At 39.0% G+C, this 121,896-nt stretch overlaps 3 protein-coding genes and 2 long non-coding RNA genes across 8 annotated transcripts; 1 reads left to right on the top strand and 4 right to left on the bottom strand.

Moving 5' to 3' along the window:
• The first annotated feature begins 18,119 nt into the window (after nt 1-18,119).
• CNMD (chondromodulin) lies at nt 18,120-43,815 on the top strand. 4 transcript variants are annotated; one of them, XM_036011307.1, is made up of 7 exons: nt 18,120-18,371; nt 18,838-18,981; nt 24,127-24,267; nt 30,429-30,542; nt 34,381-34,534; nt 39,413-39,579; nt 43,248-43,815. In XM_036011307.1, the coding sequence occupies exons 1-7, from the start codon at nt 18,300-18,302 to the stop codon at nt 43,458-43,460; spliced, it is 1,005 nt and encodes a 334-aa protein (XP_035867200.1). In that variant the 5' UTR covers nt 18,120-18,299; the 3' UTR covers nt 43,461-43,815. The 4 variants fall into 4 exon arrangements, with proteins under 4 accessions (XP_035867200.1, XP_028382418.1, XP_035867199.1 ...); XM_028526617.2 differs by having other exon boundaries at nt 18,841-18,981; XM_036011306.1 differs by having other exon boundaries at nt 18,124-18,371; nt 43,245-43,815.
• Nucleotides 43,816-61,441: 17,626 nt separating this feature from the next.
• Nucleotides 61,442-110,859, bottom strand: SUGT1 (SGT1 homolog, MIS12 kinetochore complex assembly cochaperone). The gene is made up of 13 exons (XM_028526513.2): nt 110,663-110,859; nt 110,512-110,569; nt 105,753-105,843; nt 105,011-105,080; nt 104,255-104,325; nt 101,858-101,911; nt 94,010-94,026; nt 92,074-92,108; nt 90,142-90,238; nt 89,291-89,398; nt 81,203-81,293; nt 77,800-77,981; nt 61,442-62,766 (listed from the first exon to the last, which is right to left on the bottom strand). The coding sequence occupies exons 1-13, from the start codon at nt 110,698-110,700 to the stop codon at nt 62,662-62,664; spliced, it is 1,017 nt and encodes a 338-aa protein (XP_028382314.1). The 5' UTR covers nt 110,701-110,859; the 3' UTR covers nt 61,442-62,661.
• Nucleotides 66,411-71,420, bottom strand: LOC118497343. Its single transcript, XR_004899871.1, has 3 exons — nt 70,934-71,420; nt 67,712-67,715; nt 66,411-66,421 (listed from the first exon to the last, which is right to left on the bottom strand). It is a non-coding gene; the product is annotated as an uncharacterized LOC118497343 (long non-coding RNA).
• Nucleotides 107,203-109,966, bottom strand: LOC118497344. The gene is made up of 2 exons (XR_004899872.1): nt 107,517-109,966; nt 107,203-107,472 (listed from the first exon to the last, which is right to left on the bottom strand). It is a non-coding gene; the product is annotated as an uncharacterized LOC118497344 (long non-coding RNA).
• Nucleotides 110,860-112,294: 1,435 nt separating the features above from the next.
• LOC114508560 (cytochrome c oxidase subunit 7C, mitochondrial-like) lies at nt 112,295-112,701 on the bottom strand. The gene has a single exon (XM_036011308.1). It carries the CDS (start codon nt 112,666-112,668, stop codon nt 112,477-112,479), a length of 192 nt encoding a protein of 63 aa, XP_035867201.1. The 5' UTR covers nt 112,669-112,701; the 3' UTR covers nt 112,295-112,476.
• Between the last annotated feature and the right edge of the window lie 9,195 nt (nt 112,702-121,896).

Consider the following 121,896-nt stretch of genomic DNA (forward strand, 5'->3'; position numbering starts at 1 on the left):
GAGAATGGGGCAGAGAAACTAGTAAGGACGCTGACACAATCATCTTAGGTAGGAGGTAATGAGGGACTGGACTAGTGTGGTAGAAATGGTGAGGAGAGAATTGATGGGTGGAAGAGATACTGCAGAGGTAGGAAACTGACAGGATTTGACAACTTAGAGTATAAAATCTCTCACAAAAGTGAGAGATATATACAAAAGTGTATATCATTCTTATTTGGTGTTACTGGAGATAGTCAAGATTTGTAGACCATCCATCATTGATGCTAAGAAGTTGGGTTTTCTCCCCATTTAAAGCAGGTTATCAGAAACCCCAGGGACCCCATACTCACAGTGCAGTGCCTAAGACAACCTCAGGCTCCTGTACACCCAACACCCCCCTCTGAGTGAAACACCTCAGTAGGTACCTGAACTGTCACTGTGTTCATGAGTTGCCCAGAGGTCCAGTAGGGCTGCACCGCACTCAGGGACAAACCTTCAGTCCTCCCCCTGCAAGGGCAGAAACAGAGCATAAGCATTAGAGGAGAAGAAACAGGGCTGCCTGTGTCTCACCTGCACCATCAGCCCCCAGCATAGAGCCTGACATGTAAATGCACAGTAAATGAATGAAGGAATGATTCAGTACAGAATGAATTGCAGGGTTTCCTGAGTGCCCAAACCACAGCATCTGCCATTCCTCTCCTTCACAGCCCCTGCTTCTCTTCCGAAGAACCCCAGGAAAGCTGAGCTCTCCGAGGCCTCGGCTGCAGCCTAAGGGGTGGCAGAGAACTACCTCAGATTTGAGGAGAGGAGAAGCAGGGAGCAGGGAGGCATGGGAGAGGGGGGCCTTGCAGAGTCAGGAATCCAGCACCGCTCCACCCCCACCAACTTGGAAGACCACACAGTGCTTGCTGTCTCAAGAGTACACAGAACTGAATTCATTGAATAATCATTTTTAATTTGAGTCAGTAAAGCATTTGGGAATATCAACAGTATGAACACCTCTCACAAACAAATAACATTCAAAAAACCCAGTGCAGTGGCTTCTTATGTCTCAACATTTGTTTCCTTCCTTATCATCTCTCTATTGCTTCAGGCCATGATTTGATGAATTTCTGCACCAGGAAAAAAAACTTATTAAAATTATGTTGTCAAGTTGTTGTAAGTTTACTTCACCTTACTTTTAACTTGTTTTTAAATGTTCCTTTCCCAGCCCTAAGCTTGGAAACAAATTTGCCTAAGGTCCTTCTGTTTTTTTTCCTTGTGCAAACGGAAGTGTTTTTGTATAATATTGGGGTCTACAAAGGTCCAGAGGGAGAAATCTCTTGTTGTTCCCCCTCCTCTGATTACATGTGGGTTGTGAGGCATTTTGAGACTGAGAACTTGCAGCAATCAGAATCCTGCTCCTCCACCCCCACCCCCACCACACACACACTCAGCCTTGACCTCTGTTGGGTTGCAGCTGTGTCAGTGATCTTGGGCCTGCAGATGAGCTAAATGAAAGAATTTCAGGAGCTTCCGATGTGATCCTATGCAATGCTGGGCCATGAAGGGGCTGGGGCCTGCCACTCTTCTTCAGGTGAGAGAGGAAGAAGATTATCATGGGATGATGGTGTCCCCCTGGAGATCAAGCAGCCACTGGTGAGCCTCAGCCTTTGTGACCAACAAAAGAAACTAAATCTACACATGGAGGGGACCACCTCAAGAACAAGCTGGTAAAAACACCTCTGGGAAACCCTGTCAGCCATTGGCAGGAAAAGAAACAAGAGGTTTGGGGGCCTGATGAGGGGCAGCAGCCAAATCAGTTGGTGGCAGAACTTCAGCGAAACTAGCTTAGGTAGGAATCAGTACTCTGATCACATTCATCCCAACTCCCACATTTCTGTTGTTTGCCTTGGGTTTGTTTCTTCACACACTTCCTAATAAGGTGCCTCTGGGAAAATTCCAACCTCACTTCAGCTGAAGGAAGGGATGAAAGGATGCAGACAGCTGAAGCAAGTTAACTGAAAGCAATCTGGCCAAGGAGCAGTGATGGCTGTGGCAGCAGCTCAAATGGAAGCAGGGTGGGGTGGGTAGGAAAGGAGGAATGTGTGGGACCCAGAAGTAAAAGGTCCTGTACCTCTGGGGTCCCCCCTCTCAGCAGCTTAGTTCCTCTGGTCTTTCATCTCCATTAACTGTACTGAAGAACGTGTGCTGGGGACTGGGGAAGGAGAAGAGTATTAAGATCAGGGACTTGGCATTTGGGCAGAATTGGGCTCAATGACTAGCTGTGCCACACTTGGCTAAGTGACCTTGGACACAATATTGAATATTTCTAAGCCTCAGCTTTTTCATTTGCTGAAAGGAACTAACATAGTACTTAGCCCTTGATAGGCTGTTGCTGAAGTTATGAGATAATATATGTGAAAGATGAGTGGGATTTTATTGCTCAGTCAGCTCATTACCCCCAACTATCTAGGGAAAGCACCCTTCTTTTTCAGAGAACTGCCCTTCTCCTACATCTTCACTATGACAGCCACATGGGAGTTGCTACCTTTTTACATGACCTTGACCACAACAAGTGATCAGGAGGTAATCACCCCTTCCAAGATATGCTGAGCACACCCACAACTACAGTCGTTGTCCAAGGATGGGCACATGTCCTAAGCATATCACGTGGACTCCTCACAAGGTACAGAGAGTACAGATGTTGAAGACCACAGCTTCAGTGACCCTGCCCTTCTGTGGTTGGCTATAGGTTAATTCAAATTGTGTTTGTGTCACGTGCAACCCGAAGAATCCTATATAGGCCAGAGTGGGTGTTTAAAGTGACAGATCCCAAAATATGGCATTGCTGAGTTAAGCTCAGTATGGTGGTTCTAATATAAGCCTGCAAATTCCTTGACACCTCTTCCATGAGGAGATGAATTGTGTTCCTTCCCCTTGAAACTTAGCAGGCTTGGTGGCTTTCCCAAGGAACAGAGCACGGTAGAAATGACACTGTATAATTCCGAGGTTGGAATAGAGCTTCTGCCAGTTTCTCTTGGGACACTCATCCCAGGAGACTTCGGCTGTCACGTTAGAAGCTGAGATCTCTGGGGCTGCCATACAGAGAGGCTGCGAGGAGAAAGCTGTCCAAAGAGCCCCAGAGGTTCCAGCCCCAGAGGTTCCAGCCCCAGTGGTTCCAGCCCCAGCTGTTACTCTTTCCAGCTCAGGCAACCCTTTGTGGGATGAAGAAGCCTCTGAGAAGAACCGAGCCCCAGCTGCTCTCTGTGATGACAAGTGAGAACTCCCTAGCTGACCCCAGTCAACCCCAGAATCATGAGCAAAATAAATGATTGCTGTTGTCTTAACCACTAGTTTGGGGTGGCTTGCTGCGCAGCAACAGAAAACCAGAATAGCAAATAGAAGGCAGTCAGGATCCTTTCATTCTGATAGCAATCTTCAATAAGAATCAGTGAAGCTGCTTGTTAAATGATTACTGCCATGTCTGGGGATTCAGCCCACTGAGACCAGAGCTTCAGGAACTGGGGTAAGTTGAGAAAGATTAAATGTTCATATTGCCTATAAGTTGCAGGATCATAAGAAGCTACAACTGGACCTGATGCAAAGGAATGGGCGTCACCAAAGTACAAAATGGTGTCCAAGAGTCAGACATGACGTTTGGACATTTCAGAATGCTGAGGAAAGGTGCTCCCAAAAGGCGCAGGACTTAATAATACTAGATACCCTTGAAGACTGTGCTACACTGTAGGGCTGCAGAGAGGAGGACTGGTGTAAGTCTGTAAAGAAGATGCTGGTGCCCCAGATGGCTGCTCCATGTACCTAGCCAGGCGGCAGCCCCTAGCCACCCCCGGGTGGAAGATAAGGTTTACCCTGGAAGCATCAATCAGCCAGATGCTGGAGGCTGGGACTTAGCCACAGGTAAGGACAAGAAGAGGTGCATCTGAGAAAAGGAGAATTAAAGAAAATACTGTGGGCTAATGAAAAGAGCTTCCTGCCTCCTTCCCTTTTTGCTCCCAAATGCTGAAACTAAAGCTCAACTCTTAAGACAAGAGTATATAGAATATTCTTCTCTGAGAAGACTAATAAGGCCCAATAGAAAGACATAAATAAAAACATTTGCGTGTCCCCAGCAAAAAGTCATGCCCCCTTCCATTGACTTCACCATTCCCAATTCTGCAAGTGCACACAGATTTTTAGGGCTTCACTCTTAAGTGTCAAAGACCATCAAGGATCCCAGACAAGTAAGGAAACCCACCACAGGAAAAGAGACCAAAACAAACACACAGAACAAAGAACCTGAAAGAAATAAAGAATACAGGGAAGACAAGAAAACTTCTTTAACAAATGTAATTAAAACCCTCACAGATATCAGAGAAGGTATTACATCAATGAAACTAAAATAAAATACTGGTTTTAAGAATGATTTGAGAACAAAAAATATGATAGCAGATAAAAGAAGTAGCATACAAAGTTGTAGAAAACTCACAGAACTTAGCGTTTTTTAAATGGGAAATAAAAGAGGAAAGATGAGTGCCCATCAAATGATATCCTAAAACATGAAAACATAGAGAAAGAAATTGACCCCCCAAAAAGCACAAGAAAAAATTTTAGACTAAAGGGCCCATGTCCCCCTTTTCTGATGGTAGGAGGCAACAAACCCAGTCTCTAAACCCAAACCACACTGATGGCTGTTCATTTTTCTCTCTACAGTACTTATGTTCACAGGCAACACATGTACTTGCTGAGGGCTTGCTCTGTGCCAGGTACCAGCTGTGTTTTACATACCTTCCATCTCATTTAATCTTCATGGCAACCTATGAAGTAGCTGCTATAATTTTTCCCACTTGCAGATAAAAAAACTAAGACTCAAACAAGTTAAGTAACTTTGAGGACTGTAAATTCAGTCCAAGACGGCCTATCCTCTTAATCACTGTGTTATTCTGTCCCTTGTCCATTAGTGAAGATGTGAACACACAAACACAGGCACACATGGAGACCTAGGCCATCCCCTTGCTCTTGCTTCTTGGGTAGCTCCTAGAAAGTTTTTTTATTTGCCTTATTTTACTTTTCAGAAAGACTTAGCCCATTGCACTGCTTCATATTCTCAAATATTAACTAAATTGACCATTTTCTGCTTTTCATTTGGGACCTTTGCACACAGAATGTAGAAAATAGATCAGTCCTTGGGACCGTTGCACCAGTTCACATGGCCCTTTAACCTCCCAGTAATTCTTTGGAAGTCAAAATCCCCTAGAAAAGAAAAATTTCTTTCTTGTCCCTGTTTGGTTAGGTAAGGACCAGCCAGGGAAGGACTTTGCAGGGATCTAAACGAGGGCAGACACTTGTACTCCCCATCCCCTGTGACATGCAAAGACCGGCTTGGGAGCCTATACTGATAGATCTTGGAATAGAAACAAGACTGCCTTTCACTGAAGAGTGCTTCATTTGAAATTGCAAAGATAATGTCAACAGTGTCTGTCTTTGGGCTTTTCTCTAAAGAAAGAGTTATATATTCAGCTGTGCTGAGCCAACCATCTACAAAAAGCTTTTAAGATATGTTGACTCCTATGGGAACACTATCATACATTGGCTCTAAAAAGCATCACAAAGCTCATTAAAAACCTCAAAAGCTACATGCTGCTGCACAGCAAGAAGAGGACTTTCTTCAAAGAGGCACATTTATGCAATTTCTTAAGTTCTGTCTGTCCATCCAGCTGTCTGAGAGTGTCTGTTTCCACAGTGCCTCTGAGGTTCTCTTCCTGCACCACGAAGATTCTGCATAACCTATGCCCAGCTTCCAGCCAAGGCTGTCTCTTCTGAATCTCAAAGGGTGAAAAGAGCAATGAGGGAGGGGGAGTTAAGTTGGCTCCAGTCCAACATGCACCAGCGGCATACTGCTGAAGCAGACAACAGGGAAGAAGAGAAAACAGGGGAGATGGAAAAATACCAACTACAATAGGAGAAAAGGCAGGTACAATGATGAGGCAACTTTCACAAGGTGATATCCTGAGAAGGAGTTGAAAACAAATCTGTGCTCACATGAGAACAATATTTTCTTAAATCATCAAATTCTAATTATGCCACTGACTACTTAAGGGATTATTAAACTCTTGGAAATCACCTGTAGATTAAATGAAACAAATAGCAACATTCAACAAGGAATAAAAGTCATCAAATCATTCCAAAGTAGATAACACTCGAGGCATTTCACTGGAATATTTTAAATTAATTTTTCTAAGTTGTTAAAATAATGAAGTATTTTCCCATTTACCCAGTTTTTCCACATCATTTCATTTTGAGCTTTAAGATACACTAATGGAGTGGATAGGTTGCCATTACCTCCCCCATTTCACAAAGAAGGATACCAAGATCATGAAAGCAAAGAGGCTTGCCCAAGGTCTCACAATTAGTAAGAAGAATGGTTAAATTAGTATAGCACTTTACAAGACACAAATCACTTTTCAATACATCATACCCAATGGAGCCTTCCTAACACTCTCGTGAGAACTATGTTCCTAGTAGGACCATTTCTCAGAAGTAAATTGCGGCTCTGACAGGTGAGGTTTTCACAGTTGCTAACATTGTTCCCTCTGATACCCACATCCCAAATTCCAAATCTCACTCTCTTTCCACTTGAATTGAATCCTGGAGCTACTAACTACAAATTCATTGTCCTTTCTGCTAAACCATCTGCCTGTGAAGAAAATGGAAAAATAAAGTCTTTTCCTTCTTGACTGGTAACTGTTGAGCCAGGTATTTTGAGAGCCTTAGATCTTCTTGTTCTGTGTTGATTCTTGCAGCTCAGTGAGTACTGAGGCAGCAGCCTACCCAATAGTCAATTTAAGCCACTTTACAAATAGAAGATGCCTAAGAAGCTATAGATGTGTTAATGTGTCCATATATGGCACAATATTTGGCACTTTAGATCCAGCTAAGAAAGGTCATTGCTTTAAAACTGCAATGTGTCTCGATGGGCTGTCACTAATCCCTGAATGAGGCCAACATACTTGAAATGAAAAAATATAGGTAAGGTGATATCAAACATGGCACTCGAGTGGCCATCTGCAAAATGTCCACTTGTCCTGTGTCCTGTGTCCTGTTTCAGACTAAGTCAGGGTTTAGAGTAGGAAATAAGAGTATATCTACTAACAAAGCCCAAAGATTATTTTAGTCTTCATTTGGTATTTTGTCACTTTTTATTTTTTCATTCAAAACTTGCCTTATTTTGGCATTGATTTTAGTGTCTAATATAATTTCATTTTTCAAGGAAAATCTCAGGACTGTCATTTCCACACACTTGTACCCAATGAGAAACAGCTTCGGTGACAACTTTTTTTATTAAAGTTCCTCATGACCAAACAATAGTGCTTCATTCATCTGAATTCAAAGACAAGGTTGTCAGAAAATCTGCACAATCTTTCCAACACAAATCCCCCAGGGCTGTGAATAGAGCCTCTGTCCAGCCCTCTCACAGATCTGGCTTCAGCACAAAACTTGGCTCAGTAGGTTTCATAAGATTAATCTTCAGATGCCATGAATGCCCAGTGGATTTTGTGTTGACTCTGAATATACTATACACCGCATTTAATCTTTTCACACAACATGCCCATTAGTTAGTCTCCACATTCCTAAAATATTAGAAGTTTCTTGTGTGCTCAGGGTGCACTTTCGAGAAATCAAAATGGCTTATTGCTTTTTAAGTTTTACACAAAATAATAAGTACTACTTATCCTCTCAATATTTTTATTTTTCTAAACAAAGTAAAGACAGGGGTGAGAACAGAAAAAATTAATATTGGGTTGCTAAAGTCCAAAGCTCTTCTGTTTTAGTTTATCAAATTTGTGTATAACTATAAAAATGGTCTTTGAATTAATTCTGAATCTTGATGTCAATAGAAATCTTTGTCCTAAGAGAACTGCTGGAAACTTAAAACAGAACATAGTTTACTGGGAAGCCAGCTTGTTAGGGAAACTTCCCTTTGAATGAAGCATGAAAGGCTGGTCTAGTTACTGCAGACAGGATCTTGACTTAGAAAGGGAAGGTAGAACAGGTGCCTATGGTGATTCTCAAATTATGCATTCGATTTTTTGCAATTAAATGTAAAGTTAGGAGCCTCTTGATTGCTCACATTTGTTTTTGCTACAGCTGCTCCCAGAAGAAATAGTATTTTCGCATCTATAAACTGGCAGTAACCCAGCTTTTCTCTATGTCTCAACATATGTTATCAGCAGTTTTCTGTTTCTCATGCACTTGATATGCTCCTTTAAGTCTCTAATTGAAATAATATAACATTGTATCTCAACTGTAATTAAAAAATAAGTAAATAACTTCTTTTTTAAAAGGATCATTCCCCCATGCTTCTGCGTGTTAAAGCCTACCACCTTGCTTCTATCTGACACTACTGTGCATCTTCATTTCCCTCCAAATCTGGCTCCTCTTTAATTCAGCACCTACTACATGCCTGCTCATTTCCAGGCTCTCAACAACCTTCAAGGATAGGTTTCCAAGTCCCAGTTTTACCTAAGATGACTAAACTAAGGTTCAGAGAGATAAAATATAACTCATCCACAGTCACAAAACTTGTTGGTGGGAGAACAGGGATTTGATTGATGCATTTGAATGTGCTGTTCCTTAAACCATACTCCACGTCTGCCTGGAGTAGGGGAGGCTGTGAACAGCTAAGAGCCTCAGCCCTGTGTGTAAAGGTCACATGGATCCTAAGTGAGGCTCATTGACTTGGCAGGTCCTCAAGATCATCCTGCTCAGACTTCTACCCCAATCAGTGATTCCATCCATAACAGTCCAGCTAAACAGCTTCCCAGCCAGTGCTTGAGGATTTTTTTAATTTAAAAAAAAATGTGGTAAATGGCTGTGGATCACATTTATGTATAAATACTCTTCCAGTGGCTGGGTTTCTGCAGCAACGTTCTATTTGGGAACAACTGTGCAAACGGCTGTTCTCAGGTTGGACCACAGTATTCCCACCAGCAGCACCAGGCACTCAGGAGAGACTGCTGGGAGGTGTAATGAGAAATTGCCATCTCCAGTGTTGTTGATGTGCCTTCCTGGGACTAACAGTCTCGAAATGGTCCCCGAAAGGGCTGAATGGCATCCTTTTAAACTGTACAAACAACATGAAAAACATAACAGACATTCAGAAAGAAGAGAAGTTCCTTACAATCCCACCAGCCGAACTAATTATCTGTTTCCCTTTTCTTGCTTCCTGCTAGTCCTTGCCCACATGTAAACATGATTTTTAGAGTTGTAATCAAGTATCTGTGCAATTTGCTATTCCACTTTGGGTGCTTAACATTATGTTATAAGCATTTTCATTTGCTACACAGTCTGCATGATTATAATTGTTAGTGACTATATGATAGTCCATCAAATTGACACAACATAATTTACTTAACTACTCACTCTTAAGTTGTTTCTAGTTTTTCTTTATTATAAATTACTCCACAATGATCATCTTCATTTTTATTGACTTTCCCCCTTCGTTAGGATTATTTCTGATTATTTCCTTGGAGTCAAATATCAGTATACTCTTTAAAAAAAAAGTTAATGCAAATGGATTCTGTTTGAATTTTATGACATACAAAAGATCCAAGTCTTTGGCAAAATTAACATAAGGTATAGTGTTTTTTTCACACATTACTTAGTATTTAGGTGTCTAACAACTTTGTGTCATAAGTAGATAAGGTTCTGCTCTCAATAAGATTACTTTCTAAAAAAAATAAAAAGTAGTTTTGGGTTTTTTTGGGGGGAAGCTATACTTACAATTACAGTTTTATAACTTTACAAATGAACCAGACAAAGGGAGAGTCGCAAAGGACGAGAGCTGGATGGGCCCCAAATAAAAGCCTCCCTTGTCCTCGCCCTGTGAATTCAATTAAACTTTTTTAAAAGGTTAAAATAAAATTTCAAGTCTTCCTTTTCAAAGAAAGTCTTCTTTTTTATTTTTTGTTTTTCTGGGTTTTTGTTTTTTGGTTATTTTTCCATTTTTTAAGTCTGTCACATTCAACTCCACAAGGTGGCCTAGGCCAGGTAAAGGAGTCATAGAGGCACAGTTCGGAGATCCAGCCATAGTCCAGGCAGGACAAAGTGAGGCTCTGAGGCAGGTATATGGCAGGTGGAGTAGGAATAGTCAGAAGGGGGCAAGTGCAGGTGACACTTCTTACAATGGTCAGGGCTTGAAGATCAACTGGGTGTGTGGATTACACAAGTGCATTTATTTGCCAGCTCTTTGAAGATTTTCAGAAAAATGATCCTGCCCCAGGTTTAAGTGTAGGAAAGATAGACACCTGCCAACTTGGAGTCATTTGAGGTGCTCCAAAATCCCTGAGCTCACTTGCCAAAAATGCTACCACACATGAATCATTCTTTAAGTTGAGTTCCTGCCTCTCCATCAGCCTCCAGTTACAAGGGGACCTGCTCCTGAAGGAATGACATCACCCACAATGTGGTACTGAGGGAAAGGTACTGGGGTAGGGAGTCAGAGAGTGGAGGCCTAGTCCTTGCTCTGTGGTCATGGTAAGTCACTTGACCTTGCCAAGCCTCCGTTTATTTATCTGTAAAATGAAGGTACATAATGACTGTCCTGCCTGTTTCACAAGCTGGTTTTGAGAACCATGTGAAATCACGTATGTGAACTCTGTAAACTCTGATGTACTACACAGATGCTGGAGGGGTTAAGGGGAGCAGAAAGGGAGGCAGAAAGCTGATCACGTCTTCACTTGTTCCTGAATGGTAGAAAGCGAAATAAATGAATGGAAGACAGGACAGGTAAATGTTGATGAGTGTGCCTCAGGATTGTCTTAGTGTACTTGAGCTGCTATAAGAAAATAGCACAAACTGGTGAATTAATCAACAGACATTCCTTTTTCATAGTTCAAGATCAAAATGCTGGCAGATGTGGTTCCTGATAAGACCTACTGTGTGGCTTGCAGATGATCACTTTCTCACTGTGTCCTCACATGGTATATAGAGAGAGAGTTTTGGTCTCTCTTCCTCTTTTATAAGGATACCAACCCCATTACAGAAAGCCCCACCCTTATAACCTCCTGTAAACCTGATCACCTCCCAAAGGCTCTACCTTCATATATCGTCACATTGGAGGGCAGGGTATCAACTTTTGAATTGGGGTGGGAAGGACCCAACATTCAGCCTGAAAACCTTGGTTCTGTCACTTTCCAGAGCTGAAGAGCCTGGACAAGTTAGCAACTTTGCCACACCTCAACCACCTTCTCTAAAATGAAGAGTCATTTATTCATTCACCAAATGCATTATTGAGTAGCTAGTGTGTGCCAGGAACTGTTTTAGGTGCTGAGGATAAAAAGGTGAGCAAGACAGGCCAAGTCCCAGTTCTTGTGAAGTGTAGATCCCTGTGGAATGGAGCAGTGTGCCGTGAGGTTGCTCTGAGGAGTGAGTGGTATAAGCTACATGGCACACTGTTGTGCAGAATAAGTGCTCTAAAATTCATAGCTGCTATTATCATGTTTCACCATTTTTCCTGAAGCTCGCCCTTTTAAGACACTATATAATTGGAACAAATGAACAGAAGTCAGGGGCGTTAGCTCAGAGGTTCATTTGTACATCGCATCTGTTTGTATTTGCTGTTGTGGATAGAACTTCCAGGGCCACCTCCACACTGCTCATTGGAAAAGAGAGCCATTTAACCACTTTATCTGTGTCACTTAACCATTCTCTGGGCTCCCTTCTCCAGTAAGTTCAGAAGGGCATTGCTTATTTAGGAAATGATACATTCCAAGTTATTAATACACTCCAAGTATTAAAATTTCAATTGATGCACTGGAAAAATCATGGCAGTATCATAATTTAGCGAGGCCAGGTGGCTAATGAATGCTGGGTGCCCAGGAATATCTTGATTCCTCTGCCCCTCTCTCTCAATTAACAAAAGCGCTGATGATCTCAGGGCTGTCTCTGGCCAGCTGGGATAAATCAGCCAACTGGCAGGTGCCCAAATGATGTATTTTAAGGGCACAGGCCATGTGGCTGTCTATTGCAAAGCAATTGGGGTCACTGTGTCTGCATATGGATTAACTTGCTGTGCAGGGGTCCTACCCACTTACTGTGCCCACTGTGGGTTGGCATGCAATAGCTGTTCAGCAATGATAAAGAGAGGCAGATCTAATGACCCTTCAGAAGTCCTCATCTTCATTTCTCTCCATTCCTATATTTATTACTTTAGGCACAGAGAATTCAATTAGCTTTTCCTATCAATTTTCACAGCCCCTGTTCTTTGAAGGAATTTCCAGCAACTGACAGAAAGAGGTATCTGGATGCATGTGGATGGAGAAAAGCATAAAAGTCCTTAAAGATACAACTTGAAAATGATCAGCTTGGCCCATTTGCCTTAGTGATTCCAAGGCAAAATGCTCAAAGTTATAGTCATTTTGAATAAACTGTTAATTGGATGAGTTTTTCCCTGAGGGGAAACCCAGGACAAATCCCAATGAATGGGATAGTTGGTAATTGCCCTGTTGTGAATAGTGTCTAGAAGTTGTTGAATATTCGTTTCCATTCCCTCGAGCAATCATGTGCAACAGAGAGGATGCAACTAACTTAGTCCCTATTCAGCCCTTCAATAAACATGTACCATGTTCAACACACTGTACTGAACATTGGAAGGATCCAAAGATGGAAGAGTCCCCAGCAAGTCTTGCTGTCTTGTAACAGGAATTAGAGATTCACAGAGTAATTTCCACGAATGGTCAGTTTAGATGCCAACTGTTCTTTGATCCTATAGTCTGTGATCATAGGTCCTAGATTTCCTGGACTAGTCCTAATACTTCATTTCCTATGTCATTCCTATAAATCGTTAAAGTATTCCAATAGTCAGAATCTGAACTACATCTCTCAGACTATCTTTTCTGTCTGGAACCAAGGCAAAAATCCTCTGTCAAACCATGAGTTCTGGGTTTTAGCTAAAAATCACTGTCACTGAACAGATGAGTAGCTCATCCCATAAAGTGACTGGCCATTCATAATTCTGCAAAGGCTATTCACAAGGAGCATGAGCCTTTCCAGATAGTTTTTCTGAACTATATGACTGGGCAGATGTTTTAATGGCCCTTGCACTGCTTTTGATTTATTAATTAATTATGCATCTGTCCAATGAAAAACAGTGAATAAGACACAGTCCTGACCTTCCAGAAACTTACATGACAGTCTGACTGGGAAAACAGACAAATAAATAAGTAAAGAGGCAACTGGAGAAGTGACCGGAACATCATACATGCTTTGAAGGAATCTGGACTTGACTCTGATGGCACGGAGGGGTCTTAGATAGATGTGTGAGGGGATGTGAGTTGCATTTTTAAAAAGTTGATCTCATGGTGGTGCAAAGAGATGGAGTGGCAAGGCTGGAGGAAGCAGGCAGAGAGCGAGGACATTCTTGTATTATCTCGGGGACCCCTGCCACATAAAGCCCTATTGACAGGGTTCAGCTCTCGAGAGAGGAAAGGTAAGATGTAGCCAACAAGCCAAGAAGTGGCCATCTAGAGGGGTGCAGGGACAGGCTATAGCTCCAATTCCTTATACACAGTTCTGTATCATTACACTGTATGCTTTCTGTATATTCCGACATATAGAAGAGAAGGAGGCAGCTTACAGATAAGTGGTTAAAGATAACTTAAAAATCAATCTATCTATGTGAACTGACATAAATTTAAAAGACTCAAAATTAGCTGAACCAAAGGGGAGAAACCCTCCTTTGATAATTCCAGAAGGCAGATAACAAAATAATCCCTGGTATTTCACATTGGAATGTGATTATTTTCTGAAGTGTATCTACTATCAGTACGTTTGTCATTTTTCCAATATAATATAAAAATATTCTCTACACTAACCCCAAACTGACTGGACAGCAGGAAGTGGAAAAGGAAAAGTAAACAGAGCCCATGAGCCAGTCCACAAGCGCGGGGTGTGGGGACCTGGAGAAATGCACAGAAAGCTGACTGCCTGGGACAGCCTTACATCGTAGCCCTCTCAGTTCCCCAGATTGCAGGCATCAGAATCACCATCAGAAACATCTAGAAAGACTCCAGCTGCCTGGTGGAGGAACTGTGTGGTAGTGACACTAGGATTCCCTCTCTTTTTTTTTTCCAGTTTATTGAGAAATAACTGACATGCATCACTGTATAAGTTGAAGGCATGCAGCGTGATGGTTTGATTTACATGTGTTGTGAAATGGCCACCACAGCAGATTCAGCTAACATCCATCTTCTCACCTGGACCACTGCGAGAGCCTCCTAAAAAATCTACCCCTTTCATTCCTGCCCCCTCCAACTTTATGATTTTACCCCACAGTGGCCAAAATAATGTTTTTAAAATGCAGACCTGATCATGTGATTCCACTATGTCAAAGCACTTAAAGACATCCCAATACGAAGATGAACCATTTTTTTAACCCTTACACTGACCTAGGGACCTGACGTGCAGAGACAGCTGCCTCTCTGCAAACTCATCTCTTGCCGTTCTTTCCGTGGTTCTCTACAACCCAGCCTCCTCTTGTTCCTTCAAATGGCAAACTCTTTTCTACCTCAGGCCCTTCTAATTCACTGTCCTTCTGTATTTCCCACACCCCTACACTCATCTCCAGTTCTTTTGGTTCTCAGCTGAAACGCCACTTTCTCAGGTGCTGACCCCTTCCCTGCCCGGTATAGATTAAATGTCATATTATCTTAGGGCACCCTGTACTTTTCCTCATATCTTTTATCACAGATGGAGTGACACCATTATTTTGTGAGTATTGTCTTTTCACTATACTGTAAGCTTCTCTAGAGCAGGGACCACATCCCCTCTGCTTGTTGCTGAGTTTCCAGAGCTGGCACAGGACCTGGCCTGAACGCTCTGCCCTCTAGGGGATGAGCCTCTGGATCGGGTCCACGGGAGAGTGGGCCGAGAGGAGCGAGCCTATGACATGGGCACCTTCAGCCCCCTTCTGCAGGGACCTCCCTGACTTGCTTCCTTATGGCTGCTTCTACTTGTCTTTTCATCACTTTTAACCATCATCGTGTAAACATATTACCTTAAAATTGTTGCAAATAAGCCATATTAGGAAAATGTGCTCAGAGAATGCAACTGGTCTCCCTGCCCACCGCCATCCCTGCCCACCACCATTGGTGCCATCAAAGGCTGATTGGCGCCTTTGCACGCCAATCAGCCACCTTCTGTGTTCTGTCTGCCACACAGTGCGTTCACTATTCATTGTATGAATGAGGCAGAGCCCTGCATCTCCTCCCACTTTTCACTCTTCCTTCAGTGTCCCCCTCCTCAGAGTCCATGTGTCCCCAAAGCATCCACATCACCACTTACTCCCTCCAGGCCATCTCTCTTTCTCAAGGCTAATCTTCCTGCTTGCTTCCAACCCATCTCCCCACTTTCCAAGCTGTTGTCCCTGCCCCTCTCCCTTTAGCTCTCAAACGTCTTTGCAACCTGGAGCGGGGGCAGAGGGAGGTGGGATGGAGACCTTCCTGATCCTCTAACTCCCTTGATCTATTATTCCTTACATTCTCCTTCCCCCCAAGACAAAGTTCTAGAGAGAACTGTGTCAATTTGCCACATTCACTTCCTAGCCACCCACTATTATCTATTATTTGAATGCACTCATTTTTGAATAGTTAATACATGTTCACAAAACAGGATTCAAAATGCTCTAAAAGGCACATGGCGAAGCATCTTCCTTCCATCGGTGTCCCCAAGCCCCACAGCTCTCCTCAGAGGCAACCCCTGCTACACCATCTTGTATATCTTTCCAGAGAGCATCAGTATACATATATTTTAGCTTGTATTTCTCTTACATAAATGGAGGCATTTATGCATTTTTCTACCCCTGGGGTTTTTTTTCTCTTAAAACATCTTAGAGAGTTCTACATGAGTGTATTCAACGCTGCTTCATTCTTTAAATGGCTGCCAAGAACCCTCTGTGAGGATGCACCATAAATTCTCTGCCCTGGACATTGAAGTTGTTTCTAGTCCTTTGTTCTAATAACCACTGCAATATCCTTGCACATATAGGATTTTCCACCCCTGTGAGTGCATCTGTGGGCTAAATACACAGAAATGAAATTGCATTTGCTTTTTGGAATTAAACCACTCTCCATAAAAGTTATACCAATTTACCCACCTACAGCAACATATGGGAGGGCCTGGTTTCCCTTCTTAACCTCCAATAGATTGTCTTAACAAGCGTTTTTATTTGTGTCAGTATAATAAGTGAAAAAGAATACTTTTAATCTGCATTTTTATACATGGGGTCAAGCATTTTTCTTATGTTTAAGTCATTTGAATCTCCTGTGGATTGTCTGTTACTATCCTTTGCTCGTTTTTCCATTACATGATAGATCTTTTAAGGATTCCTAAGAACTCTCTGTATAAGAAAACTAGTGCCTTGACTATGACATGAATTGCAAATATTTTAGTCACTCTATATCTTGGCGATATGTCTTCTGTGCCTGATGAAACAAATGAAACTGCTATCTTGGTTCCTCCTAATCATGAAATCCAATGGCCTTTCTTGCTTCCATTTTTTTCCAGTATTTGAAGCTCTGACCCATCCTTCCTGAACTCTCCTGTTTTCTTATATCATGACTTTATCTTGCATCATCTGCCAACTCCTATGATTGTGACTTCTTTTACTCCTGAAATTCCTGTGAAAAGTGCCCTGGAAAGGAAGCCCTTGAACTCTGTCCCAGGAGTGTCCTGGGGGCCATCCCTTACTGAGGTCATCATGGGAGCTCCCAGCACCTTACATCTAGTGGGAGGTGCAGGCCAGCGTCGCCTTGTCTGAAATCAAGGCAAGCTCAGGACGTCCTGTCTCCTTCTTTTTCACCCCCTACATCAAGCTCCACGTGTCTAAAATCAGTGTGATCATATCAGCTCCCTCAGAACTGCTTCTCTCAGCTTCCCCATCTCCACTGGGCCCCTGCCACTCTCCTAGAGCTTGAGGGGGAGCAGAGTTTGCCATCCCAAAATATGTCTTTTGTGATATTGATTATTTCAAGCTAGTTATTTTCAATAAACCAAAGACTCTGGAAAAACCTTTGATCTTCCCCCAGCAGCCTAAAAACATTTAGATAGAAGCTCTGCTCCAGTGAGGGTAATATCACCATAAATAATCATAATTTAATGTGAACCAGTGTGACAGACAGGGAGGGAACTCTCGAGACCCTTTTGATTCAGTCCTCTCCATGTCCCATTGTTAGAGATGGCACAGCAAATGTGTGTTTACAAATATTTAACTTTCCATCATCATGTGAATTGCCTTCCTGCCCTTTGATGTCACAAGCCACACCACCATCCCCACCAGCCACCACCCCCACATACACCTGTTTAGCTCAAGATGGCATATTAGCCTCAACTGCTCCATCTGTCTTTGGATCTAGTATTCTTATGGAAACCCCATGTATACCTACATAAAAAAAATTTGGTTATTTTCCTGTAAATCTGCCTCATGCTAATTTGAAAAGTTAGATATATATATGTATATATGTATATGTTCTAGTTATTCTTTTGGGCATATTAGTGTTGGGGTGTTGGGAGCTACCACTGTTGTTTGTTTGTTTAACTTTGTCAACCAACCAGAATGTATTCTTATTCTGGTCTCCCCAACTCCTTCCCTCCAGACCTTTCTGCTTTCATTTTTGCTGCTGCTGTACCCTCCTCCTAAGCCTCCTACAAAACCTGGTGACAAGGGGCCATCTCTAAGATGCTCTAGTCCCAGGGGCCATCCAGGAGTTCTGGGCTGATGTAAATCTGACAAACTTTGGCCATTGTCCCTGTCCACCTACATGACCCTGCTCTCCTCCCTGTCCTGTTCCACCAGCTCCCCAGGAAAGAAACTGCAGGAAATGGGCCTCTAGCCAGATGTCACAGCAGAGCCCTCTGATACTTTAAGAGATCCTTAGATTGTAGAAAGAGTCCTGGCAATTTAGCATTTCTTGGGGTCGCAGGACTCAGCATCCGAGTCTACCCACCCACCTCACCCCGACCCCCACCCCTGACACATTTAGGTTTGCTAGGATGCTTTTATCGCAGTGGGGGGCCGGGGAAGAGGGGGTGGTCAGTAGACAAGAAAGAGAGAAGGTGTGTCCTGAGTGTAGGACAAGCTCACACTGCTGCTCTGGGCTGGAGAGGAAAGGGAGGAGAGAAGTGAGGCTCTGGAAGGGGTGGGGACCGCTGGGCTGGCCCAGGCGGAGCAGGGCACTGTGTGTAAGGGCTTGTGAGGAGTTGAAAAGCCCTGCACGTTGGGGCAGCAAGACAGAACCAACGGCGTCCACGGAGCCTCCCAGTGTCTTGCTCCTTTGGCCGCAGCCATGACAGAGACCTCTGACAAAGTTCCTATCGCCTTAGTAGGGCCTGACGACGTCGAGCTTTGCAGTCCCCGGGTGAGTACCGCCAGGTATCCCCAATCCAGCTGCAGGGCTGGTCCGCACACAGGGCCCAGGCTTGGAGTAAGGGTCAGGATTCACTCTCCGGCGTCAGGAATTTGCGCCACAGAATGTGGGAAGTGAGAGCAAGTCGGGAACCCAAATGTGGAGGGGGACGCCCCACATGTGATCGTGTGCAGAAGCCACCAGATCCACAGACAGGCGTGAAGGGCAGGGGGAGTCAGGAGGGGGCATCCTGTGGCGGGCGGAAAGTGCAGATCAACGGGGCGATGGCCCTGCACCACGAAAAGTACATCCACGCCTGAGTGCCAGGGACCCGCGCGGGGGAGCTTGGAGAAAGGGGGAGCCCAAAGGAACCCAGGGCGAGCCCTCCCCACCCCCATCCCTAGTCCCTTGGGCGCTGCGCAAGAATCGCAGGGTAAAGGCGGCGCAGATGTGACCTGTCCCCTTCCACCCCCACCAGCAGGCGTACGCCACAGTGACCGTGAAGCCCTCCAGCCCGGCACGGCTACTGAAGGTCGGAGCTGTGGTCCTCATTTCAGGGGCGATGCTGCTGCTCTTCGGGGCCATCGGGGCCTTCTACTTCTGGAAGGGAAGTGACAATCAGGTAAAGGAGGTTGCACAGGGCTGGGAGGTACGCAGGACCCAGAGGCGCACCTGGTGTGTGGGGTCCTCCCTGTCACTTGCATGTTGCCCACTAGGTGGAGCCAGAGCGCTAGACCGCGAGCACGGGGGGCCATTCTGGGCTGCTGGCGGGCCTTCCCGTCCCAGCATCTGCTTTCCTCCGGGGGCCTCCGTTGGCACTTTCTGCCTTCTTCTTTCCGACTCCACTGTGCTGCTTTTGGTTCACATGACACTGTAGAAAAGCAAGTCAGGGCTTTAAGGGACAATATTAAAACGTAGAGTAGCAAAGTAGGGGAAAATTCAGTGGAGGGTTCAAGGAAAGCACTTTTCGGCAGATCTCTTCCCCTGAGCAGTTATGTGACCTTCGATAGGGCATGTCATCTCTCTAGCTTCAGTTTACTCGTTCTCAGGGAAGAAATGGAACTAAAAGAACTCTAAGGCTTCTCTTGGCTGAGAAAGGCTGTGAATTTGAGAACCTGGGACAAAGATAGTGAAAAAGTATCTAGACCCAGTGTTGGGAAGGAATTTAACCTTCCAGAAGTTTTTGTTTGCTTATTTTTTTGCATGTGACCTATTCAGTAATGCTCTTTTTTTCCTGTTTTAAGAGGTGGGGTGGGGGATTACTTCCTTAAAAGTGAGAAATCTCTTTAAAAATCCCTCTGGCCCAGCCACATGTGATTTAATGGTAAATGTTTTGCTAACTGCTGTCCTACTTTCTTTCTTTGCAACTATTTATTGTAAAGCTCTATGGGCCCTCAAGGAGTACAGAAAGTGCTTCTCACCTGGCTGGGCAGGATTCCAGTGTGTTCTCTAAATACCCTGAATTTGGTTCACCTATGGAAAGGGGGGCATTTTATCTTGATGATCATTGTTAGGCCTGGCATAAGCTTATTCAGACTAATGGAAAAGAATTCCATCTCTGGGATACACACAAAGGGCTGTTTCTTAATCACTATCCTCAGAGGATCTGTGACTGCTGTTTCCTGCCACCACCCCACTCCACCCGCCCAGGAAATTCAAAGCATGAACGAATGCCAGTGCTTAGAGAAAATGGTGCTGAAAGCAATTCAGCCATTTTACATGTAACATTTTCTGCAGTCACTGCCTAATTTGTATTTTTAACTCAAATGCTTAATGTAGATAAGCATGCCATTTAGTGTTGTATCTGTTTTAGAGACTATATCAAATTTACAAGCACCAATTTGTAAGATCAGAATTGCACAGTATTTTGTGTATATTTGAAAAGTGCCTTAATGTATTTGTATTTTAAATATGGAAGCTGGGCCAGATGCTCATATTTGAAAGCAGTAACTGAACATAGGAACAATTTCAATATCTACATCTCCATTAATTGCAGGGTTTAGATTGTCATCCCTTGGGAAATTGTAGGGTAATAGAATGTGAATGCTATCTTTTAAATGATAAAACCTCAGCACTACAAGTCACTTGGGTATAAAAATAGCCTTGCTATTTTCGGGGGGGGGGGGGTAAAGATTTTGGTCATGACATATATTAAAATGAATACCCTTTGGCATTTAATTATTCAAGGCAAATACAGCTAACTGACAAGCTTCTAAAAAGAGGGATTGAAATATCAAACTGAATAGCCAGGCTTCCTTTTTTCATATCTTTACTTTCCCACAAGATGGTTGGTTAACTGGTTCAAGAAAGCAGTATTAAATTCTAAGAAAACAGAGGAAGAGTGAATCACATTTTATTGCCAACAATCAAAATTATTGCTGTTTCCTATATAGGATGGAGAATGAAGAACACTGTGATGGTTTGTTTTATTTTAACTTCCAAAATATTCAGTGCTGACCCATATTCCTTAAGTCTGTAAAAGAAATCATAAAATACCAAAAAGAGCAAATTTGGCACCGTGTATGCCCAGCACATACACAGGTCTGCTTTCCCTGAACACAAGTCTGAGTAGCCCAAACAAAACGTAATCAAAACAGGTAAGTGTCTGTCAAGCAGAAAGGCATCCCCAGCCAAATGGACCACCCACTCTTTGGGGGTCATCCGTGGCTCTGCTCCTCTGTATTGGCTGAACCAGCTGTAATTCACCTCCTACCCCTTCCATATGGGTAAATCCCCTGAGGACAGGTTTATCTGAAGTCAGCTGGAGGACTACAAAATGTCCAAGTGCTAATAACTGGGGATGAGTGACTGGGCTCAAGTATTGAGGCCATGTTTCAGCCACATTATTGCACATGGAACAAGGCATTGAAATATGGCAAATTCTCACCAATATGAGGTAACTGGCAACCTCTCCTGGGGAGTAGGGGATGAAATCATTGCTGGGGGCCTTTCTTCTCAGATTGATTTTTCTAGACATTGTCCTAAACATTATGTAATTAATCTTAGAAAATCCAGGCTTTATTAGAAACTTATTAGCAAATATTCTTGGCTGTAAAAGGCACCATATTGAGCAGATTTTTAGTAAATAATAACTTCACTGTACTTGAATAGAAATAGCCTTAGGTGCCAGCAGCTCCAGCACTTTAGAAGAAATAATGTGATGACTGCTCCAACAGCCCAGCCTCTTTCTGAGCTCAGGGCTCATACTTTGGAAATCATTTCAGTCTGTTTACCACCACTGCCCTCATCGTCTCAGGAGGGTGCAGACCTCACACTGCTAGCCATGCAGCTATGCACTGCTTATAAAAGACAGTATGGAGCTACAGTAGAAAGGATGCAATACCCATATGTAGTCAGGGAGCTTTTGCTGGGAGGAAGGTGACAACAGGTGGTGGTGAAGGAAAGTGAAATTAGGATCATAAGCCATTCTCCTAGTGTCACCATCTTGTCTGCTTTAGACCTGCTAAAAAGGTGGAAACTGTTAATTTCTTAAATTTTGCATTGCTTCAGTTGTAAAAGCTTATGCTATCCCTCCCCCCCAAAAAAAGCCTCTTGTAGCCTGAGTGAAGGACCCAAGCCAGCAGGAACTCACTTGGGTGTTGTCTGCCAAGATCCCATTGACGGTCATAATTACCCATGTGAATAGGAGCTGCTCAGGGAGCACAGGGACAAAACAGAGTCTGCTCTCTAAACCTTCCCTGCAGAAAGCACTGGCTCAGCCAAAGAAAACAGGTTTCCCAAACTGGGCTGATCATACAGACCACCTGCATCACCAAGTGAAACCAGATTGGTGGGCTCTGCTCCAGCTAAATGAGAACCCCTAGAAGTGGACTGAGGCTCAGCCTAGTTTGGGAGACCGTGTACTGCAGGAACCGAAGTTCAGCAGAAGGAGGGACGGAGGGGCACTGAGACATAGTTGAGCTGAGCTGGCACGCTGGTTATCTTCTGTTCCGCTGAAGGAAGGCTGAGGTCTGAAAGGGTGCTGGCTAGCAAAGTCATTTCTACATCTCCACTGAAGAAATAAAATCATGCCCTATGGGTCTTATAATAATGAGCTTTCTACAAATAATGATCCAGTAACTACAGATGCTTATCCAGTGTGTGTCCATGTTGCATTCTTCATAATGAGGGAGGAAATCAGACTTGAATGAAAACTAAGCTATTTGTGGTTCTGACCTACTGTCCTGACACTAAGGAATAAATGTCTTTCATCAGTTCCCATTCTATCCCCTTTAAAGAATGTATATATTGTATGTCATATGAAAAATATAATATGTAAGATATATATATATATATATATATATATATATATATACCTTTAAATCAGAAAGAAATAAGAAAAGAAACCCTCCTATATTCCACAACTCAGAGAAAGTTCTAGCAGGGCAACAGCACCCTGAGCAGGAGCAGGGTGTGGATAAGTGTTTGAAGTAGAGTACCAGCAAGATGTCTAAATCAAGAGAGTGCTTCGGACCATATAATTTAGTGGTAAACTTTTTTAAAAATGTATTTAATGGAAGAATGTTTCTTAAGATTTTACTCAAAAATCCAATATGTAAAACAGAAGCCAAGCCACTCTGCTTAAATTGTAGATGGACAGGAGGAAGGAGACTCATAGTCCCACCTGTTCTGTCACCTTCATCTCTGGGCCACCTCTGTATTTAAAGATATAAATGAAAAACCACCTCTGAGGTCCAACTTCTTCATTTTATACTCAAAGCCACTTCCAAGACCCAGGGACAAGAGCACAGCCAACTGTCTTTCTGATTCCTGGACCAGTGCCCTTCTACAGTGCCAAGTTTCCCTCCCTTCTCACCCTACACACCTCATAACAAATGCCCTGCAACCCCATGCCTGTCCCACAGAGTCATTAAAATGAGCAACTCCCATTTTGAGCTGAAACAGATGTGCACATTGACCTTGCTTTCTGCAAATGCTGCTCTATGTCAGGCAAATCCCAGCCCTGTCTGCTGTCCTTACTATATACCACATTCATGCCAAATCTTAACCAAAAGGTTTTTAAAACCTTTCAAATCAAGGTGCATCTGCAGACTTGTTCAGTTAATAGCCCAGTTAACACTCTGCCTCATCGATTTCCACTTACCCATCAACAGGGCTCAACTCTGGCTGCGTAGTAGAATTGTCCTTTTTAAAAAAATGTATTTACTTATTTTTAGAGAGAAGGAAAGGAAGGAAGAAAGAGAGGGAGAGAAACATCAATATGCAAGAGATACATATTGAGATGGATTGATTGCCTTTCACACACCCTCTACTGGGGACCTGGCCCACAACCCAGGCATTTGCCCTGATTGGAAATCTATCCTGTGACCCTTTGGTTTGCAGGCTGGCATTCAGTCCACTGAGCCACACCAGCCAGGGAAGAACTGTCCTTTAAAAAAAAGAAAGATCTATACTCAAGCTCTAAACCTGTAGGTTCTTTCTGATTTGATTGAAAACCCAGGCATGGTAGCTGAAGATTCCACTCAGACGCTTCTATACACAGCCAGGATTAAGAATAACTGAGCTATTTGAATTAGTGTCAGAGAATATCAAATGTTTTACTTTTATTTTTGAAGTACTTCTAGAGAAATCATTGCATTAAGTGATTGGTACATGGATGACATTCTCATATAACAATATATTAATCTCAAGGATGACTCAGTGTACCTCTGACAAATATGAAAGTTACCTTATACACTGCATGTTGAAAGATAATCCTTGAATTGCTCTAAAAGGAAAGCATCACTACTCTTATGTTCACTTCCAGATTTACAATGTCCATTACACCATGAGTATCAATGGGAAACTACAAGATGGGTCCATGGAAATAGATGCTGGGAACAACTTGGAGACCTTTAAAATGGGAAGTGGAGCTGAAGAAGCAATTGAAATTAATGATTTCCAGAATGTAAGTATATTTCCTGCATTTGGAGAATTTAACCAGGCAAGCATGGGAGACTTTTCTAATTCAAAGAGAAGCAGAATCTCTCATTCATACCCAAATGGTAACCGTTTTTTCACGGCCAATCACAGCACCGCTGCTCCACATACGTCATGCAGCAGATGCTCTCTGAGACAGGATCGCTCTTTCTTTTTAATATTTTCAAGAGGAGAAAAACAACACCTTGGCATTGAAAAGAACATGGCCCTTGGAACCATATAAAGTCTTGGCAGAAAGACATGAAAGAGCTATTTCTTTCCAAACAGCTTTTTATAACACAATGAATAACATACTCAAACTATCTGAGAGTGCTGTGAAGTCTTTTCTTGAATTTACAGAGGAGGAGGATTTGAATGACCTAATAATCTCATCAAATAAGTTAGCACCTATTTATATACTTTTCTCAATGTTTTAGGTTTCTCATTGAACCTAGAAAATTAGTGTGGGGAAAACCCTTATTACAGCATATGTTTTCTGACTACTGCCTATTTTGGATACATTCTAGTCTCCTTTGAAAAAGGTAAACATGTTTGTTTTTCAAAAATTCAGTTTATAGGCAATTTGAGACATTAAGCTAAGCATCCATGTTTCAATGTACATCAGCAAACCAAATGTCACTGCAGGCCTACTTTCCTGTTGGCCAACAAGAATACTTTCTTCTCTCTCATGTTCTAAGATAAGCAAGAGGTATCACTATTTGTGCTCTCCTGTTAAACCTGTAGCTGGACTAGCCTACATAATGAAAAAAAGGCACTTGAAAATAATGTCTTTCTGAGCATTTATTGGCCCACAAACATCTCATGACCTGTCTTCTTTTGATTAATGAGAAAAACTAGAGATGCTTTTCATTTGAATGAAAGAACCCCCTTGTTGATACCAAGACACACTTCATAGACCCTTTAAATACCGAACAGGTGCTAAAGTTAGAGCCATGGTGATGGTAGACATTATTTGATGAGGAGGAGGACTGACTACTGACTGTGTTCAGAGTGGGCTCCACCCTGGGGATGGGCTTTGCAGCCCTGTATGTGCCCGGCTGCATTTCAGTTAGTCATTGCTTTGCAAATGGTTCTGGTCAATGCACAAGGACGATTTCTCTGGACCTATTAAAAGTTTTTACTGCAAGATGCAAAACAAGGTAAAAGAAGTTCTCTTTGTACTTCTCAATATAAAATTATAAAATGTGACTCCCACACACATATCATTCAATCCAAAACAAAATTGAATACCTATAATATGCCAAAATACCAAGATATGCAAAGGTAGCTACACAGATGAATAAATATAGTTTTAAACTGTTTTAATCCCAAGCCTATATATCTGTTTTATAATCATTTGGTTCTAATAATGGTATTGATTGTGTTTTGTTTCCCTAAGCCAAAGGGCCACAGATATTTTATAAACTGCTCAATTCTCTTTGATAGCTTCCACATTTCTCTATGTCAGAACTGGTGGATCTTTCTTATGGATAGAACCTGTTATAGATTTAAACAAGCCTGGACTTTGAAAACACATGGATATGCCACTATGGTAACTTCATAATTCCCCTATATTTTAAACCAAATTCAAGAAGCATTTATTGGGGGCCTAATGTATGCAAGGGATGGTGATAGCATGGGGGATGCAAAGATGACCGACACACCTGCTCCCCACCTCCAGGACCTCCCAGTCCAGTCCAGGGGGCAGACATGCACACAGAAGTGGCTCAGGTCAGCCGGGACATGCACTGGCGGAGTGTGGACAGAGTGCTGTGGAGCACAGAGGGAGGCCATTGCCACTGAATAGGGAGTTGGAGCAGGTTTTACAGAGCGGGTGACAGTTGAATCAGGTCTTGAAGAATTGGGATTTCAACCTTCAGAAAAGTAGGGGTGGGGCTTTCTTAGGCCCGGGGAAGACCACTGAATACAAATTCACAGGCCAGCTCTAGAGTCATAAGTAGCCCAATGTGGCTGAAGGTGAGGCAGAGGATGGGGAGGCAGGTGGGACCAGATTAGAAAAGTTTCTGAATTGTAAGTAAACAGTCTCCCCTGCTAACCTAGGACCCCACCAAGATGTTAGTAGAACTGATTGGAAAAAGAACATTCTGAGAGGAAATAACACCAAACAAAGGGCTCCAGGCTCTACATTGTTAAAGAAAAAAATGATTCAGGACACTTGTTAAAGAAGGTAAGGCAGGTTTTATTCAAGAAGAGCTATTGCCGTGGGGTTTTGTAGCAGAGGAGAGAGACTGGGCTCAACTTGGAATACAATAAGAAGAAATGGGGATTTATAGCCAGACTGGGAGTGCTGGTAGATGGGAAATTTCTAAGAGGTAGAGCAGTTCTTTGCTAAACTGACCTAGCAGGATTTTTGCTAAGGGAAGGTAGGCCAGGGTGATCAGATATTGAGGGTTGTCCGACCAAGCTGACTCAGCAGGATTCTTGCAAAACTGGAAGAAATGGGCCAAGACAGAGCACAAGGTCAGGGCCTGGCTGACATGAGGATTCAGAGGAGCCTGACAAGAACTGGGTTGAGGAGTCTTTGTCAGTACCTCGAGGAGTACAAAACCTGGGTTTGTTCATGTGTATGAGTTACATTCTAGAAAGTTATACCCTCGAAAGTACCAGGTTGTTGGTTTATACCAATCCTCTCAGACCTAATGACCCCTTTATATAACAAAAATCTTGGTTAAAAATCAAAATAGAATAAACTGGTAGGTATATATGGGTGTTCACTATACAATTATTTCAACTGTGCATATATTTGACAATTTTTTATTTAAAAAGCTAGAGGGGAATAAAAGATAGCATAACCTACCTAGTAGGTTATTAGTAGGTTATTAACCTATCTACTAATAACCTACTAGGTAGGTTATTATTTTAAAATTCAATATGGCCCCCAACTATAACATAAAAGAAAAATAAAATGAAAGTTATATTTTTGCTACCAAGGTTGAATCACTGTCAACAGCACAGCTGAAAATGCAGACAAACCTAAGTGTGTGTTGGCAAATTATGTACCGAGTAATTTTTTCAAACAGTGAACAAAAATGCCATTGCCTCTCCATTTTCACAGTAATTGCCTTCCTAGGAAAATTGTACATTAAAACTATGCCCAAAATCACTTTGTGTTTTTATGTGAAACCATGTTAGGTTCTAGGCACAGGTAGTTCCAATCAGGCTCTTCACCTAAGGCTCTTAGTTCTTCAGGACCTTCCCAGGCTAATTGGGTCATGACCACTGAAGACCAGGACAGCCACCAACCTTTGTGACAACAAAAACTCCCTCGAGGATTCCTGTAGTGCCCCCTTGGGGGTAGGACCCCTTGCCCTTCTTGGGAACTTCTGGTTTAAGCCACAGAAACAGATGAGATCCCCTAGAAAGAAAAAAATATGTGGCTAAAATGAGATTACCTAACTCTTAAAAGAATGTTAGGTCATTGGACTCTTCACTCATTATCTTTGTGAGCAAATTTCATTATCACCAGCTTCCAAGGCCTAATTTGTTCATAAAAACAAAAGATTTGTTTGACATTCTTCTGCTTTTTGTTCCCTTTGTTTAATCTCTTAATATATCTGGCTGCTTGATATGGGTTTGTAGCTAGACATGGAGATTATTATGTGTGAACTCCTTCCTACAGGACCCATTCCTAGGGTGTTCTAGTCCTCTTTGCACTGTGCAGACAGTCAGAACTAACTCAAAACTCGATTCACAATCCAGGCTGTGAATCCTTCAATAGAGTCAACCGTCTCCTTTGGGGATATGGTAATGGTTATACGGTGTTTCCTCCCTTGCATCTCACATTCAAAGGACATGAGGATTTGAAGTAAAAGGACAGATCACATAGTGGGACAATAATCTCCCATCCCTGCCTTCTGTTTTTCAAACCATAAGCCCTAGATGTATATGCAGAATAAGAGCATAGAGTTTCAAGACATAGCCCCGTAGAGAGCAGTGGTTGTCAGAGCGTATTCCTTAGACCAGCAGCAACAGCATCACCTAAGAGCTTGTTAGAAATACAGTTTAGCCCTCACTCAAGACCCACCGAATCAGAAATCCGGAGGGTGGGGCCCAACACTGTGTTTCATTGAACGAACCTTCCTGGTACATTTGATGCAAGGGAAAGTGTGAGCCACTGGTATAGAAGAAACTTGGATCTAAAGACTGTGTCTTGGTTCACTCGAGCTGCTGTAACAAATTGCCACAGACTAGATGACTTCTAAACAGAAATTTGTTTCTCATAGTTCTGGAAGCTTCAAAGTTCAAGATTAAGGCCCTGGCAGAGTGGGTGACTAGAAGGACCCACTTTCTCATTCATAGAGGCCTGTCTTTTCTCACTGTGTCCTCACATAACACAAGGGATGAGGGAGCTTTCTGGGAGCCCTTTTGTAAGGGCACTAACACCATTCATGAGGGCTTTACCCTTATGACTTAATTGCCTCCCAAAGACACCACCTCTAAATACCACCACATATGTTGAATGAAACACACATGAATTTGGGGAGGACATGAACCTTCAGTCTATAACAGACTGTTTTAGTCATTTAAAAACCTCATTACCCTGAACAAGTTCCTTTCCCCCAAAACTGGCAGTCCTCAAGCTGGCCACATTATAAACACACGGGAGCTTTTAAGCATAACAGTGTCTGGGCGCCTTCCTGGGCCACTTACATGGAAATCTCTGGGGAGAGGCCCCGGCATCTGTGTTTTTAAATTCCTTCCAGGTGACATTGGTGCAGTGAGTCAGAAACCTCTACAGTTACCTCTGTAAAGTGGGCATAATGCCACCACCTCTCTCTGGGTGAGAGGAGGCACTGGGAGAAATAAGTGAAAGGTGTCACATGTGCATGCATGGCCAATTAGGCTGCAAGGCAAATCCATGAGGAGCTTCAGGAAGAATGAGCCTTCCCTTCTCTGTTCTGCCCGTCACCTACCGGCTTATAAAAGATTCTGAGATGGTATAACTTTCTGTGAGTATTCTCATGCATGATTTACACTATACTTATTTCATTTAAGATGGCTGGATCCTGAGCCAGAACCCCTGGATCTCTAAATGCTTTTCTTTCCTCACTCCTCAGCATTGCATTGGAATAGGTTCTTAGCTTCCCGACATTTGTCAACTCAACAGAATATTGACAAGTTGAGATGTCCAGATTTGTGTTGTTGTGTGCCTTATTATGGCATAAAATTTGTAGACTTTTAACACTCTTTTGGCCACTCACTAGCCATGATGCTAACCATCAGGGTGAACATCGACCCTCCAGGACCAGAACGCACTGCTGTGCCTGTGGACTCCGGGGACAGAATCAGCACTGGACACCCAAGGCTGCAGCCTGAGGCTGAGCATCCCCTTAAGGTTCATCCCCAGGTGGATGAGAGAGGACCCACTTTCCGTCTCACAGGGGACATAAACAAATTATCTATGTCCTTGCTTGGGTAAGGCCTCAGAGCAAAGTTCAGCTCCTGGTGTTGTAGAAAGCCTTACAATTTACTTGGCTTGGCAATTTAGGAAAAATCTGAATTTATGGGATTAATTCACTGGACTATCATTGTTTGAGAATCTCTGTGGGATCACCAAAAAGTAAAAAGTTCAGATAGTGGTCTCAAGAAGCTCATAACTGTGCTAACATTCACAAGGTGCTACCAGCCAGGCACTGAGAATTAAGAGCTCAAGGAGGGATAAAGATGGGCGGGGGGGGGGGGGGGGGGGGGGGGGCGGTGTCTTACAAATGTCAGAGGAAAAGGAGCCCCCTTACCCAGGATGGTTAGAGAGAGTGGCATGGAAGCAATGGCCTTTCACCTGAGCTTGAGGGAGAGATGGAGCAATTAACATACTCCGTTGCAGCTCAAATGCCACCCCTGGCAGAGGCCTCCCCTGACCACAATGACAAAAGCACCATCCCTGGTCATTCCCATCTCCCTCTCTGATTTATGTTCTCCGTAGCAGTTAACACCACCTGACTTTATCTCCATTTTTAATTTTTGGTTAATAACGCTAAAAGTTGTGCTCCAGGATGGCAGATTCCATCTACTTTGTTCATCCCTACACCCAATACCTGGAACAGTACCTGGCTTGCAGTAGATACTCAATACATTGAAGAAATGAACAGATGGATAAATGGATGGATGAACATTTATTTCATTTCCCAGGGTATCACAGGAATTCGTTTTGCTGGAGGAGAGAAGTGCTACATCAAAGCACAGGTGAAGGCTCGTGTTCCTGAGGTGGGCACCATGGCCAAGCAGAGCATTGCTGCGGAACTGGTGGGTACCAGCAGGCTCCAGACAGCGAGGGAGTTTGGCAGATGCTGTTTGGACGCACAGCCCTTTCTGTCTCCGGTTCCTGGATAGGTCTGAGACCAGAACATAAATTCTAGTTCTCTCTGCTAAAGGAATTTAAACTATTTCAGCCCTTCTGGTTGTTACTAAAAGATCATTCTTACATGATGTAGCATATTTAAAGGTTTTGGAAAACCATAGTTTAAAGTACTTAAAGGGGCTTGGTCTCACATAGCCTATATTTGCCTGAGGACAGGGAACTCCCTGATCAGTGACGAGGACAACATAAAGGACTTTGAGTCAGAGGCATCTTGAGAGAGTGCTAAGCCTCAGTTCCAATCAGTGTGGGAATTTCTCCTGAAAATCTCCGACAGCTTTGTACTCAGCCTCTGCTGGAAAGTCGCCACAGGGCATCTTGCTCCCTTACCTGTGTGTCCGGCAACTTCATGGGAGGTAATTCTAAATGTTCTGCCCTACACTGAGCTGAGATGGCTCCCTCTCTACAATTTTTTCCCATTGGTTCAAGTTCAACCCAATGAAGCTAGCTATTCAACATACTCCAAATTTTTCTCCTATGTGTCAAATTTGTGAGTTTTTAAAAAGCATAACTCTCCCATTTATTATTAAGAACTCACCTTTGAGCTTGAGTTTATAAACATTTAAGAATTGCACACAGAGTTCTAAAGATATATTTAACAATAATATCTTACATTTATTTGATACTTTAGGGCTTACAAAATGGTCATATTCATTATTGTCTTCCATCTGAGTTGTGGCAGTGTCTGGTGGAAAGAAAATGGACTTTGGAGTCAGAAAAATGTAGGTTCGCCCTGGCTGGTGTGGTTCACTGGACTGAGCCCTGGCCTGCAAACCAAAAGGCCTCTGGTTCGATTCCCAGTCAGGGCACATGCCTGGGTTGCAGGCCAGATCCCCAGTTGGGGACGCACAAGCAGCAACCACACATTGATGTTTCTCTCCCTCTTTCTTCTTCCCTTCCCCTCTGTCTAAAAATAAATAAATAAAATCTGTTTAAAAAATAATACATTTAAAAAAAAAGAAAAATGTAGGTTCAAATTCTAGCTCTGACACTGTTTGTGGATGTGGCTCCAACTCTGTGAGCCTCAGCTTTGTCATCTACAAACTAGGGGTATACATATTGTCCCCATGGCCCTGGAACCTGCTAGATAATGAGTAGATGGCTGCTACTATAATTACTAATTTTATTATGATCACCTCTGGTCCTTCCAGTCTCCCTGAGAGGGAGGCAAAGCCAGCATCAGCTCCCTCAAGGCAAATGAGGAAAAATAAAGGTAAGCAAAGGTGCCTGGAAACTGCCTGATTGTTTGCCCTCAAAGGAGCAGCAGTGGGAAGTATTTCAAAACACAAAACAAAACAAAAGCTAAAAACAAACTGGTGAGTTTTCTTTCCTACTCCCAGTTTCCCCAGCTATTCCTCCCGTGAGAAGGTTCCAGACCTTCCCTGCTCCGGTCATTCCCCACTGGTCCTGTTCCAGTCTGCTCCTCAGGAGCTGTGCCCTGCAGAGCAGAAGGCCATGCTCTCTCACTGCGAACCCACAGTGCAGAGTATAACAAGGAGACCCAGATCTCCTTTGTCTTGACCTTTGAGCTGCTCTTACTGCATCACCATTTTTTTTAGTCATATATCACTCAGTTTCAGTTATAAAGCTGTTGGTGAACTGTAATTCTTGACATCATCCCTGTAAGTCGACGGGGAACCCGTTCTCTCCTGCCTTCCTCAAGCACCAGCTCCCCACTCGGAGCTGACAAAGAGTTAATCTTATGTTTGCAGTACATATTCTGGGTTTCTTAAAAACAAATTAAAAAAACATTTTTTCTCATTTTTAAAAACAGTACTTTGTCATTGTAGAAATTTTGGGAAATGCGTAAAAGAACAGAGAAGAAAACCACTCACAATTGCATAATCCACAGGTAGCTAATGTTAGCATTTTGGTGAATTTTCTTCATGTGTAAGTATGCATGATATTCTTCTCATAACTGAATTTTTGCATTGTGCATTCTCATTTGCATTTAACTTTAGTTCTTCTAAAATGTAGATTAGAATGGGTGTATTATATGTCATCATATGATTATAATTTTAAAAGTTGTTCTTGAATACTCGGGTATCTTAAATTTTTCACCAATTAAAGTAACGATTCAAAATAACTTTTTGAATACAGAAATAATTCCCTGTGGTGAATAGTTTGTATTTAAATCTTTGTCTGCATCTGATTCTTTTCTTACACCATAGGAGTGGATTATTTTTCTTGGGTTTCAGTTGTTTATATTGTTCATGGTAGATCCTCTGGTGGACAAAACCCCATTCAGACACTATGTTTGTGTAAATCAAGAATGTGTTTGGCTGTCAGTAACAGAAAACTACTCTGAGTGACCAAAACAAATAAGGCTCTGTTTTCTCCACAATAAGCAAGGTGGAGGTAGGCAGCTACAGGCATTTCCTCAGTTTCCAGCATCTCTGACTGTTTTGGCCTTTCCTTCCAGCTCCTAATGTCAACCATACATTCAAGTAAGGAAGTCAGGAAGAGGCTGAGCAGTGCCAACCATGACTTCCCTTTGATCAGGAAAAGCAGAAGGCTTCTCAGCTCCCCAACGTCCTTCAGCATGGACCCCATGTCTAAAACTGGTCACACAGGCACCCATAGCTTCTGGAGAGTCTGAGAAAGCAAGTGTCTCTCCTGGGACCAGGCACATTGCTGCCTCAAACAAAAGCAGGATTGTGTTGCAAGGAAAGGGAGGGAGAAAGAGATTGGGTAGGCAACTGGAAGTATGTGCCCCAAGCTTGTTAACATTCCTAGCTCACAGGATGCATAGATAGGCATTATCCCCATCACCCCACTCTATCCCCACACACTTTAGATTATGATGGGGCAGATTTATGCACTGCTTGCTCTTATAAATTTTTCATCAGTTTTGTATAACTTTAAAAAGCTATTATACCCAAAGAGCATTCATTTCCTGGATGGAGCCATTTAATTTAAGATAAATAAGTGGTTACCTGAGTGCTCGCTTCTCCAATAACTTTGAGTTGTTCTAATGCAGCCATAAGCCTGGGGGAGAAAGCGTAAATGAAGTACTGCTTTAGCTAAAAATAAAGAGAAAACATTTTAATTTCTCCAAACTATTGCAAACTAATAAATACATAAAAGGAACAACCTGGCAAAATAAATTTGTCTCCTGGGTTATCAAACCATTCCCAGCATCACACTGCAAAAGAAAATCCAGGGTTTAGCTTTGAAATCTCAGTGGTGTGCTTGATGCAAAGAACATCTGAAATATGTTTTGTGATAGCTGGGAAATGTAGAAATGGTTTATGTTAAATAATACTTTGAACTGAAGACATTAAAGAACCAATCACTTGCTTTTTCCATTGTTCAGTATAAAACCCCAAAGGATTTTCACTTCAAATGGAGGGTTCCTCTATCCTTTGTACGATTCCAGGGCCATTCAATTGCTTTTGCTCAAAAACATCTTTGATCAAAAATATCACATTAACCTAAAGCTCAAAGTTGGCACCAAGTAATTTTCACTTCTACTTAGGACACTAATATTCTCACATCCCAGCTCTCCCAAGGCAGGCGTGAGGAGCAGGTGCTGCATATTGTGAAGAGAGCTACAAAGAGAAGAGATTAGAACCTTCAAGTGTGTGTGTAGGGGGGCGCATATGCATACACAAAGAATTTTCGTTAAGTTTTACAAAGCAGAGTAATCTTTTACCCATACACGAATCTTAATACACAGCGTATTCCACTGCCTTCTTGCTCAGTGCATTTCATCTTCACTTCCAGGAAGGCAAGATCATGCCTGTTAAGTATGAAGAAAATTCCCTCATCTGGGTGGCTGGAGACCAGCCCCTGAAGGACAGCAGCTTCTTAAGCTCTAAAGTCATAGAACTCTGTGGTGACCTTCCTATTTTCTGGCTTAAACCAGCATATCCAAAAGGTAACATTTAAATTCTCTCTTTTTTAATAAAGAAGATTTCATTTATTTATTTTTAGAGAGAGGGAGAAAGAGAAGGAGAGAAACATCAATGTATGGTAGCCTCTCACATACCAACTGGGGACCTGGCCTGCAACCCAGGCAGGTACCCTGACTGGGAATCAAACTGGCGACCATTTGGTTCACAGTTCGGTGCTCAATCCACTGAGCCACACCAGCCAGGGTAACATGTAAATTCTCTTAACGATGCTTGGTATTTTCTCTGTCTGCATGAGGTTCCTGGGAGCCCCTCCACAGGCCTGAGCTGTGACCAGAAAGATGAATGAGGACACAGGTGCAGTCTCTTAGTAACTGGCATGAGGGATCAGAGAGGAGAATGATGGCCACCAAATTGTCAGGAAGGAGCGGAGCAGCAGGGTAGCAGGAAGCAGGCCAGGGAGTCAGAAGCTACTGCAGTACCTGCCGGTTTTATTGATGATGATACTCGCTCTTCTTTCTGCTCTATGGCTTCATCTCAGTTGTTTGCACTTTCCAATTTTACTTTTTTTTATTCCTAAAGCATAGAATCAAGGGAGTAAGAAGTTATGATACCAAATCTTTATTATGTTCAAACCTAGAAGTATGGGACAGCCAAAAGCTGCTGTGGGCATACATTGAGATTCTTTAAGTTCAAGGCTCAAGTATCAGCCTCCAAGTTCCATGAAAATAAATGAGGGGCCCCTGAGGTTCTGAGCTAGGTTGAAGCACACCTTCCAGCTATTTCTGGGTGGTGAAGGGCAGGTGAACCCTGCAGGCCAGGCTCTTTCCTGTCATCCCACGTGTCCCCAGGGCTGCTCTCACTGTTGATTTCCACCACAGTCACACGTCTGGCCTCCCAAAGGCCCGCTTCGTAGCTCCAACTCAAGTGTGGAAAATAGGCCTTTCTCCTAGCACAGATGAGGTATGCTATGTTTTCTGAAAGATTTTACTGAACACCAAGAGAGAGCAGCATGGAAATAAGAAATATATATAGGCATTAAAGCCAGGCAGGAGTGGGGGGTGCAGGAATGGGCAGTTATTGTTAATGGGTAGAGTTTCAGTTTTGCAAGATGAAAAATATTTTGGAGACAGATGGTTACCTAGCAATATGAATGTACTTTATGCCACTGAACTATACCTTGAAAATTGTTAACGTGGTAAATTTTATGTATATTTTATCACAGTTTCTTTTAAAAACCTTGTCAGGCTTAAAAAGCCCAGACTCCTGATTCTGCCCTGGCTAACTTATTCCTACAGTTCACAAGTCTTATTCTTCTGTCCCAGAGCTTAAATAAGATGGTTACTTTCCAGCCCAGGCACAACAAATAAGATTAAATTTATATGCCATGGCCAGGGCTGCCTAGGAGAATGGTATAGAAGGATCCTGAGGTCACATGCAGGCTCAGTAGGAAAGAAAACCACGAGCAGTGTCTGTCACAACTAGGGGGCTGGAGACAGGCTGCCAAATGGACAGTTGCTGTTGCCATCCTGCTGCCCAGCGGGTGGTCGAAGCTCAGGATTCTATGGCTGCTTTCTAGGTTCTCGCTTTCAATTCCCCACCTGCCTGCTCATGGAGTAGGCCTTCTTGCTTTCCACTGCCCAGGAACTACTTCTCCGATACCTTGTCACCTTTTCCAGTCAGGGACAAAAGTTTGCAACTCTGCTACCATGGATAATCGCTTTCCCTAAGCACTTTCTGTTTGAGGACAAGCCTCTTACCCAGAGAGTTCAATCATTCATTCATTCCTTCACTCAACATTTATTAACACATTTATTATATGCCATTTACTTCTTCCAAGCACTTGGAATGCATTGGTGAACAAAATAGATAAGAATCCAAGCCCTCAGTTGTTTTACATTGTAGCAACTGGAGACAGCAATAAGCACAACATTAAAACAAGAAAATTAATATGGCAAGATACAGATGCTATGGTAATATAACAGTAGGACAAGGAGAGGGGTGGGATTGGGAAGACAGTGTTGTGGGTAGTGCCAGGATTACTGATAGCATGAGTACCTTGGGAAAGGGCTTGTTTCCTCCATTCAAGATGTGCTGTGCCTCCTCCCATCCCAACAGCATGATCACACCGTAAGTATTCAATCACTACAAGATCCATACAAGAATTACACACATTACATCCACTACCAGAGGAGGGGAAATTACCTAAGTGCCCTCCAGATTTGAAAAGGATTAAATCAATGTTGGTATAGCCATCCAATGGAATATCAAGAGACACTGAAAATAAGGGACTTTATTTATTAACTATATACAGTGACAGAAGATTACTAGATTTATTGTGGAGATCACTCTGTAAGGTATAAGAGGTCAGACCCCCCTAACCAAACTTACCTTCTGGAGGCTGGGCCCCTTGTAGTACAGGCTTCCCTCACTAGGTGAATGTGCTAGGAACCCATCTGTATCAGTGTGCCAGCTGGCATTGTTGTGAGAGGCTGCGCTCAGCTTCAGTGAAGTTTTCCTTTTGCAGACTCTTTCAAAGTGCTTGCCCATTTCACGATGGGTGATTTATGAGCTCACATGCCCACATTGCTTTGTGTTCAGCAGTTCTTGACCAAAAATGGCATGATCCTCATGCTCCACCCTCCTTATTCACTGGATCTCACCCTGAGAAAATTTTTTTTGTTTCTCCGGATGAAAAAGTCCTCAAAGGGAAACCTTTTACTGATGTGTGAGAGGTGAAACAAAAAAATGGCCGAAGCACTTAAAAGGCATCAAAGTCAATGAGTTCAAAAACTGTTCTGAGCAAGATAAAAGCATCTCACTAGGTGTATTGCATCAAATGGAGAGTACTTTGAAGGTGACTGAAGTTAAAACATGTAAGAATAAATACACAATTTTTTTATAAATAAATTCCTGGTTTTTTGGGTCCCCCCTCATATAAATGTTGAATCACTATGTTGTACACCTGCAACTAATATAACACTGTCAATTATAATTTAGAATAAGTTTTTTTAATGGGATTTTTTCCAATCTCTCATAAATGTAGTCATATTTCATAACTTTTCAAAAATAAAACCTCCTATAAGGATGCTTGGCTCCCCACCACCTAATTCTAAGCCCCCAACTCCAGAGGGTCCAGCCACCTTACCCTTGGATCTTGAAGCTGGCAGGTCATCAGCATCACACAGTTGTGTTACCAGACACCATGAGTAGCAGCTGGACAAGGTCAGAGAGAAGGGTGAGAGCTGATGTCTGCTGGGCTCTGGCTGTGTGCCAGGCACTATTCTAGAGCTTTACATTTTGGCCTCATTTAATTTTTACCAACAACCATCTGGGTACCTACTAATATTCCCATTTTATGGATGAAGAAACTAAGGTTCACAGAGATTAAATTAAATTGTCTGAGGTCATTCAGTTAAAAGAAGGGGAGCTGAGATTTGAACCCAGGTCTCCCTGTTGCCTCTCCAACCATGCTTCAGAAACCAAGAAGCTATCTATGGCTATAAAGCATGTCTAAGTTCTCATAAATAAGATTTCTTAACCTAACTTTGAGTGTGTGTTATATTTTAAATACTATGCTAAAACACACACAAATTGCTCATTAACTCTATCACTACCTTGGGAATTAGATACTATTATTATCCCCACTTTACAGATGAACAAACTGAGGCTCAGAGAGACATCAGAGTCCATGCTGTGTGGTGTTTTCCATCATTACTCAGTAGCTGCAGGCCATGCTGTGGGATGCCTGAGGAGGGGTGGTATGCTAGGGCACTCAGTTGGAGCACCCAGTCAGGGAAGCTTACTTTAAGTTCCTATACCTGCTGTTTGTTCCGTGATCTTGGTCTTTCTGGAGCCTGATGCTCTTATTAAAAAAGTATTTACTTTTTCCTACTCCACAGGTTTTTTTTTAAAGATTTTATTTACTTATTTTTAGAGAGGGAAAGGAGGGAGAAAGAGAGAGAGAGAGAAACATAATGTGCAGTTGCTGGGGGCCGTGACCTGCAACCCAGGCATGTGCCCTGACTGGGAATTGAACCTGCGATGCTTTGGTTCGCAGCCCGCACTCAATCCACGGAGCTATGCCAGCCAGGGCTCCACAGGATTTTTAAAAGAATAAATCCCCTGAAAAATTTAAAGTATTATACATGTATAGTCATTCCACTAGGAATGCACAGAACTGTAAGTAACAGAATATCTGATCAACAGTGGTTTCAGCAAATACAGGTTGATTTTTTAATTTTTTTCCCACATAGCCAGAAGTCTGGAGATACATTTCTGGCATTATCAGCTACTCAGTGATATCATCATATCTCTTTATAGCTTACCATTTTTCTTCCCATAGCTTGCTGGCTCATCACCCTTGTGCCTATCACTTCTGGTCACAACTTGGATCTCATAACACAGATATCACACCTACATTCAAGAAAGAAAGACAAGACATAGGAGGCCATATCTGTCCCCATTTACCAAGAAAACAAAAGCCTTCCCAGAACTGCACTAGCGTATTCTATTTATGTCTCACTGGACAGAAATGTCAGTCTAAGCACTCCTCATTACCACAGAGACTAGAGCAATGAGTGGTACTTTACTTTCTCAGCCCCTATAGTAGGGTCAGGCAAATAAAACAGGGTATTGAGGATGGATTGTTGTCAGCTATCTTACAATGTTTGCTTCAGTTAGTGTTATAAAATCAAAGTCTGGCTATCTGTATGTTTAACTACTAATCTAAGACTCTAAAACCTCCTTTATTATTACAAAAATCATCAGTACAAATTTAAGTGGTATCTAGTCATGTCTGTGTTTGGGTGCTCTTATTTATGTTTTTCACCCTGATAAACATAGAACTTCCTTAATTATTCAAATAAAGGAAGTAACTTGCAATGATTTTTGTGTGTGTGCAGAAATCCAGAGGGAAAGAAGAGAACTGGTAACGCAAATTGTTGTAACTACCACAAGAAGACCACACAGTGGACCACGGGGTGACCCAGGCCCTGGAAGACCAAATAACAAAACCAGACCCAGTGTCCAAGAGGATTCCGAGGCCTTCAACCCAGACAACCCTTACCATGTGAGTACTGGTGTTTGCGAGACTTGCTCAGACGAATGTAGTAACCCTAACACTGAAATGGTGGTGTTTCTAGTTGAGGCTTCAAGGGAGCATTTAGAGTTCAACTGAGACATTTACTCAACATTTTAAAAATACATCTTCATTTGTTTGTTGCAGGGTTTATAGATGTGGGTAAGAACACTTAAGCATTGCCTCTGTAGTGTAAAGTTCTGATTGGTTGTAACCCTTATTCAACATTGTTTCTGTGCTCTCATTTTCTTGAGTCACAGGTAAATAAATCTATAAAGACAAATTCAAGTCAGGAATTTATTTTAAAATGTTTCCAAGAGTGTACTCGAAGAGCAACACACAAATGAAAGTATTTTTCCCCTACTTTTTATATCCATTTTATTCATCCCTTCAACAGACATTTGTTGAGAACCTCCTTCCCCAGGCCCTGTGCACACAGACAGGCAGGAACTTCTGCCCTCGGGGACTCTCCATCCAGTCTGGAGACAGTCATACACAGATAAAACACTTTAGACTGAAACATTGAGAAATGGTGTATGCAGGACCACACTAGCGTCCTAAAAACGTCTCAAATCTCAAATCTTCCACAAAATATTATTTACTATGACTACACTTTGCAGGAAGTAGAAGTAGAAAAGTAAGTATTTATTTTTAACTAGAGTTATAGTGGAAAAAAACAATATATGGCATTTAAAAAGAAACAATATCAAAGGGTATACAATGAATAGTGAGTTTCCCTTCTATCTCAGAGCCCTCCCCAGAGCAACCTGTTAACAATAGCTACTTGGCCAGTTTCTTTGCATAAGTACACACACACACAATTTTTTAAAAAGATTTTATTCATTTATTTTTAGAGAAGGGAAGGGAGAAAGAGGAGAGAAACATCAATGTGTGGGTGCCTCTCACACACCCCATACTGGGGACCTGGCCTGCAACCCAGGCATGTGCCCTGACTGGGAATCCAACCAGCAATACTTTGGTTTGCAGGCCCATGCTCAGTCCACTGAGCCACAGCAGCCAGGGAACACACACACACACACACACACAATTTTAACACAAAATATCACACAAAACTCTGGTACCTTGCTTCCCAGTTACAGTATGGTATTTTAAAAATTATTCTGTATCTCCTATATAGATCTGCCTCATTCATTTTAATGTCCATATCATATTACATTCTGTGGATAGATGCACAGAAACTTAACGAGTTCTACACTGGTGGACATGTAAATTTCTCTGTTTACAAATGCTGTTAACAGTATACAACCTATACACACATGCCTTGTAGGGTTATGGGAAGGTATCAATGAGGCAAAGCTCTTAGCATAGTGCTTGGCACATAGCTTCATGGGTACATCAATTTGCTCAGTGTTAGCTATTAGTCTTACTCTACCTCTTGTACACATGGGGAACTATATCTAATACAAATACTGACTTATAGATCTGCTGGGTCAAGGTAGATAGGAATTTTACATTTTATAAGAGAATACCAAATTGTCTTCCAAGGAATTATGCCAACTACATGTCTTCAAATAGTAATAAAAGGACTCATTTATTATCAATTTAAAAATTTTTAAAAAATTTTTTAAAACTTTACCTGCTTTTGGGGGTATAAAATTTATCTCTTAGTTGTTTTATCATGCCTGTCTTTAATTATGTGTATGGTTGAGAATCTTTGCAGATAAGCCATATGTGTCTTTTTTTTCCTATGTAACCTCTTCAGGTCTATTCTGTTGGATGTGTTACAAATATATTTTCTAGTTTATCATTTTAGACTAATATATTTTAGAAATATTTAAAGCAAAGGGTATTTTTAAACAACCCAAGGCTCATCAGAGTATTTGGACACCAGAGTACTGCATTCCCTAAAACTCAAAGAATAAAAAAGGAGATAAAATCTGAATAGGCAAACAGAAAATTTAATATAGTTTATTCCCCAGGTGGCTGGGTTACCTGAATCTGGTTCAGAGAGTAAAGGCATCAGCCCTTTTACAGGTCGGGAGGCTGACTGTCTGCCTGGCTTCCGGACTTGAGTGATTCATATTCTCTTAAAAGCTCCAATTACATCATTTTTTTCTTTACTTCATGTTCACCTTTAAGCAGAAACACCTCCCTATGACCTTAGTCCTTCACATATTTCTTTACAGTATTTTAGAGCAACAATCTGAACTTTCCTCCCAACTTCTTAATCCTAAGAAGGTTTGCTGAAACCCCAGATGAAGAAATGTCTCAATCAACAGGCTTGACTCTCCCTGCCCCAAAGAGTCAGCTATGATTATTAATGAGGTGGTTTCTTTTTTTTTTTTTTTTTTTGTCCCAGATAAACCTATTTCAAGAGATAGGCAAAGAAAAGGGGAGTCTGAAAATATAAAATAATGGTGTAAGAGAGTAAATATTGAGACGACAAAAATCAAGCATACACTGTATGAGGTGGTGTGAAGGAATTGTTAATTTTGTTAGGTGTGTAATGGTAGTATGGTTGTGTAGGAAAATATTCTCTTGTTTTGGAGGTACACTTTAATGTACTTATGGGTCAAATTCCACAGTACCTTTAATTCTCTTAAAATTCATTTCAGAATTTTATCAAGCAAATTTGACAAAAGGTTAGTAATTGTCAAATCTAGATGATGTTCAGTATACAATTTTCTTCACTTCCATTGTGTTCGAAATTTTCCTAATAAAAAGCACCATCTCCCTCAAAAAAAAAAAATTGAACTTTTTTAGACCAGAAAATGTGACCAGATTGCTAAATTCAGTTTGCTCAAGCCTCTGTTTGGTGCTGCACCTGCCTAAGTCCAGCTACCTCCAGGAAAGAGGCTTAAACTGAATATAGGATTTACTTAGCAATAAGGGCTTCTGATGTAATTTAATACTATATTAAAGAGGATACAGAAACTATACCCTACATATCTATAAATAGTTAAGCCACATAGGTAAATTTGACACAGTTCTGGTAAGTTCCTTCCAGTTCTGTGATCTCTCCAGTGGTGAAAAACATAGTTTTGTAGGTAATTATTTACTTCATCGATATGATTTGTGTTTATGTAACTCTAATTATGGCACCCAAAAACCAGAAGGTAGTTTAAGGTCTGGAATTTTTACACATTATATGGCGCCTTTTCCTGAGTGTTACAGACCCCTTACATTCAAATAACAGAAGCTAAATGACTCCAGTGCAATTAGAATAGCAACCTGTTAGCCTGTATCAATGAGGATCAAAGTGTGCTCCCAGGAGACCTGAAAGCCATTACTACAGGATGGCACCCGTGGCCACTGACTTAAAATTAGCAGGGGCAGAAATGCTACTTGTGAATCATGATTCCTTTTTGTTGCCTATTTAAAACAAGATGAGTTACTATTGAGTGGTAACCATTGCTCATTTAAACCATGGAGAAACTTCACCAGAACATTTAAAACAACAACAAAAAAAACCCTGAAACACACACACTCACCTTCCTGCCAGTGACAGATTAGGTAGGTGTAATGTTCCTTTATGCTAGAAGAAATTCTGAATTAGGTTGTGATTGAAAACTCCTTACAGAAAATCAAGAACACTGATTTCTTGTAGTAGTGAAACATCCAGGATCTTATTTTAAAACAATGTGTTATAACGCTCTCATTACGGAGAAAACACAAATAATTCTTTTATTTCACAGCAGCAGGAAGGGGAAGGCATGACATTCGACCCTAGACTGGATCATGAAGGAATCTGCTGTGTAGAATGCAGGCGGAGCTACACCCATTGCCATAAGATCTGCGAACCCCTGGGGGGCTATTATCCATGGCCCTATAATTATCAAGGTTGCCGTTCAGCTTGCAGAGTTATCATGCCATGTAGCTGGTGGGTGGCCCGAATCTTGGGCATTGTGTGAAATCACTTCATATACCAGGCGCTGGGAAGGAAGAATTAATCCTAGAAATGACCAAAGTACAAAGTATCTTGATGCTGAAGGAACCACAAAGTATTTTATACTCAGTCTGAGTGATGTTCATTCACACTTATAACATGATTTTCTCCATTGCTTCACAGAACTTTATCCAGAATGTGCAAATGTACTGAAAAGGTAGTTTAAAATGTCATAATATTCCTTTTACTACTTGCTATTTTTTATTTGCTTTGCCCATAAGGCCTGCGTATAAGACCTCTTTCCCAAGCTATTTTGAAATAAACATGAAAATTTACAAATTTTCAAAGATCTCATGTACACTGGAGTTTTTTTTAACCAAGTCACTAATTAAATTGTTCTCTTATTTGTACAGAATTCCTCAGTTATTCTTAACCTTTATTTTCTTCCCGGTGTTGCATATGTGCTCCCAGATTTCCCAGATAAAAACACAAACAAAAAGTAAAACAGGACACTTTATGGAATTTACCTGAAAGTAAACATTATAAACTTCAATGTGGGAGCTCATGGGAAATTCTTTTTTTAAAAAGATTTTTATTGAGGAGGACTACCGGTAAGATGGAGGAATGGGTGGACGCACCGTATCTCCTCGCACAACCAAGAATAGAATAACAATAATTTACAGACATAATATCACTCAGAACTGTCAGAGGGTTTATCTGAATGGAACTTGGACAGCCAAGAAGTTGAAGTAGACCCGTACATCCAGACTGGTAGGGGACAATGAGCCGGGCGGGTGCAGGGCTGGCGCGGGTCGGCAGCGCAAGGAGGTCAGGGGAAATTTGGCGCAAAATCGGCGCGACAGCCATCTGGGGCGCAAGAGCGCAGCGGTGATCCCTGAGTACGCAAGCAGCAGCTGGGGGAACCAGTGGGGCAGCGATTGTGGACCAGGGCAGAACTCGTGGCCCGGGATCCCAGAGAAGTGTCTGAGCCCAGAACGGAACTACCACCATTGTTCCCTCCCGTCCCCGCTCCCGCCCCCACCCCCACATATAACGTCACAATCTAGTGACTGGGGTGCCCAGCCCCGGTGAACACCTAAGGCTCCGCCCCCCACTGTAACAAGAGCGACCAGACCGGAAAAAAAAAAAATAGGAGAGACAGGGAAAGACATAAGACATGTTTCCAGCAGAACAGATCAGTCCCCCAGGACTCATCTTTTTGAGCAACCAAGAAATTGCCAATCTATCAGATGCACAGTTCAAAACACTGGTGATCAGAAAGCTCACGGAATTGGTTGATTTTGGGTGCAATTTAGATGAAAGAATGCAGGTTACCATAAAAGAGATGCAGGAAGATATGCAGAGGAGAGCCAATAGTGAAAGGAAGGAATATGAATCTCAAAACAATACAGTGGACCAGAAGGAAGATAGAATCAACCAAGCAGGAAAGCATGATGAAATAAGAATTCAAAAAATCGAGGAAAAGCTTAAGAGCATCCAGGACACCTTTAAATGTTCCAACATCCGAATTATAGGGGTACCAGAAGGGGAGGAGCAACAAGTGGAAAAGTTATTTGAACAAATAATAAAGGAGAACTTCCCCAATCTGGCAAAGGGAACAGTCTTCCAAGAAATCTAAGAAGCTCAGAGAGCCCCAAAGAAGTTGGACCCAAGAAGAAACACACCAAGACACATCATAATTACATTAGCCAAGGTAAAAACAAAGGAGAGAATCCTAGAAGCAGCAAGAGATAAGGGGACAGTACCCTACAAAGGAGTTCCCATCAGACTGTCAGCTGATTCCTCCAAAGAGACCTTACAGGCAAGAAAGGCCTGGGCTGGAAAGAAATATTCCAAGTCATGAAAGACAAGGACCTATATCCCAGATTGCTCTATCTAGCAAAGCTCTCATTTAGAATGGAAGGGAAGATAAAGTGCTTTTCAGATGAGGTCAAATTAAAGGAGTTCATCATCACCAAGCCCTTAGTTTATGAAATGCTAAAGGGACTTATCTAAGAAAAGAAGAAAAAGAAAAGACATGTATAGTAAAAGGACAGCAAACTCACAAATTATTAACAACCACACCTAAAGCAAAACCAAAAGAAACTAAGCAAACAACTAGAATAGGAACCGAACCACAGAAATGGAGGGCACATGGAGGGCTAGCAGCAAGGGGGTGGGAGGAGAGAGGGGGAAAAGATATAGAGAATAAGTAGCATAGAATGTAGGTTGAAAATAGATAGGGGGAGGGCAAGAATAGTATGGGAAATGTAGAAGCTAAAGAACTCACAAGTATGACACATGGACATGAACTGAAGGGGGGGAACATGGGTGGGAGAGGGGGTACAGGGTGGAGGGGAGTGAAGGGGGAAATGGGACAACTGTAATAGCATAATCAATAAAATATATTTTAAAAAAGATTTTTATTTATTTTTTTAGAGAGAGGGGAAGAGAAGGAGAAAGAGGAAACATCAATGTGTGGTTGCCTCTCACACACCCCCAACTGGGGACCTGGCCCGCAACCCAGGCATGTGCCCTGACTTGGAATCGAACCAGGGATACTTTGGTTTGCAGGCCGGTGCTCAGTCCACTAAGCCAAAGCAGCTGGAGCAGAAATTCTTAATCTAGAGGATGTGCTGGCATATGACTAACAGGTGGCTGCCCTATGTTAATAGCCACCTCCAGGAAAAGAGCATCAGGATAAAGAGAAAACATTGCCAAAGATAAATTAGACTTGTGGGAAGAGGACTTTCATTGACATTCTGAAAAGCAGGTCTTCACATTATTTTTATTGCTTTCAGTAAGTGCTCAATGGGCATGAAGAAGTGTAATGATTTCTACCTCTGTAGTGCAAATCAGGCTGTTGATGTAGCCCAATTACCAATTAGTTACTCTCCTAGTAATAGGGCTGACAGTGCTGCTTGGCAGATACGGCTGAGTTAGAATGGCTTATTTATTTATAATAACATAAAGTCTCTCAGGAACAATAACAAGAACAAGGACTCTTTTGAAATTGAAATATTCAATCAGGAAGATGAGCAGGTATTTCATATTTTTGACATATTAGTTCTGAACCCCACAATTCGAGGAAAAAACTCTAAGGAAAACAAAAGATTTCCAAAACATGGATTCAGAGACAAAAGATATTGATACCAAGATCTCACTACCATCTCACATTTTAAATACACCTTATTAGTGTACATTTAGTGTTTCCAAATTTGTCTGTAAAATCGTACAGAATTTTAAAATTCTGGTGGTCAGTCAGTGCTCACATACCTGCATTTAATGGAACATACAGCAAGCTAGGTCTCTGGAGAAAAAAGGTATAAGGAAACACACACTGGATTGTATGTGATGCTCAGTGTTCTCAGGCAGCAGCTCCTTCCTGCAGTTATGAATTTTACGTTTAATATTTGAAATGCTTGTAATTCTACTAAGCAAATCCATGCCAGTGGTTCCACACACCATCTCCCACCTCACCACCCTGCAACCTGGACTTGATTCTATAACTGAAAAGGGGAAAAAATGACTCGACCCCAGTCCAGAAGAGCCTGTGTGATCTTATGAGAGATACAGATAATCAGGATTCGGTACACCAAAGGCCTTAATAAAGTTGGGAACACTGGGCTATGGCTGGATGGCTTGATTGGAACATTGATCCTGGATCGGGGAGCATACCCAGGTTGTGGGTTTGATCCTCAGTTGGGGTGTGTACAGGAGACAACTGGTAGATGTTTCTCTCTCTAAAAACCATAAGTATATATCCTTGGGGCCTCTTCTTGGAGGAAGAGGATGCCTTTGCTACACCTTCAAAGATGAGCCTGAGTTAGTCATGTGAGGGTGAGAGAGGAAGGGCATTCCAGGCAGAGAGAGCAGTTCTAGTACTGCCAAAGATTTTTAAAGTTAACTGGTTTACTGAGGGGCGAGGAGGAAGTTGTGGGGTACAAACAGGTAAACGGAGCATTCAGGTTGAGGTAGGAAATAGGAAGATGAAAATGTAGACAAAAATAGTATCTTATGTTGCATGTTAACTTGAATTCATTTATTTACTTGGTAGGTAAGAAATAGGGAACCAATCAAAGGTTTCAGGGAAAGATGGGGCAAGGAGAGGGCTGTTTAACTTTCCATTTTAGGCCTGGTAGCTGTGTGAAAGCAGGTGCCAGATTTAAGGAAGCAAGCGTGTCACTAGGGAAGACTGCCTCTTGAAAAAGGACTCCCTTTTCAAAGCACCATAATTACATGAAAATATAGGAAATGAATAATTTACTTCACACTAGATAATGCAATTATGTTGTGTTCTGAAAAGCACTAGGTAGTCATGGAAGTCAACTTAGGAAAAAAAAAATACCAATGTTTTAAGGGAAGGAAAAAACTTGTTTTAGAAGGTAGTAATGGTAGTAGACTCAAATTTTGTCCAAGGTAGAAAACTAAAGGACTACTCTGAAAGGGAAATCAAGTGTGCAAAGGGAGAGAGAACATTGCAGAACACAAACTTTTCACAAATTGGTGCTAATCCACAGATTGTCTCACCAGGCCAGTCCAAAAGCTGCTGTGTATGTGTGCATGTATATTTCTTATAGATTCTGATTTAATCCTTGGTAGTGTTGCAAACCAATCCTAATGGGCATCACAGGTTGATTTTCAAAGTTTTAGGTTTGACTCAGACTGGAAGGGCTACTGTAGTCTTAGATGTGATCAGTGCCGCTGAGTAAGCACACAGAATATGAAGAAATGGTATTGCTGGGCTCTGAAATGTATAAATAAAAGTTCTGTGGCACATTAATATACCTCACTGAAATACGGCAACAAAAAAAACTAGCATTGCAATTTTAAAAACTTGTTAACCTAATCTTTATACCTTTCTCCACCACCTCAAATAGCTGTTGACTCTAAAAAAATATATTAGGAATAGTCACTTAACCCACTCAACAGTTTCTTTTAGCTGTAGTGCCAGCACCTACTTACTTTTAATATATTTTGACTATGCTATTATAGTTGTCACATTTTTTTCTCCCCTTTATTCTCCTTCCCCTGAATAGCCCCTTCCACCATCATTCACCCACATTAGTTCATGTCGAGTTGTACGTATTATTTGGCTTCTCCATTTCCCATATTATTTTTAATCTCTCCGTTTTGTACCTACCATTTATGCTCCTTATTCCCTGTACCTTTCCCCCATTTTCACCCCTGCCCATTGATAACCCTCCATGTAATCTCCCTTTCTGTGATTCTGTTCCTGTTCTGTTTGCTTAGTTCATTTTTGTTTTAGGTTCAGCTGATAGTTGTGTTTGTCGTCATTTTACTATTCATAGTTTTGATTTCTTTCTTCCCTTTAACATTTCATATAATAAGGGTTTGGTGATGAGGCGCTCCTTGAACTTGACCTTATCTGGGAAGCACTGTGTCAGTCCTTTCATTCTAAATGACAGCTTTGCTAGATAGAGTAATCTTGGATGTAGGTCCTTGCCTTTCACGACTCAACACTTCTTTCCAGCCCCTGCTTGCCTGTAAGGTTTCTTTTGAGAAATCAGCTGACAGTCTTACGGGAACTCCTTTGTAAGGTAACTGTCTCCTTTTCTCTTGCTGCTTCTTAGATTCTCTCCTTACCTTTAATCTTGGGTAATGTAATTATGATGTGCCTTTGCATGCTTCCTTCGGTCCAACTTCTTTGGAACTCTTGGAGCTTCCTAGACTTCCTGGGAATCTATTTCCTTGGCCAGATTGGGGAAGTTCTCCTTCATTGTTTTCAAGTAAGTTTCCAGTTTCTTGCTCTTCCTCTTCTCCTTCTGAAACTATGATGCAGATGTTGGCATGTTTAGTTGTCCCTGAGGTTTCTAAGCCTCTCCTTTTAATGAATTGTTTCTTCATTCTGTTCTGGTTCAATATTTCCTCTACTCCAAATCAGAGTCCTGGTTTCTTTCCCTTCACTGCTAGTTTCCAGTACATTTTCCTTTATTTCACTGTGCATAGCCTTCACCTCATTTTGCAACCATACTCAACCTTCTGTAAACATCCCCATTGCCAGTGTTTTGAACTTTGCATCTGATAGCTCAGCGATATCTTCATCACTTATTTTTGGAACTTTGAACTGCTCATTTGGACATTTTTTGTGTGTGTCAGTGCACCGGTTATACAGTAAGGGGCAGAGCCTTAGGTATTCACCAGGGTGGGGCAACCAACCTGGCTGTGTTGTGACATTGTATGTTGGGCAGGGGTCTGAGAGGGAACCGTACTGCCTGCTCAGCTCTCAGCCACCTTTCAGTCACTTCTCCCACTACCCACAAGCAAATTGGGCCCTGCTGGTGCTGATTCCCGGGTGGGGGGCTTGTGTGTGTTGTAGAACCCTGTGGGTCTCTCCAACAACTCTCCTGTGAGGTTGGAAGTTTCTCCCACTGCTGCAACCACCAGATTTTTACAGTCAGACATTTTGAGGCTTTATTTCCCTGCATTGGAACCCTGGGTTGTGTGGTCTTGCTCCCCACACCCAAATGTGGGACCACCCAGTCTGCCACCCGCTGCCTCATCTGCCCATCCTCCAGATGCCACCTTGCCACAAGTCCCCTCTGGCCCAGCTGCCCATCTCCGCTCCTCCTACCAGTCTGCATGAATGTCACTTCTTTAATTCCTTGGTTTTCGGACTTCCATACAGTTTGATTTTCTGGTAGTTCTGGTTTTGTTTTTAAATTTGTCCTTTTGGTTGTGTGAGAAGGCAAAGTTTATCTACCTACACCTCCATCTGAGCTATAAGTTCAACAGTTTCTTACGCTAGATTTTATTATACTCTGAAATACAAGCTAATTTTTTAAAAATAGAAATTCCTTATATAAATGGAATGCTTTTATTTCTGTATAAGCTGAATATGCCGATTTGTTTTATGCACATTTATTTTATAGAAATGGTCACAATTTCTTTTAAATTAACTGATTTATTGAGGAAGGAGAGAGTTGACAAAAATCTACATGCACAGATAGTCCTAGCAGTGCATCTCAAACATAGAGGTATAAATCTGAGAGTCAATGATGCAGTCTTCAGCAAAAATGTTTTACAAGTGGAGTGAGTTTTGGTGTTTATAAAAGAAAGCTGAACAACTTTTAAAGGACTTTTGTACACATATGCATGCTCATATTCACTTGGAAAAGGCCTAATATTAAGAATCAAATTTATAAAAGTATTCACTGCCTTTTAACAATAAAAGGACTCACCACAGATTTTATTTCAACTGTTTACATTCAAAAGTAATAAATTTTCAATTTACATGTGGTTTTTAGGTACTTACTGTGTAAAGTTAGTATATCTGTATATATACATTTATGCAAACCCTGGTGAAAGCTAATGTTTTCTAAGTTCAGCTTACTAAACATTTTCCACATCATAACAGCTTTTAAATCAAATATATAGAAGTCTTTATAAGGGTATGAGTGATAAAAATAGATAATGGGAATGGAAAGAGTATACAACCTAAGCTATAACTAAGTCCCTATGTTTAAACCTCAAATTATTTAAAAAACCATCTGTTTCAAGAGGCATATCCTACTAAGTTCTTTCTTAGTGATAACTTCACAGATGTTACACATCATATTCCTATTCTCCTTGTGCTTGCTGCTTTAAAAAAATTCTCTTCATATCCAATTCCTATGATTGAATCAGAACCCTACAAAATTCAACCTTTTTCTCATCTCTAACACGGTTACAAAAATTTTAATAGCAACTAGAGAACTTCAAAGAAATAACATCCATATACATACTTTTAAAAAAACTAGTATTATATTTGCAAATTTACTTGCAATGACTTTAGAAACAAAACGTGATTTCTGTGTTATCTTGTCCTTCAGCTTTCCAAGTATGAATTGCCAAAAAACTTTTTTAAAATCCAAAAACCAATAAAAAATGTTTTCAACTACCTATATTCTATTACTCTAGACGTATTATCCATGTTCTTCTAATGAATTTTTGCTTTATACTGATACAGTCAAAGGTCTGGAGTAAGTCAAGCACGAAGTTTTAACTTTCTCTTAGCAACACATCATGCTTTTGAAGGCAAGTGGTTTCTTTTCCATTAAAACCATATTCCTACCTCTTAATGAGGTAAGTATAAAATTATGCAATAAAAAAGATCTCCAGGGGATATATCCTAACACAATTTACTTGACCTACTCAAACAGCACCATAATTTTTAATACTCACTTAGCATCTATGTGTAATCAGACAAGCAACATCTGAGAAGTATTCCAGTTGCTAAAGAAACAATGCTTCATTTCAGTATTACGCCATTGCTCTCCATGAATACTTAATATTCTAGTACTCTCTGCTCAATTTTACTGGTATCTCAGCAGTGATACACTAGCATCTTGTCCAAATAGTCTCAATTTGTCTCTCTTAACTGAAACAGATTTTCCTTCATCATGCGCAGTACCACACAGTTATATGGATTCAATGCTTCATCATAATGACTTTCAGGTTCTAATGACACAGGAACAGAAAGAATCATGAGCATCTCTCCTCTGCTTTCACATCTATGTAAGGGGCAAATTCTTCAAAGGAACAAGCGCCCAAGTAGATTTTTACTCTCTTCTAAAATTTATTGGAAATAAGGCATTAGAGATGATTAGCGTTAACTTCTCATTATTATATCCTTCACTCCTCGAAATCTGTGATTTTTAAGGGTAATGTCCCAGTTTATTACATATTTCAGTATCACCAGTCATTAAAAACATAGATTTACTGCATCTTATCCTAAACCTACTGATTCAAAATCTCAGGAAGGCAGCTAAGAAAGCCTGGATTTAAAACTTCCCAGGTGAGAGTTACTCACCATTAAGTTTGAGAACCACTATCACAGATTATACAGCAACGTGTCTTAAATTTTAGCTATACCTTACCTATACCTTAAGTTTTAGTTGCCTGACACTCAGGGTAACTGTCAGAAAATTAGTACAAGATTCGAGTAAATAATTTACGTTTTAGATGAGATTATGATTCTATCAACTGAGTTTTGTTAAAGAATTGTTCATGAAGAGAACAGTATTCCAGAGTGCTCTGGTGAAAAAAAAATACATCTGTGAAACCAAAGGTTGGACACAATAGTATTTAAGATTTATTCAGCACTAAAGTTCTAATTTTTTATTTGTTTTGCCTCCTCATATTGACAGGCGATGGAATGCAAATACACATTTAAGGCAGTAATAGGTACCAAAGCTACTTCTGGTGTTGGCAGATGGTCGGTAAAAACACGCCCTGCTGATCTGATTTTTACAATTCTAATAAACATAAAATTCTAAGCAACACTTATCCTCAAGTCCCTGTTCACAACCAGTTATTCTACCTAATCCAATTTTGTCTCAGTATCTATTCTGTTATAACTGTACTTATACTGCAAAACAAGAAATAGCTTTTCCTAAACAAAGATTACACTAAAATGTGGTGTTACCTACAATTTAATGTGTAAGGAAAAAAGGAATAAATAAGGCAAGTACTGAGACTGAGGGCTTTCCACACACCCATTAACTCATATACCATAACTCAAACCAGACATCAATACCACCAGGTAGGTATTCTGAGTAAAACTACATTGCAATCCATTAGATTTATAAAGTAAATCTGATTTGACTATATGCACACTTGACAAAAAGCAGGGGAAAATTGGGTAATATTTTGACAGCACTGAGACAGAACATTCTATTAAGCTTGGAAAAGCCTTGATCTTTTCTACCATCATCTCATCTCTATTACTTGGCAATGCACCTCACTGCCCCTCTCACCCATCAGTGATCTCAACCCCTTGCTCACTCCTGTACTGAAGGCTTCATTTGCTGTTCCTTCTGCCGGGAGTGGTCTTTTTCAGGTACCTGCAAGGCTCATTCCTACACTCCCCGCAAGTCTGTATTCAAATGTCACCTGCTCACTGAGTTCTTGCTTGGTCTCCTATCCCCACTTTCAACCATGGTAGTGTCCTCTTTGCACAGTATTCTTCCTTAGCACTTACCAGCACTCAACACACATCTTGCTTATTTCTCCCCATAAGCTAAGCTCCATAACAGGAGGGACTTTTGTTCATCAGTGTGTCCCTAGAGCCTAGAACAGTGTCTGGCACATACTTGGCACTCAGTATTGCTCAATGAGTGAATGGATGTATCACGAACTATGTTATTTTTGCACTTAACCTATATTATTCTAACACCTATGTTAAAGTGAAAACCTATGCCAAGAAAAAAGGTATATATGGCTTTTGACTGAAAACATATTTCTTTTGAAAGACCTCAAGGATGTTAATGTTAAAACATAAAGCAAACCTCACCAAAGAGATTCACATAGTATTCAGTATCTCAAAAATTTGGGGGACATTTTCCAAAGAAAATGTATTAGTAAGCAGTTCACATTCTTGCCAGAAGTTGGTATACTTATAAGTGAAATTGCTTGACTCACTCTTGATGGGTAGACCTCTCCATATGCTCAAACCATCTGCATGCCTGGCTTTGTAAATCTCCAGCCTGCCTTACTCTACCCAAATTCCTTGGGCTCAAGATTTCTTCTGAAAGGATAGCTAACCTAGTCAGAAAATAAATTTCAGTCCTTTAAGGAAACACATATTTTGGTTTTAAAACATTAAGGGCCAAAAAGAAAGAAAAGGGAATCTAAAAATTATCAAAACAAAAAAACTTTGATATTACACTTGTTGTGATTAGTTATGAACTGCTATTCCTTCTAATAATGTAATTTAAGAACAAGCCAAACTTAAGAACAAGCCAAACAGCAAATGAAGCCTTCAGTACAGGAGCGAGCAAGGGGTTGAGATCACTGATGGCTGAGAGGGGCAGTGAGGTGGCTCTCATGACCTTATGTTGAAAACCTACTTTAAAAATTACTACTGTATCTATACCGATGAATAAATGATCAATTTCAGAGCATCATATTAAAAAAAAAGTAAACTTTTAAAAATCTAATTTTTCAGTTGGAGGTAAAGTAACAGTTCTAATACTTGAGTATCTACTATGTGAAAGGGACTCTGTTCTTCACCAAACATCCAAAGCTAAGTAAAATAACAGTGTAACTGAGCAGGACACACAGGATACAACACCATTGCAAAAAACCCTAAAAATCACTGAAACTGCAAGAGGTGCCATAATAGAAGCATAAACAAGGAATGAACATCACAGCTGGAGTAGCAAAGAATTCCTGTAGATGGCACGGAAGGGGGATTTCAGAAGAATACTGACATTCTGTTGGGGAAATTTAAAGATAAGGACATTCTCTGCATGCATGCATACATCAACCTATCAACCAAATTCTGAGGGCCCATTCCCAGCCAGCCACTGCCCCCCACCCGATTCCCCTCCACTTCTAATTAGCTCATGAGGGAAGAAATGAGTCATGGTAGTGACATGAGAGAGAATACACCAGACTCTCAAACATGCTCATGAGACAATATGGTTTGGGTATAATTCTATCATATGATCTAATGAATGCCTCAACCATTAGCAAATAACCCAATCCAGTTACTACAAAGTCAGCCTTTGACAGTAACACAAGATTAAACAGCTTTCCTGGAGGTGGCAATGAATGCAGTTTTGACACATCAGTAGGAAACTGGAGCTTCTCAGGTTGGATGGAGGAAGCAATGCAAATACATAGGATACTCAAACAGAATAGAGCTCTGCAAACTAAAATAACAAGAACATGCAATAGAAACTATACATGGCCCACAAAGCCTAAAACAGTCCCTATATGGCCCTTTACAGAAAAAGTCTGCTGACCCCTAGAGTATCCTTGTGTGGTTAAAACTTAGGTATACAGTGAAGAAATGACAGATGAAAATAAAAAATTTTCTTGAGGCTGAATTATGAAAGCTCTTGAATAGCAGGTATTATAGGAGGACTTGATACCCTCCTTTTAGGAATGCCACTACTCAATAGGACTAAGAAAAAAAATCAAGGACTTTATACTGAAGTGACATTACTTTGAGTCAGGACTTAACCAAACCCTTGAAATCCTGAGAGGTAATTTCCCCAGTGTTATAGATAAGAAAAAAAGGTCAGATAAGTTACTAGTCCACAAATCACACTAGTATTAAAAAGCCGGAACTGGGAATTTATGATTCCAGATTCACGTTAGTATCTTTTCCACGATAAAACAGTTGCCTCCATGGTAGAGTAGGAATGAAAGGAATTATTTTGTAACAAATAGCAAAATAATAGTAAAGCCAAAGAAATGAATTAGGTATCTTAGAATATTTCATGGGTACTAAATATATATCCCTAGCCTAAGCTAGCTAGCTAACTTCATTAAAAGTGTTCATTGGTAGTCAATTATGTCACAAAAAAAGGCAATGCTACGAGTACAAATGATCAACAAAAAGTGGTAACTGGAACTGGGGGAGAACCCCAAACCTGAGTCCACAGTGGTACATGTATATACTTACCTTTGCTCCCCAGTGATTACTTCTGGGGTGGGGGATGGGATGGATGAATTAACTCTTGCAAAAATATCTACCAGCTTCTCTAGACTGATGGAAATAACAGAACTCGTAGTTTTCAAGGTATGGTATTTTTTGCACCTTGTTTTTATAAACCCTAGTAGTATTACTGTTGTGAGACTTGACTTAAAATCAAAGAACTTCTGAATGGAAGTCCCTTAACATTCTACATATAATTTGTGCAAGTGTGGGTGGGGGGCCCAAAAAAGAATTATCATCTGGAGGGCAGGCCCCTTGTAGTACAGGCTTCCTTCACTAGGTGAGTATTCTAGGAACCCATCTGTATCAGTGTGCCAGCTTGCAATGTTGTGAGAGGCTGAGTTCAGCTTCAGTGAAATTTTTTTGAAGACACTTTCAATATATTTACCCATTTCATGGTAGGCACCTGCCCACACTGGGCTGCTCAGTGTTCAGCAGTTTTGACCAAAAATGTCATGACCCTTGTGCCCCACCTCCCTATTCACCCATCTCACTCCAAGCAACTTTTGTTACCTCGGATGAAAAAAGTCCTCAAAGGGAAATGTTTTGCTGATGTGAAAGAGGTGAAACAAAAAACAGCAGAAGTAGTAAAAGTATCAAAATCAAGTTCAAAAACTTCTGAGCAATGGAAAAAAACATTTCAATAGATGTATTGCATCAAATATAAAGTACTTGGAAAGTGACTGACGTTTAAAACATAAGAATACACAATTTTAAATAAATTCCGTGTTTGGGGGCCCCCCTCATATGTTCTGCCACCATTAACATTTCTGATTCTTTTTAAGGTGCTGCTGAAGATACTTTTAAGCTCTACTTAAGCAAATAAAAATAACTACTCATTGAAATTTAAAACTTTTCTAGGACCTCTTACGCTCTCAAAGTATAAATTTTTAAAACTATACTAACAATTTTTAACTAGCTAATACACTTTCCTCAGACAGAATTCTGAATCTTTAAGGACTCAATTTATATATATATATTATATATATATAACATATATATAATATATATATATATTTGTGTGTGTATGTATTTACATTTTTATTTATTTTTTAGAGAGAGGGAAAGGGAGGGAGAGAAAATTGATGTATAAGAGAAACATCCATCGGTTGCCTCTCATATGCATTCTACCCAGGAAATGAACCCACACCTCAGTCATGTGCCCTGACCAGGCATCGAACTAACAAAAAGGCTTTCAATAGGATTTAAACCTCTCAGTCTAAAAGCATATACAATAAGCTGATGCTATCTATAACATTAAGCACTGGTCTTCGCACTTTACATAGACAGGTACATAATTATTTCAAAACCCTAGGAGCCAGATTTGTTTCTAAATCCAGAATTTTAGATTTCAGAATACCACAATATAGATATACCATCTATTCTGTCACGACCTCAGCAGGATCTATGCTAACATTCTGTAATTAAACATATTGTTTCTGTAGCAAAGTATGACTATTCGTATTGTTCACAGCAGGTTTTGTACTACTGAATGATATGTGCAAACAAATTTGGTTTTTAGAACCTCTGGATTGGGAGAAATAATTGTGGAATTATATGAATTCATTCAACTCAAAATAGCCCCATTTTAATAGACAAAAACACTAAGGCACGGACATCAAGGACCAGTTTACTGTGTCACTCCACTAGTAAGCAATGTAGTAAGGATTTGATCCCAAGCAACCACTACACATACTGCCTTTTCATGTACTTGACAGAGCATTAAACATACTATATGCAATAGTTTATTATTATTTAGTTGCACTATATATTAGAATTTCTTAAAGCTCACATATAGGCATTGAAGATGGTTTTGTTAAACTACAAATTGTCTTTTGAGTAAACAGTATTGTTCTTAAAACATCTTTGTGTATAACAAAATCCCACAATCGAAGGGAAAAATAAAGTCAATGTGATTGTTATGAAAAGTCCCACTGCAAAGTAAGAATTAAAAATTCTAATTTGAAGGCACAGCAAAGGTAACATTTAGAAGATTCTGGACAAGCTAAATTTCAGAATATATATACAATGCTAACACAAATGGAACAAAGGGACTAAACCTGAATTATTCCACATTTATTGAAGTCAGTGATACACTGACCCTACTACACGTATCTAGAACAAAAACTTGAAACAATCTTAATATTTATTTGTATAATGAAAACTAGTGTGAGAGCTCCCACATTTAAAGAATCTGATAAGCATACTGTGCCAATCTTATACCTACAGCAGTTGTAACGACATTTTGTTTCTCTGTAATTATCTGGATTTGAGAAAAAACAGCACCTTCAACACCAATCAGGACAACTGGAGGCAGAGATTTGTATTTCTAATAAGCTTTCCTGCTTAAGAAACTGATAACATTCTGATCTTTAGGAGTATCGTTCCACCCCATGTACAAGAATTATTAAATAATTTGACTTGCCCTGGCCACATGGCTCAGCTGACTGGAGCATTATCCCATGCACCAAAGGGTTGTAGGTTCAATCCCCAGTCAGGGCATATACCTAGGTTGCGAGTTCAATGCCCGGTCAGGGTGCATACAGGAGGCATTACGGGGTGCATAAATACTGATTGATATTCCTCTCTCTCTAAAATCCACAAATATGTCCTCAGGTCAGGATTTTTAAAAACTGTAATTCAACTTGCACATTACCTGTTTTACTGCCAAAAAGTAGATTAATAAAAATCACTGTACACCCAACATGTGCCTGAAGCAGTAGTCACAGTTGTTAAATGCACGGGCACTGGAGTCTGACAAGTCCAGATTCAAATGTCAGCTTCCTCACTTATCAGTGGAATGAATTTGGGCTAAGAACTTAACATTAGCCTCATTTAAAAAAAAAATCTGCAGTAGCAGCACGCAATCACTACTTGGCAATGCTTTCATAAATGAGGTAGTATATATAAAGCACTTAGTGACACCTGGCCCATAAAAAATACTAGTACAGAACAGCTACCACTGCTATTGCCCTAATGGGTTAGCAATATATATGATTTTAGTTGATTTGGGGGGCAACTTCACTGAGGTAGGAAGAGAGGCTAAGAGTTAAATTAATTTCAGAAGCAAATCACAAGGATGACTCCAAATAATAACATCTGTGAGCAATTCAGTATCTCCAATTTATCTTCATGCTCCTAAACATTTCCAAAATAAAATCTCCTGGTGTTTATAAAATGATCTTTCAACAGAATATGCATAGTTGGAGACAAAGGAAACCAGATGAATATTGATGGCTCCTCTTAATAAAAAGAGGAAGGGATTAAGATGTGCAAACTGCCAGTTATAAAAACAGTCATGGGGATATAAGGTACAGCACAGGGAATATAGTAAATAATATTGTAATAACTATGTACAATATCAGATGGGTAACTAAGCTTATCAGGGTGATCACTTTATAAGTTATATAAATGTCTCATGTCTATGATGTACACCTGAAACTAATGTGATACTGTATGTTAACTGTAATTGAACAAAAAAAATTAAAAATAACAAAAAATAAAACTACACATGACTTCCTGGCAGAGAAACCATTATTTTGCCCTTTTAGTTTTTATTATTCGTTTTTTCCTTGGTGCCTCCCTCCAAGGCAGATATAACTGGAATCTGTATTCTTATGGGACTTTAATAGCAAGTATGAGTGTTGAAGATACACTTCCCTAACACTGTGGAGGAAAAATAGCTGTCATAGCAAACAAAAACACATACACACCACCCAGAAATTTTCTACCTATTTTTGGAAATGTCAATAATAGCTACAAGTCAGAAAGATGTACACTAATCTGAACAAGGAAGATCCCAATAGAAGTAAAGTGCACTAGGCAGATCAGATGGTAAATTAATAGGCAATACTGCTTTGGGTCAGTAATGTATCTCAGAGGTCAATGACAAAGTGATAATGTAGATAACTGGGGAAGGAGAAAAGAAAAATGGGAAAGGATACCAAATATGTAAGCATTGAACTAAATTAAAATTAAACTATTCATAACAATAGTAACATACCTCCATTTAAAATGTTTACTGAATTTATCTAAAAATTTATCTAGGACAATTCAATTCTTTTCTTCCTTGTCCCATATAGTAGTAGCTTGCTAAGAAATTCTTCTCTCTCAGAGTCAGGAAGTCAATAACAATAATGATTCAATGTTCTGCAGTTAGTATCACAAATCTAAGGAGTGAAAATAATTTTAAAATTGTAATTATCAATGCAAACTATCCTTTCCCTCCATTCCATATAGATGGGAAAAGCAGACTTTTTTAAAAGTGGCCAGGAATTGCCAATATTAAAGATTGAACTTATTAGTTAGTAGCCAACTCCAACTGAATTAGGATACAAAACAAATTTAGCAAAATTGACCCGATGTATCAAACCTATGTTGTATCCACCAAGGTTACTTGATAGAAGATTTCAAAGAAGCAGATCATCCCATCAAGATTCTTTGAAGAGAGTGTGAAAATTCTGTGAAGTCATCAAGGTGCAAGTGATTACAGAAACCAGGAAAACAGATGAAGAATTTAAGAGTAAGAAAACAAAAATGGATTCCAGGATTGAAATTTAAAAAGAAATACTAAGTGAAAAACATGTACATATTGAGAAACAAAAGGTTAAGCAGGAATATTAAGAGACTCAAAATTTGAGATCTGAAAATGGGAGTCTAGAAAAAAAATGAGATGAATTAACAACTAAGATAACAGTCAAGTTACGGGGTTCTAATCAAAATGAAGCTTTTAACTTTCTGGAGGCTTACAAATTTTCATTATAATGCTGAAAGAAAAGCAGTACTTTAGGACAACAATCTAACCTATTTCTTCAAATTCCCTTCTTTACCAATAAATGTACTATATTTAGATCAGGTACATTTTATAATTTCATAATGTAAATCATGTATATTAGAAACTCCATTTGTCTCAGCAAAATTCTCAATCCCACAACAACACTAAATAAACCTCACCAATAGGTAAGAACTCTAGACATAATGTATTCTTTAAAATACAAGAAAACTAGTACTAATTTTTTTAAAAAAGCAAACTTCTATTATAGTATCCTTCTTAACAAAGAAAAGTTACTCTAAGTGGCAAAAATGTTTCTGTATTAGAATCATAGGCTTTTCTTCTATTTTTGTTTTTGAAAGAGAGAGCGAGAACAAAACATCGATTTTTTTTGTTGTTCCAAATTGTATGCATTCATTGGTTGCTTCTCGTTGTGCCCTTACTAGGAACTGAACCCACAATCTTGGTGTATTGGGGACGATGCTCTAACCAACTGAACTACCCAGCTAGGGCTCTTGGACTTTTAATTATAATTCCAAGACCCTATAGATTATTTACAGATGCAGCAACTACCAGTAAGACAGAAAGCCTAAACCTGATTAATAAAGCTAGTTAGTGGCAGAGACTTGCTAGAGCTGGGATTATTGTTTCTGATGTAGTGCTGTATTCTTCCCTGAAACCTCCTGTGTAGCAACAGCCTACCTACCTCTTAGGATTAATGGTACTGAGAAAATTTAACATAGAGAACACAAAATTCACTATTTTTCTCCTTGAGAAAATTCTAGAAATTCATAAAATCAAGAACTTAATTTTGCCTTTTCCTTCAGTGTTCAAAAAAAATGTAGTCTGCAGCTCTAATGGGCAGAAGGACAAGTGAACAACTCCCTCCAGCCCATACTTATTATACAAGCTATAACAGGTTTGGGCATGGTCAGGTGTCATCCCACAATTCTCCTTATGAACAACCCTACATTTCATGTCCAATGACCAGAAGAAGCTAATTCCTACTCTTTCAGAGGCTGAAATGATGGCTGATTTGCCTCCCACTCATTCTCTCCTCAGCTATCATGGCAGAGTAATGCCTTACCACAAAATGTTACTAAATAGATACTAAACATATACGTATTAATTTACCTTCTCAGCAGCTACCCTAAACCAATGAAACCAAAGTAATCATGGGGATGTGAGATCTCCTAATAAACAGAAAAAAAATACAAAAAAGAAATAAACAACCCTGAAAAAAACAAACCAAACCAAACCGTCAGTGCTGTAATTTCAGGAATTCTACAGCAAAAAAGGAGCACGAAGTGAAGATCGGCTTTCCTAAATCACTCTTTGCTTTCCTCTTCACAGGTCAGCCTTCAGTACAGTTAAATTTGCAGCATATTAAACTCAGGTGTCTGTGTTTTATAAAGGAATTTGGAAGGTAGGAATCCAAATATCAGTGCACTTATAAATACTTCCTATAAAAAGAACCAAATGGGAATTCCCTGTGATAAATAATTGTTCAAAGTTTTCATTAAAAACTTAAGAAAAAGGTAAATAAACCAAACTTCTTCATAGAAAAAAATTGTATTTACAACTTATTTCAAAAGCAGTTTTCAAAAGCAAACATGGTAACACTGAAGTTGAAAAATCTATGCTCATCCAAAGTTGTCAAGTGTGATAATTATTAACAGAATACTGCATCAAAAATAATGGCAATAAACCGAGATACCCCATTAACTATTCCTCCACTGACACAACTGTGTAGAACTAATCTTTCTAGTAGCAAATGACACTTCACTCCATTTCAGCGTATCTGAATCCTTAAAGAGAGTGACAAAATATGATCTTCATTCTTCATTAGAATCTTAGAACACTTGAAGGAAAATAATTTCTAAAGCACAAGGAGGTAAAGAGGTATAATCTTTAAAAAAGATACTCAGTGTTTCAAAATTCAAGAATGCAATAGTAATACACAATGGGCATTAGGTGATATATGCAATACAGTGATAGTAAATTAATTTATTTAGTACTTTTCCATTCCATATCATCAGGAGGATTGATTTCAACTTTCCTTTTACCTACATCAGACCAGTTAGTACTCAGAACTGTACCACCAGACTCCATCTGCAATAAGAAATAAAAATAGATTAATTCTTGGACCACATAATCAAAATAACATTTTTTATAAAACTCTTCTAAACAGATTCACAAATATAAGCAATGTTTGGCTCAATAAAAACACAAGACAATATTCTGATTTAACCTTAAGCTTCCCAGAGAAGTTATCATGTTCTGTAAAATCTGAAAAGGGAACTCTAGAGCAGGCAGGCAGGAGCTGCATGTTCACATATGCAGCACCACACCTCCCTCTGATCAGCACAGAGGTTCATGTGGAAAAACCACCTTTAGATGAGAATAAAATTGGCTTCCCAAAGAAAATAATGATGTAATCTTTTTATCAAGGACAATAAAAACCAGGCAAAGTTAACTCTTTCTACATTGGTTGGACATAACTTCAAATATATGCAAATTTATGCTAAAAACTTTTTTAAATCAAGGTGCACACACACGGGTATACAAAGTGTTTCAGTAAAAAACTGGTTATCTATGCAGTATTTACTAAATATCCACCCACCAATGCTTGTGTATTCATAAATACCAAAAATCTTTCTGGACATTTGTTATCCTAAGTATAAAATTCATTACTTGGATCACAGCAAAAAACAGTGTGAATCTAAACATTTTTAAATAATCAGCTGTGTTATTGGCAAATGTATAAAGTTACATATCCTACCATTACACTGAAACCTCACTATAACCCATGCCCCACTCTCCCCTGCCAAGCTCCCTTACATGGGGTCCTTTGAATGGGATGCTCTTTTCCACCCCTAGTTATCTTTATGTCTTTAGTTTACGCCAAACACAAGATGTCCCCAACCTCTCTTGCCTTCTTTGACTGTTATCAGGATTCTACTCTGACAGAAATTTGTCTTCTGTATGAGCATACTCACCATAAATATAACACGTATTACACTGCACTGTTGCAACTTTAAGGGTCAGCCTTCTTTGCCTGATTTATACATCTGCTTCCCACCATTGGCTCCAACTAAAGCTCTTAAAAACCAGGAGCATATTTTACTAATACTTATATCCTAGACCTAAACACAATGGCCCAGCACCTGTTATGCCACAGGTAAAATACTGAATAAAATCAGGTAAGTCTATATAATAAACTACCCTTAAGAGGCCTGCAGGAAGTATACTTAGTTTATAATCTGAATCATGATTCACTAGTGAAATTTTTTCCCTTCTCTACCGATTGTTTGCAATTTAGCGTTTCCTGGATTATTTTGTACATGATGATCTTTTTGTCCCAATTAGGCTAGAAGATCCTACATGACAGAGCCTATTTTGTTTCTTTTGGATTGTCCACCAGGAGAGCAAAGCCCACTTTAAGTATGTTTCAGGTTCAATGTTGCCAAACAGACTGGCTTACTTTTATGGGTGTATAACACGGTTCAATGTACAATTAGCAAGTTTCTATATGAAAATGGGTATAGATCCTACAATCTATCTTTGAGATTCCACACACTGCTACTTTCTCTGCACACTCTTGAAAGTCAATACTGAGATTGGTTGACTTCTTCTGGAGACATGGAGTGAATAATCTTTTTATTATTCTTCCCATTAAGTACAACTAAAAACCTTGGAATATTGTGTGTGTGGTAATGAACATAAGAATCTAAAAGGTGAAAAGAAGATGATGGACCAAGAAACAACAAATGGTGAGTTCCCTGGGTTTTCTTTCTGTCTTATATATCCTAGAGTTGGAGCTAAAGAGGCTGGAAAGCCAAAGGGATGAGGCAGAAAAAAGAAAGAAAGAAGAAAAAGCTCTCCAAAGTAAGTCTGACCTCTGTAGCCAAAGGATGTAGAAAAACATAAAGACAGTCTAAGTAGTCAGAAAACTTCTACACAACAATTGTTCTACTCCAGCTAAACACCAAAGAAAAACTACACAGCCCCACCTAAATCAGCAAAAGCCGAGTGGGAGCCTAGACTTCCACCCGTGCTAGACTGTAATGCAGCCACCTCCCTGCTGCCACAGTCAATGGAAACACGTGGGGAGCCAGAACTCCTATTCTCAGCAGTGACAAGGAGGTACCAAATGTTTAAGGAGTTTGAGGAGGCCAAACAGCAGTAATAAGGCAGTGCCTTCACTTCCTCTGCCAGACTAGTTGTGACAGAAATCTAACTAAGACAGAGGTTTTAAATAAGATCGAGTCCCACTGCTTAACGTGCAAATGTCGAGGTTTCAACTGAAAACCACTAGACACTGGTGAGAAATACTAGGCAAAGTACAGATGAAAGAAAAGAAAGAAAAGAAAGGAAAGAAAGGAAAGAAAGAAGGAAAGAAAGAGGAAAGAAAGGAAAGAAAGGAAAGAAAGGAAGAAGGAAGAAAGTGATAAAGAAAGAAAGAAAGAAAGAAAGAAAGAAAGAAAAGAAAGAAAAGAAAGAAAAGAAAGAAAAGAAAGAAAAGAAAGAAAGAAAAGAAAGAAAAGAAAGAAAAAAAAGGAAAGCCCTGGCTGGTGTAGCTCAGTGGATTCAGCACGGGCTGCAAACCAAAGCATCACAGATTTGATTCCCAGTCAGGGCACATGTCTGGGTTGCAGGCCACGACCCCCAGTACCGCACATTGATGTTTCTGTTTCTCTCTTTCTCTCTTTCTCTCTCTCTCTCTCTCTCTCTCTCTCTCTCTCCCCCACCTTCCCTAAAATAAATAAATAACATCTAAAAAAAAAAAGAAAAACAATAGATGCTGTTAAAATTATCTGGAAAAGATTTTAAAATAGTCATGGCAAAAATGATTTAACAAGAAGTTATACACTTGTTTGAAATAAATGAAAAAGTAAAAAGCCTCAACAAAGAAACAGAAGACATAAAGAACTAAATGCAAAGTTTTGGAATTAAAAAATTCAACTGAAATAAAAAGGTTAGAGGATGGGCTCAAGAGCAGAATAAGGAGACAGAAAAACAATCAGTGAACTGAAAAAACAGAACAATATAAATCACCAAATCTCAAAGACAGAAAATAGAGATAAAAAGAAGAGAGTCCTAGGGATGTGTGGGATCTAACAAAATATCTAACATTTGTGTCATCAAGTTCCAGGAAGGAGAGAACAAAGGCGGCAGGTCTGAAAAAGTACTCAATGAAATAATGGCTGAAATTTTCCCAAATTTGAGAAGTGACATTAACCTAGAGATTCAAGAAACTCAGCAATCCCCAAACAATATAAACTCAAAGAAATCCTTGCCAAGACATGGAACTTGTCACGAGCAGATCTACCCTAAAAGAATACCTAAAGCACGGTTATCCAATCTTTTGGCATCTCTGGGCCACATTGGAAGAAGAAGAGTTGTCTTGGACTACACATTAAATATACAAACACTCCTGGCTGGTGTAGCTCAGTGGATTGAGCCTTGGCCTGGGAACCAAAGTGTTCACGATTCAATTTCCAGTGAGGGCACATGCCTGGGTTGTGGGCCAGGTTCCCAGTAGGGGCACATGAGAGGCTACCACACATTGATGTTCCTCCCCCCATTTCTCCTTCCCTTCTCTCTAAAATAAAGAAAATCCTTAAAAAAAATAAATACACAAACACTAACAAAAACTTCTGAACGAAAAAAAGGTCCATGCATAATTTTCGTGATATGTCATCACAGATAAGCAAAAAAGTCCTCACATAATAACCCGAATTATGCAAGTGGTCTTTTCAATAACCTTTTAAAATTGTCGAACAGGCCCCAAGTTTGTGATCACTAATAGAGAAAATGTACATATCTAAGTAATAAAATGTCACTTTTTTCTTCTTAATATTTTTTATCATAAAAGTAAAAGAGGGCAACATAAAACTAGTGTGGGACATTTGACAATGTCTTTGAGACATTAGTGCATCAATATCTGGCTTGACAAAAGTAGTTTCAATTCTCAGTGAGTTCTCAAGGTGCTCATCACATATTTTGGTTCCAATTTTACCCTTAATGTGTTTCATTCTTGAAAACAGTTGCTCACAAATGTAGGTGCTGCTAATAGTGATGATGTGAATGAGGTATGATTGTGAAGTAAGGGATATTTGTCTCTGGGAAGACAGGACCTGTAATATACAAATCCAGTAAAGAGGCATGACCAAATTTGTCTTTAATCTGAATCTCAGATTGTGGGTCTATGCATTCCATTTGAAAGCTGGCAGGTAACATATTTATGTCCACTGAAAATGGAGTTGCGAATAAAGCAAAATGTTATTTTCCTGGAAATCTTGAAATCTGTTTTCAAATTTTTGTATCAAATGGAAAGCAAGGCTACATATTTTTTGCTGTTCACAGGACTGTGTTTAGCCCATGTGTTGAAATGCATAAAATTGTTTGCTTTGATTTGAGCTTGCCATAATTTCAGTTTCATTTTGAACACAGTTATGGTTTGAAACATGGTATTGGGTTAAGTTGGTTTTAACTTTGAAGATGCATGTTTAACTCATTTACATGAGCAGTGAAATCCACTAAAAATGCTAAATCTGTGACCTAGTTTCCATTGTCAAGTTCCGGAACAAATCTGTTTTTTGATATCATAAACAACTTGATAATCATAAAACCTTTGCAACATCTGGCCTCAACATAACCACCTTCCTTCTGAAAAGTAAATGATGTTACCATAGTCAACATCCATACTTTTAAGGAATTTCTGGAATAGGCAATGATTCAATCCCTTAGCTCTTTGAAATTCACAGTCTTGATGATGATTTGCATGACGTTATCCATTCTGAATGCTTTTATGCTTAAATTTTCTTGATGTACTATGCAATGATACTTCATTAAACATGATTTTGGGGCTACAATTGCATTGTCTCCTATTAATTTTACAAGTCCCTCTCTTTTACCTACCATCACTGGGGCACCATCAGTAACTATACCAGGTATGTGGACAAGAGACAAAGAAAATCTCTTTAACATTTCTTTTGCTGCTTCATATAAATCTCTTGATCTAGTTGTGTCTTTTAATGGCACTAAAGAAGACATTTCTTCAGTGACATTATATTTGACATCAGTACCTCCAATAAAAACAAGCTGAAGACCTCCAGCCAAGATGGAGACATATATAGATACACTTTCTCTTCTCATACAATCGAAAAGACAACAAATTTAAAAACTAAAAAATAGCCAGAACCGCCAGAAAATTCAGCTGTATAGTCCGACAACCAAGGAGTTCGTTAAAGAAGAAACATTCATCCAGACCTATAGGAGGGGCTGAGAGGACTCACGGCAAGGTGGTGGCTGGCAGACTGCGTGGTCCCACATTTGTGCACACAAACTGGAAACAACTGGGGAATGAGACAGACCATGGAACCCAGGGTTCCAGTGCAGGAGAGTAAAGCCTCAAAACTTCTGACTGAAAAAATCTGTGGGGGTTACCGTGACAGGAGAAACTCCCAGCCTCGTAAGACAGTTCATTTGAGGACACATGGGGTCCTAGAATGTATGCAAAACTGCCCACCTGGGAATGAACACCAGAAGGGTCCATTTGCTTGTGGGCAGCAGCGGAAGTGACAGAAAGCTGACAGAGAACTGGGCAAGCAGCATTTCTCCCTCTCAGACCCCTCAGGTGTGAGTTGCCCCACCTTGGGGAATACCTAAGGCTCCTCCTCCCCATACTACGTGCACCAAAACAAAACTATATATATATATATATATATATATATATATATATCCCAAATGAAGAACAGATCAAAGCTCCAGAAAAATATAGAACTAAGAGATGAAGAGATAGCCACCCTATCAGATGCAGAGTTCAAACACTGGTAAGCAGGATGTTCACAGAAATGGTGGACTATGGTCCCAAAATAGAGGAAAATGAGAAAGCTATGAAAGTGAAATAAAGGGAACCAACAGTGAAGGAAACCAGGACTCAAATCAACAATTTGGAGAAGGAAGAAAGAAACATTTAACCAGAACAAAATGAAGAAACAAGAATTCAAAAAAATGAGGAGAGGCTTAGGAACCTCTGGGACACCCTTAAACGTTCCAACATCCAAATCATGGGTGTGAGAAGGGGAAGAGGAAGAGCAAGAAATGGAAAACATATCTGAAAACATGAGGGAGAAACTTCCCCAATCTGGCAAAGGAAAGAAACTTCCAGGAAGCTCAGAGAGTCCCAAGAAGTTGGACCCAAGAAAATGCACATCATAATTAAAGATACCCAAGATGAAAGATAGGAAAGAATCTTAAAAGCAGCAAGAGAAAAGGAGATAGTTACCTACAGAGGAGCTCCCATAAGACTGTCAGCCGATTTCTCAAAAGGAACCTTGCAGGTAAGAAGGAGCTGGAAAGAAGTATTTGAAGTCATGAAAGGCAAGGACCTACATCCAAGATTACTTTATCCACCAAAGCTTTCATTTAGAATAGAAGGGCAGGTAAAGTGCTTCCCAGATAAGGTCAAGATAAAGGAGTTCATCATTACCAAGCCCTTATTATATGAAATGTTCAAGGGACTTATCTAAGAAGATCAAAATTATGAACAGTAAAATTACAACAAACTCACAACTATCAACAACTGATCCTAAAAAGCAAAAAGAAAACTAAGAAAACAACTAGAACAGGAATAGAATCACAGAAATGCAGATCATGTGGAGGGTTATCAGTGGGGAAGGAGATGAGGAGAATGGGGGGAAAAGGTAGACAGAACAAGAAGCATGAATGGTAGGTACAAAATAGACATGATGGGGTTAAGGATAGCATGGGCAATGGAGAAGCCAAGAACCTATATGTACGGCCCATGGACATGACATAAACTAAAGTGGGGGAATGATGGTGGGGATGGTACAGGGCCCGGGGGGAATAAAAGGGAGGAAAAAAATGGGACAACTGTAACAGAATAATCAATAAAATATATTTTTTCAAAAAGACAAGTTGAGCCATATCTGTAGCATCAGTGCTATCATCCATCGCCAAAGAATAAAATTTAAAATTAGCAGCTTTACTCTACAAACTTCTTTCAATTGAGTTTCCAATTTCTTCGACTCACCTGGCCATAGTCTGGTGAGACAAATTGATCTGAGAATTATCCCCCTTTATTCAGGGCAAATTATATCTGCCACACTTTCTAGATACTGCTTAATAAACTCAACATCAGTAAATGGTTTTGATTTTTTTTTAAAAAATCAAGCTATTAAATATGCTGCCACACAAGTAGCTTTAACAATGGAATGTACCTGAGTTGTAACTTTTGAAAAAATTTTTGTTGAGAAGACAGACTTTTTTTCCAGTTCTGCTTTTTGTCCTTATGACACGATCCTTCATACATACTGAATTGGCAGTATGTTTTTACATATAATGCATTATAAGTCATGGTCTTTGAAAACTTGCAAAAATTCCCTACAAATTAAGCACAGTGCCTTACTTTCTGCCTCAACAAAAAACTAGTCATCTGTCTACTTTTCATTAAACAATCTTCCTTCATCCATAATTTTTCTTTTTGAGGGCTGTTTTTTTCTTTTGTGACACTGTAATGGGCAATGTGTGAGGTGATGCCAAGGTGTGGAAGTACCTTTAATAATCAAGTAAGAATGCTCTACCTGACTTCTAAATAACATTAAATGCCTAATGTTGCAATGGTAGGTTGAAATATTGATAATCGCTGCCCCAACTATATGCTATCTAACGGAACTCACATAAGTATGACATAAGCTGGTTGAAAGTAAAAGGAGGAAACAAGATATACTATGCAAAAACTAATCAAAACAGAAGAAATAAGCTATCATTAATATCAAAGAAAATGAGAGAAAATTACCAGAGAATGACATTATGGTAATTATGTAAAAGGCTAACCCACTGTGAAGACAAAAGTAATCCTAAATGCTATCAAACATAGCTAGAAAAACATAAAGCAAAAATTGACAGAACTTAAAGGGACAAACTGACAAACCCACAATCATAGTTGGGACCCTCTTCAATAACTGATAGAAGACAGAAAATCAGCAATGATATAGAGGAATTCAATAAGTATCAACCAAAAGGATCTCACTGGTATTTGCAGAACACTCCACTGAACAACAGCAGAATACATTCTTCTCAGGTAAAAGTTTAATTAAGACAGATCAAATCCTAGGCAATAAAACAAAGTGTCAACCAAATTTAAAAGAAAGTAAATCATATGGTACATATTCTCAAGTGAAAATGGAATATAATTAGAAATTGGTAATAGAAAGACAGCAGGAATATTTCCACTTAGAAAATACACAACATATCAGCAGTCTCCAACCTTTTTGACACCAGGGACCAATTTCATGAAGACAATTTTTCCATGACCAGAAGATGGTGGGGGGGGGGGGGTTCAGGATGATTCAAGTATATTACATTCAAGCTCACCACCTGATGTGCAGCCCGATTCCTACCAAACCTGGACTAGTACCTGTCCAGGTACTAAACAATCCCTGAGCTAAACAACTGATGAGACAACAAAGTCTCAAATGAAATAAAAATATATACTGAACTGAATAAAAATTAAAATATAACATCAAAACTTGTGAGGAACAGTTAAAACCCTCAGAGAGGGAAATTTATAGCATAAACCTACACAAAAGAGAAAAAGGGTCAAATCAACAATCTAAGCTCACATCTGCAAAATCCAAGAAAAAAACTGCAAAATAAACCCAAATCAAGCAGAAGAAAATAAAAACAAAAATGAATAAATTTAAAAATATATAGGGGAAAACAAGTGTCTAAGCATAAACAAAAGAGTTGATTCTTTGACAAAAAATCAATAAAGTTGGCAAGCCTCTAGCAAGACTGACAAAGGAAATAAAGAGAGAAAAATACACAAATCACCATATAGGAATTAAAAGGGGTATCATCAGAGACCCTGCAGACATCGAAATGATAACAAGGGAATACTCCCAACACTAACAACTTGCAACAACATAGACCAAGTCCTCAAAACACAAACTACCACTAGTTACTCAATATGAAACAAATGGTCCAATATGCTCTTAGGAGAATTAAAATCATAACTTAAAACTCCCCCCCAAAGAAATGAACAAGTCCAGATGGTTTCACCGATTTTAAAGAATGTTTAAAGGAAAAATACCTCCAATTCTACACAAGTCTTCCAAAAACAGAATATGAAGCACTTCTCAATTTCTTTTATAAACTTAGTATTACCCTGACACAAAAAACCAGACAGAGTACAAAAAAAAAAAAATACTATTGACAAATATGCCTCATGAATATAGGCAACTTTTACCTATATAAAAGTGGGTTATTCCAGGGATGCAAGGTTGGTTCAACAGTAGAAATCAATCATATTTATTATAAGTCACCACTGTAAAACAGGCTAATGAAGAAAAATCACATAATTATATTGATCAATGCAGACAAAGCATTCCATTAAGTCAACAGACACTCATGATAAAAATCTCAGTAAAAAAATATGAAGAGAGCAAGAACTTTAACTTGACTGAGCATCTACAAAATACCTATAACTAACATACTTAATGGTGAAAGACTGATTTTCCCTTAAGATGGGGATGTCCACTCTCACCCTCTCTTATTCAATACAGTGCTAGAAGTTCCAGCCAGTTCAATACAGCAATAAAATAAGATAAAAGGCACACATATCAGAAAGAAAAAAAAGAAGGACTGTCCATATTTGAACATATGATGTAGAAAATAGAAGGAATTTATTTTGAATCACAAGGAATCTACCAGAAAATCTCCTAACACCAGTTAGTTCAAAAACTCACAGAATATAAGATAAACATTTAAAAACACCAACTGTATTTCTAGGTATTAACAGCAAACCAATATTAAACATATAAATCATTCATAATCACTCAGAAAAAGAATTAAATACTTAGGTATATCTAGCAAAACATGCACAGAATTTACATGCTAAAAATTGCACAATGCTGATCTAAGGATTCAAAGACCTAAACAAACAGGTTAGAAAAATCAATACAGTAAAGATGTCAATCTCTCCAAATTTATATAGCTCAATGCAATTCCCAACATGATTTTGTTATATATAGACAAAATACTCTAAAATGTATATGCAAAGGCAAAGGAACTAGGATAAAAAATTTTGAAAATAAATAGGAGGAATGAATCTGCCCAATTTCAACATTTATATAACTTCAGTAATCAAGACTGTGGTGTCCCCTTGTTAGGGGATAGAACTGTAGACCAATGAAACAGGGTACCAGAAAACAGACTCACACAAAAGTGCTCAACTGACTTTTGAGAAAGGTAAAAAGTTATTCAATGAAAAGAAAGACAATGAAAAAACAAGTCAAGACATGGAAGCTAAAAAACATGTATTAAATAATAAATGGGTCAACAATGAGATCAAAGAAGAAATCAAAAGATACTCTGAAACAAATGAAAATAAGAACACATAATCCAAAACTTGTGGGAAACTGGGAAAGCAATCCTAAGAGGAAAATTCATAGCATCTCAGTCAGGGCTATCTCAAAAAAAAACAAGAAAAAGCTCAAATAAATTATCTAACTTTATACTTAAAAGAACCTGAAAAACAAATAAAGCCCAAAGTGAGTAGAAGGAAGGAAATAATAAAGATCAGAGTGGAAATAAATGAAATAGAGTCTAAAAAAAAGACACAAAAGATCAATGAATCCAAGAGCGGGTTCTTTGAAAACATAAACAAGATTGACAAACCTTTAACCAGACTCATCAAGAAAAAAAGAGAAAGGAACCAAATAAATAAAATCAGAATAGAAAAGGAGAACTAAAAACTGACACCAAACAAATACAAACAATTATAAGAAAATATTAGGAACAACCACATGCTAACAAACTACATAACTGGACAAAATGGATAAATTCCTAGAAAACATACAATTTTCCAAATGAACTCAGGAACAATCAAAGATTCTATTAAATAGATTATACCTAGAAAGTGGAAGCAACAATCAAAAAACTCCCCAAAAAACAAAAAGCCCTGGATAAGATGCCTTCACAGGTGAATTTTACCGAACATTCTGAGAACTAACACCTCTCCTTCTCAAGATACTTCATAAAATTCAAGGGGAGGGAAGGCTAAACTCATTTTACAAGTCCAGCATTATCTAATTCTAAAATCAGATGAAAACATGACAAAAAAAGAAAGTTATAGGCAATATCCCTGATGAGCATAGATGCTAAAATCCTCAACAACATATTAGCAAACCAAATACAGGTAATGTATCAAAAAGATCATATACCACGATCAAGTGGGATTTATTCTGGGAATGCAAGGTTGGAACACTATTCGCTAATCAATAAATGTGATTCATCACATAAGCAAAATGAAGGATAAAATTACATGATCAAACCAATAGATGCAGAAAAAAGCATTTGATAAATCCAACATCCATTTATGATAAAAACTCTCAGCAAAGTGGGATTAGAGAGAACATACCTAAACACAATAAAGGCCATACATGACAAACCCACTGCCAGCATCAAGCTCAATGAGCAAAAACTGTCCCTTAAGATCAGGAACAAGACAGGAATGTCTGCTTTCACTCTCTTGTTCAACATACATACTGAAGTCCTAGCCACAGCAGTTAGACAAGAAAAAATAAAATGCATTCAAGTTGGAATGGAAGAAGTAAAACTGTCTTTATTTGTAGATGACATGATACTGTACATAGAGAAACCCAAAGATTCCAAGAAATTATTAAAACTAATAAAGCAATTCAGCAAAGTAGCAGGATACAAAATTAATATCCAGATATCAGCTGCATTTTTATATGCCAATAATGAATTAACACAAAGGGAAATAAGAAAACAATCCCATTCACAATTGCTACAGAAAGAATAACAATACCTAGGAAAAAACCTAACCAAAGATGTAAGACCTGTACTCAGAAAATTACAAGACACTGAAGAAAGAAATTGAAGATACAAGTGGAAGCACATACCACGTTAATGGATAGAAAGAATTAACATCATTAAAATGTCCATACTACCCAAAGCAATCTACAGATTAAATGCAATTACTATAAAGATTCCAATGACATGTTTCGTAGTACTAAAGCAAGTATTTCAAAAACTTTTATGGAACCACAAAAGGTCCTCCATAGCAACAGTGACCCTGAGAGAGAAAAACAAAGCTGGAAGAATCACACTGCCTAATATCAAACTATAAGGCCACAGTAATCAAAACAGCATGGTACCGGCACTGGGCGGTGTTGCTCAGTGCTGAGATTGAGTGCTGGCCTGCAAACCAAAGGTTGCCAGTTAGATTTCCCAGTCACGGCACACACCTGGGTTGTGGGCCAGGTCCCCAGTATGGGGCTTGTGAGAGGCAGCCACACATTGATATCTCTCTCTCTTTCTTTCTCCCTCTTTTCCCCTCTCTCTAAAAAACAAATAAATTAAATCTTGAAAACAAACAACAAAAAAACCCCAGCATGGTACTGGCATAAAACAGACACATAGATCAATGGATCCGAATAGAGAGCCCGGAAATAAACCCACAACTTATGGTCAATTAATATTCCACAGAGGAAGCAAGCACATGCAATGGGCTAAAGATAGTTTCTTCAAACAGCATTGGGAACACTGGACAGATGTGCAAAAGAATAAAACTAGACCTTCTTACACCACACACAAGAATAAATTCAAAATGGATCAAAGACTTAAGCGTTAGGCCTGAAACCATAGAAATCTTAGAAGAAAACATAGCAAAATCTTGGACATTGCCCTTAGCAATTTTTATCAGATATATAGCCCTACTGAAGAGAAAAAAAAAATAAACGAGACTACATCAAACTAAAGTGTTTTTGCACAAAAAAGGAAATCATCAACAAAATAAAAAGACAAACCTACAGAATGGGAGAACATATTTAGTGATACATCCAATAAGGGGTTAATATCCAACCATTTATAAAGAAGTTACAATATCACCACCAAGAAAACAAACAACCCACTTAAAAAATGGACAAGGGCATGCATAGGACACTTCTCCAAGGACATAGTAATGGACAACAGACACATGAAAAGATGTTCAACATCACTCATGATCAGAGAAATGCAAATAAAACCACAATGAGATATATCTCAAACCTGTCAGAATGGCTATCATCAATAAATCAACAACAAGTGTTGGTGAGGATGTAGAGAAAGGGGAACCCTTTTACACTGCTGGTGGGAATGCAGATTGGTGCAGCCCACTATGGAAACCATATGCACTTTCTTGAAAAAATTAAAAAATGGAACTGCCTATGACCAGCAATTCCACTTCTGGGAGGATATCCAAAGAACCCAAACACTAATCCAAAAGAACATAAGCACCCTTATGTTCACTGGCAGTGTTATTTACATCAGTGAGATAAGGAAGCAATCCAAGTGCCCATCAGCAGATGGATGGATAAAACAAGCTGAGACATTTACTCAATGGAATACTACTCAGCTTGTAAAAAGAAGAAAATTTTACCTCATTTCGAAGACAGTATGATGCACCTAGGAACATTATGCTAGTGAATAAGCCAGTATGAGAAAGACAAATACTATATGATTTCACTCATATGTGGAATCTAATGAACAAACTGAATAAAGAGAAATGGGGATACACTCATAGATGGAGGCAGATGACAGCTGAGGTGAGATGAGGATGTAGAGGTCAGGGGATAGAGGAATTGAGGAAAAACGCCTCAAAGATGTGGCTAACAGTGTGGCGACTGCTGGAGAAAGGGACGTGTAAGGGGACTAAATGGTAATGGAAAAAAAAATACAATAGAGATTAAATTTTTAAAATAAGGACAATCTTTTCAACAAATGCAGCAACTGAACATACATAAGCTAATACAAATAAAACCCCTCAACATATGTCTCACACTTTATGGAAAAACAAAATGGATCATGGACTTAAATGTAGTAAGTAAAAACACAAAGCTTTTATTAAAAGAAAAAAAATGTTAGAAAAATCTTTGAGATCCAGGACTACAAGAGTTTTAGACTTGACGCTTAAAGCACAATCCATAGAAAACTGATAAATTAATCTTCATCAAAATTAAATACTCTGGATCTGCAAAAGTACATTAAAGAAATAATAAGACATGCTATGCAGCCTGTGAAAATATTTGCAAACTACACACCTGACAATGATTTGCCAGATTAGTGGTTGCCAAGGGTTAAGGAAGGATAAGAGTGACAAGGACATGGGTACAGCTGTAAAATGACAAGGAGGGATCCTGTGGCAAAAGCAATGTTCTGCATCTTGTGTCAGTATCATGGTTGTAATACTGTTACTACAGTTTTGTAAAATGCTTCCATAGGGGCAAATTATAAAGGAATCAAGGAATCTCCCTCATTTCTTACAACTGCATGTGAATCTACAACGATCTCAAAATAAAGATTAAATTAAAACAAAGTCTTTTTAAATCAACAGTGAAAAGCACAGTCATGACCAATTACCACATGGTAACTTATATGGAATATCTAAACCTTCGATACACTGATTAACTAAATATTAATCATCAAATGACAATCATCAAATGTCAATTTTAACTTTCTACTGTAAATATAAATGCCTTAAGAAAGTAATATTTTCAGACCCACTGGTAAAAATCAGATTTCATTTTCAAGCAAAATAATCTTCATAGTTCTATAGTGATGACTTGTCAGAAGATCTCAGAACTTAAGGCCAAATTTAGACAGCATTTATGATGTTCTGGCAAATAGCCTGAATTTTATCAATCATTAGAGAAATTATTAACAAACTAATGAATAATTAATGTGAACCTTACTTGCCAAACACCTTTCTGGAAGTTTCCCTTTGTGTTCTTTATCTCTGATATTGAGACCATACATGACAGAAGGTAAACAATGAAAGCTCATTCAGCCACTGTGATAAATCCAACGAAAACAACTGTTCCACCCACTGTAACCTTGGTATAGCTTAAGCCATTTCAGTTTTAACTCAATAATAAAAAAATATTTGGCATTAACCCCTTGTTTCTTATATCCTCCACAAATGTCCAACTTCAATAACTACTCTAAGTTTAGAGCAAGAAGAAATGTTCAGACAATGCTTATTCTAAAAGGTCTCCTTTCAAAATTTCTGAAATTTACTATCATGATGTATTTTTTTAAAGTTCATGTTCTTACAAATGATTTGTTCATGGCACGCTTCACTTCATCAGAACCATCTGAATAGATCTGCTGAAATAGTTTGTTTAAAGCTGCATCTCCCTCCAACTTCTCATTCTTTTCTTCTTCTTTGATCTCTCCGACCAATTTATCCCAATTTCTTGTATAATGAGATGATGATGGATATAGGTTCTTTACATCTATGGAGTAAAAAGAAATGATTAATCAACATGTTGATTATGTCAAGAATATGTAAACTTTGTGACCTTGCTATAGAACACCTTAGCAAATAATAGGTGATTGAATTTCATGTTTGAAATAAGTATCTTTCTGATATACACATCAGCAACTAAATTTACACTTCTAAAAATTGAATCAACATAATGTAAAATCGAGGACTTTCTTTTGAACTCAATAAAGTGTAAACTTTTGGTACATTTTGCAAAATTAGATTAAAAACAGATTTCTTATGTTAACAGGGGAAACTCAGTGAGAAGTATACAGAAACTTTTATATTTACAGAAAAGTTGCAAAGACGGTACAAATAATTCTAAAATTAATGTTTTTAAAAAGTTGCTTCATGAAGAAATTTTTCTTATAAACAAGATTTTAATGCTAAAAATATGACGTTTTCTGAGGTACTTATATAACTTTCAGAGTAGAAATAAACTGAAAATATAAATAATTATCCGTGCCATTCTGCAGTAAATTAAGGCTTTATATTCTCTCTCCATATTAAAAATATTAGATTACTTCAACAGGAGGTAATAAGGAATTCCTGAATGTTGAACAAAATTACATAGGGTAACCTAAAATATAATAAATGCCCACAGCATGCACACATAGCAAATAAATGGAGACTGCTCACACTCAGACAGACTACCAGCCTAGGGACTCAGGGCACTGTCAAGGCTGCCCCAAAGACCAAAGAAACAAGATCTTGGCACACAAACAAGTTAAAAGTAACTAAGCTACCTAGTAGGTATAAGAGCAGTTCTATTCATTGACCAATGGAAATATAATGTAAACCACAATGCGGGCCACATACATAATTTTGAAATTTCTAGTAGCCCACCTCACTAGAATCAGGTGAAATATACTTTAATAACATTTCATTTAACCTAATATATATTCAAAATAGTATCATTTCAATATGAAGAAAAATTAAATGTATTTTACACTTATAGTACATCTCAATCCAGGCTAGTCTTATTTCAAATGCTCAATAGGCACATAAGGCTAGCAGTTACTATATTGGGCAACACAGCTACTACAGAGCTTCAAAAAAACCTGATTCAAAGATTCACTATCATATTTTAAGACACATTAATGCTAATCTAAACGTTCTTCAATATCTCCTTCCTCAAAATAGTTGAGAAACTACTAATTGTTCCTTCTGTTTTTCCAAACATTTTCTTCATTTATAAACCAACTTTCTCCCTCCCCACCCTCACCTCAAAACAAAACCACATGAACCACATGGTTTTACTCAGGGCAAATGTATTATTTCCCAAATCCTACCGACCCTTCCTCTAATAGTAATTTCCTCTATCTCTGTACATTATCACTAGTAGCCAAAGGAAATTTTTTAAAAATTGCTGTGAAAATTAAGAGCCTAGGAAACATGGGTTAATTAATCCTAATGCAGACTCCCCAAAAGGATGGGAGCACAGGTTCTAATCTCCACTGCCCAGATACATTAAGCAATGTGCTCTTATCTGCAGTCTGCAGCTTGCAGCACACAGGAATCTGATAAGCGTACTAATTCCTTACAAAAATATAATAGGACAGGAGGAATAGCAGCTTTATGAATATGCAAAGCACTGAGTTTAGAAAAAGTTTGCAAAACTAAAAAATCCTTTATAGTTGATCCCAGAAAAATTTTAACACCTACAGATAGTAGATGAATTACCAAGATGAGTAACCTAATTTATTTGCTCATTCATTATGATATCAAATAACTGCAAAGATACTCATGTCAGCAGAGACTTTCCACTGTTAGAAAGAAAATGGAGCAACACAGAGCAAAAAAGAAAAAAAATAGATTAACAGAAGAATCAGGCCCAGACTCTGAAGACCTGTGTTTAGCCCTAGACAATAAAAAATACTAGGTGATTTTAAGCAAGTTGCTTAACCTTCCTGAGCTCATAAAACAGGAGGAACAATACTAGGCTGCCTACTATACTGGGCTGTTCTTAGAATTAAATGAGATCTCACATTTAAAGTGTTTCTTTTAACAAATGCTTTGAGCTATACATAAACCTCAGCCCAAAAATCTCTGGGAGTCAGCCCCAATAGAAGTACATAACATCTTTACCATGACTTTCATATAAAACAGGAAGAACCTTAATTAAATTAAATAGCTTAAATACCAACATGAAACTTCATTCTTAATTATCCAATTCAAAATTTCATTCTTAAAAATCATGTGTTGGTGTTGGTTTCCTGGTTTTGACAATTATTCCATAGCTTAGTTATAATATTATCATGAAGGGAAACTAGGTAAAGGGTACATGGGAACTCTTTCTGCAACTTCTATGAGAATCTAAAATTAAGTCAAAATAAAAACAGTAAAAATGAATAATCTGTTAGCTAACTCGGGGTTCCTAAAAGATGCCATAAGGAAATGCGTTTTTTGTTATAGAAGAAAGCAGTGAAAAATCTGCAAGTAGGTGGAACATAGTGTTACGTCATTTCAATAATCAAATCAAAGCATTAACTCTAATCAAAGATATTTCTCTCCATTCATTTGTTTAAAGACATTGCCGTAAAACAGTCTTAGGTTACAATTCTAAGAGTGTCCTACAGGTTAATTATGCCATTAGAAAAATACCTGCCTATTGCATATGCTTAGTATTGACTTCAACATAAAGTAGTCTGTCCCTTAAAGGTTTAAACATATCAACCCTAGTTTTCTACTCTCATCCTAGGCTTTGCTTAGGCATTCATTACTTGTTTGCTTACACCTCTGTATTAACAACATAGTGAAATGAACAGATACTTAGGGGAGCCCTGAAATTCTAGGAAGTAAGAGTTGACAGTATCAGAAAAGAAGGGAATAAATAAGAAGGGAGAAGGAAGAGGTGGATACGTATCAGTAAACCACTAATCCACTTAATACCCAAAAAGCAGCAATAGGAAAGGCCAACACAAAAAACCAAACAACCCTCAACTGATGTCACAAGGTAAACAATTCTAATCCCCTCCAGGCTTTTGCTGCCATTCATTTGTACTCTTAAGAGTTTAAGTCAGAACCTTCAAAAGAAATGCTAATTTGTATTCATTACAGAGCAACCTATTATACTGGATGTATCTTGTACTGGGAACATAAATATGAAAACAGAAAGAATGCTCATTACTATGTAATTTCAACTATGTAACATAATTTGAATTTAAAGCTCATCAAGGCCAGAAAACAAACCTGCAATGAACTGTTTTGGCTTAGGCACATCTCCTTGCCCCTCTAGCTTTTCCCATCTCACAGCCTCTGGTTTTTTCATTTTAATTTCAATCTGGAGGAAACACCAAACAAAATCCATTATTTAATGTAAAACAGACACAAAAAAACGCAATTTTCTCAAGTCATCAAAGTTTTATAACAATTAATAGTGTCCTTGGGAGCTTCCTTAGATTATACAAGATTAAATTTTAAGACTTTTGAAACATTTATTTTTACTTAAAAGCCCTTCAAACACATACACATTATAAACTATAATTATGAAGAGTCTTAAAATCCTTTTGCTTTTTTCCTTCTAAAGCAGTGTTTTCAACCAGGAGTGATAATGATCCCCAAATGACATTTGGCATCATATGAAGACACTTTTGTATGGAGACACTTGCTGGTGGTCACACAACTGGGGTGGGGATGAGGGGTGCTACTGCCATCTAGTGAGGAGAGGCTAGGTGGTGCTACTAAACACCCTAAACCGTACAAGACAAACCCCCAGAACAATTATGCAGCCCAAAAGGGCAACAGTGCCCCACCAAGAAACCTGATCCTAAACAAATTACTGAATTTGCATATATTTAACCTGTTTTAAAATAAACTCATTGCACTGTATAAAAAAATAATACAATCAACACCAGTATTTCCACAATCATTTGTTCAATAGTTATTAAACACTCATTATGAGCAAGGGATGTGGGGAATTTTTTAAATAGTCAAGACATGTCCTTAACCATTTGGAGGTTATATGATACACTTCAAAGTTATTCAAGAGGCAAATAAATGTTCTAAAAGCTCAGGAGACATCACACCTAGATGTGAATAGGTAAGGTTTCAGGGTACCTGTAAAGAGCTGGGAGAGGAATGAGCATCAGCTATGGCAGACAGGGTAGGTCTCCAGAAACAAAAGGAATAGCCTAAAACGAGTCATGAGGTATGAAAGGGCACAGTGTGCATCAGGGAGTAGGGGACACTAATTTGCCTCAAGTCCAGGATTTACGTTAGAGAAATGAAAAATACAGATGGAAATAAAAGGTGTAAGGCGGACTGAACAGCTTCTGAATGCTAAACTAAGATCACTTGTTAAAATGTTAACAGCATTCTAAAAGCATCTTTTACTTTAAATTAGCAATTACTGTCAGTCTTTCTACAATCTACATTTAGTGAGAGAATCCTTAAAATTAGTACTTTAAAATATCTTAACAAAACACTTGTATAACAAGCAGGGTATACAGAAACACTATCCTTAACTAACCTCCACCACAGGGCACCCTATATCCACACCTCATGTTCCCATGCTAAGCACTTACTATCTATAAAAAGTTCCTTGTTATACCTGAAGAGCAGCATACTCTGGCACCGACACCTACTGAAAGCCATTATAACCTGAATAATTGTGTAGTATGAACAAAGATGCCTTTATAAAGCTAAAGTCAAAACTCTTTGTAACAATCTGTTTCAAATGATATACACTGACCTGAACTTGAAATTATATTTAATCCATTTATTAAAATAGCTGCACAAAATAAAACCATTTCAAGCAGCTTTTCTGAAAAGGTAAAAAGGGGTAGGGATACACTAATTTTCTAAGAATTCCTATTTATATCTACTTCACTTCTGATGCTTTAACAATGAAGTGTAGTCTTTATTCTGGCAAAGACTTCTAGAAACCACCAGTTCAATTTCAGATATCTTTACTACAACCATCAATAAGCCATTCTATTTTCATTTAAGTCAAAAATAATTTAAAAGTTAACTTAAAACTTTGGCATTTTGCTTGAATGTTGCTCTTATATGAACAGGGAAGGCTTTCAATGCATAATTTCCCAAAGCAGTATGCACAGGTTACTAATAAGAATTCCTACTGTGCTGGATTGTCAGTTTTCAATATTATGTGTGCTAACCCCCACCTCTAAGGTCTCCTTTGCACAGCAGTGTTAAATTTTTTCCAGTGAAAGGAACTTCAGACTTGAAGAGAAGCCATTATACTTATCGGGTTCTTGGCATCCAGACATCCCCTTCTTAATAAATGCTACATAAAGCTCCCACTTAATGCCACACATTTGACAGTGAAGGGGTCTTACCCAGACACTAGAAAGCTATTTACTGGTAAACTATTCTTCTCCAGCAAGCTTTTGAGAACTACCTGTTTCAAGACTATAGTTACAAAATAACTGTTCCCCTTAATAACAATATAATATCCAGAATGCAATTTTCCCAACATTTTCTTACTCAGGTCTTCGTACATATAATTGGTGTATCAAACCCCTTTGTCCAATAACAAAGTATCTCAGTCTTTCTGAGGCTGGTGTACACATCTAGCCTCTTTACTTTTATACTCAAATCATTTTATAATCATTTTTTAAAATGCAACAGATGGTAATGAATGAAGAGAAACTGCAAAAGTCTTCTCCAAAGCTCTTATAGCTCAATTCAAATATTTACTGAGGGCCTACTTTGAGCCAGGCACTATGTTGGTACATAAGGTCACAGCCTCTATTCTTCTTAAATCAATCAGAAGAGACAATTCCCATGAATGAAAAATGTGTAGTGACAGACCTAAGTATTGGGAAATGTAGTTATCTGGAATGAAATATGTCAAAATTTCATCAGTAGTAAGACTGGGTGATTACTTTCTCAGCTTCTTTATATTTTTCCAAATTTTCTATAACATTTACTGCTTTTATAACCTGAATAAAAATCTAATTGGGATAAATAACAGCAATAGTATTTACTGAGCACTTGTTATATAACCTGTGTACAAAGTGCTTCACATACCATCTCACTCAACAGAACAACCCTATAAAAGAGTACCATCCGTATTTTAGAGATGAGGAAGCCAAGAGACTCGATAACTTGCCAAAAGTGTCTTTTACTGTTAGAAGTTTTACTTATTTCCTCAAAAATAAGCAGAGACTGAGAACAAGACAATACCCAGTTGTGTATTTATAAGAGTCACAAATAGGTGAAACTTACTAGATATATGACCTTGAGCAAGTAACTAATTTTGCTAAGCCTGTTTCTCCTATAAAATGAAATTAATAGTGTCTATTTCACTCAGGGTTCTTACAGGATTTAATTGAGACCACATATAAAAAGAAGACAGAACTCTGGCAAATAACTGAATGCTCCATCAATCTCTTTATCATCATTATAACTACTCTAAAAATCTGAGTAAGTTCTTTAACATTTACAGTTTCCATACCTGTAAACAGGTGACAAAAATACCTACACTATGCAATAACTGTGATTATTGCACAGGATAATACATGGCAGTCATACCTATTACCTTCTCCACAGGCCAAACAATATGGGACTGGCTAAATAATGACCAGTAAATGTATACAATAAAATACTTTACAATAGAATATTTAAAGGCACGAACAAGTGTCTTGTACTCCTATTTTAGTCCAAGTAATGTTAATGTATGACTAAGTTTAAAAAGACAGCTACAGATAGTATAGTAAAACTCTTTTCATTTAAAAATATATAAATATACATTAATAGAAAAGGTGGCAAGAATACATTCCAAGATCTGTATTTTGTAAATATCAGCAACTAATCAGTTATTTTTTTAAAAAGCTCACTATTACCACACCACAGTATCAAAAAGACAGAACAACCCCAAACCCCCACATCTGTGTTCAAAAAAGCAGCAGCATCCCGAGACACCATCACTGAAATTCTTCTATGAATATTAAGAAAAAAAACCACTCTAAAACTTCTCTAATTTTAATGCGTTAAGAAGGGAGTTATTTGTCTCTAATTAAAGAAACACATTTTCATTTCCCATGGTTCCAGTTAAAAGCCTTCACATTTTGTACTGATGTAATACAGAAAAATTACTTTGACTAAAATAGGAATACAAGAACATTTCCACAAGGGCATGTTTACTCCAAAAGATTCTGAGAATTCTAATTTTTTTAGAGGTAATGAGTATTAATCTTTAAAATGAATATTTCATACCTGTCTGTTGAAGTTATAATCCTGTGATTGTGACCAGAGAATACTGTCATGAAATTAACAAGACAGAACAAAAGAACACTGCAGTTTCTTAATAAATAAAATGAATTAACAGGCAGATATGAAAGCTGGTATTCGGCAAAAACAACTATAAGAGATACTGGAAAAATATGAATTCTGACTTGGAAAAACATTAAATATCACACTGTAAAATATTTAGTTAAGAAGTGCTGTTTCATTAATTTAAGGGTCCTAGTTCTTCTAATTTTCTTTGCAAATTATATTAATGTTTCACTTGAATTAATAATACTTAACCAATGGTTATACATGAATATGCAACATTCGCTCAACCTCAAAGGTGGGGAACAAAATAACAGAATTCATGAAAGAAAAAAAATAACCCTTTAAAACCACGGTATTTACACAATCTCTCATTTTAAGCAAATTCCTCTGAGCAAAATGCATCCTTTTCTCAATTCACATAAAGGATTCAAGGTATCTGAACGCATATGAAAAGCAAATTACTTTCACTACTCTTCCCTTGGTGTCATCACTTAACTCCTGGTAACCCAGAGAAAGATTTTATTTTCAATATTTTAACACTGTCTCCCTCTGCTGTGAGAAAAAGGACTCAAACTTTCATTTTCCTTAGATATAACTAAGTATGACAGGTTTTTGAATTATATCATCTTGTTCAACATCATTTCGTTATAAAGTTGGTAAGATGTCATAGGAACTTAACTTGTTTGTATCATTTTATCAATCAGCCTATACTAAAACTGGTTTCATCAGGCCTTGTTTCACTTAAAGTCACTACCTATCAATGACTTTAAATGAGAATATACCGTACAGCTTAAAAGTTGGTAGTCTAACAATACATATTGCTTTGGATTAGGACAAGAAAAAAAATCATCCTTCAGAATATAGCCTTAGAATCTTCTTTTCTAATTTTACTTATTTATTTTTAGAGAGGGAAGGGAGGGAGGGAGAGAGAGAGAGAGAGAGACATCAATGTGCAGTTGCTGGGGGTCATGGCCTGCAACCCAGGTATGTACCCTGACTGGGAATCGAACCTGCGACACTTTGGTTCACAGCCCAAGCTCAACCCACTGAGCTACGCCAGCCAGGGCTAACATATCCTTAGAATCTTTATTGTTTAATTCAAAACTTAGAAAAAACCTGAACAAAGAAGCACTAGGTTTATAGAAGTACAAGCATTCCTCCTGAGACAGACTGAACAATTTAGTAACATGTGAACTTGGGGAAAGCATTTAAAGTCCATGAACCTCAGTTTCTTTTCAGCTGTAAAACTAAAAATGCATATAATCTGCCAACTTCATAGTGTAACATCAGAATCCAGTTTAAATTCATTCACTGAACAATTACTGAGCACCCACTATATACAATGCACAGAGCTTGGGTTGCCAAATTCAGCAAATGGAACATACTTTATTTATTTTTAAAAAAAATCATTGGGCGTGTATGTTAACTGGGCATCCTGTACTTTATCTGGTAACCCTACTAGAGCATGTACAAAGACAAAAATATGATACACTTCTTATCCTAAAAAGACTAAACACAATTACTAAGTATAAGCGAAACAAAATGTATATATAATCAGATTAGTACACAAGAAAGCAAAGTAGTTATATAGCATTTAAAGACAGGGAAAAAGAGCAAAAAAGAAAAAAGCAAATTGGGAACAAAGTAAGAGGGGTTAGGGAATGGTCAGAATCAACAAGTACTGACAAGACTCAAAACAGAAAAAAAACTGAGAAGACAGTACTTAGTTACATCCTCAACTTTATCCACACAAACTTGTGTATTTACCATATATACTATTCTTTTTCATTTATTTTTTTAATTATAGTTGACATACAATATATTAGTACAGCATAGTGATGAGACCTTTATATAATTTATGAAGTAATCCCCTATAAGTCTAGTACCCATCTGACAGCATTTACAATATTACTATTATTTCCTATGATAAACTTCATATCCCTGTAATTATTTTTGTAACTAGCAATTTGTACTTAATCCCTTTCACCACTTCCACCCATCCCCTGAACCCCTCTTCCACCTATCATCCATCAATCAATTTGCTCTCTGCATCTACCACACATACTATTCTTTCTAAGTATTAGGTTGGCCAAAAAGTCAATTTTATTTTTTCCACAAAAGAAAAGGCACATTTTTCATTTTCATCAATAATTTCATTGATTTGGACATTTTGAGTATGTTGGCTATCTCCTGCTATTGGCCTCTAGTGGGTAGAGGCCTGGAGTGACCTAAACATCTCCCAATGCATAAGACAGCCACACAAGCAACAAATTATTTGGCCAAAATGTCAACAGCACCAAAACACTCTGCAAACCACTTTTGAACATTTTATCAGTCAGAGCACTTTCTCCATACACTGCATAAATCTTTTTTTTGTGTTTCAGTTGCATTTTTACCTTTCTTGAAATAAAGCATAATACACTGAAAACATTGTGTATCTTCTTCCATCTTCAATTATCAAAATGGCTACACAAAAATTCACCACTTTTGGTAAGTTTTTTAAATGTATGCTGATATGACAGCTGTCACAATACAATCTAACAAAATTGTTTCGAATGAAGTTGAAGACAACTAAGCACTACTAGTGCCACAGTATAGTAAAAAAACTAAATGAACTTTTTGGCCAAACCAATATATGAAGTGGCTCAGTAATACAAATTTTTAAGTCATTTACCACTATTCATACAAATCTGTATGCAGATTTTAAATTACTTCAAAATAACATGCATTGATAACCTCTTGAAAGAAATATGTACAAAAATGCCAAACTCAATTTTCTGACCTGTCTCCCTATAGCTAGACTTAGGAGTCTAGCTATAGGTTTTTGTGCTTGATTACTTTATCCAATATTTATTCAATAAGTTCTACACAATGTGAATGGGGCCAGTAAGACTAAAACCTTGGTAAGACTCATCCCTTTTTTCACTTTCTATGGTCCAAGCAGCTGTTTCCTCTCTCCGCCTGATAATTACACAGCTTTCTACTTTGAAATCTTCAAACAAGTGGACAGATCATTTTTAACTAGATGCAAATAAAACAAACAAAAAACACTGCCTCTTTTCTTTGCACTTCCTGTTCCAACCCTCTTCTTTCTGCAGGCCCAGTTACCACTCTTCATGACACATAGGCTGACCTTCAGTCTACCCTATGATAGAGAAATTCACATGTTCTGAGAACTTAAGACTCAATAGTTAACAATATATTGCAGGACATGTAGAAAGAAGGTGTAGTAATGAAAAACATCTATTACATCATTCATTTTCATTAACCTATCATACACCTTCACACAATTTTACAGATAAAAAAAATTCAGAGCTTATTTAGTGCATAACCCTCATTTTTATAGATGAAAATTTAGTCCTCTAGTCATTTTGTGACTAGTATGAATTTACAGGGCAAGCAAGATGCAGTCAGATTTTTTTATTTTCAGTTATTTTTTCCTATTAAATTATATTACAATCTAGATCTTTTGATTACTATGTAAAATATTCTCTGAATTTTAATTCTATTGCAGTTTACTTGTTTTTAAAAATATAAAGAAATCTAAGAATTATACACTCAAACTATAATTTCAACTATTCATTAATACCCCACATCAAAGTAACCTAAAATTCAGCTTAACTAAAAAACAAAAGAGCAGATTAAACCTTATAGTAGTTTGCATTTTTAACTGCATAAGGTTGAGTGAGAAAAGTATTTGTATTTCAAAACAGGTCAGACTGACAAGCTCAAGAGAAGAGCCATTTGTCAGCATCAAATCTGAGAGGGAGGCTGTTTATTGTATCTGTTTTGAAAAATTTTATTGAGAAGTGTTATACCTATCTTAATAAAATACAAACACCACTGAGGTTAAGTGGATTTTTACAATCTATTTTGGCAGGGGAAAATTGTTACTCAAAATTTATTGTTATTTACCCGATCATTTTAAAGACATGTAGCTGAAAAATCTATAAGCTTATAATCATATAGGTGATTAACTGACCAATGTTTCTATATTTTGAAAATATTACTACTGGCAATTCTTTTCAGCTGTCTTACCTTTGTTGAAAGTACTTTAAATGTGCTCTGTTCTGGTACTATAGGATGAAGAAGTCTCAGTTTCAAACTATAATCCTCTCCAGAAGGAAGTTTCACCAAAGCAGACAACTAATAAACACAAAATTAGCAGGACATTTTATAAATTTATATAATGAAGGATAAAATACTTAAATACAATCACAGAACTTCAATACCATTGCAGGTTAAACACTTTATATGCAAGTATCAGATTTAAGAACCTCAAAATAATCCATTTTTTTTCATGTGGTGACCTTCACAGATTCTCATATACACAATAGCAGAAAATAATGTTTTAAAACATACAGTTAATGTTTACTCAAAGATAGAGGAGCAAAATGATACAGCATAAAAGTATTCACATGCAAAACATCTATTTCTACCACTAACTCTTAAATATATGTCATAAAGCTACACTAAATTCTAAGAAATTAAGATATTAAGTCATATTTATTTAATATAGTTAGTAAATTTGAAGATGTATAAACCATATAAATATATAAACCTTTCTTCATGAAGTATACCATATATATGTAAACAAATCATATCTTACAAATATCTTTTATATTTGTCAACCAAGTTCTACTTTGAATTCCAAATGTAAAGAAAAAAATGCACATCTAGCTATAACCTACAGTATACATACTCTTATCTCAAACTTAAAATAATTCAAATTGAAAAACAATCCTTCAGATTTCCATCAGCATTTTCCACATTATCTCAGGATGAAATGACATATCTGATAAACTGCTATAGATTATATTGCAATACACTCTATTTGCAAATAAAAGTATTTAATCTCAACATAAAAAAACTGTTCAAAGACTAATGACCTCTTTTTCTGAAAATTCCACATTTACATCATTCTTCTGTACATTCTTGATCATAAGTGTTACGATTACTTGAGATTCAGTTTGATACCAGTCATACCTATTAAAAAAGAAAAAAAACTTGAAACAGAAATTCTCCTTTTCTTAAAGGTGTTGCTTATGTTTTGTCAAGATAAAAACTATAATCTGATAAACAAGAGCTCCACCTTGAGGAACAAAATAGCGAAGCAGCTGTTGATTCACAAGTAATTTTATATAACTAATTAATTTCCTATGATCTGTACAGGCAGAGGAGAACAGTAAAGGGGATGATGCCCCAAACCTTTCCACTGGACTGAAATACTTAAATGATTTTTTGGGTTCTCAGTTGTATCTCTAATTCTGTTGTGCTTAAGCTTATGTTGAAAGAAATGCATTTTAAATGGCTAACAGATATTTTACATCATCACTAGATCTGACACTCTCATTTCAATCTAACACTAAGTGAAGCACATCTGTGCCTTTTTAACAGATGAATACATGTAAGCTCACAAGGGTGAAGCAGTCAGTCAGTTCATGGAGCCAGGTCAGCTTGACTCCACACTCTTAAGATCTCTTAACTAAAGCTGGAAACAAACAGCCCTGAGCACAGGGAGCAGAAGCAAATAAGCTAAAATTAAAATAATTTAAACTTTAACTCATTCTGCTAGGCACAAATTAAATACAGTATCTTCCTTCAATCTCAAGGTATGTGGGAAAACTAGTGTGCTTAGAGATTTTGAGTATCTTTCACCCTGAGAGTTCTAAAAATGAAAGAATCCTCACTTTCTAATAAATTAAACTAGACTTTTTAAACACCATGAGGGCAAAGCTATTATTTCTCTATCACGTCACTATCACTTTCCCAAGACTAAGCACAGTGCCTGGTATACAGTATATTTATTAAATCAATGTTGGACTAGTTTATGCTCCAAAAACCATACTTATTTGATGTTATGTGTTCTGCCTCTGCTACTGCCACCAAGCTAATCAAAGTTCCTTGTATACTTGGTACTTGGAGAGTTACAGTCAACCTTCCCAGGAAGAACATGAAGAAATTACTTTGTTTCAACATTTCCAAGCCATTTTTGGTAATTAAGATGCACCTTGATTACAGCAATGAAGTTTAGGAGTCTCAGAGTTTTCCTCTGAAATTCAGTGAGGATGCAAAGCTCCAAATCAATGCCTTGTTTCTGTTATAGTCCTAAGATTACAAGTTGTACACATGGCTAATAAATAATTTAAAATAAATTCAAATACTTGTGAGATGTTTATTCGTTATTATAATTGCAGCCCTCAGCAACAGTTATTTTCAAGTCATAAAAAATTTACTCCAAACATAAAAGACAGGTAAAGTTACAATTCTATCAAGCTTACTACTAACTCACTTACCTGTCTATTAATAACTTAATAGGAAGAATTTCTTCTTAATACATGGAAAGGTGACATAACATGAAACCAGGTGGAACAAGTTTAAAGCAGAGAAATGATCTGAATTTAAAACCTTAAATATAAATACTAATACTCATAAGTAAACAGCCTTTTATAATTAGTTTTTCTGGCCCTGACCAGTGTAACTCAGTTGGTTGAATATTGTCCCACAAACCATAAGGTCACTGGTTCCATTCCTGGTCAGGGCACATGCCTAGGTTGCGGGTCAGTTCCATGCCAGGGGTGCACTTGCAGGAATCAACCAAACAATGTTTCTCTCCTTTCCTCCCTCCCTTTACTTCTCTCTAAGAATAAATAAAATCTTTTTTTAAAAAAATAGTTTTTCTGGGTTAAAATACTATTTTTTAAAACTAAGAAACACTTAAAATCACAGAGTAAGGACTTGCTTACTATTAAAAATATAGTTCTTTCTTTTTCCTTCAGACATATTTATCATACAGTATTATATGAAAAAGAAACACTTACTTGATTTTTGACTGAAGAGTCCTCTGGGATACAGACTGATTTTGGCAAGTTGAAAGGGAAAGGTTTTTACAAATTAGCTTAGCAACTGTATATCAAAATGTATGTATTATTTATTTACCCAGTACTATAGTTAACTTTGATATGGAATAGCCGCCTACATAAAAACTTCCTTCAAAGAAAAAGCATGGTAACTTTTAAAGAATACTAGGCTTCACAAAAATTTAGAATATTCAGCATTTTATAATGCTGAGTTTCAATTTTATGAGTTTCAATTTCAAAATAAATTCTTTTAAAATAAAAAACAGCATAAAAACAAAATTTTCTAAACGTATGACTGAAAAATGTTATATATAAAACGTCCAATTTCAAGACTTGAGTAACTCTCTAAACTGAAAATAGCAACATTTAAAAACCAATTTTTATAATACTGTATAACCTTCAGGCAACAAACTCTGCTCTGGAACATACAAAGCAACATATACATAGTGCCTTCCTGGTAACACCTTGCTCCATTTACGGCCTCTCCCCAACAAACGTTCTACATTGCTTATCAAGAAACAAAGTGAATCTTGACCAATCCATACCTTCCTAAATTACATGTGTGCCAGTTAAAACTAGTAAATTTAAAGAACTTGTCCAGGGTTACACCTGTCCTCTAAATTGTCTCTAAATAAAAAGGGAAGAGAGGGGGTTTGGAGGAAGAAAGTAAAATCACTTGAGAAAGCTGAATGGATCTCAGATTTAGTCTCCAGTGTTAACTATTGAAACACCTGAATCTAGACTATATCAAGTGGAAGTACTACCTAGAACAGATTATTTCAGTTCATCTGGGCACCAAAATAAAACTAGATTAAACTACAACAGTGACAACATGCACTGGGTCTAAATAGCTATTTGTGTTATTCAAATGCCATTGTGTTGTTTTCAAGTCTAGTTCCAAATATTGTTAAGACATGGACAAAAACACTAACAGGTAAAGGAAGCCAATTTTTAAACACAAATATTGGTAAGACATGGACAAAAACACTAACAGGTAAAGGAAGCCAATTTTTAAACACCTCCTCCAATCCATTCCCCAACTCATCCCTAGGAATAGAACAAACCTGGAGATATATGGATAGCCAGCTAAGCCTCACTTTTGGTGATATTCAAAACCCTCATCGCTGCATCTGCACATAACTGACCTGATGCTCACAACATGGTGAAGCAGATTAGCTCTATCAGGCCCAGTACCCACATGAAGAAAGCTCAGAGAATTAAGTGATGTGCTCAACATCACAATGTAATTCTAGATGACAGAAATGCATATCTTCCATTAGAGATTTAAAAAAAGAAAGACTCAAAAAGGTTAAGTAACTGCCCCTTTAGAGACTTAGGACTATATGCATACCTCCTGACCTCTTGTCATTTTATTTCCTGACTAAATACATAGAGGATCACTGCTAAAAACCAATGGTCATAATTTAACCATGTGTCTTATCTATAAACCTAAATTGATTGAAACAAAAATTGAACAGTTTTCCTCTCCACAATTTTCAATAATGAAAAAACTGGAAAATGTTTCTGTCCAAAACAACAACATAAAACTAAGTTAGACAGATAAACATATCCAAATTTTAATATTTGTGTTTTAACGTATCACAAGCAGCCCTGCAAGTACTTCAAGGTAGCAACTGTTCAGCCTAACAGTGATGCTTTTCAGCAGACAAAACAATCATCCTGACCATACTAAAAATGCACTGAAAGAACCCTATAACTTTCATGACTATAAACTTCTATACTTATTTCATCAATGTTATTTCAGTTACTAATGGAACAAGTATTTAAATGGTATTGCTTAATATTTAACTAAAAGATCATTCTGAGTCCCATCTCAAATACGCATGGTAATAACGTAATTAAGTAAAAACATGAAGGATAAAAACTTTGGACTTACCACATTGGATTGTGACTCTAGTAAAAAACGAAAAAAGGAAATATTTTCAGTTAACAGTACATTTATAGGCAAAGCTGTATACGTGATTTCTCTGGCACACACATACTGATTAAGCAAACCAATTCCCCATACATTCCAAGTTTTAAAAAGTGTTTACATTTTGCACCTGGAGCCACTTCAAATTCCTTAGTAATTACTTACCAGCAATACCACCACAAAACAAATTCATCCCAATTTGCCTTTCAAAATAACAAACTAGGTGAAAATCAGAATATATTTGGAAGATTTCTGGGCAAGATGGCAGCACAGGTAAACACAGTACTCACCTGCTCCCATAATCACATCAAAATTACAACTAAACTACAAAACAACCATAATTCAGAACCACCTGAAATGTGGCTTCATGGAAGTCCTACAACTAAGGAATTAAATAACCCACACTAAGACTGGTAGGAGGGGTGAAAATGTGGAATGGGCTACTGCCACACCCACATGTGGCCTATAAAAATCGAGAGGAGTGTCTCGGCTGCAGAGGTCCCCCCTGAGGAGTGAGAGGTCCCAAACACTAGACCCCCAGCCCAAGGTTCCAGTGCCAGAAGAGAATTCCCCATAACTTCTGGCTGTAAAAATCAGCAGGCACTGAGGCTGAAGGAGACAGAGGGCTTCTAGGGACCCAGAAAGTTCCTCTTAAGGGTCCCACACACAGATTTACTCCCTCTGAGCTTCAGGGCTGGGCCAGCTCCTTGCTTAAAAGGCACCACCATCTCCATGGGGAGGAACTGAATTATCTGGCATTAGTGCGAGAGCTGGAGGGCAGCTTTCTCCTGGACAAAAGTGATAGCAGAGGCCACAGTATCTTTTCTGAGCCCTCCCCACACAGAGCCAGCAGGCAAGTGACACATCTGAGACTCCATAAACCTGATTCATACTGTTTACCCTGCCCTGCTGATTCCCTGAGGCTCTGCCCCAGCCAACTGTTGGGCCCAACTAAGCTGGTTCCAGTGGGTTTTCCATACAAATGACCTTTCTTGGCTTAGCTTCACATTCTCCAAAAATCTCTCAAGCAAGCAGCATCTGGCCTCAGCAAGCCCTATACCACTTGCTTAGTGGACTCAGGCCCAAACTAGCAGCAGCTGGCCTTGGTTCACAGCTTGGCCTTACCTGGGTACGTCCAAGCCAAGCATAAGTAGCAGCCATCTGTACACAGCTTTGTTGCTCATGACAGATGGCCCCAGAAGAACACAGGCAGTGGCTGACCTTGGCCTCTACTTCCTGGGAGGCCCTAGAGCCAATGCAGCCAGTGCACAGCTTCACACTATGTCAAAGCACCACCACCTAACCACCTCCACAAGTGACACACTGAGGAGCAGACCAAGTGGGAACCAGAACCCTGCTGAATTAAGTCCTATTCTGTGGAATGGGCTCCTGCAGAGCTGATCCTCCATGGTGGTTGGTAATCGATTTGCAGCTGATTGGACTGGAGTACTGATATGACAATAGCAATCAAGGTTCAATTACAAGAGGAGGGTGTACAGAGCCCACACAGGGGGCTTACCTTAAGTACCCAGCTTGGGTGATTGGGGAGGCCCCTGGACCCTACAGAACACGTACAATATCAGGCCAGTTTACCAAGCCTGGTGGATATAACAACTCTACCTAATACATGGAAACAAACACAGGGAGGCTGCTAAATGAGGAGGCAAAAAAAAAAAATAGGTCCCAAATGACAGAACCAAACAAAACTTCAGAAAAAGAGCTAAACAAAATGGAGAAAGAACCAGTCAGAAATGAAATATATACTAATTGAAACAAAGAATACATTGTGTAGAATCAACAGAGCAGATGAAGCTGAGAATCAAAACAAAGATATGGAGGAAAGGAAACAGAAAACACCCAATCAGAACAGCAAAAAGAAAAAAGAATCCAAAAAAATAAGGATAGTGTAAGGATCCTCTGGAACAACTTCAAGCATACCAACTTTTGAATCATGTAGGTGGTGAAAGAAGAGAAAAAGGAAGAAACTGAAAGCCTATTTGAGGAAATAATGACAGAAAACTTCCCAAACTTGGTAAAAGAAATAGACACACAAGTCCAGAAAGCAGAGAGTCCCAAACAAGATGAACCACAAGAGGCCCACACCAAGACACATCATAATTATAATGCAAAAGGTTAAAGAGGAACAATCTTAAAAGCAGCAAGAGAAAAGCAATTAATTACCTACAAGGGAGCTCACATAAGACTGTTAACTGATTTCTCAACAGAAATCTTGCAGACTAAAATGGACTGGCAAGAAATATTCAAAGTGATGAAAAACAAGGACCTACAACCAAGATCACTCTATCCAGGAAAGCTATCAATTTAGAAGTGAAGGGCAAATAAAGAGCTTCCCAGACAAGAAAAAGCTAAAGGAGTTCATCACCATCAAGCCAGTATTATATGAAATGTTAAAAGGTCTTCAAAAAGGAAAAAAAATATTAAACTTCTGAACAATAAAATGGCAATAAATACATATCCATCAACAACTCAATCTTAAAAAATATATTTAAGAAACAATGAGAACAGAAACAAATTCATATATAGACAACATTTTGATGGTTCCCAGATTGAAGGGTGGTTGGGAGAAATGGTTGGAAAAGGTGACAGGATTAAAAAGTACAAATTAGTAGCTACAGAAGAATCATGGTGATATAAATACAGTACAAGAATAGAGTCAATAATATTCTGATAACTATGTATGGTGTCAGATTAGTGCAAGATTTATGAAGATGATCATTTAGTAAGTTATATATACCTATCATGAGGGTACAGTAAAACTAAAAATGTATGTCAACTGTAATTTTAAAACATTTTTAAATGATTTAAAAAATCTGAACTTCTAGCCAAGATGGAAGCATAGGTAGATATACTTTGCTTCCTCACACAAAGAAGGCCAACAACAAATTTAAAAACAAAAACAACAGCCCTGGCTGGCGTAGCTCAGTGGATTGAGCGCGGACTGGGAACCAAAGTGTCCCAGGTTCGATTCCCAGCCAGGGTACATGCCTGGGTTGAAGGCCATAACCCCCAGCAACCCCACATTGATGTTTTTCTCTCTCTCTCTGTCTATCTCCCTCCCTTCCCCTCTAAAAATAAACAAATAAAATAAAAAAAAATTTTAAAAAACAAAAACAAAAACAAAAACAACCAGATCTGCCAGAAAATCGAACTGTATGGAAGTCTGACAACGAAGGAGTCAAAAAACATTTATATAGACTGGTGCGCCAAGACAAAGAAATATGGCCCAAGTGAAAGAGCAGGTCCAAACTCCAGAAAAAAGAGACAGCCAACCTATCAAACGCAGAGTTTAAAACACTGGTAACCAGGACGTTCACAGAAATGATTGAATGTTGTCACAAAATAGAAGCAGCAGCGAGGCTATGCAAAGTGAAATAAAGAAAAATATACAGGGAACCAACAGTGAAGGGGAGGAAACCAGGACTCAAATCAATGATTTGGAGCAGAAGGAAGAAGTAAATATTCATCTAGAACAGAATGAAGAAACAAGAATTCAAAAAAACAAGGAGAGGCTTAGGAACCTCCAGGACAACTTTAAATGTTCCAACATACGAGCCATAGGGGTACAGGAAGAGAAACAGCAAAAAATTGAAAACTTATTTGAAAACATAATTAAGGAGAACTTCCCCAATCTGGCAAAGGAAATAGACTTCCTGGAAGTCCAGAAAGCTCAGAGAGTCCCAAAGAAGTTGGACCCAAGGAAGCACACAAAGGCACATCATAATTACATTACCCAAGATTAAAGATAAGGAGAGAATCTTAAAAGCAACAGAAAAGGAGAGTTATCTACAAAGGAGTACCATTAAGACTATCAGCTGATTTCTCCAAAGAAACCGTGCAGGCAAGAAGGGGCTGGCAAGAAGTATTCCAAGTCTTGAAAGGCAAGGACCTACATCCAAGACTACTCTATCCAGCAAAGCTATCATTTAGAATGGAAGGGCAGATAAAGTACTTCCCAGAGAAGGTCAAGTTAAAGGAGTTCATCATTACCAAGCCCTTATGATGTGAAATGTTAAAAGGATTTATCTAAGATAAAAAATACAAACAGTAAAATGTCAACTCACAAATATCAACAACTGAACCTAAAAAAACAAACACAAAAATGAACTAAACAACTAGAACAGGAAAAGAATCACAGAAATGGAGATCACATAGAGGGTTAGCAGCGGGAAGGAGGACAATGGAGGAAAATGTACAGGGAATAAGAAGCATAAACAGTAGGTACAAAATAGACAGGGGAGATTAAGAGTAATACAGGAAATGGAGAAGCGAAATAACTTATATGTATAGCCCATGGACATGAACTAAGGGTAGGGGAATGCTGGTGGGAGGAGGAATGCAAGTCAGAGGGGAAAAAAGGGGAGGTAAAAAAATGGGACAATTGTAATAGTATTATTAATAAACTATACTTAAAAATTTTTTAACAAAAAACATCTTCTCACATTTTCCTTGGGTGAGTAGGAGTCAAGAGACCTGGGCTTTGTCAGGGACATAATGAAGGGAATGAGGAGACGATGGGTAGGAACTGCTCACAGAAACAGGTCCCAGACTCTGGTAAAGGTTGGAGGCATAGGTTAAATGGCTCACCTCCTTGCACAACCACAGCAAAAATGACAAGTAAAACTACATAACAACTATCACCCAGAATCATCAGAAAATTGAACTGTATGGAAGACTGAAAGCTAAAGAATTAAAGAAGTACATTCATCCAGACAGGTAGGAGGGGTGAAGACGTGGAATGGGGGGAGGTCTCATACCACATGTGATGGATAAAAATCAAGAGGGATACCCAGTCCCACACCAGACCACTCAGCCCAGGGTTCCTGTGCCAGGAAGGTATGTCCCGTAACTTATGGCTATAAAAACCAGTGCAGGTTAGGGCAGTGGAAGAAACAGCATGATCTTCAAGTATATCTTCTTAAAGGGCCCACAACAGAGTTGGGACTTTTGCAGACTCACTACCTCTGGGCTCCAGGACCAGGGCAGTAGCTGGAAGAGCACCAGTGACATACCAAGAGAAACTAAAGTGTCTATATCATCAGGACACGTGCCGGGGGACAGTCTCCTCCTGGACCGAAGTGCAGAGGCCGGGCAGCAGTGTTGGCCCTTCTACAAGCCCTCTCCCACACAGTCACAGAGAGGTAACATAGGTTGCTCTGCCCTGACAATTACCTAAGGCTCTGCTTCACACAACTTACAGGTACACTTTATTACAATAGGCCATGCTACTAAGACAGGAAGTCAAAACATGGAGGCTGCCAAATTAAGGAGACAAAGAAATATGGTCCCTAAAAAAGAACAATGGATACAAGCAATCTATCAAATGCAGGGTCAAAAAGTACTAGTTATTAGGATGAGCTCAAGGAACTCAATGGGTACTACAACAACATAAAAAAGACCCGCACAGAAATGAAAGTCACACTAAGTGAAATAAAGAAAAATTTACAGGGAAACAACAGAGGTAGATCCCGAGAATCAAATCAATGACTGGAATATAAGGAAGAAAAAAAACATTCAATCAAAACAGTAAGAAAAGCAGAATCCAAAAAACCAAGCAAACAAACAAACTGGGATAGGCTAAGGGGCCTCTGGGACAACTTCAAACATATCAACATTCGAATCATAGGGATGCCACAAGGAGAAGAGAAAGAGCAAGAAACTGAAAGCTTATTTGAACAAATGATGACAGAAAACTTCCCAAATTTGGTGAAGGAATAGACTTGGCAAGTCCAGGAGGCACAGAGTCCCAAACAAGATGGATGCAAACAGGCCTACACCAGAACACATCATAATTAAAATGCCAAAGGCTAAAGAGAGAATCTTAAGCCCTGGCTGCTATAGTTCAGTGGATTAAGCACAAGCCTGTGAAGCAAACAGTTGCTGGTTCAATTCCCAGTTAGGGCACATCCCTGAATTGCAGACCTGGTCCCCGGTTGGGGGCATGCAAAAGGCAACCACACACTGATGTTTCTCTCCCTTATCCTCTCTCTAAAAGTAAATAAGTAAGGTTTAAAAAAAGAGAGAGAGAGAGACTTAAAAGCAGCAAGAGAAAAGCAGAGAGTTACCTACAAAGGAGTTCCCATAAGACTGTCAGTCAATTTCTCAAAAGAAAATTGGCAGACTAGAAGGGACTGGCAAGAAGTATTCAAAGTGATGAAAGGCAAAGCCCTACAATCTAGATTACTCTATCCAGCAAAGCTATCATTTAGAATGGAAGGGCAGATAAAGTGCCCCCCATGCAAGGTAAAACCAAAGGAGTTTATCATCACCAAGCCATTATTAGATGAAATGTTAAAGGGATATATTTAAGAAAAATAAGGTTAACATTATGAACATTAAAATGGCAATAAATTCACAACTGAATCTAAAAAACAAACTAAGCAAACAAGCAGAACAGAAACAGAATCATAAATATTGAGATCATCTGGAAGATTATCTATCGGTTGGCAGGAAGAAAAGAGGAGAATGGGGGAAAAGGTGCAGGGATTAAAAAGTACCAATTGGTAGGCACACAACAGGCAGGGGGATGTTAAGAACAGTAGAGGAAGTGAAGTAACCAAAGAACTTACATGCACGATCCTTGAACATGAACTAAGGCAGGGGTGTCAAACTCATTTTCACCAGGGGCCACATCAGCCTCACAGTTGCCTTTAAAGGGCTGAATGTAAATTTAGGACTTTATAAGTGTAATTACTCCTTTACTAGTGGCAAGGAGCTCTACATTTGGCCCTTTGAAGGCAACCTCGAGGCTGATGTGGCCCCCGGTGAAAATGAGTTTGACACCTCTGAACTAAGGATATAAATTGCCAGAGGGAATGCAGGGTACCAAGTGGAGAGGGGCAAATGAGGAAAATTAGGACAACTGTAATAGCATAATCAAAAAATATATTAGAAAAAAAAGAAGGCCTCGGCTGGTGTAGCTCAGTAGATTGAGTGTGGGCTGTGAACCAAAGGGTCGCTGGTTTGATTCCCAGTCAGGGCACATGCCTGGGTTGTAGGCCAGGTCCCCAATCCCAGTGGGGGCCACATGACAGGCAACCACACATTGACATTTCTCTCCCCCTCTTTCTCCCACCCTTCCCCTCTCTCTAAAAAATAAATCAATACAATCTTTAGTTAAAAAAGAAAAAAAAAGATAGTGGCCCCAGGGTTGTGCAGGGTGTGAGACACCCCAGGAGGATGCAACCCATCACCTAAGAGAGAAGGGTCTGACACTTTATAGGTTACACCTATTTTTTTAAGTTGAACACTGGGGTAAATCAGGCAGTCAATGAAACCTGAACCTTGAAAACACTATGCTAAGTGGAAAAACCCAGTCACAAAAGACCACATACTTTACGATTCCATGTATATTAAATGTCCAGAATTGGCAAATCCACAGTGACACAAAGTAGATTAATGGTTGCCTCAGGCTGGGGGTTGTGGGAGTTGGAGGGCAATGAAAAAAGAGGACTGCTAAAGGTTATGGGGTTTCTTCTGGGGATGATGAAATGTTCTAAAATTGATTATGGTGATGGGTGCACAATTTTTTTGATGGCTGCACAATTTGGTGAATATATTAAAAACTATTTACACTTTAAGTGGGTGAGTTGTATGGTATATGAGTTCTACTTTAATGAAGCTATTAGAAAATAATAGAAAGTTTTTTAAAAAGAATACCTTTAGAAATCCCTATCTAAGGGGACATGCACTACTTACAAGTTATGAAGTTAAAAACAAATTTGTTTAAATCAAAAAATGTCAAACATTTACTTCTTTTTAAAATGAAAAACTATGGGAAACCTACATACTTACCATTTTGAGCTTCTTGACACCTTTTAATCCAGACAATAAAATCAGCATCCGCACCTAGAAAGGGCAAACTGACGGTAAAATCATTCATCTGCACAATCTAACACATTTATTCAACAAATACTTACTGAATACCTACTACATTCCAAACAGTGTTCTGGGCACTGAGGATTCAGCGGTGAATTAAACAGACAATATCCATCCTTACAGATCTTACAGCAATCCTAACGTTAGTTATAAATACACCAATAGGCTTTAATATTTAGTTGTTCATACCGAAGAATTTTAATTTAAAAAAAGTTAATTTTAACCAAAGACCACCTTGGTGGTTCACAGATATTAACCTACATTTCCCCTCACCCCTCTACTCTTAAAGGAGTTTCCTTTGTCACACAACAAAATCAGACCTTAAGGGAATTCCCAGTATACTATCTCAGTTAGGATGCAGTAGAGGCCTGGTAACCAGCAGCTGGGTTGAAGTCTAGAGAACTACTGCCTACATCTCTTCTGTCCTAATTTATAGGTTCCATTTGCAAAGTTGGGACTAATGCCCTTTCTCAAGTAGGTATACAGCAAAAAAGCAAATATTCAAAGCAGTAGAGAGTAAATTTTAAAAAATACAACCATACAATACTTCAAAGCAGAGTTTCTCAACCTCAATACTACTAATATTTTGGACACGATACGTCTGTGTTATGGAAGACTGTCCTGTGCATGGCAGGATATTTAGCAGCATCACTGGTCTCTACTCTTTAGATTTCAGTAGTACATTCCCCATCCACTAGCCATGATAATCAAAAAATCTCAGACACTGCAAAATGTCCCCCAGGAACAAAATCAAAATCAGGGAGTTAGGAACCATTGCTTTAGAGAATTGTGATAACACTCTATCATGAGATGAAGATAAAATGATAGCATACAATTAGGATTATGAAGTCTACCATTATCTATGAAATTATTTACAACTACTACCTTTTAGTCTTCTGCAGATTTTTTGATTCTTGGCTCTTATTATTTCTATATATGTGCACAAATATCTGTACTGCTGTGATAATTTTCATATATAAGTATCCCTTGCTTTTGGAAAATTCAGAGTACACCGCTTCGCCTTTACAGAAGACCAAAATTACTACTTGTTTTCACTAACTGAAAGAAAACTCAACAGGATTTTCACTTTTATGCAAAGAGCAAAAATAGCCTCCAGAATTTGTTTTGCATTAGCCATTAAAAGGGCAGCGAGCAACCAGAGCAGTGAGAGTGGCCCCACCAAGCTCCTTCCCCAGGAACTATGATCAGCATCTCAGCATCGATCTGCCATGGCTCTGCACTATGTCTGTGAGCATCTTTGCTTTATATCAATTTTGTACATCTGTTAGCAAGATGTATAATAAAATAGTAGAAAACCCTAACAGAGCTTATAAGACTGTGCACTTAATGTAAAACTGGTCATAATTGAAGATTCTGATTGTGATGAACAAGATAAAAGCATTCTGTGTACATTGAATCTGCCTGCATCCACTATTCATACTATTTACACACAGAGAGAAAGAAACTTGAAAGCTGCTGAAGTGACTATTGGTTCTGCTAATAATGAAGTGGTCTCTTTTAGCTGCCATCCAGTAATAGATAAAATAAGCCTATTGCCTGAGTAGATTAACTGGTGTACAAAGCATGGTGTTGTTATCTTATACTTCAGGAGAAATTTTAATTAAGTGAAACTACAAAATACAAACATTATTTTTTCTTTATACAGGCTGTGTATTTATCATATCACTCCTGCTTTTACTATCTGTTAGTGTTATTTTTAGGTTTTATGTGTTACTTTGTATGATTTGGTAGCTTATTTTTTGGGCCTAGGAACATTAAAAATTTTTTTGCATATACATTATAGGAATGATCTACTTTCTGATGGCAGAGAAAACCTGTATTTCTCTCAAAAAGAGGACATTAAAAACTCATAATACTCTCAAAGCTCTATGTTTCCTCTGTGCCCTATCACAGTTTACCTAACACTTTATTTCTCAATAAAAATCCTCATTATAAAATTTCCTATATAAGCAATCTGGATAAAACTTAAAATAGACTTCTGAACATCAGCACAAATTAAACTGTCACTTATCTATTAGAAAAAAGTAAAATCAGGCTAAGTATAGGGAGCATACTGAGTGTTTTTAGTTTCTAATGGTAAAGTTTATCTGTGATTTAAATAGTAAATGGCCAATTTAATCAATATTTAAGTAAACTCAAGCTCTGCAATCAACACAAAAATACCATTAAAAGGAGTAAAAGATGGTATTGAGTTTTGATAATTAACTTGAGATTACGTTAACAAAATTTAGCTATAGTATTTATGACACGAGAGAAATAACAGATTTATCAACATGTAATTCTAATACTTACTATCTAATTTCTGTCCTTCTGTAAAAGTTTCTAGAGCAGCAGCATAGTTTTTTTTATGGTATTCACATATCCTGTATGAGCATATTAAAAACAAATACCACATACATGAAATCATGAAAAATAGCCTTCTTCCTAATTTAAATATCCCAGTGTTCTCTATTGTTAAAAGGATTTAAGCATATACTAATAAGCCAAGAGATTTTCTAAAATACCCTACATAACATCTAGTATAATTCCCATTAATATCCAATTTTTGAACTAATTTCAGAAGGAATTTCTTGATCTTAATTGTATATACTTGCTCCTTCCAAAGTATAGTTACACAGTAAGGAATTAAAGAAATTTCTTAGTTAAAGAAAAGTCACTCTCATCAACAGAAACAAGCTGGGACACGAAATTTTACACAGGTACAGAGTATTCATAGTATTAAATGTAGTCTGTCCAGCTTGGCTGAGAAATAGACGTTTTCTAGTCAAAGAGAGTAAATTCGAAATGAAGAACAAAAAGAGACTTGAAATCCATCAGTTTCACCTATAAGTTACTTCAATCATCACTATTCTCAAGTATACTGACTACATACCTCCTATCACATACTGAAGTTAATGTAACAAAAGCATAAGTTATACTTAAAATTGAACCCTATCTGTTATAGAATGTATAAATACAGAATTTACTATTTATATAAAGCTTACCATTAATTTCAACAAACTAAATACCTATCTATTGTCCAGACTCAACAGGACAGTTATTGCATACCCTTTTCTCAGCATAGCAGTGGGATTATTTGGATTAAGTTCAAGAGATTTCTTTGCATCAGCAACAGCATCTATATATGAAAAAGAAAAAGAAGGAGTTTTTAGTCAGTCTATCACAGATCATAACAAATATTGCACATAAAATTTGAATTGGTCTTAGACTTTTAAGTTGGTAAAATGGATAAGTGGTTTCAAATTAGAAAAAGCTAATGCAAAATATGATCCAATAAATATTACCTTCCTATCTTCTCATTAGCCTGATATTTAACTTCCTTTTTGGAAAGCTTCAGGCGATAAAACTATGTGTCATAAAGGTCACCTAATTTTCTCATTAATGTCGTTTATGCACTTTGACTCAAGATATTTAATTTTTCCTTACCCAGATTTTCTATCCAGAATAAAGTTAACACAAGTAATAGAGAAATACATTCCTTATAAAAAATGCAAATAAGAGCACTTCATTTAAATACTTTGTAAAACAGTAAATATAATGATATTCTCCTGTCAAATCCAATAACCACAAATGAAATCTGTATAAATTCTCTACCTACTGAAGGAGGGACACTCATAAAATTAAATGGGTATTACTCAAAATAACATTTGTCACATTCTAGGTACTTCACACCTTGTATGAAAGACCAATTTAAAAATCCTCAAACATAATCTCTATTTTATTTGATCTATATCTTGGGCAAAATTTATAAGTAATACTTAAAGAAAATATATTTTTTAAGAAAAGTTACCACAATAATTCCCAAGAAGGATGTGACAATAAGCTCTTTGACAATAATTTTGTGCATCATCTGGTTTCTCTTCCAAAGCCTTAGTCAGCTCCTACAAACACAAACATGTTGAGTATAAGTAAATGTTTTTTAAAAGTCACTGCACTCTAATTAAACATGATTTTTAATCAAAGACACTATTGTCATAAGCTATCTGGAACAAAGTTAACAGGAAAACAAGATAGGAGCTTTTCTTTGCAACAGGATCAATATCTGCCCTTCTCCTCCCCTCCCCACAAAAGTCCACAATATAATGTAATATCTATGTAAACAACTTAGCAGTTCCTGGCCTATAGTAGGAACTGGATAAATGGTAATTATCACCTCATTTATTCTGAAGAGTTTATTTGATATACAATGACCACCACAGATTTTTCTCCTTCTAACTTGGAAAAGACTCACAGATCGTGTACAATCTGAGATACCTAGAAAATGTGAAGCTGTCCAATAAATAAAACCCTGGAAGTTAAACCGAGAGTTCAGGAAGGTTAACAGAATCAATAAATACACAATCCAGTTTGGCTGGCCCTCTCTTATCTGTCAATGGCAGACAACCCTGACAAATTACAGCATTCCATTGAAAGTCCAGAAATATAATACCTCATACTATCAACTGATTAAGAATTAGCATTAGAGAAATGAAAATTATTGCCACTCTGACCATTCATAGTATATAAGTGGCAGCTGGAACAATAATGATGGAAGAAAAGATAGCACAATTAGTGAGGCCAAGGACAAATGGAGGCAAACAGGAACAATTTGACTCTCTACCTATGACTCATACACCCTAGGGATTTGGTAGTCTTTTTATTTTATTTACTATTATTTTGTTATGCCTAACCCAAGGACACGCTCATTGACTTTAGAAACAGGGAGGGGGGATAAAGGGGGAGATAGAGAAAGACAGACAGACATATCAATTGGTTGCCTCCTATACACACCCTGACCAGGGACCCAACCCATAACCTAGGCATGTGACCTGACTGGGAATCAAACCTGTGACCTTTCAATTTATGGGACAATGCTCCAACCAACCGAGCCATACTAACCAGAGCTAGTAGTCTTCTTAAAAGGTAAAATTAGCCCTGACTAATGTGGCTCAGTGAATTGAGCACCAGCCTGCGATCCACAGGGTCACTGGTTAGATTCCCTGCCAGAGAAGATGCCTGGGTCCTTTTCTTTAAAAGTCAAGTAAAAATTTATGAATTTCAAACAACCAACATGCAAATAACCTTTAAAAACAAGTCAACTGTTGGCTGAGGACAATTTATGGTGACTCAATTAAATAAGCAATTGACTGATAAGGCTGTTACTAAAAAAAATTACTCAAAAGCTGAACACAAACTTATGATACATAAACTTGTGAATCATGAATAAAGCAATTTATTATGAATAAGTAATACATATAATAAATTCAGAAAAAGTGAAGATAAAATAAGTTGTGGCTGCACTGAACTACACCTGACTTGTGGCTTGTTTTCAGAGTTCTACTGTTTCTGTGACAACAGTTGCTGGCTGCTGGAATACAAAGGGACTAAAGGGAAGGATCTGAAAACACGCAAAAAATGAATCACAGTGACAAAAAGTTATTATTTAATGGAGACCAACTGGAAACATATTGTAAATATGTCCAAAGTTATACTTACTCAGATAAAATGAGATGTTTCAGTGAAGCAATTCACTGAAACAAAAATAAAAAATTTCAGTGAAGCAATTCACTGAAACAAAAATAAAAAATTTAAAAAACCTCGTGAACTGTAAAATATAATTATGCTGAAATCTCTACTAAGGTAACTGTGAAGGAAGTAGCTGGTAACCCAGAATAGAGGAAAAACTCCTTTCCAAGGCAGTAAGATTGTTTAAGACTTGGATCTCTTAGAAACAGATTTCCAAATTTTTAAAGTTCTAAGCTCTTTTAAAATGTCACCCCAATACATTCAATAAAAAGTAAAATATAAAAACAAAATAAATAAAATTCCACCCAACAAGGTAAAAGGTTACCTTGGTTTTAAGGTTAAAAGCAAAAACAGCATTGCTCAGACTGACAAAAAGTTCGAAGGCCTTTAGCTCTGGGTATCTCAATTTAACACCATTTTCTGTTTTCTTCCAGCTACAGCTAATTCCCAATCATAGGTAATAAATAGTATCAACCCTTCTCCCTTCCTCAACTGCCTAACACTCCTGGAGAAAAAAACACACATCACCATGGAGAACTTGTACCATCACATTTATGCTAAACAGCTATGCTCTCAACAAAGTTATCTGTGATCAGATGCTTCAAAGTCAGCTACCAAACCTTTAATTTTATCTCATAACCCCAATCCTACCCCTCCTCCAGAAGATGACCCCAACACACTAAACCCAGAGACCTACCTCTTCTAAACTATATAACCTGGAGCAAGTTAAATCTCTTTAACCTGTTTCCTTGTTAGAAAATGCAAATACCCACCTCGAAGTTCTTGAAACAATTATGGTACGAGTCATTTAGCACATTTGGGTGCCTAGTCTCCCAGGCACTACACTAAGAACACAGTGGTAAACAATATACACAAAAACTCCTGCCCTCTTTAAACTTACACTAAGGCCCACACTAAATATAAGGTGGTCACGGAAGATGGCTTCTCTGACAAGGTGACATTTCACCTGAAATCTAAGGTGATGAGCATTCCCAAGCAAACCATGAGCTAGGTCAGGAGACAGCTAATATATTTTAGGAAAAAGGAACTGCAAGCCCAAAGGCTGCTCAACAGGACTGAGCATGACAAATTCAAGAAACAGAAAGAAAGCCAAAGTGGCTAGAATATAGAGAGCAACGGGACTCAACATATACCTCCCATGACTTATCTTCCTAACAACCCTTTCAAGGTCCTATTTTGTTCCAATTTAGAGACAGGAATTCTGATCCAGAGTGATAACAGGAACTTTTCTGAGGTTATAAAGTTATCACGAAACCAGGATTTGGACACAAGCAGTCTCATTCCATGCCCATTGTTAGAGTGAGCTGTGCTACATTTATACAGTGGAACACTACAAAGCAATGAAAAAAACTACCACTTCATACAGCAATATAAATGATTCCCACAAAATGTTTAAAGCAACATTTACCTACAGGTACCTACACTCAACTGAGTATCTAGCCTATGATTCTGTTTATGTGAAGTACAAGAACAAGCAAAACTAATTGATGGTGATGGAGGTCACAATAAGGGTTGTCTGGTGGGAAAGGAAAATTATTGGTTGGGAAGAAGCATGAGAAAAACTTGAGGATAAAAGTGTTCTATATTGTTGCTCTGTACATATACATGTACATGTACATATACATGTATGTAAAACAACTTCATTCATTGCAGACTTCAGATTTGTGTTATCTACATGTTGTACTTCAATAAAAAGTTAAAAAGTAAAACAAGTGAGATGGAAAGTAATATCAATAACCTTTAAAAGCAACTTTTATGAACTGGATTTCCAAAGGAGGAACTTTACCGAAGAGGACCATAACAAATGTAAATTCTGAAAATAGGTTATTAGCAGACATAAGTAATTGTGGAGAAAAATCTCAGTACCTCCTGTAATGCTTGTTATTCTACTACTGATCCCAAAGGCCTTGCCAGGAAATATTATAGTACAACTAATTAATCAACCACTTTATTTGAAGGCCTTCGCATCCAGATCCAAAAACATATTTTGGTCTAAAAGGCACTAAGGGACCTAGCTTGTGGTTTCCTCCCCACCTCATCTCATCCTCCTTTTTCACACCACTCTAGTCAAATGGTCCTTTTTGCTGCTCCTTGTACCAGGCAGCTTCATTCCTAGCCAGAATTTTGACATTGCATGAATGCTTTCTCCAGAGCTTCCAAGCTCATTCCCTCAGGTCTCTGCTCAAATGTCACCTTCTTAGAAAGACTCTATTAGCATGTGGCAAATTATTTCTAAAAGTCATAGGAAGGAAAACGGTTCTCTTGACGCAAACTGCTAACCTTAAGTGTGTTAGATTGTAACAACAGAACAGGGTTTGAGTTCTTTTCCTAGTGTTTTAAAGCAAGAAACACCTGGATAAATTTTGTGACACACTGCATTATGTAGCCTTAGCTTGGGCTTTCCTTACTACTTTGTATTATTTTACTTTTGCCCTTTTACTCTCATATAGCTTTACTGTCTTTCGCTATCATACAAAGTGCCTTGGTAAAGACTTCAATGGGTGCCTCGCATATAACAACACCCCCAAAATACTGTTTTGATGCATAAATAAATGAGTCAATAATGAATAGTAACAGGAAACCTGAAAATTTTCAGGGTCATAGAAGAAATGATGGTTGTTACGGTAGTCTGAGTTCATAAACTTTGCACATCTCCTGGTACATAAGAATGGCAAGGATACTTGTTAAACGGAAAAAAACGAATTAAACAAATACCAACAAGCCTAAATTTCACTTTTTCTTGTAATCAAAGGTCATTTAAAATAAATATCCTTCCAGGCCAACTATGAATGTCAACTACACAAACAGTTTTTCTAAACAGATGCGAATATACAGACAAGGTCTAGGAATGGGAGTGGGAAGGGAGTAATATGAAACAAAAAAAGAGGCCGAGTTTGTCAAAACCAGGGATGAGACACTGCAAGAACAGTCCACCCGGTCCCAGACAGGCATGTGCTGGGAAGAGGCGGGGTTCTCCGCGTTCCCCAAAGGAAAGCAGACCAGGCTGAGACGGGTCCTCTCACCTCTAACGCCGCCTGGGGGTCCTCGTCGACCAAAGCATCTGAGAAGCTCGGGAGAAACCTGCCAGGAAAACAACGACTTCAGCTGGGCTCACGAACCAAGGAAAGGGGGGAGGGGAAAAAATAAATACCAGAAAGAAGAGAAAACATGTACCTCTGGGCTGTTGCAGGTCCTGCTGCAGCGGCCGCCATCCCTAAAGAGTCGCTGCTGCTGTGGCTGGGGCTGCTACTATCCAGGCTACAAGACCCGCCGCCGTCCAAGGGGGAAACTTCTGGAGACACCCAAACCGAGCTTCCGTCCTAAGTAGCCAACGAGCAGCCACGCAGCTTGCCGCCCGGCGGGAGGAGAGGCGAAAGGCAAGCGCGGGGCTGCTGGGACCTTGGAGGAACTAGTCTCCCGACCTACCCCGCTTCCGGTGACCCTGACTCCCAGTCCCCGCCCCTCGTAGCCTAGGCTACGGGAGGCTACGGCGGTCCTAGTAGTCCGCCTTTCGCCACGCGCCCTTACTCTGATAGAGACTTCTAGGGTAGTAGCTTAAAAGATTTTTCAAAAGATCCAGTGTCCCTCGAGAACGTGTGGCCTCTGGGGGCGTTTGTGTGTCTGTTAAAAACAAAGCACATCGTGCTCCGTTGTCACAATTCACAGCTCTTCTGGTTACTGGAGGCAGCGAAGGTTTTCGTGCCCTGTGACGTCATTTGCCGCTAAGCGTAGTTTTCCGGGAGAAAGTTCCCGAGTGCCACCGCGTCGCTCCGGGGATCTTTGGACTGGAAGGCCTAACGCAGTACTCCAGTACTCGCGGGAACTCGTTCTGCGCCTGCAGAGGCTAGACAGAGCGAAGCTTTTTTGGGTCCGGTGCAGGTAGACTGTTCTGCTTCCCAGAACAACACGGGCCCAGGTTTTCTTCCCAGTTGGCTTCCCAGATTAGGAAGAAAAACCTTTTTCTTCGGAAGGCACTGAAAGGAGGAAGGTGGCCTGAAGTTGTCTAGGTGCCCTTTTACTTTGCGGCCTAGTTGGTCAGGTTCTTGCTCAGCAGCCTTTGACGCATAAGGATCAGATGAAGCTTCCAGCAAGTTACTCTGCAAGGGGTGGGAAGAGCAAAAGGGAGTGGGAGCAAGCTGCTCAGTTACTAGAGATGAAGCAAGTACATAAACTTGAATGTTAACATACCCAAAATCTAAGCTAAGCCCTGGGATTTAAAATGTTAATGCCCTGCAGAAACTTAAACTAGTGCTGTTCTAAGTAGTAAAATGAAAGAAGGGGAATATGTGATAGCAAGGTGGGTCACCTATGGAATATAAGCTATAGGAATGGATTCCTCAAAGATGGGGTAACTGTAAGCTTCCAAAGATAAGTAAGAATTACCTCTGGCTGGCGTAGCTCAGTGGATTGAGCGCGGAACCAAAGTGTCCCAGGGAACCAAAGTGTCCCAGGTTCCATTCCCAGCCAGGGTACATGCCTGGGTTGCAGGCCATAACCCCCAGCAACCGCACATTGATGTTTCTCTCTCTCTCTATTTCCCTCCCTTCCCTCTCTAAATAAATAAAATCTTTAAAAAAAAAGATAAGTAAGAATTACCGTAGTTGACGATGGAAATGGAAAAGATAATAGAGTAGGATGTGTATTAGAAAACAGTGTGAACCCTGAAATTAGTAGAGCCAAAATTCAAGTTAGAAGCAGACTGGCTGGAGAAGGGAGTGACTGTCAGGTCATAAAAAGCAAGATGTATGTTCTGCTGAGAAGCTTGGATGTGATTCTCTTTTTTTTTTTTAAGATTTTATTTATTTATTTTTTTCCTAATTATCACATTTTGTATTTCAGAGAAGAGGCATTATGGATTCATGCCATTAAGTTTATTTACAAACATATCTAGTATGTTGAGTTCAACAGTTTGATCCATTTTTTCAAAGAGACTGCACCACTTAAAATGCTCTTCTTCATATCTGTTTTATGGATTAACTAAAACATCCTCATTTTTTAAGCAGTTGGTGTCTTACAATAAGGAAAGGTGCAGCAAATCCAGATCCAAAATATGAAGTCATCATAGCTAGTAACCGCCACTTGTTTTCCACCGAAAACGGCAAATTCTTCCCTGGACCTTCCTCATAGTGGCTTCTACGGACCACAGAGGTTGTGAATCTCCGAATGCTCTGTCCCAACATTTTGCTGTTGGAAGCCCTGTGAAACAGACATAAACTGAACTATTTATTTATTTTTTAGAGAGGGAAGGGAGGGAGGGAGAGAGAGAGAGAGAGACACACATCAATGTGCGGTTGCTGGGGGTTATGGCCTGCAACCCAGGAATGTACCCTGGCTGGGAATCGAACCTGGGACACTTTGGTTCCCAGCCCGCGCTCAATCCACTGAGCTACGCCAGCCAGGGCTTGGATGTGATTCTCGTAATGATGCTAACCAATTATAAGATTTTTAGTCAAAAAAGACAATAAAGTTAAATTTGCAGTTTAAATATATTATGCTCTTGTTACAGGGTGCAGCCAAAAGGGGGGACCCCAAATGGGCATTTGAAATGGGGCCCAGAACTCAAGGTGTCTAGGAGATTTTAGGAAGTCTTCACCTCCCCCCCCCACCACCACCCCCACACCCCCCTCAGGGTGTGGGTTGGGGGAAGGGACAAATGGAGCCCGGCCATTGAGAGCTGTTTTGCATAGCAACAGCCTTGCAGCTAAGCTCTGGCGTGGTCATTTAACGTATCTATAGCCTTTGGCTGGTCGCTTAGATATGTTAAATAGCTGTGGCCAAGCTCTGAGCCAGGGTAATGGAAGTAACTTCCCCACCAAGACGAACCGGAGGGCAGGTCTGGTCCCTGAGTTACAGCACCTGCGTGGGAGCTTGGAGATGATAGGCTCCAGGACATGGGGCCACGCCTGCCCAGACTCATGATGGCAGCCGAGTAAAGCTGGAAGGATACGAGTTCTGGCTTGTGAAGCCAAGTGTGGGAGGAGTCAGAAATGGGGCTGCAGAAGATTGGCGCAGGGGATTTAAAACCCAGACATGGCAGCCATTGGGGAAGAAACCACGCGGCCTTGATGGAGTGGAGACACCTGCAGCCCTGAGAGAGGGAGAACCATGTGCAGCCCTGGAGGAGAGAACCACGCGGCCTGGCAGAGTGGGGACCCCCACAGCTTTAGAAGAGGGAACCACCACCTGGTTTTAGCAGAGATCCCAGCGACTCAGCTGAGGGTGCCGGGAACCCAAGGAGGTCTCCCAGTCGAGATGGAGTACTAACTGGGAAGAACCAGAGGACTGCCTAAGCCATGGACTTCTATTTCCTTTCCTGAGATACGGTACTCTGGACTGGGCAAAGGGGGAAGGAAGGAAGGACTGTGTGTTTGTAGGTGTTTTTAGGGACTTTAGGATTTTTTTGATAAAGACATTAGGTCACTACTTTAAGTTAGTATAGCATTAAATAAACATTTCCTTTCCTTTTCACGAATCTCTGGCATTGAGAGACGTCTTTCCTAGGGCGGCGGACGTAACGGACCCGGGGCCTTCTTTCAATAATAGTATATCATCCCAGGCCCCCCTTGTTGTGTTCTGTAACAGAACCATGTGCAGCCCTGAGAGAGAGAGAACCACGTGGCCTTGATAGAGTGGGGACTCTCCCTTCCCGCAGCCCTGAGAGAACCACGAGGCCTGGACAGAGTGGGGACTCCCGTGGCCCTGGGAGAGAGGACCACATGCCTTTCCCAGAGTGGGGACCCCCGCAGCTTTAGAAGGGGGAACCACCACCTGGTTTTAGCAGAGATCCCAGCAACTCAGCTGAGGGTGCCAGGAACCCAGGGAGGTCTCCCAGTCAAGATGGAGTACTAACTGGGAAGAACCAGAGTACTGCCTGAGCCATGGACTTCTATTTCCTTTCCTGAGATACGGTACTCTGGACTGGGCAAAGGGGGAAGGAAGGAAGGACTGTATGTTTGTGGGCGTTTTTAGGGACTTTAGGATTTTTGATATAGACATTAGGGCACTACTTTAAGTTTGTATAGCATTAAATAAACATTTCCTTTCCTTTTCACAAATCTCTGGCATTGAGAGACATCTTTCCTCGGGCGGCAGACATAACGGACCCGGGGCCTTTCTTTCAATAATAGTATATCGTCCCAGGCCCCCCTTGTTTGTTCTGTAACACTCTCTGTGCTGTAGAAGAATAACTAAAGAGAAAAGGAGAATAGCTGTTGGGGGGACAACTGCTGTTTTACAGGTGTGGGGAAGGGGGGAAATTTCCCTTTCTCTCCTCTGGTTTTTTTGGCTGGCCAAATAATCAAATCAACAGGAGGCAGATTGACAGGAGAAAAAAATTGAATATTGTGCATGGGAATCCCACATACATGAGAAAGTCAAAGACCATGCATACTTGAGAGGTTCAGAGATAGAAAGGAGGATTGAGGTATATGAGACATTCTGAGCTGGGGATGAGGTAAGGTGCTTTGGGAAATTAAAAAGGTCATTGCAGGATGATAAGAGCAGACATTCAGTAATTAGTAGTTTGCCCTGTCCTATAAATATGTCAAAAGAAATTATCTCTGATAGTCTCATGGGCAAGGCTTCTAATACAAATTTTTCTAGGCACTTGGGGGAGGAGGGCAGAAGTTTCTCTTGAGTCTGAAGCTAAAATTGTCTTTACAGCAAAAGAATCTGCACACCACTGGGGCACATCTTGGGGTGGCTTGTTCTGGACCTTGCCCCTTCCCCCCCACAAGCCAAAGTGACACTTAAATAGGTCAACAATTGTAGAGATGGAGAGGAAGGTAAGAATTACAGAAATATTTGAGGTAAAACTGGTTTTGCTAATGTTTTATGACTCATATATAATAAAGCTTTACCTATGCCAAGACTATGTAGATAGTCTGTGTTTTCTTCTAGATATTTTTTTATTCTACCTTTCACATCCAGGTCTAATTTGTCACAAATTAACTTTTGTAAAAGATATGAAGTTAGAATCAAGGTTTATTTTCCCCTCATATGGATATCCAGTTGACTCACTCCTACTTATTAAAAAACACCACCATTTCTCATTTCCCCCACTATTTTTTTAAATATTTTTTCAATTACGGTTGATATACAATATTTCATTAGTTTCAGGTACACCCCAGTGTTTAGACACATAACTTACAAAGTGATCACCCCAATAAATCTGCTACCCATTGGACACCATACACAGCTTTTTTAAAAAACTGATTTTAGAGCCCTGGCTGGTGTGGCTCAGTGGATTGAGTCCCAGCCTGCAAACAAAGGTCACTGGTTTGGTTCCCAGTCAGGGCACATGCCAGGATTGCAGGCCAGTCCCCCAGTTGCAGGCCTGCAAGAGGCAGCTGAGAGATGTATCTCTCTCACATGATGTTTCTCTCCTTCCCTCCCTTCCCCTCTCTCTAAAAATAAAATCTTTTTAAAAATTAATTTTAGAGAGAAACATTGATTTCTTGTTCCATTTATTTATGCATTCATTGTGTGTGCCCTGACCAGGATCAAACCTGTGACTTTGGCATATTAGTACAACGTCCTAACCAACTGAGCTACTTGGCAGGGCCCCATACATAGTTACTGCAATAATATTAACTATATTCCCTATGCTGTACTTTGTATCCCCATTACTATCCTGTAGCAACCAAATAGTACTTTTTTTAAAAAAAAATGTTTTATTGATTATGCCATTACAGTTGTCCCATTTTCCCCTCTTCATTCTCCTCCACCTTGCACACCCTCTCCCACCCACATTCCCCCCCTTTTATTTCATGTCCATGTGTCATAAGTTCTTTAGTTTCTGCATTTCCCATACTATTCTTGCCCTTCCTCTGTCTATTTTCTACCTACCATCTATGCTACTTATTCTCTATACCTTTTCCCTCTCCCCTCCTCCCACTCCCCTGTTGCTAACCCTCCATGTGATCTCCATTTCTGTGGTTCTGTTCCTGTTCTAGTTGATTGCTTAGTTTGTTTTTGTTTTAGGTGTGGTTCATAATTGTGAGTTTGCTGTCATTTTACTATACATGTTTTTTATCTTCTTTTTCTTATATAAGTCCCCTTAACATTTCAAACAATAAGGGCTTGGTGAGGACAAACTCGTTTAACTTGACCTTATCTGAGAAACACTTTCTCTGCCCTTCCATTCTAAATGAAAGCTTTGCTGGATAGAGCAATCTTGGATGTAGGTCCTTGCCTTTCACGACTTGGAATACTTCTTTCCATCCCCTTCTTGCCTATAAGGTCTCTGGAGAAATCAGCTGACAGTCTCATGGGAACACCTTTGTAGGTAACTGTCTCCTTATCTCTTGCTGCTTCTAGGATTCTCCTACATTTTAATCTTGGGTAATGTAATTATGATGTGCCTTGGTGTGTTCCTCCTTGGGTCCAACTTCTTTGGGACTCTCTGAGCTTCCTGGACTTCCTGGAAATCTGTTTCCTTTGCCAGATTGGGGAAGTTCTCCTTTATTATTTGTTCAAATAACTTTTCCACTTGTTGCTCTTTCTCTTCCCCTTCTGGTAACCCTGTAATTCAGATGTTGGAATGTTTCAAGATGTCCTGGAGGTTCCTAAGCCTCTCCTCATTTTTTTGAATTCTTGTTTATTCATTCTTTTCTGTTTGATTGTTTCTTCCTTCTGGTCCACTCCATTGATTTGAGTCCCAGTTTTCTTCCCATCACTGTTGGTTCCCTGTGCATTTTCCTTTATTTCACTTAGTATAGCCTTCATTTTTTCACCTAATTTGCAACCAAATTCAACCAATTCTGTGAGCATCCTGATCACTAGTGCTTTGAACTGTGCATCTGATAGGTTGGCTATCTCTTTGTCACTTAGTTGTACTTTTTCTGAAGCTTTGACCTGTTCTTTCATTTGGGTCATTTTTTTTTTTTTTTTGTCTTGACTCGCCTGTTACGTAGTGAGGGCGAGCCTTAGGTATTCACCAGGACGGGGCAACCCAGTCGCTGGGTTGTGATGCTGTATGTGGGGGGGTACGAGAGGGAACAGTGGCGCTTGGTCCACTCTCTGCTGGATTTCAGTCCCTTCCACTGCTTCCCCCAAGCAAATGGGCCCTGATGGTGCTGATTCCCAGGTGGGCATGCTTGTGTACCTTCTAGGACTCTGTGGGTCTCTCCAACGAACTCTCTGTGAGGCTGTGAGTCTCTCTTAGCACCTCAATCCCCACAAGGTTTTCAATCAGTGTTTTGAGGCTTTAGTTCCCCGCGCTGGAGCCCTGGGTTGCACAGTCTGTCTTGCTCCCCAGTTTTGCCTGGTTTAGCTGCAAGCAAATGTGGGACTACCTGGTCAACATACCACATCCCACTCCACAGTCACCATCTCACTGGGTCTGCCCACTGCCACCTCACACCCCGGGGTCTGCCAGCCACCGCCTGCACGCCCAGGGCTCACCCGCTGCAATCGTGGGTGCCCAGGCATCTTGTGTGCCCAGGGGCCACAAGCCACTCCTTTTTTTGCCAGAACCCCTCTCCACCTGGCCGCCAACTCGGCCCCTCCTACTGGTTTGGATGAATGTGTCTACTTTAACTCCATGGCTGTCAGACTTCCATACAGTTCGATTTTCTGTCAGTTCTGGTTGTTATTTTGTTTCTAAATTGTTGTCCTTATTTTGGTTGTGCAAGGACACACAGTGTGTCTACCTATGCTTCCATCTTGGCCCCCAAATTGTACTTCTTAATCCCTTCACATTTTTGACAATCCCTCTAACACCCCTCCTACCTGGCAGTCATCAAAGTGTTGTATGTTATGTCTGTTTCTGCCCTACTTGTTTATATAGTTTGGTTTTTAGAGTCCACAAAGAAATGAAATCATGGCATTTGTGCTTCCCTAACATATTTCACTCAACACAATTTATGTACATTCACATTATTGCAGATGGCAAGATTTCATTCTTTTTTATGACTGAGTCGTATCTGATTTATATATGCCCCACTTCTTTATCCATTAATCTATTGATAGACACGTAGGTTACTTCCACATCTTGGCTATTGTAAATAATACTGCAATGAATGTATGGATGATTATATCATTTGATTTAATGTTTTGGGATTCTTTAGTTAAATATTCAAAAGTAGAATGGTTTGGGCCCTTTTTTGTCTCTTGTTATAGCCTCTTTTAAGTCTATTTTGTTGGATATAAGTATTGCTATCACAGCTTTTTTTTTTTCATTTTTGTCTTCATGAAATATATTTTTTCCATCCTTTTCAGTCTGTGTCTATCTTTCAATCTGGAGTGAGTTTCTTGTAGACAGCACATTTAAGTGTCTTCTTTATTACACATCAGCTACTGTACCTCTTTTGATTGGTGCATTTAATCCATTTGCATTTAAATTAATTGTTGATAAATATGTATTTATTGCCATTACTTTCAGTTTTTATCTTTTCTCCTCCTCCTCTTAAAAAAGAGCCTTTAGCCCTGGCTGGTGTGGCTCAGTGGATTGAGTGCTGGCCTGTGAACCAAAGGTTTGCAGGTTTGATTCCCAGTCAGGGCACATGCCTAGGTTGTGGGCCAGGTCCCCAGTAAGGGGTTCTTGAGAAGCAACCAAACATTGATGTTTTTCTTCCTCTCTCCTTCCCTTCCCCTCTCTAAAAATAAATAAATAAAATCTTTAAAAAAGAGAGCCTTTAAAATTTTATGTAATACTGGTTTGGTGGTGATGAATTCCTTTAGCTTTTTTTTTGTCTGGGAAGCCCTTTATCTCTCCTTTGATTCTCAATGACAGACTTGCTAGGTAGAGTAATCTTGGTTGTAAGTCCTTGCTTTTCACTACTTTGAATATTTTGTACCAATTTCTTCTGGCCTGCAGAGTTTTTGTTGAGAAACCAGCTGACAGTCTTATGTGAGCTCTCTTTTAGGTAAGTAACTGCTTTTCTCTTGCTGCTTTTCAGATTCTCTCTTTGTCTTTAACTATTTGCATTTTAATTATGATGTGTCTAGGCATGAGCCTCTTTAGGCTCATCTTATTTGGGACTCTGTGCTTCCTAGACTTGTATGTCTACTTCCGTCACCAGGTAATGGAAGTTTCCCATCATTATTTTTCAAATAGGTTTTTGATTTCTTGTTCTCTCTCCTCCTCCCCTCAGCCCCACTATGCAAACATTAGTATGCTTGAAGTTGTCCCAGAGGCTGCTTACACTATCCTCATATTTTTTTTCTTTTTTCTTTTTGCTGTTTTGATTGGGTGTTTTTGCTTACTTATCTTCCAAATCTCTGATCTGATCCTGCTATATTCCCTAAGCTTCATCTACTCTATTGTGGATTCCCTATAATGTAATCTTCATTTCAGTTAGTGCATTCTTAATTTTTGAATGGTTCTTTTTTTTGTTTTCTAGTTCCATTTTTATGTTTCTTATCTCTTTGTTGAAGTTTCCACTAAGTTTATCTACCCTTTCCCTAAGTTCATTGAGCATCCTTATAACCAGTGTTTTGAACTCTGCATCTGGTAAACTGCTGGTCTCCAATGCATTTAGTTCGTTTTCTGGGGTTTTCTGTTCTTTTACTTGACACATGTTTCTTGTCTCCTCATTTTGGCTGCCCCTTTGTGCTTGTTTCTATGTATTAGGTAGAAATTAGGTGCTATATTTCCTGGTATTGGTAGAGTGGCCTTTGTATTATAGCCCAGTAGCACAGTTTCCCTGGTCACCTGAGGGATGCTCCAGGTGTATCTTTTGTGTGGGTTGTGTGTGCCCTTTGGTTGTAGTAGAGCCATGACTGAAGTTGGCACATCAATGGGAGAATACGCTGTGAGGACTGGCACAATCACTATGGAGGATCTACTGTCCAGGGACCAACCCCACAGAGCAGGACTCCCTTCACCAGAGCACTGGTGCCTGCTGAGGCCACCCCTCCAGTGTGGTACTTGTGGAAGTTCTTCAGTGTGCTTTGAAGCTGTCTACCATGTGTGCTAGCTCTAGGGCCTTCTGGAAGTGGCAGGCCAAGGTCAGCCACTGCCTGTGCCCTCCATGGGGCTACCTGACAAGAGCTACAGAGTAATCTGCAGATGGCTGGTACTTGTTCTGGGCTTAGAGGTGCTTGAAAGAAGCCAAGCTGTGAACCGAGGCCGCTATTGCTGGGCCTAGAACCCCTTAGCAAGAGGTACAAGCCACATTGAGGCTAGATTCTGCTTGTTTGAAAGATTTTAGGAAAGTCTGAAGCATGAGTCAAAAGCGCTTGTTTGTGTAGAAAAGCTGCTAGAAATGGCTTGGATGGGCCCAGAAATGAATGGGGTAAGGTCTCAGGAAATCACCAGAGAGGACCAAGCAGTGTTAGACAAGTTGATGGAGACTCAGATATGGCAACCACCTGGTGGAACTGTGGGGACAGTACTGATCAGAGGGACAATGGCCTCTGTCAGCACTGCTATATGGGAGAAAGCTGCCCCTGTAATCCTTGCCTGGATGCCAGACAATTCAGTTTCTCCCCAGTTGTCCCTCACCTCTGAGCTTCAGCCCTAGCACCAGAGCTGAGAGTGAATGAGTCTGAGTAAGACTGTGAATAGGATCTTTAGGAGGAACACCTGGCCCTCCTGAAGCCCTACATCTCACTTAGCCACAATCCCCACAGGCTTTCATAGTCAGAAGTTGTAGAGATTTCTCTTCCTGGCACTGGAATCCTGGACTTGGGGGCCTGGTGTGGGGCTTGGACCCGTCACTCTTGAGGGATATCTCAACAGCTGAGATATCCTTCCTGATTTTTAAACACCACATGCGGGTATGGGAACAGCCCATTTTGCATCTTTGCCCTTCCTGCCAGTCTTGATGTGGCTTCTTCTGTATATTTTAGTTTTAGGACTTCTGTTCAGCTAGATTTTAGGCAGTTCTCAATGATGTTGGTTCTGTATTTTAGTAGTAATTTTGATGTGGTTGTGGGAGAACGTGAGTACCACATTTACCTATGTCACAATCTTGACTAGAAGTCAGCTAAAGCTCCCCCATTAAATTCTTAGTACATCTGTGTAAAATAGATGACCACACATACGTGGCTCTGTGTCCATGGTTCTCATTCTGTTTGTCTGTGCCTAACCTTGTACCAGTATCACGGTGTTTTAATCAATGTACCTTTATAATACATCTTAAAGTCCTATATCTTTTGATAAAGTCCTATATCAACATTGTGTTGGATCTTCTAAATCCTTTGTATTTCCATTATTTTACAAACTTTACAAAATTTATTTTCATTTATTTATATATTTTATACTAAGCTTGTCAATTTCCAAGACAAAACAAAACACTGCTGGGATTTTAATTAGGCTTACATCGGCTCTATAAGTCTGTTTGGGGAAAACCAACATCTTAATATTGAGTCCTCCAATGCATGAATATCATACCACACTCCATTTATTTAAGTGGTCTCTAATTTCTCTCAGCAATGTTTTGTAGTTTACAGTGTAAAGGTGC

This window comes from Phyllostomus discolor, chromosome 11, assembly GCF_004126475.2.
Source record: "Phyllostomus discolor isolate MPI-MPIP mPhyDis1 chromosome 11, mPhyDis1.pri.v3, whole genome shotgun sequence".
Lineage (NCBI taxonomy): Eukaryota > Metazoa > Chordata > Mammalia > Chiroptera > Phyllostomidae > Phyllostomus > Phyllostomus discolor.

Coding starts and splice junctions, on each gene's coding strand:
- CNMD (XM_036011306.1), top strand. CDS start 18,300: ATGACAGAGACCTCTGACAAAGTTCCTATCGCCTTAGTAGGGCCTGAC. Junction 34,535..39,412: donor TAAACCAGCATATCCAAAAG/GTAACATTTAAA, acceptor GTGTGTGTGCAG/AAATCCAGAGGGAAAGAAGA. Junction 39,580..43,244: donor ACCCAGACAACCCTTACCAT/GTGAGTACTGGT, acceptor TTTATTTCACAG/CAGCAGGAAGGGGAAGGCAT.
- LOC114508560 (XM_036011308.1), bottom strand. CDS start 112,668: ATGTTGGGACAGAGCATTCGGAGATTCACAACCTCTGTGGTCCGTAGA.
- SUGT1 (XM_028526513.2), bottom strand. CDS start 110,700: ATGGCGGCCGCTGCAGCAGGACCTGCAACAGCCCAGAG. Junction 90,239..92,073: donor ACTCTTCAGTCAAAAATCAA/GTAAGTGTTTCT, acceptor CTTTTTTAATAG/GTATGACTGGTATCAAACTG. Junction 89,399..90,141: donor TGGAATTTTCAGAAAAAGAG/GTCATTAGTCTT, acceptor TGTGTTTATTAG/TTGTCTGCTTTGGTGAAACT.